The sequence below is a fragment of the Pollachius pollachius genome, assembly GCF_949987615.1.
Source record: "Pollachius pollachius genome assembly, chromosome: 12".
Taxonomy (NCBI): domain Eukaryota; kingdom Metazoa; phylum Chordata; class Actinopteri; order Gadiformes; family Gadidae; genus Pollachius; species Pollachius pollachius.
The window spans coordinates 17,563,409-17,671,467 of NC_136945.1; the positions used below are offsets into that span (position 1 = coordinate 17,563,409).

Below are 108,059 nucleotides of genomic sequence, written 5' to 3' on the forward strand. Positions count from 1 at the left end.
TGAGCGTTTGAGCGCCTCGCAGACGCCGGTGGAGTTGGGGCACAGGGCCTGCCTCATGTTGTGCAGGGCGGTCGCCATGGCGAACACGGCGTTCACCACGAACATGATCTTGGACTCGGGCTCAAAGGGCACGTCCTTCAGCGAGTGTTTCCCGCAGCCCAGGTCGTGGAGGCTGCACTGGAACTGGTTCTCCCAGAACTCCCTGAACCAGGGGTTCCGGGTGTTGTTGTAAGGGTGCAGGCTGGTGAAGTAGTCGTTGAAGCGGGGGATGGGGTAGGAGGCCAGCTCGATGGTGAAGGCGCCGTCGGCCACCGCCTCGCTCCCGCGCACCACGCTCTCCTGCGCGCCCCAGCCGTCGCTGGCCACCCAGGTGAAGGACACGTTCATGCGGTTGGCGGCCACCAGCAGCTCCCGGGCGTCCTCGCTGCGCGTGAACAGGATCACCACCTTGGCGTTGGACTTGAGCTGCAGCGAGCGGATCACGTTCTCGTAGCTCCAGCGGCTCATGGAGCGGCTCACCTTGGCCGAGGTGGCGATGCAGATTTGGTGGGCGCGGGCCTCCTGCTGGAAGGCGTCGATGCCCGTCTCGCCGTAGTCGCCCTCCGACGCCACGGTGGACACGTAGGTCCAGTTGAAGTAGCGCAGGATCTCCGCCATGGCCTTGGCCTGGTAGAAGTCGGGGGGCACGGTGCGGGCGAAGTAGTCGTAGCGGGACTTGTCGCTGAGCTTGGCGCTGGTGGAGGCGTAGCTGATCTGGGGGATCTGGAAGAGCCGCAGGAGGTTGGCCACCTGGAGGGAAAGAGACACGTGGAGAACATCAGGTGTCAGGTCGGCTACGTGGAGGAACGTGGAGAACATCAGGGGGCAGGTCAGCTACGTGGAGGAACGTGGAGAACATCAGGGGGCAGGTCGGCTACGTGGAGGAACGTGGAGAACATCAGGTGGCAGGTCAGCTACGTGGAGGAACGTGGAGAACATCAGGTGGCAGGTCAGCTACGTGGAGGAACGTGGAGAACATCAGGTGGCAGGTCAGCTACGTGGAGGAACGTGGAGAACATCAGGTGTCAGGTCGGCCACCTGGACTTTCAGGAGAGGAGAAGTTGGAGGGTGAGGAGATGTAAAGAGTGTTGATGTCCACCCAGAGGACATGGTGGACCACCTCTTGGTTGGGTACACTGGGTGGACTGGTTGGTGATCCCTGTCTCAATTTGAAATGTTTTGTAATGACCCATCAAAATTTTCACCTGCTGGTAAAATGAAGTATAAATGTTTAATGCCTCATGCATTTTTACGTCTAATGTCATTTAAAGTGCAGTGTGTAGTATACAGTGGCATCTAGCAGGACGTACCTGACAGAAACATAAGAGATGATATCCATATGTTTTTTTAATTAGCATATAATCCCATGAAAATAAGAATGGCTGTGTTTTGTCACCTTAGAGTGAGCCTTCATATCTACACAGGCAGGGTCCTATTCCACGGAGCCGCCATGTTTCTACGGTAGCCCAGAATGGACAAACGGCTCTGGAGGATTTTAAATATTCAATCATAATTGCTATCTTATTGCGCTATGAGCTATAGTTTTACAGACTACATTTCGAAATCTAACAGGGAAACTCATCACTTAGCTACTCGATGCTGTTGTTGATCATGACATCATGGTGGATGTACCCATTGGCCCCCTAATAAAGGACAGTACAGGCCACCGTAGTTGTGAAAAGGGCGGTTGGTTGATACCACTAAATCCTACACACTGCAACTTTAAGGCTTCACATCTCTACATTACTTCCATTCATCACACCTAAAGGTGTGACGGTAATTATGGCCACTAAGTGGATCACATCAATAATTTACACTACAACAGCCTGCTGTTTGTTTTCTCACAGGAGTAAACGTTCTCACCCCAATCAGTTGTTTCTTTGTCTCTTTTACGAGTGCTTGCGAGACATTTACCAACTTGACTCTCTCACTGTTAATGTGATGCTACTGTTGGGCTTCTATAACAGGGTAATAAACCCAGATGATCCAATGGAGCAAGTAATGGACTAACACTAAACCCCACCCCAATTAAGTCACCATGGAAACAGCATTACTCTGTGAACCAGTATATATGATTCAATGTAAAGTGATGGATAGTATGGATAGCGAGAGAGAAAGAGAGAGAGAGAGAGAGAGAGAGAGAGAGAGAGAGAGAGAGGAGAGGAGAGAGAGAGAGAGAGAGAGAGAGAGAGAGAGAGAGAGAGAGAGAGACAGAGAGAGAGAGAGAGAGAGAGGGAGGATGACGGCAGTGTGAGTCAACATATCTAAAGAATGCAGATAACTTTTTCCCTTCTATGCCTAATAGGACTTGTCAGCGTCCTGACACATTGCACAGTGGTTGAAGATGCGGCTCCAGACAGCCTCCCGCTGCAGGCTCTTCAAGCCTAAGGGGGGCGAGTCAGAACCTTTGCGTAAAGATGCCAACCCAGCTCTAGTTTGCCGGCATTACAAACTCAGCCTCTTGATTTTCAATAAATCAATTGTCAGGAAAGCAATAGACTAGTTTCAGCGTAGATCTGGTGTTCGGGCTATGGTAAAAATACCTCGAAATATTAAGAGGAAGAAATATTTACGAAATGGGAACTTGGTATGCTGATAATAAACATGCTCAGAGAACAGTGAGCATGCGGCTGCTAATGCAGTGTCACTGCGTCACTCAGGTGATATATATACATGCTCAGAGTACAGTGAGCAGTATGCAGTATTACTGCGGCACTCACAAAATATATACATGCTGAGGGTACAGTGAGCAGTATGTGGCTGCTAAAGCAGTGTAACGAACAACCACAATGGGTCAATATGGAAGAAGACCATTTATTCAACTCAACTATTTCTATATTGAAAGCCTGATAATAACCCACAGAAAAAAGCAGCGCTTCCACCATTTCTAATTTAAAAAGGATCAAAAGCAAAGGATAAAGTCACATCTCAAATATTCTAATCATCTCCAATAATGGTCTCTTTCCACTCGGCAGATTAATCATAACTTTATCCTATTAACATCATGTCTTCAAGAAGGGGGAAAGAACACTTCCGAGGTGTGTGTGTGTGTGTGTGTGTGTGTGTGTGTGTGTGTGTGTGTGTGTGTGTGTGTGTGTGTGTGTGTGTGTGTGTGTGTGTGTGTGTGTGTGTAAGCTACGCATTTAAACATTTAGGCGTAAATAACGTTTCAGAACTTGGACAAAAAAACAACACATTACACAATAAGATAGATAATTAATTTTGAGCATTGAGTGATCCAATCTATACTACTGCAAATATTATATTATAAACCATTCAAACCCTGTTTATTGATATAATAGGCATACAATTCCTGCAGTATAACAGATGCTTACACGGTTAACTATTTGGTTGTATAATCTAGAGCAGTAAATAAAGCTCTGTTCGCAGTCAAACACACCACAGACATAACTGATACATAACTGATACAAACAGCTCGGGGGAAAGCTGGAAGGATAGTATTATTGCATATATCATGGTTCCTGCTTTATAAGATCAGGCACGTCTACAAAGTGGATGGCCACTTGATCAGTCTGACATCATCATCCATTCTGTTTGATATTGTAATCATTTAGCAGGGAGTTTGATCCTCTATCCCAGTTCAGAGACAGGTCAGTGAACAGCATGAACGTTGTATGTAGGTTAGGCTGCAGACACCGCACCATACACTTCGGTAATAAGAGGAGAGCATTGGCTGATTACAGTCGCAGGGTTTTCTGTGGATGGGTTAGGGTTAGGCCGGGACCAGCAGCCTTAGAGAGGGAAACACAGGAACCTAACCCGAAGAAAGACCCTAGCCCTACCAAACCTAAGCCTAATCCTAACACAGCTAACCCTAACCCGGGAACCTAACCCTAACCCTAACCCGGGAACCTAACCCTAACCCGGGAACCTAACCCTAATCCTAACCCTAACCCGGCAACCTAACCCTAATCCTAACCCAGGAACCTAACCCCAAGGCTAAAGCTATTGCCAGCGGGAAGCTAGTCATCTTGGCCTCCAAGCCCCTAGAGGAAGGGTGACATCTTGGCTAGACAGATAAATATCTACAAGCTTCTATCTTGTATCTACCTTCAATCTACTGTAAATACTTGGTAGATACCAGATAGATCTCAGATAGATACCAGATAGATACCAGATAGATTCAAGGTAGATACCGGATAGATTCAAGGTAGATACCAGATAGATTCATGGTAGATACAAGATAAATTCAAGGTAGATACCAGATAGATTAAGGTATATACCAGATAGATTCAAAGTAGATACCAGATAGATTCAAGGTAGATACCAGATAGATTCAAGGTAGATACAAGATAAATTCAAGGTAGATACCAGATAGATTAAGGTAGATACCAGATAGATTCAAGGTAGATACCAGATAGATTCAAGGTAGATACCAGATAGATTCAAGGTAGATAGCGGATAGATTCAAGGTAGATACCAAATAGATTCAAGGTAGATACCAGATAGATTCAAGGTAGATACCAGATTGTTGTGGTCGTGGACCAGGGGCAGGAGTTGGTTGCATTGAAGAGAGATGTAAAGTGAAACTAAAACCACATGATGGATATGAGTTGGATTGAAGGAAGTGTTCTGGAGAAGCTACCGAGACGACCGGAGAATGTCTGGGAAACACGAAGGCTTGGTGAAGATATTAACATGATTTGTTCTGCATGAAAAGTTATGCCCACCTTCTTCAGCACCAACAACGTTTCACTCAACAGTTTAACGCAGCCATGTGCTGCTGTCCACGGCAGCACTGTAGCACTACGCAGACACACACACACACACACACACACACACACACAGACACACACAAACACACACACACACACACACACACACACACACACAACACACACACACACACACACACACACACACACACACACACAACACACAACACACACACATGGCCACACAACACACAACAGACAGAAAAACACCACACACACATACAACACACACACATACTCATACACAAACACACACACACACACACACACACGGACACACACACACACACACACCACACACACACACACACCACACAACACACACACATGGCCACACACATACACACCACACAACACACACACACACCACACACACACACACACCACACAACACACACACACATGGCCACACCATACAACACACACACATGGCCACACGACACACAGACACACACCACACACGCATACAACATGCACACTTACTCATACACTCACACACACACACACACATACACACACACACCACACACAGGCACACATACTCATACACACACACACATTAGGGCAGTGGATAGCGTGCCAATGTGAACACGAAAATTAAACATATACAGACACCCCCCCCACATACAAACACATCCAACAGCCCCACTCCCCACACACACACACACACACACACACTGAATGCATACGCATGTGAGGACAGGCAACCATCACACATGACACACACAGACATGCTGTCTCTGTTATCATTTCCTTCCTGAAGGCTTCTGTTGCTTAGCAACCGCCTTTAAGATGTTTCACCAGGTGTACAGAGAGGAGCTCCGTAGCAGACAGGTGGTTGATCAGTACCCTGGGGCCTCGCCTCCGTCACGTCCCTGAAAGCCTTCAGCCAGACAGAGAACCTACAGGCACTTCTGCTTAGGGCTCTAGCAACCTTCTGCCTATGGATATGTATGTATGTTTACATTTATATATATATATATATATATAAAAGTACTGTATGTATATATGTGTTTATATATGTATGAATGCATGTATGTATGAAAGCATATGTATATATGTGTGTATATATGGTTATATACATGTATGAATGTATGTATAGATGTATGAATGCATATGGACTGTATGTATGAATGCATATGTATGTATGTATGAACGTATGTATGTATATGTATGAATGCATGTATATGTATGTATATATGTTTAGATGTTTGTAGGTATAATTGCATGTGCCTGTATCCCGTCAGTATTAATTTCCCTGTTTGGCTCTTTGGTGCTATTTAAGCACAGAATTCACACAGCAGCAACAACGTAATAACAGGGGCAACCCTGTGGCCGTCACAATGGTTATTATGAGCGACTCTTAACACCTTTAAACCGTAACAGCTTCCATTAAGAACTCTGCAGGAACCACGAGTCAGGAGGCAAGAGTCTGATGGAGGCCGGGCTTCTCTCTAAGTATTCATAATACCATTCTTTATATCAGCAAGAAGAATATAACTGTGATGGGAAAATAGAGTGTTTAATCATAACACTGAATACTCCAACACAAGAGACTTTAAATAGTGTGTTCCACCATAACTCAGAATACTCCAACACAAGGGAATTACAATAGTGTGTTCCACCAAAACACTGAATAGTCCAACACAAGGGAATTAAAATAGTGTGTTCCACCATTATACTGAATACTCCAACACAAGGGAATTACAATAGTGAGTTCCACCATAACACAGAATAGTCCAACACGAGAGAATTACGTATGACTTAGGTAGCATGTTCTTTTCGTTGACATGCGGGGTATATAATGATAATAATAATGGTAGTAATAATAATAACGATAATAAAAACATGATAAAAATAGTAGTAATAATAATAATAATCGAAATTATAGAAATAATAGTACAAATAAATATAATTATAATAATAGGGTTAGGGTAAGTTGCATTAATAATAATAATAGTAATAAAATAACGATAATAATAATAACATAATAACAATATTAGTAATAATAATATTAATACTACTTCGCTGTCGTAATAATAATAATGATAATAATAAGAACATAAGTATTCATAATTGAGGCACAACTAGTCAGTCCCTTAGTCACACAGAGGCCTCTTCTTTATAAACAGACCCAGGGATGTGTTTTAAATGACTTGAGTATAAATAGATCAGTGCAGTACGCCTGGGCAGGCAGGCAGCTCGTCCTGCAGTGAGACGCTCTGAGAGCCTTTAGAGTGTGTGACACGTGGAGGTGTGCTGCTGGAGATACCGTTAGTGATCATGTTGTCATCGTCCGCTCAGCACCATACTGCCAGGGGGCCCACAGCCGGGGGCAAGGGGCCCGCTATGCATTCATTAGCCCGAGGCAAGAACAGGAAAACATCTCTAATTGACGCCCGTCTTGACGGGGAATCCTCGTTAATATGAGGATCAGGCCTCTGCAGCGAGCAGCAGGACTGAAACGCTGCCGTGTGAAGGCAGCTTTAAGGACCCCACATCAGTTTTAAACTGGCCCCCTCATGGATGACAGATTCCACCGTTTCACAGACAAATGTGTATCATGTCCGCTTGGTCTGCTCCGAATCATCCAGCGTTTCACGCATGAGAGAAGATGCAGGAGGCACTGAACTGAACGCCACGGAGTCCTATCCATTCCTCAAGAGTAAAGGACCCAGAAAACAAAGATACAAATAAGATATTTAACTGAGCTCATCACCTGGAATGCTTGCTAACCCTACTCACTAGCTGTGCTATTATAGATAGATAGATAGATAGATAGATAGATAGATAGATAGATAGATAGATAGATAGATAGATAGATAGATAGATAGATAGATAGATAGATAGATAGATAGATAGATACAGCTTTATTATATTATTATGTTATTATTTTCATTAATTATAAAGGCTCTTGTCTATGATCCAGTTGAGCGAATGGTGTCAGCCTCATCAAACCATCACCTATTTCCTAAGTCGCTATTTTATCCAACGCGACTTACAATAAGTACATTTGTCAGAAGATGGTGAAACAATACATCGCTGTCCGTACAGTAAGGATGTTCATAGAACCAAGTTCCAAGCACTAACAACCGCTAGGTTAACCCATTCCCCGTACGCAACAAAGATAGCAAGGATAAGATGCTGCACAACTAAGTTCTTTAACTAAGTACGACATACAATTTGTGCGTACATGGGGTGGGGGGGGTGGGGGGGGGGGGGGGGGGGGGTTGTGAGACCTCTCACAGCTCACCTCCAGAGCCTCTTGGGGGCCCTAGACCACCACAGCCCATCTCCGCGCTCCCTTGGGGGCCTCAGACCTCTCACAGCCCATCTCCAGAGCACGAGGAAAGGGGCTCAGACTTGTCGGCCGAGCCACAGATGGGTCGGTTCAGGGGGGGGGGGGGGGTTGCTGGGTGACATCGTCATAGAAGCCCGCCTCCGCACGCCGCTCCAAGCTGTGCTCGTGGCACACCACGGCGCCTCGACAGCCAAGACCACCCACGGACCCCGGCACCGGGGTAGCATGTAGCGGCCCCCACCGCCGCCGCCGCCGCCTCTCCCAGCCACCCGGTCCCTCTGAGGCGTTACCATGGTGATGAGGATGAGCCAGACGACGGGGGATGTATTCAGGGGTGTTTTGTTGTTGATTTCTTAGTTCATGGGTTAACTCGGCCCACCAGCACCACCCAGCACCACCCAGTACCGCCCAGCACCACCCAGCACCGCCCGGCTCCTCCCAGCATCTCCCAGCACCTCCCAGCACCACCCAGCACCACCCAGCTCTAACCAGCACCACCCAGAACCTCCCAGCACCACCCAGCACCACCCAGCACCTCCCAGCACCACCCAGCTCTAACCAGCACCACCCAGAACCTCCCAGCACCTCCCAGCACCTCCCAGCTCTAACCAGCACCACCCAGCACCTCCCAGCACCTCCCAGCTCTAACCAGCACCACCCAGCACCTCCCAGCACCACCCAGCACCTCCCAGCACCACCCAGCACCTCCCAGCATCTCCCAGCACCTCCCAGCACCTCCCAGCACCACCCAGCACCACCCAGCTCTAACCAGCACCACCCAGCACCACCCAGTTCCGCCCAGCACCACCCAGTACCACCCAGCTCTAACCAGCACCACCTAGCCTCACCCAGCACCACCCAGCCTCAACGAGCACCACCCAGCCTCACCCAGCACCACCCAGCACCACCCAGCCTCACCCAGCACCACCCAGCCTCACCCAGCTCCACCCAGTACCACCCAGCACCACCCAGCTCCACCCAGTTCCACCCAGCTCCACCCAGCGAATCACTTCGATCAGCGAATCAGCGTCAGTGTGCTAGCAGCACGCAACCAATGCGCCAATCCTCATTCGCTCGCAGACTGGCAGACTTTGCATGTTGAACCAGACCCAGGCGGTTCCAAAAGCCTCCAACACAGCTGAACACACGGGAAACATTTGTTCCCGAAGTCGTCCGAGTCTCCCCAATCGCTTCAGAAGGCCAACGGTTGGGCCAGAGTGTCCAGCCTTAACTCTTTGGTGTTTTGTTTATCTCACGTTTCTAGAAGAGCTTCATATACACAATGGATGCATTAAGGGCATGCGGCCAAACGCACACACACACACACACAAACACACACACACACACACACACACACACACACACACACACAAACACAAAGGCACACACAGACACACACACACACACACACACACACAAACACACACACACACACACACACACACACACACACACACACACACAAACACAAAGGCACACACAGACACACACACACACACACACACACACAAACACACACACACACAAACACACACACACACACACACACACACACACACACACACACACACACAAACACACACACACACCCACACACACACAAAGGCACACACAGACACACACAGACACACACACAAAGGAACACACAGACACACACAGACAAACACACAAAGGCACGCACACACACACACACACACACACACATACACACACACACACACACACACACACACACACACACACACACACACACACACACACACGCACACAAACAAGCAAGTGATGCTAATTTCATCCAACCAGAGCGCGGGGGGGGGGGTCTACCTGGATGGAGACGTCGCTGTAGGAGCCCCCGATGACCCCGGAGATGGCGAGGGGCGGGTCGTCGTGGACGGCGTAGGAGCCGTCCGGGCAGGTGTACTCGCTGTCGTCCACCTTGGTGAGCGACGCCCGCACGAACTCCAGCGACTGCTCCAGGGCGTAGGTGTCCTTGGAGCAGGTGTCCAGGATGTGGGCCCCCAGGCGGAGGCCGGGCAGCAGCAGGGGGTCCTGGTTGATGTGGTCCAGGGCCAGCAGCATGGCCTCCAGCCGCTGGATGCCCCTCTGGGCGTTGATCTTGCCGCAGTCCTCGGCGCCGTCCCCCTTCTGGTGCACGGGGAACAGCCCCCCGATCATCAGCTCCCCCTCCACTGCCACCCCCCTCTTGGCCTCGGCGCTGTACCCCGTCACGGGGAGGCCCTGGGGGGCCGGGGGCATCAGGGCCACGCAGAGCAGCAGCAGGCCCAGGGGCCCGGGGCCCCCGCGGGACCGACCGGGGGACATGGGCCGGACGCTCTCGCTCTCTCTCGGCGGAGCGGCGGCGGGCGGTCCGGGGAGGGCGGAGCGCTGAGCCGAAGGGACCTCAAAGAGCCGGAGGGACCGGTGTTCTCGAGGAGGCCATTTAGAAAATGGACGCCATTTAAAACGTGGATGGCATTTGCAGCGTGGACGCCGTTTACAACATGGACGCTGTACACAACGCCGTTTACAACATGGATGCCGTTTACAACATGGACGCCGTTTACAACGCTGTTTACAACATGGACGCCACCCCCTCCGGCATTCCCTCGTCCGGTCTTTGGTTCGATTTGTTTGCCTGTGGATCAAACAGAGAAAGAGTCACTCAGTGTTTTGGTACAATGAGCTTTTGTCTTGTGGAGATAAACACCAGTTCCTGGTGTTTATCCAGGAACAGGTCTGCTGAAGACCGCTTAGGTCAACTGCAGAACGATGGTCCAGAGCCGGCCCTCGTAGCCACGGCTAACCCTGGCATGGTGCTCGACGTGATGATCTGATTATGTCAGAGTTCAAACTAGTGATCCAACCCTGACTTTGACATGACTTGTGTGATTGTGTGTGCTTGTGGGTCGTTTGTGTGTGTGGTTTTGCATGTGAGTGAGTGTGTGTGTTTGTGTGCTTGCGTGTACAAATATGCATCCATATGCATCAATAAGTCAGCGATAATTCTTCCAACACATGGAACAAAATACAACATAATGTGGATAATTTAGTCATGATCCACTTCAGGGAGTAAATCAAGTGAAATGGCCTGATGAATCATTATCCTGAATCATCATCATAAATCAGGATCATAAATCATCATCGAAAATCAGCCTCATAAATCATCATCATCATAAATCGTTATCATAAATCGGCCTCAAAAATCAGCCTCATAAATCATAAATCCACTGAAACAATGGCGACCTGTCAGTCACCTGAAGACAGAAACATATCAGACGATTAGGAAACAGTGGACCCTACAGCTACAGCTTCTACATGGACCCTACAGCTTCTACATGGACCCTACAGCTTCTACATGGACCCTACAGCTTCTACATGGACCCTACAGCTTCTACATGGACCCTACAGCTACAGCTTCTACATGGACCCTACAGCTACAGCTTCTACATGGACCCTACAGCTTCTACATGGACCCTACAGCTACAGCTTCTACATGGACCCTACAGCTTCTACATGGACCGTACTGTTACAGCTTCTACATGGACCCTACAGCTTCTACATGGACCGTACTGTTACAGCTTATCACTCTACCCCCAAAAGGGCCCCCCAGATTACCCTCAGAGGGGGCCCTCACTCTACCCTCAGAGGGGCCCTCACTCTACCCTCAGAGGGGCCCTCACTCTACCCTCAGAGGGGCCCTCACTCTACCCTCAGGGGGGGCCCTCACTCTACCCTCAGAGGGGCCCTCACTCTACCCTCAGAGGGGCCCTCACTCTACCCTCAGAGAGGCCCTCAGAGGGGCCCTCACTCTACCCTCAGGGGAGCCCTCACTCTACCCTCAGAGGGGCCCTCACTCTACCCTCAGAGGGGCCCTCACTCTACCCTCAGAGAGGCCCTCAGAGGGGCCCTCACTCTACCCTCAGAGAGGCCCTCACTCTACCCTCAGAGGGGCCCTCACTCTACCCTCAGAGGGGCCCTCACTCTACCCTCAGAGAGGCCCCCACTCTACCCTCAGAGGGGCCCTCACTCTACCCTCAGAGGGGCCCTCACTCTACCCTCAGAGGGGCCCTCACTCTACCCTCAGAGGGGCCCTCACTCTACCCTCAGGGGAGCCCTCACTCTACCCTCAGAGGGGCCCTCACTCTACCCTCAGAGGGGCCCTCACTCTACCCTCAGAGGGGCCCTCACTCTACCCTCAGAGAGGCCCCCACTCTACCCTCAGAGGGGCCCTCACTCTACCCTCAGGGGGGGCCTCACTCTACCCTCAGAGGGGCCCTCACTCTACCCTCAGGGGAGCCCTCACTCTACCCTCAGAGGGGCCCTCACTCTACCCTCAGAGAGGCCCTCACTCTACCCTCAGAGGGGCCCTCACTCTACCCTCAGAGGGGCCCTCACTCTACCCTCAGAGGGGGCCCTCACTCTACCCTCAGAGGGGCCCTCACTCTACCCTCAGAGGGGCCCTCACTCTACCCTCAGAGGGGCCCTCACTCTACCCTCAGGGGGGTAATCACCCAGAGCTGGACGTTTATCAGAGGAAGCCGCTGAGCCCCTTCCCGTCTCCCGTTCCACACGCCTCCCTGAGCCAGCGGACCGATAAGGGGCTGTCAGCGTAGACCAGCGGTCTGTTACGGCCGTCAATCCAAAGCCCTGCTGATGTTGTTAGACACTCTGTTTGAAAGCTCCTATTACGATATGAAATGCACTCGTACAGTTTGTATGAAAACTGGGAGTGTGAAAGCGACAGAAGGAGAGAGGTGTGGTTAGAGAACTGATTAAATTGACCGTGGATATGACCATGGGCCAGTGTGTGTGTTTGTCTGACCAATATAACATTTTTCATTAGGCCTCTCTTCTCTGTCTTTCTCCCTCTCTGTCAACCCCAGTCCACCCTCCCCCCCCCCACCCTCGCTTTCTCTCACTCACCCCCTCTTTGTTTCCATAGAAACTTGCCAGTGGATCAGAGGGGGATTGGGGACTGGAGGCGGAGCGGTCTGGCCAGGGTGCTGCTAGGTACAGACCAGCAGTACCAGACCACGCCCAATGTCTCCGTATCCATAGTGATGGAGTGGCTCCATAGTGGGTCAGGGTCTTAAACATAACACTGGTCCGGGTGGTCAAACCTTCGCATTGGACACTCCTGGCTTCACTAAAACAGGGTTATTATAATAATAAAATAAGTCAGGTAAACAATGGACATATAGCACTTTGTGGAAAGAGAACGTGTGAAACAGTGAAAGATTCACTGTTATGTTGTCTACAAACTCTGTCTGATTGACGTTAGGATGGATAATGCTCCTTCCTTAGGGTTAGGGCTAGAGTTAGGGTTAGGGTTAGAGCTAGGGTTAGGGTTAGGGTTAGAGCTAGGGTTAGGGTTAGAGCTAGGGTTAGGCTTAGAGCTAAGGTTAGAGTTAGGGTTAGAGCTAGAGCTAGGGTTAGAGCTAGGGCTAGGGTTAGGGCTAGGGATAGGGTTAGAGCTAGGGCTAGGGCAAGAGCTAGGCTTAGGGTAAGAGCTAGGGTTATGGTTAGAGCTAGTGTAAGGGTTAGAGATAGGGTTAGAGCTAGGGTTAGGGTAAGAGCTAGGGTTAGGGTTAGAGCTAGGGTAAGGGTTAGGGTTAGAGCTAGGGCTATGGTTAGGATTAGAGTTAGGGTTAGCGTTAGAGCTAGGGTTAGGGTTAGAGCTAGGTTTAGGGTTAGGATTAGCGGCTGCCCCACTTGCAGTGGTGTATCAACAGGATGGGTTGGTTGGTGCAGATGACACTGATGCCAACCCTGTGGTCTGTAGTGCACTGAGGGAGCTGCCAGACTGTTTGTTTCTGCCTCACCAAATGAAGAGCCACATGTCAGGCTGCCCGGGCCCTTTCCCAACGCATCTTGTCTACAAGCGAGGCGCGACTGAAACATCTAGGCCAAGAAAGTGTTCACCAGGAGACACCAGACAGATTCTAACTCACACTTCTACGATTCTGGACACCCGCAAACGTTTTTGGGAGTATTTGTGGTACTTCCTGCCTCTGGATAAGCCTACAGTCCAGCATATGCTGGCGACCAGCTGTTATATCTATCTATATGTAATATAGTATATATCTGTAATGACTAAGCATGCCGTCCAGATTGTAAAGTGCTTAATGGAACTTATTTGTAGCCACGTTGTACAAACTGTGGTTTGGGATAACAGTGGTGGAGCACTAAAGCTCATCCTCCTGAGAGACTGGTGACAAAAGGATTTGTGACTGGCATGTTGCCAGCCCCCCCCCCCCCCCCCCCCCCCCTTACAGTCGGCCCCCCCAGAGAGACTCCCCTCACACCCGCAGAACAAGGAGAGTGAGTCTGTGTCTCTCTCTCATTCGCCTTTCTTTCCCCACACACTTTTTATCTCCCTTTGTCTGTTTCTGTTAAGCAAATCTTACAGTCTCTTTACACCTTATTCCTGTGCGCTGTGATAATGTTTGATGCTCCATCTGCGCTGTGTGTGGGCTACAGAGATAGCTGGCAGTCGCCTGCATCCGTTGTGGTCAGTTTAAATGGACCAGTGGTTTGTCATGATTGGACGTCGCTTGAAACGTTAATTAGTAAGAGCTGCCGTGCCGATCTACAATTCATTGCCCCCTGAACCTTCTGGCTCAGTTGCACAATTGAGTTAAGTATATATTGTATATTAAACAATATACACTTTAGTATGTAGTATATACTATAGTAGAACTATACAGGGTCAACTCAAAGACAAACGCCTAATCATGTATGAATAAACATGTTGCATAGCTGCACCCATACCCATGCATAATCTATGAGTTACACGCGGAACAAACGGATTCCAAGCGACTACAAAAGCCGAGTGGTACAGTATGGATTATGTACCACCGTGCCTGGGGGGAGAAATCCTCCACAGCGTTTTGGTCAACATGCTTCAAAGAGAGCCGTGCTGCCTGATAGCAGCCAACGCTACAGCAGACGGCCGTTCAAATTCAACACACCCTGCAGTCCACACCTCAGACAGTGTGGAGGAATGGGAGGGGGAGAGAGAGCTCTATATGGAGAGAGAGAGAGAGAGAGAGACGGGGAGAGAGGGGGGGCGGGAGGGGGAGGGAGAGAGGGAGCAAGAGAGAGGAAGATGGAGAAGGGGAGGGGAGAAGGAGAGTCAGTGAAGCTGGAGGATAGGAGACCGAGAAGGATGAAGGAATGGGGAGAATAAGGGAGAGAGAGAGCATGGGCAGGGAAGGAGTGGAGAGAGAGTGAGGGAGAGAGAGGGGGAGAGGGAGGGAAAGGAAGAGAGAGGGAGCGAGAGGGGGAGGGAGAGAAAGGGAGAGAGAGGGAGGGAGAGAGGGGGGAAGGAGAGAAAGGAAGAGAGAGGAAGAGAGAGGGGGAGAGAGAGAAAGGAAGACAGGTTGATGAGGAGGAGTGGGGAGAGAGCAGAGGATAACGGAGGAGGGGAAAGAGGAAGGGAGATGAGGGAAGGAGATGAGGAAAGGAGGAGGGACTGAAGAGGAGGAGGGGATGACGGGGAGGGTAAAAACAGGCTAACCCCTCTCCCTCTCCAATCAGCTCCGCCAGGAGTGTGGAGCAGCAGTGATATGGTAGTGCTCCTCAGGCTAGTGGTGAGGAGGTGATGAGGGGAGGTCATCTACATGGAGCTCGTACCGGGATCCCTCCATGAGACCATAAGCGACCACAACCACACCTCTCCAGTTACAGAGGAGATGAGCCTAGGTGAAGGGAGAGTAATATAAGAGAAGGAAGTAGGGCTCTGCAGGGCACGCATCGCTGAGCACACAGCTCTAATCCTGCAGTCTGAGAGCACCTGTGGCCCGCGGGATGCGGTCGAGGGCCAGTGGAAGGAACCAGAAGGCTATGTTCTGTTAGGCTTTCTAAACATTATTCTATACAGGGCTGACAACATAGTGAAAGTCATTTCCCAATGGATTTGGTGAACTGCTTACAAGTGATTACAAGTTCAGTTATTTGAAGCCCAATCAGGGGGTACAAGCCATCTGAGTCTCTCTACATTCTCCGACTGACTGACAGCCACATGAACACCTGAGACAATCACCACAATTATTATTCAAGTCTCTGTCATTGAGTCCAGAATGTTAAACATCAGATAAATCAGGTAAAGGACGTTTCGCTACGGGAGAAGGATGCTATTCAATGAATGGAATTACCTGTTATCATCTATAAAAGATTTCATAGTAGGCAGAATGGCTGCTGACACAATGGAGATAGAAAAGTGACAGAAGCCATGAATATCAAACTCACCAACCTCTGATCCAGCAGTCCTACTGTGTTATAGCAGAACCTCTGATCCAGCAGTCCTACTGTGTTATAGTAGAACCTCTGATCCAGCAGTCCTACTGTGTCACAGCAGAACTTCTGGTCCTGTAGACCTACTGTTATTGCAGAACCTCTGATCCAGCAGTCCTACTGGGTTATAGCAGAACCTCTGGTCCAGTAGGCCTACTGTTATTGCAGAACCTCTGATCCAGCAGTCCTACTGGGTTATGGCAGAACCTCTGCTCCAGCAGTCCTACTGTGTTATGGCAGAACCCCTGGTCCAGTAGGCCTACTGTGTCACAGCAGAACCTCTGCTCCAGCAGTCCTACTGGGTTATGGCAGAACCTCTGGTCCAGCAGTCCTACTGTGTTACCACATAACCTCTGATCCAGCAGTCCTACTGGGTTATAGCAGAACGTCTACTATGTCTGACATTACTCCTGGTCCAGCAGTTCTACTATGTTAGGTCATAGCTTGTGATGGCCCGGTGTCTCTGTTACCTCAGAGATGCACGAGAGCTGTCTTTGTACCGCTACATTATTCATCATTCAACAGCAGCGTGCCGATAAGAGAACAAGAACAAGACTCAAAGCAACCAAAGCTACACTTTGAAGCCCTTTTCTAAGAAATCCATATGAAAAATATAACGCTATACTATTGGATTCGGTACACATTGGAGCGACGCAAATTATTTAATGCCTGATTTGTAATTAATCAACTTCATGGCTCTTAAAGCACAATAAACAAGATGCCAGGCTGTCACTCTGATTGGTTTGTTTAACGCAGTGTAAAGATGCAATATGAGTTTCAAACTAGAAAACTCCCATTTGTCATTTTTCCCATAAACCACATCTCCCGAGCATAGATGATCTCAATAAATGATTCACATGCAAGAAATACATTAAACAATCCGACAACTCCTTCTCTTCAGAAATGAATATGTTATGCCGTCCTTCTGTGCGGAGCTAGTCTATGTGTTTACCTGGAGATGTGCACTGGACTAGTGGTACGGTAAGGGTTAGTGATGGAGGTTAGTGACGGAGGTGAGTGACGGAGGTTAGTGACATTGATTACTCAATGTGCAACAGGTTTGCAGCCTCGCCCAGCCCAAGAGTCCAAACAGACCCGGGTTGGTCAGGGTGCTTAACCAACCATCACCCACACACTCTGACCTGGCCAGGCGAGGCTGCTGAACCAGCCATCATCTGCACACACTCCACAGAACTTAACTGCATCCAAACTGCTGAGAGTTGGTGGGAAAGCAGTGGGTTAGGGTAACCTAACCCTAACACAAACCGGGCACGTGGTGGACGTGGTGTGCGTCCAGCGTCATGTGTGAGCTCCCTTTCTGCTGTCATCACGGGTTACAAGATAAATTACACTAGGGGTACGTAGAGTGGGGTCCTGATACGTGTCCATCCCAGAGAGTGTCTAACCCAGTTAGTGTCCAACACAGCTAGTGTCTAACCCTGTTAGTTTCTAACCCAGCTAGTGCCTAACCCGGGCAATAAGTGATCCGCTCCACTGTGATCATTCAGCAGTGAGCCCTTCGCTCGCTCTGCACGGCAGCAGGCCGTGTTCTGATGAATCCGCTGAATCAGTAGGAATCATGTAGATATCACCGTACCGTGTTGAATCAACGAGGGAAATCATTAGAGAGAAATTGGAACATCCATCAGGTTATGGCCGCGGCCGCCGTTAAGAGGATTCAGTCAGTGGATGGATTGGTTAAGGGAACACAGTTAACAGATAACTACATCATCTGTTATCAAGCCTCTCCTTATCGGGGTCTGAGCTGGACACTGCAGCGGTGCAGCCTATAGGATGAGTTGAAGAGCTTCTAGTCCGGTCTCTTCTTTACAGAGCTGGAGAGAGTCTGTCCTACTTGGCTATCCCAGATTGTGGCTTTAATACATGAAGACTGTTAATAAGAGTGAGAACTTCACAATCAATTCATTTCGATTTGCAATTAATTAAAATTCCAAGTTCACATTTTCACAAGTTGAAAAATGTATTTGAATAGAGCTACAGAGTTTGCCTAGTCATTTGAAGTGAGTCTAATTTCCAACTTCGGCTAAGAATATATTAAATTATATTCAAATAAGATTTCTTATCACATTGCATTCATCCCTCAGCCTGTAATAGAATGAAGCTGTTTCAGCACTCAAAATACAAATATTAGAAATAATCCACCATAACCACGATTCAAAACACTACATCACAGAAAAAGGCCACCATTAGATGAAGTTTAGATAACAGATAGGTTTGATTAGTGTTACACTGTCCTGTTGTTACTGTCCTGTTGTTATGCCCTGTTGTTACTGTCCTGTTGTTATGCCCTGTTGTTACACTGTCCTGTTAGTGCGCTACAGCCTGTCTCTAGTAGTATAGATACGATTTTTCTTCTCGTGGTATATATATATGGTATATATATATATATATATATATATATATATATATATATATGTATATATGTTAGGTCTATATATATATATATATATATATATATATATATATATATAGACCTAACATATAGTCGTCACATTGGTGAGATATTAATTGTAATTGTTCAAATAGTTTAATGCTGCCAGAAATCTCCATAGTAAAATATGAATGACTTATGTAGGGTTAGGTAGCGCTATGTTTTAATTGTTATACTGTATTATAAATAGTGGAAGGATGCTCCTATGTCCTGCCTTTAGTAGAATGAGATGAAATACACCACAGAAGGATGCTCTGGAAGACATAGTTCTAGTGCATGAATAAATAGCAAGAAGAAAGAGTAAAACCCAACGCCAAGATCCACCACCATAAAGACGGACCGAGACTTCTCCTCTTCTTCCTAAATTCTGACTTCACCTCAGATCCTTCAATCCATCTCAGATACACACGCTTTGCTCCATCTCAGATCCACAGCTTTACTTGTGGATCCGACGGTTAACGAGGAGCTGCATACCAGAGGTGTGAACATCTTACTTTACACACTACGGCTCATGTGGAGTTATGCTGTGATGCACCGTCTAGATTTATAGAACTAGATCTAGATCTAGTATCTATTTGTCACCATGCATATGAGCGCGGATCTTACCTGCCTATGTTCCTCAGACTGTTGTCAAGGCATGTCCTCCAAGATGTTCCCGCTGATGGTTACTAACTCTTCGGTCATCAGCGACAAAGTGGGCTGTATTAGGTGGATTAATTTGATTTATTAAAATGGTTTCATTAATTAAGGTGAAGCTCCGATGAGGAATCGCCAATTAAGTTTCAGCGCCGGTGAGCGAAGGCGCGCGCGTCAGAAGTGTCCTCACGCCTCTGAAGAGAAGCGCGCGCCCGGACCGCGGGATCTCTCCGCCAGCACGTGCAGCAGACAGCCCCCCAGCCGTCACTGAGGGGCTCACCTCCGGGCTGGCGGAGGGAGCTGGTTCCGCCCATTCAAAAATAAAGAAATACAAATAACACGAAATAAATATTTATGCAAAACAAATCGGATGAATGCGACCATCAGTAGAACTTCGTGGACAGCCTAATCTGGAAGACCACCTGCTGCTCAACAAAGCAGATCATCTAATATATCTATATATATATACGGTCAACATGACGCATACAGGCTCAGCGTGGAGGCTGTCTCCACTCGTCTGGTCTGTGAGGTTCAACCTGAACTGAGAAGACCGCAGCTCAAGCTGTTCTCTGCAGGATCTCCAGGGAGATCTTCACATGGAGGTCCAGGAGAGCGAGGAGAGAGGAGAAAGGAGAGAGGAGAGAGAGAGGGGAGAGAGAGAGGAGAGAGGAGAGAACGAGGAGGAGAGAGGAGAGAGGAGAGAAGGAGAGAGGAGAGAAGGAGAGAGGAGAGAGAGAGAGAGCGGAGAGAGAGAGCGAGGAGAGAGAGAAGAGAGAGAGAGAGAGAGGAGAGAGAGAGGAGAGGAGAGAGAGAGGAGAGGAGAGAGAGGAGAGGAGAGAGAGCGAGGAGAGAGGAGAGAGAGGAAAGGAGAGAGAAAGGAGAGGAGAGAGAGAGGAGAGGAGAGAGAGAGAGAGAGCGAGAAGAGAGTGAGGAGTGAGGAGTTAGGAGAGGAGGAGAGAGAGAGAGGAGAGAGGAATGAGAGGAGAGAGAGGAGGGTGGAGTTAGGAGGGGAGGAGAGAGAGAGAGGAGAGAGAGGAGAGAGGAGAGAGAGGAGAGAGGAGAGAGAGGAGATAGCGAGGAGGTCCTACCGGATGGCTCTCAGGGTCTCCAGCTCTTCATCACAGGATGGTTTTCAGACCTATTTCTTGGGGTGACAGGACGAGTGACCGTCGGCAGCGTTGGTAGCGCACCTCATCAGGATACGATTCATCATTTAGATTGTGAGGTCAGGGGTCATCAGTACTCAGAGGTCAGGGGTCATCAGTACTCAGTGCCAAGTTGACGTTAATTTGATTATTATTAATCACTGAACAAGAAAATAGCCAGACTACACTCCAAAAGAAAGGCAGATAGAAATGTTACTAATGAGAAGTAGGTAGGCCTATTGAAACGAACCTTTTGTGAATGATAAGTAGGTAGCCCAACTGAAACCAATTTTAATGAGAAGTAGCTAGGCCAACTGAAACCTTTTATTAATGAGAAGTAGGTAGGCCTACTGAATCTTTTTATTAATGAGAAGTAGGTAGGCCTACTGAAACATGGTATCAACGAGAAGTAGGTAGGCCTACTGCAACCGACCTGTTATTTATGAGAAGTAAGTAGGCCTACTGAAACCAACCTGTTATTAATGAGAAGGTAGGACTACTGAAACCTGTTATTAATTAGAAGTAGGTAGGCCTACTGAAACCTGTGGTTGAGATTAACGAGACGTAGGTAGGCCTACTGAGATCAGTTATTGGGGAGAAGTAGGCCTACTGAAACCAACCTGTTATTGGTGAGAAGGTAGGCTTACAGAAACCTGTTATTAATTAGAAGTTGGTAGGCCTACTGAAAGCTGTTATTGAGAAGTAGGTAGGCCAACTGAAACCTGTTATTAATGAGAAGTAGGTCTAGTGAACCTCGTTTAGAGAAGCAGTCGACTCAGATGGAGGTTTGGTAAAACAGATTTATTTGTTGAGTTTTTTTTTCTCTTCTGTGCGTCATCGGAACAGCGACGTGTCCCAGATTAATACTTTCTCAGGTGTTTCCAAGTCCTTTCAAACCAGGAGCGCACAAAAGGAGAAACATAAGATGATATTCTCTAACTGTAGGCAGGTGAAATAAAGACTGCATGAGATTGTTCAGAACTCTACGAGCCCAAAGGAAGAAAGGAAGCTGGAATACCAGGAACAAAAGAACATTTGTGACTTCATGCGGACGGAATAATTAGTTACGGCCTAATTAAAAGCTGAGGTGACAATCTTGCACAAAAAAAGAAAATATTTAGCACATTTACACGGACAGGTTTGAATAAAGAATAACAATGCATTGTTATAAGGCAATATTATTGATATGCTGATTAGTAAAACCATAATTTTGTTTTGTTTTAAATAAGAATGAGTTTGACTCATCGTGTCTGCCTGGCCCCCGTTTTGTGTTTTCTATAAAGTTGATCTGTTGGCTTGACATGAAAACATGAAACACACAGCGACCTCCCAACAGGGTAGACTGGGACCCAGACTGGGAGACTGGGATTCTCCTCTCCTTCTCCCCCTCCTCCTCCTCCTCCTCCCCATCACCAAAGGGCTCCCCCCCTACTCATCTCCTCCTCCTCCTCCTCCTTCTCTCCTCCTCTCCTCCCCCAGAGGGTTCCCTCCTCCTCCTCCTCCTTTCCTTCACCAGAGGGTTCCCTCCCCCTCTCCTCCTCCTCCTCCTCTCCTCCCCCAGAGGGTTCCCTCCCCCTCTCCTCCTCCTCCTCTCCTCCCCCAGAGGGTTCCCTCCCCCTCTCCTCCTCCTTTCCTTCACCAGAGGGTTCCCTCCCCCTCTCCTCCTCCTCCTCTCCTCCCCCAGAGGGTTCCCTCCTCCTCTCCTCCTCCTCCTCTCCTCCCCCAGAGGGTTCCCTCCTCCTCTCCTCCTCCTTTCCTTCACCAGAGAGTTCCCTCCTCCTCTCCTCCTCCTCTCCTCCCCCAGAGGGTTCCCTCCTCCTCTCCTCCTCCTTTCCTTCACCAGAGGGTTCCCTCCTCCTCCTCCCCTCCTCTCCTCCCCCTACTCCGCTCCATCACCAGAGGGTTCCCTCTTCTCCTTCTCATGCTCTGACGCTCCTTCGGCTCCCTGCTCCAACTCCTTCTCCACGCCTCCCCCTGCCGCTCCTCCCAGCTCCTCCTCCTCCTCCTCCTCCTCCTCCTCCTGTTCCCGCCTCTCCCCGTGCTCCATGTCCAGCTCCTCGAAGGAGGAGCCGCTGCCCAGCGACTTGTCCGAGTCCTGGTCCCCGAGGAGCCGCTCCTCCCCATCCGCCAGCTCCCTCAGCGGCAGGGCGGAGCCTAGAGGGGCGGAGCCTAGAGGGGCGGAGCCCGGAGGGGCGGAGCCCGGAGGGGCGGAGTTCAGAGAGGCAGAGGCAAGCGAGGCGGAGGCCAGCGAGGCGGCGGTGGAGGCGGGCAGCGGCGTGCCGTCCCACGGGGCGCCGCTGCTCCCCGAGCTCACGTCGCTGTGGGAGTCGGCGCCTGTGCACACACACACACGCACACACACGCACAAACACACACACGCACACACACGGAAGATTAGGGAAGATTGGAAAACAACGGCAAACATTGTTGGTGCTTGAGGTCCAAAAACAAATCAAGATGAGCAAGAGCGAGCGAGCGAGCGAGCGAGCGAGAGAGAGAGAGAGAGAGAGAGAGAGAGAGAGAGAGAGAGAGAGAGAGAGAGAGAGAGAGAGAGAGAGAGAGAGAGAGAGAGAGAGAGAGAGAGAGAGAGAGAGAGAGAGAGAGGACATGAATGGCTACCAGTGATGTCGGTCCCTCTGTCTTCCTCTGAATCATCTTCTCTCAGCTCGGCCTTCGCCTCCTCTCTCATCTCCGGGACCAAGAACTCTGTCTGTCGGTCCAGCGGCACCATGTAGAGGGTCTGATCGTCTCTGCACACCTCCACCGTGGGGTAGGCACTCAGCTTCCGCTCCTGTCAGGGGATAAAGATCACAGAAGAAGAAACGATGTAGAAAAAAATGACCAAACTTGTTTTCTAAAAGATCAGTCAGATGCCAGCAGCTCAGGAGGTAGAGCGGGCTGACTGGTCACCGGAAGGGGGCTACTACTTGGGATCCCCGGCTCCTCCGAGTGTCGAGCCGCCCCGGAGCCAGGCGCCTCACCCTGACTGTCATCTGCATGGTTGACTCCGTCAACGGTGTGTGAATGGGTGCATAGGAAGTGTCTGCTCAATGCCCAAAATAAATATACACTTAACCCTTCACACATCGACTTCATTGACCGCAAGGAATGATGTGGGAATCACCTTGGTCAGCTTCTGTGATTGTTATTCAGGGAATAATGACAAACAAGGATCTACACCCCAGTAAGAAAAAAAAGATGGACCAAACTGGCAGTCGTTCCTCCCAGTGCCATTTCCACTGAGATCTCCACTGGTTCCAGAGCAGGTTCATCAGGACCACAGTGGACCTGATGAAACGACCAATGATGGACTGACCCCGGATACCTTTTGACATGGCTCTCAGCAGGAGATAAATACATAAATAGCAGATAGATTCACTATACTACTAGCATTCACACCAAGATTAAAACATGAAGGTAAAGAAAAAGATGGTCTTGGGTAACACCTCTCCCTGCCCTTGCCTGCTCTCTGATTGGCCACTCTTTATTCCCCCAGCCTAGTGGTGTGTAAACTCAAGTCTGTGTTTGATTGCTTTTATCGCTGCTGGGAATAATAGAAACAAGAGCGATCACAACATGAGGATCCCTGCATGGGCTGCAGGCTGACAGTAGCCATGATACCCTCCTCCTATACTCTGTTACCAAGACAGTAAATCAGAGATCCTCTCCTCAAAGGCTCTTCAGCCAGAGGGACGGCTAGCTAGCCTCTAGCTGACAGTTGGTGAATGCCTCATCTTCTCAATAAGAGTTTCTTCAGAAGTCGAGTTCTCGCCATTACATAAATAATGGGTCTTGTTTTAATGGCCGGCTTAATAATGCCAGACTTCAACAGTGTTTCACAGACTTAATCTGCCTTAAATTAAATCCTTACCCTTACACTAACCGCACACTAACTTACCTTTACTAACCTCACAACAACTAACCCTTACACTAACCACAACACAACTAACCCCTCACCAAACACCAACTAACCCTGAGACTATGTATGTGTGTAGAGGCATCTTCTTCAACAACAAAAAGACTCTTCTCACAAATGTTGCCAGACGTTCAATTCACACCTCTGAACCGTTTCGTGTCCTGGTGGACCGAGGGGGAGGGGGGGGGAGGAGACAATGGCTGACAGACGCCAGGTTGACATGTAGTTAGGGTTAACCCTATTTAGGGTTAATAACCCTAGTTAGGGATAACCCTATCCCTCTGGGGCTCAGATCACTCAGAGCTTAAGGTTTCATACTGGAAACATTGATGAGAATGCTAATAAAATGCTAATATGTTCTATATCTAATATCTGGATATCCTTAAATGAATTTCAAGTAATAGCAGAAAATACAATCCCTCGTCTACCTGAATATTCACTGCTGACCTCTAATGAGATACAATCAGACCTTCGAAAAGAAGACGCAGAGGGACAGAGAAGAGAGAGAACAGAGAGAGAAGAGAGAAGTGACAGAGAGAGAAGAGAGACAGACAGTTCTATATATTCATGTATACATTAGAATTCTATATTTTATATATTTTTTACATTAGAGTTCTATATTTATATGTATACATTAGAGTTCTGTAGATGATATATGTATATACATTAGAGTTCTATATACTCAGGGTTCTGTCATTAGTGAGATCAGTTAATAGTGCGTTCAGTCATTAGTGAGTTCAGTCATTAGTGAGTTCTGTCAATATTGAGTTCTGTCAATAGTGAGTTCTGTCAATAGTGAGTTCTGTCATTAGTGAGTTCTGTCATTAGTGAGTTCTGCCATTAGTGAGTTCTGTCATTAGTGAGTTCAGTCATTAGTGAGTTCAGTCATTAGTGAGTTCATTCATTAGTGAGTTCAGTCATTAGTGAGTTCAGTCATGAGTGAGTTCTGTCCTCCTGTCTCTGAGCACACAGACTCCGAGAGTGACATTTAGTTAGAATGCAGCTCTATAAGGAAGACATAATTAGTAATATCGCTATTAATGTCTCGGGTTGAACCCACACACACACACACACACACACACACACACACACTCAGTACCTGAAAATAATAATCTGGCATTTGGATTCCCTCGCCAAGCCTTCCCACTATTGTCCTTGTAAAAATCGCCCGCCTTCCTGGCCTGTAGCCGTGGTAACGACACAGGGCTTTTTTCTTCTTCTCTCCATGAATAAACCATGGGGCCATCCTGGGACCCCACAGGAGTGGTGCATGAATCAAGGTTACACACACACACACACACACACACACACACACACACACACACACACACACACACACACACACACACACACACACACACACACACACACACACACACACACACACACACGTTGCTGTCAGCTAGCCGGTCTCCAGTGGAAGCAGTTATTGTTCAACTTAATTGTCAATAGTCTGATCTTTAAAAAAAAAATCTTCCTCTTCTTACTTCTTCCAAGTATTCTCTTATCTATGAGGGTTTTCTAATTAAAAATGTTCATCAAAACACACAAAGCGAAGAATGCGTCTCTCTCGTCTCACACTTAATTTACTAAATCATATAGTCATTTATTAGACTTTTCTTCAACGAAGGCCTTTCTTATTCTAATCCTTTATAGCTTTTGTGTTTCTGTAAGTTGCCTTAACAATTTGAATCAAGGTTAGGATTGTCTGTTCCCCCTTCTTTATAAACCTCCTTTTAGGTTTACGGCTGAACGGAAAATGAAAGAAATAAGTTAATAAGTGAGGAATTTTTCTGGAAACTTGAATACAGAAAAGACCAACACAGGACCCTCTGAACCCCTTCATAACACAGCCCATAATTACACGCTGTTACTTCACCCGTCTTATTGAAACTTCCCTTGAATTCTCCCTAATTCTGACAGTCTTAATGGATATGAATCAGAATAAAAACATAACTACATAATTTATTTAATTTTAACAAGTAGATATAAAAAAATATCCGGCTTTATTCATAATGATATCAATAAAGTTGGTGTTCAACTTTTGGCAAGTTAATCATTCAGACACTATCCACCCACATGCATTCATAAATAAACACCCATATCCACCCACTCCAGCAATCAAACAGCAAATACTCATTCCATATCGCCCCTTTAATTACACCCAGGATCAAGCCATTATCTATTAAAGTCTACGAACGGAAACAGCGTTTTAATAAGAGTTCCGTTTCATTTGTGTGCATGTGTATGTGTGAGTTACTACTTAATAATAATAACTACACCTGAGCCTAGCTGATGGCCTTGTGTTGTGTTCAGTGGACAGCATTGAATTGAGACGTAAGAGGATCAAACTGATGTTGAAATAGAGAATGAAGGTGGGAGGAGAGAGATGGTCCACACACAGCCTGGTAAGAAGAATGAATAGAAGACCTTGATTTGAAGTGACAACTATTCCTGGACCATCGAGGTATAAACCAACACTTACGCCTTAGCCACTGATTAGCTCTCATTAGTCCTTCTGAAAGGCATCCGTCTGTCCGTCCCTTCAAGGCTGCTTCCTTTTAACTAGTGGCTTTAAACCAAATATCAATGCAGCATCGCTGAAACTCTGTGCTTTGTGTGGCGAGTAGTAGTTAGGGGGTTTAGGTCAAAGTCTCCTCCATCATACCTCCTCCTCCACAAGGCTTCCAGTTCCATTCAAACACATTAAATACTCAAGGTTATGCAGTTTGACTCTAAGAGGGCAATTAATACGCCATCATGCAGTAACTCGACGAAAGAGAATTAGCACAAACTCCTGCAGAAATGAGTGTGAACCGGCGGTCTCTAAAGTTGGTGTAACAAGTGTTCTGGGGTGGAGGTTGTGCTCCCTGCTTTCACCTCGCCAGCCCATTGCTAATTGGGAGGTGGGCAAGGTGGAATGGCTGATGTCAGCAGCTCTTTCTCACCAAAGACACAAAACCACAGGAAGCAAAAGGAAATGTGCCCCCTTATCATTCCTGAGAAAAGGGTATTCAGAGCAATATTCAACGGCCTTGGGTCGCCATACATTAAACTCACTTGCATTATTTTCTCTTATATACTGCATTATTTACTGCATAGGTTTAGCTTTGAGCGTGAGGAAGTTCCTCAGCACAACAAATTGGCTGTAAAATGGGTAAATGCGTAAAGGGTACCGCTGCTAGAGCAAAACAAAAAGCAGAGATATTTTACTGAAACTCTGCAAAATTGGAAATGCAATAAAACGGCAATATAATTAAAGCTGCAAGATGAGAAAAAACAACAGATTTGAATATGTGCGGGCAGCTCTACACTGCCTGGACCCTCCGGAAGTGGACGGCATGTAAACTCTGCAGGTAAACTCCTTCCTACTCAGACTGTTACAATGAAGCTCCGTGAGGGAGGAGCTTGCCTCTCAGGTTTGACAGCTAGGGCAGAGTTCCAAGCTGACAGTTTCCAACACTATATCAGACTGAATAAGAAGCAGTCCTCAACACGAACACACCAAGTGACAACAACGCAGTCAGCCAACATAGTCATTTTCGCATGAACTCAGGGCAAAGAAAGTGTAGGAAATCAGATGAGGAGGAAGCTGTTTAGATGTAGACGTCACCACTGGTACAATGGGGACATAACCAGCACATGAAGAATGAAACGATCCTTTGAAGACACACACTGCATCGTGATGTGGTGTCTGGTCATTCTTCTGAGGTCAAACTACGAGGCGCAGCAGACTGGAGATATCTGTCGCTCTTTATGGGCTTTTGGTAATATTTGAACATTGCAAATATGCACCCATTAAAACAAAATCACATTTCTCAGAATTAGTTCTTGTGGTCTCAAGATACAGAGACAGAGTGCATCTTTTCCACTGATTGTCACCACTGGCATGGTGTGGGACCTCCTTCCTCTGCTGCTCTACTCACGGGCAGCTGATACTGAGCCTGTTGCTAGGGCAACCGCCTCAGCCAAACACCCTCCCCTCTCTCTCTGGTCCATGGAGACCGGACACTTTGATCCTGCGTACGAGCTGGTGGGGGGGAACAGTGGAAGGGCACCCCAATGTCTCCGGAAGATCAAGACTGTTTTCAGAATAGAGACAGTCTTGAAGAACAAGACTATTCCAGATGAGAGAGACAGTCTTGAGACACAAGACTATTACAGATGAGAGAGAAAGTCTTATAGATCAAAACTGTTTTCAGAAGAGAAAGACAGTCTTGTAGAACAAGACTAATCCAGATGAGAAAGACAGTCTTGAAGAACAAGACTGATCCTGATGAGAGAGACAGTCTTGGATAACAAGACTGTTACAAATGTTTGAGATAGTCTTGAAGGTCAAGATTTTTTTCAGAAGAGAGAGACAGTCTTGAAGAACAAGACTTATCCAGATGAGAGAGACAGTCTTGAAGTATAATACTGTCTTCAAAAGAGGGAGACAGTCTTAAAGTTCAAGACTGTTTTCAGAAGAGAGACACAGTCCTGAAAAACAAGACTAATCCAGATGAGAGACAATCTTGAAGAACAAGACTAATCCAGATGAGAGAGATAGTCTAGAAGAACAAGACTATTCCCGAAGAGAGAGACAGTCTTGAAGTTCAAGACTGTTTTCAGAAGAGAGACACAGTCTTGAAGAACAAGACTAATCCAGATGAGAGACAATCTTGAAGAACAAGACTAATCCAGATGAGAGAGATAGTCTTGAAGAACAAGACTATTCCCGAAGAGAGAGAACGATTTCTAGATCAAAATTGTTTTCAGATGAGAGAGACAGTCTTGAAGCAGAAGACTATTCCAGATGAGCACAGCTGTCTTGTAGCTGATGTTTCTAATAACAGTGAATTGTTATACTTGGAAAATGCCTCACTTAGCAGCAAAAGCAGGCAACAGCAAACAATATTCATTCTACTAAGGTAAAAGACTATTATAGTTTCAACGTGAAATCACACATCTTCACCCAGTGGGCTTCAAGAAAACAATTCAAACCCAGAGCATGCAGATCAGGCTGGGCAACATTGTGGAAGTGGCAATGCTTCCTCTTCCATCAGAAACAACCAGCCACCATTTATCTTCCTTTGGACAAAACTGTTCTCAACACATGGAGAATAATGCTAATCTATCAATCTATCAATGTATATCTATACACCACATAAGCAACAGTCCCAGGGGCCAGTAGCTCCGTGTGAAGGCCCCTGACGGTTCTAATGGATGAAGATGAATGGAAGCTCCACAGAGAAAGCGTCACGTTAATGAAGAACTTAAAGTAAGCACAGACGCCGCTCCTCATTAAAAACTATGCATCGTGGGTGTGCGTCACTCACACACACACACACACACACACACACACACACACACACACACACACACACACACACACACACACACACACACACACACACACACACACACACACACACGTTTGATGACGTTAATCCCAAAGCGATGGTCGAGTAATGACCGTCTGAGGAGGAGCCTCACGTTGGGACATTCCCTCTAATTGAAACGGCAAACACTTCTCACACACACACACACACACACCGATATAAACGGCCAGCTGACTACATCCGATGTTGACAGGAGAACGAAGCTCTGGAAGAGGTTCATTCGTTAGCGGCACAATCTCACATCCATGAGGGTGTAAAACCCAGCAGGGAGGAAGTGACGCGGAGGGGATGGGATTGGGGGCGGTGGTGCATCACCGGGTCCCTGTCCAACACTCTCCTCAACCCTCTCATGTGGAGCCCGTTCCTCCCACTCACATCTCCTCACCATCACCGCCCACCCATCGCAGCCCCCCGCACTCGATGGGCCCACTGAATGGGAGCGTTCTGCTCCAGCTCATGTCCTCTGAGTGACAGGCCCCTGAATGGCGGTAATGCGGCGGCACGTGGCGGTCTCAGATGTCTTCGGTTCAGAGGCCCACACGCGGGCACGGGGCCAAGCCCCTATGCACGGCCCGATCGCCCACTGCTCTCGCTGATGGATCTAATCCATTGGAGGAGCGATATTCACTGTGTGACTGGAGCCTGAGCTCTAAATATAGTCATTAAAGGATGCCAGGGTTATACTCCTACAGACTCGGTGGCAGGGGTCTTACCCGGTTTCATTAAAAAATAGTCAAAGCTTGTGGATTTCAGTGGTTCAACATGGTTCAAGTTCAAAGGGATATGCCAAGATATCGGTAAATTGGCAATTGCCAGTGTAACCGAGATTCACTTAGAGTTCACTGTTTCAGTGTTTGCTTCCCATTCGCTTGCCTCCATGACTTACAGAGGTAAGGGGTAGTTGTTTTAGTTTGCTACAAACAGAGATAATTTGTCAAAATAGTGGGCTTTTAGCGGTTTGTCACAGGTGGCTGAACAATCACAGCACCAAAATAAGTGACAAATTATCTTTGTGATAATCTCCATTAAAATAATGAAAAGTGTGATAATAAAAATAATAATAATAATTAATACTTCACATGAACAGACGCTAGGCTACTGTGATTCTACAGCGAAGCACTTAACAAAGCAAAAGCTAACCCAGCCAATTATCCGCACAATGTTGGATTTAGAATAAAAAAACCCGTCTGAATCTTGTTAAGACAATTTACAATTGACAGATTTCTTGGGGTATCCCTTTATCCAACATTTCGGTTCAACATTGGCTCGTGGCGTCTACAAAACAAAAGAGCAACCTAAACTCGCTGTGCCACCGTGTTCCTCTGGAAGAAGCCTGCTCACCCACCCACCTGTTTACCGTCTCATGGTCGGTAATCACAGCCTGTACCTCCATGACCACGCTCCACCATTACATCTAAGCCTTTCCTCACCATTAGGGTTGGTTGGTTTTCCTCCCCATTAGACAGACAGACGGACGGACGGACGGACGGACGGACGGACGGACGGACGGACGGACGGACGGACGGACGGACAGACGGACAGACGGACAGACGGACAGACAGACAGACAGACAGACAAGACAGACAAGACAGACAAGACAGAAGAGATGCATGGAGGGATAGAATGAGGATGAGAAGGGGAGTGGGGGCAAAGGGGGAGGAGGTGCTGGTGGGTCTTGGATTGCTGATAGAGAATATAACCAGGATAACCTGTGGCATGCTGAGTGTTAAATACCACTTCCACACCTCGAGGAGGCGGCCCCCCTCCCCCTCTAATGAAACACTGGAGCAGCTCAAAGCTACCGTTGACTTCAAAGCTGCATTTCTCCACCAGCGGATTTCCACTGAGTAGCTTTTCTAGTTTGAATGTCAGAGATGAGATCATGTCACTGAGTCCAGTGACATCCAGAGACCCCCGGACCCACCCCAAGTGACCAAAAACATCCAGAGACCCCTATACCCCCAACCCTAGTGACCACAGACATCCAGAGAGCCCCAGAACCCCAGCCCTAGTGACCACAGACATCCAGAGAGCCCCAGAACCCCAGCCCTAGTGACCACAGACATCCAGAGAGCCCCAGAACCCCAGCCCTAGTGACCACAGACATCCAGAGAGCCCCAGAACCCCAGCCCTAGTGACCACAGACATCCAGAGACCCCCAGACCCCGAGAGACCGTCCTAGTGTCCAAAGACTTCCAGAGACCCCCGGCCCTAGTGACCAAAGACATAGCGTGCTGTGAGGACAGAGTGGCCGGACAGGTTCCCCAGCTGGGTGACACCGGCCATCCAGGGCCTTTGACAGGATGCAGGACGGCCACTGATGGCGCTGTCCTCCAGGAACAAAGGCCTTCGTGGGCCTTTCCTGACACAAGGTGACACTACAATGAACTCTCACATCAGACGCTCACTTCAACCGCTCTTTCTCTCCGTCTTGCTGCGGTGGAAGGTCTTCCTTTGAAAAGGCATTCTGTATTCTGTATTCGGATTGTGTAACGATGTAGTGATCTCCCTCCTGTTATCAGGCCTGAGGAGTTGAGCCACATTCGGACCAGACCCGACCTGCAGCTTTCTTGATTCTTCAAGGCTGAACCTGAGTACAGCCTGACCTCTTTCTGAAAAGTATCCCTCGAAGTGTCATAATCAATTCATTTAGAGATTAATTCTTAAGGCGGAATTCTGGAGCCTGACCTCGGCCCTGACTCAACACCCTGGGCCCGTCCAGCGGTACCAGCATGCCTTCGTTCTGCTGACCTCTGCATCCAACACAAACTCAGCACCTCATTATCGTCCTTCTGCACATAGTCAAAGTGTTTCAGACTCTATTCTTCTCTCTTTTTACCTCCACACTACTCCAACATTAAATAAACACCAGGAGAATTATCCCTTATTCAGAACGCTAGACGTGACACTGTGAACTCTGGCAGGAATAAAGAGCAACCCTCAGAGATCTCTGTAGCTGATCGTTGGTGTCTGGTATTAACTGAACAAGGGATCAATATATATCTGACCTGCACATGCACTGAGCCCTCTTGGTTTTGGGCCGAAGGGGTTAGTACCAATACTACTGTACTAATACACAAGTATTTACAAAGTATTAGTATATACTAATACATAAGTATAAGTATTACCAATACTACTGTACTTATGCAGTAGTACTAGTACAGTAGAACCAATACTACTGTACTTATACTGACCTATACCAGAACATCTCCAGCCCAGCAGGCGTGGGGCTGTTCCTTAGCTGCGTTGTCTCTTCAAGTTCATAAAAACAAGCGTCTCTCTTTGTGTTGTTTCCAATGCGCCCAGCCTTCTCCGGTGCTGTTTGAGGTCTGAAGGTAGTGAAGCCATGCATTAGTCATGAAGCCTGTCGTGGTCTAATGTACAGCGAGGGAGATAGACACACTGGGACTGGTGGGCTCGGGGTTTGGCATTCGGGTGTCCCTTCTGAATTGGGAACAAAAGGACAAAAGGTCAGTGAGGACTCCCATCATCTGAGTGTGATAAGGAGCTCCTCCACCTCCTCTCATCCCCTCATCCCAATCCCCTCCTCCACCTCCTCTCATCCCCTCCTCCACCTCCTCCCAATCCCCCACCACGCTGCTCTACACAGAGGGACTAATCCCCCACCATGCTGCTCTAAACAGAGGGACTAATCCCCCACCATGCTGCTCTAAACAGAGGGACTCATCCCCTACCATGCTGCTCTAAACAGAGGGACTAATCCCCCACCATGCTCTCTACACAGAGGGACTAATCCCCCACCATGCTGCTCTAAACAGAGGGACTAATCCCCACCATGCTGCTCTAAACAGAGGGACTAATCCCCTACCATGCTGCTCTAAACAGAGGGACTTATCCCCCACCATGCTGCTCTAAACAGAGAGACCAATCCCCCACCATGCTGCTCTAAACAGAGAGACCAATCCCCCACCATGCTGCTCTAAACAAAGGGACTAAACCCCCCCCATGCTGCTCTACACAGAGGGACTAGTCCCCCACCATGCTGCTCTACACAGAGGGACTAATCCCCCACCATGCTGCTCTAAACAGAGGGACTAATCCCCCACCATGCTGCTCTAGACAGAGGGACTAACCCCCCACCATGCTGCTCTAAACAGAGACACTAAACCCCCACCTTGTGCTCTGGAGAGAGGGACGGTTTACTGGGCGGACATCGTCTGACCTCCTCTTCTGGAAGAGGAGCTCGTCTCTCCTCCTCCTCTAGACGTGAGGAGACAGAGGCGGCTCCTGCTGTGAGCGCTGGCTTAAAGGCCGTGAACTTCTCCCAAAGGCCAAGAAGCCCTCGCCACCGCGCTGAGAGCGGTCAATAGACCCGCTGTACCCTGACGGGCTCACAGGGAAGGGCACCACCAGGGTGTGTGTGTGTGTGTGTGTGTGTGTGTGTGTGTGTGTGTGTGTGTGTGTGTGTGTGTGTGTGTGTGTGTGTGTGTGTGTGTGGCTCAGAGGTGAGCTGTGTTAACATGTTCTGCTTTAGCAGCTCAGTGTTAACATGTTATGTAATTTTGTTATTAGCAGCTCAGTGTTAACATGTTATGTTATTTTTTATTAGCAGCTCAGGGTCCTCATGTGTGTGCAGGTGCTGTGCGTGCTGTGATGGCTTGTCTCAGAGGGACAGAGTTCCTATCAAAAGTCTTTCCTTATTAACAACAACACTACGTCCCCAGTATGGCTCCTCCAGAAGGGAGATTTCCATGGCAACCTTTATTCATGTATCAATAAGGTGGCACTAACTGGGTCAGTGAAGATGTGAGAGGTGGATTCACCCTCAACTGAATAGCAAATGGAAGCGTGCAGACACACACGCTTCATGCATGCACATGCATGCACACACATTCTTTACACACAGTGTGGTTTGTGATGGAGGAGGAGGGGAAGAGGGGAGGGGAGGGGAGGAGGAGAGGAGGGAAGAAGAGGAGGAGAAGAGTGGGAGGGGAGGGTTGGGGGGTGGGGGAGGACGGGAGGAGAGGAGGAAAGGGGGGAGGTGGAGAGGAGGAGGAGGCGGTGATTGTTGCTCCTAAGGTTTTAAGTGTTCTCGAGGTGGGGGGGGGGGGGGGGGGGGTGTTAAGCAGTGGTCGCTGGGATCCATCAATAATAAACGAGTCAACACAACGCTGGCTGGGCTTCAAAACAACCAACGGCACGAAGAGAAAAACACCAATCACACACATAACCCCGTCCTCTTCCTCCGTGCTGTCTGCAGCCGACCTCTGACCTCTGACCTCTGACCTCCGGTCTCAACCCTCTGTCTACCTGCTCGTCTGCGTCACGTTTCCTCAACAGCCCCGCCCTGACTAGTCTGGACCCTCCCACCAGACGGGGGGTCCAGGTGCATTGTAGAATATGAGGATGGGGTGAGGATCAAAATAGAATACACTGAGACCCCCCTCCTGCTCCTCTCTTCTCCCCCTTCACCTCCTCTCCCCCCCACCCTCCTCTCTCCTCTCTCCCCATCCTCTTTCCTCCCCCTCCCCTCTCCTCCCCTTCCTCTCTCCTCCTTTAGGTGTTTTATTGATCCAAACTAAAACACCGGCTCATTCTGAACAGACATGACAGCAACCACTATGTAGGAGGCGTATACAAATATTACACCATCGTAGTTCACCTTCAGGAAAACTGATGACACGGCAACACGTCAGGTTGGAGACTCTCCGGGGAACAGAACAGAAAACCAGCTGGAACCAGTTGCTCTTGACTCTTTGACTCCAGTAGCACCCAGAGGGTCTTCTAGAGGAGCTGGTGACCAGTATCTCACTGGAAAAACAATGTGATTACCACCACCTCACTGGGAACACAGTGTGATTCCCAGTACCTCACTGGGGCCACAGTGGGATGGAACGAGGCTGTCAGTACGTTAGTTAACGTTGGTCTCTGCCGTCTTGGGCCGCGGCTCTTGAGCGGCTCCAAGCGCAGGCCCCTGTAGTCTCCTTGGATAACCTTCTACACCAGATCACAAGCATCACAACCAGAAGAGGATTTGATGCAACAAGATGTAAGAAGAGAAGACAAGATGCTCTTGAGTTTCCTACTGCCATCGTGTGACCAACACACTCCGTATGAAGCACGATGGAGAGAGGTCTCTGTAGTAGGAGGGCCGTCTGGACGCGTGGGCGGCGGGGAGGGAGAGAATCTAATTCATCTCTGCCTTCAACAACAACAAATCGCCCTCGCTCCGTCTCTCTTCTTTATTAGCGAGGTGAGAAAGCCTCTCTGTCTCTGCTTCAACCACCAGCCCCCGTCATCCTCATACCCTCCAGATAAACAGACACTGATCAGAGAAACAACAGGTCTTATGAAATTCCTTTTCTTTCCTCACCCATTTTCAACACAAATAGCAGTAAACACAGGATTAATAAAGAGGCCTCCTGCTGAAGTAGCTGCTGCCTACCGAGTAAAGACCACCCAAATCAAAATCGCCTGGACGATGTTCTGCATTACACTCCCACGGCCTTATTTTTAACCTCCTGTTCCACACTGAGCTTAAGATGCGTGGCAGCATCTAATACGACCAAAGCATCTAACAAGACTGCAGCATCTAACACGACCGAAGCAACTAACACGACCAAGGCATCTAACATCTAACACGATCACGGCATCTAACATCTAAATCGAACTCAGCATCTAACACAAACGCAGCATCCAACACGACCACGGCATCTAACACGTCAGCAGCATCTAACATGACAGCAGCATTTAACACGACCTCAGCTACTCTGAGCACAAGCTGCACTGCCTGGGTGGCAGCGCAGCGTGTTATTTGATCATCATGATGACGGCATCTTCTGCTCACTGCTCCAACACACGTGGATACCCTAACACTAACCCTAACCCCAGCCTGGCAGACCTGTGGACCTCCACCGGCACGGTAGCTCCTCCGGCAGGCGCCTCTCTCTGGTACAGTGGATCAATCACCACACCATCGCCAGGTCTCAGCAGAGGCAGTGCGGTGAATCATTGAATGATCAGAGACACATGGGGCCCCCGGATTACAGCTTCAAATGACCCCCCAGGGCTGCTTTATCACTGCCTTCAACCTCACTGTTGTTCTCCTGATCTCCATTCTGATTCTGGCTTATCCTTGGAAGCACACCACAGCACAGCTTGTGCTCCTTTCATATGCTAAGCATTTTCTCTGCCCTCATCAGGCTATCATGTTGCATCATTAAGATGATTGGATGTAACCAACAAATACATATCTAAAGACGTGAGCTCCATACATTATTCTGGCCGCTACAACAGTGTCACCGAAGGTAGGAGTAGGACAGACATAGCGGACGAGGTTCTGAACCGACATGATGGATGAGGTCGGGGTTAGCCAACGTATGTGTCACACTGATAGTAGAACAACGATATCCTCATGAATTCATTCTCTTCATTATTACATCACCAAGATCCTTATGAATCGATTCACCATCAGCCCAACATCCCGCCACACACATTGCTATGTTTCCAACTTCAGGCCCCATGCACTAAGAAAACCCCGGTTGGCTTGTGTGTCTGCGTGTGGGTCTGTGTGCGTGAGATTAAGTTGTTTTCTGACAGCTAAACTGCCTCTAGATGTCTTAAAACGATGAACGACCTGAGAACATATGTAAAGGTGAGAACCACAGCGCTGAGAACATAAACCCTTAGACCCTCAGCCCCCTGACCCGCTCAGACCCTGAACTGGATCCCCTCAGGCCCTGAGACCCCCCAGACGCCCTCAGACCCTAAGCCCCCCATACCAGGGTGATCTTCTACGTTGGATTCTATAATGGATTGGGAGGTAAAGGGAGAGTAGTCCACGGCGGACAGAGGAACCCGACGTCACTTTGATTGATTAAATCAAATGTAGGTCAGCTGGACAAGAGAGACGGCGGCACAGGGGCTGAAGGCTGAGAACTTTGACAGAGGGATTTACACTCACTGATGTAAAAAGATTCAAATACGCACACAAACACAGAGACAGAGAATGTATGCAAAAACACACATCAAATCTAAGAAGTTTGGTTTTATTATTGCAGCTATTTGACAGACCCGATTGTAAAGCATAGGCAGATTTATTAATCCACCTAAAGTAGCCTTTACTTTGGTTCATGAGAGAGACAGACAGACAGACAGACAGACAGACAGACAGACAGACAGACACTTGTATGGCCCTATGACACTAACCCTCCGCTCACCCCAGGACCACCAGAACACAACCTGTTCTTCTGAACCAGGTCTGAGCTGCTTGTCTGCTTCATTGAAATGATTATAATCTCCTTGATGGACCGAGCCAGCACCTCACTTTGTTTAGAAAAACCCTTACACTATGGATTCATTCAATAAATCACACACACACACACACACACACACACACACACACACACACACACACACACACACACACACACACACACACACACACACACACACACAACCAACCCCCGGGGCCATCCACATACTACCCTTTAAACCTCTATAAGCCACTCTTCATTATTCATTAGCTTAGCGCTAGATGCTGTTCCATCACTATTGGCAGTGGGCTAGCAGCTAGCGCTGGGAGCTGCTCATTGACCTGTCACTCAACGCACAGTGCTAAGACGACGGCTCGGGACACACACACACACACACTTTGTGTTACTATTCCATCACAATATATTAGAACAAAAATGGTCTTTACTGCAGAGGTAAATCTAAATATAGAAGTGCATGTTTCTCCTCCACACACACACACACACACACACACACACACACACACACACACACACACACACACACACACACCTCTCTTACTTCTTTCGGCTCCTCCTCAGCATTGTTCCTGCTAAGGGAGGCTCCTCCATGAATCCCAGTGTGGAAATGTCACCAGTAAAGGCCAGTGTCTGTTCTCAGGCCATCCTGAGGGTCGCCTGCTGGGAGACCTTTGGTTTTTTATGAACTACCATCTCATCTGTTGGTCAATCCTGCTCACGTGATGAATTAAACAACGCATGAATGAAGGTGACAGGATGATGATGTTGTTTGGCCAAAAGGACTCACCAGCCAAATGTACTCTGATTAACTAGTAATGAGCCAACTGTACTCCGTATAACTAGTAATGAGCCAAATGTACTCTGTATAACTAGTAATGAGCCAAATGTACTCTGATTAACTAGTAATGAGCCAAATGTACTCTGATTAACTAGTAATGAGCCAAATGTACTCTGATTAACTAGTAATGAGCCAAATGTACTCTGATTAACTTGTAATAAGCCAACAGTACTCTGATTAACTAGTAATGAGCCAAATGTACTCTGATTAACTTGTAATGAGCGAACTGTACTCTGATTAACTAGTAATGAGCCAAATGTACTCTGATTAACAAGTAATGAGCCAAATGTACTCTGATTAACTAGTAATGAGCCAACTGTACTCTGATTAACTAGTAATGAGCCAACTGTACTCTGATTAACTAGTAATGAGCCAAATGTACTCTGATTAACTAGTAATGAGCCAACTGTACTCTGATTAACTTGTAATGAGCCAACTATACTCTGATTAACTAGTAATGAGCCAAATGTACTCTGATTAACTAGTAATGAGCCAACTGTACTCTGACTAACTAGTAATAAGCCAAGCTTACTCAGATTAACTATAAATGAGCACAATGTACTCTGATTAACTAGCATTCAGTATTTCCAAAATGCACTTTGATTGCCTAGTATTCAGTATTTCCAAAATGTTCTCTGATTGTCTAGTATTCAGTATTTCCAAAATGTACTCTCTGACGGTCTAGTATCAGTATTTCCAAAACATACTCTCTGATTGTCTTGTAATCAGTATTTCCAAAACGTACTCTCAGATTGTCTTGCATTCAGTATTTCCAAAATGTACTCTGTGATTGTTCAGTATTTCTAAAGTCTCTGATCGTTGGAGACGGATGTTTTCCCACTGGGCAGATTTTGAAACAGTTCTCTTATCACTGCAGTGCACTGCAGTGATAAGAGAACTGTTTCAAAACTCTAAGACCATCTCTAATCACAGCATCACTAATCACTAACCTCTTTCTTATGAAACAGTCCTCACTGCAGTGCAGTGATTAGGTATGGTTTATCTTAGAGCTATGAAACAGTCCTCACTGCAGTGCAGTGATTAGGTATGGTTTATCTTAGAGCTATGAAACAGTCCTCACTGCAGTGCAGTGATTAGGTATGGTTTATCTTAGAGCTATGAAACAGTCCTCACTGCAGTGCAGTGATTAGGTATGGTTTATCTTAGAGCTATGAAACAGTCCTCACTGCAGTGCAGTGATTAGGTATGGTTTATCTTAGAGCTATAAAACAGTCCTCACTGCAGTGCAGTGATTAGGTATGGTTTATCTTAGAGCTATGAAACAGTCCTCACTGCAGTGCAGTGATTAGGTATGGTTTATCTTAGAGCTATGAAACAGTCCGCACTGCAGTGCAGTGATCAGAGAAGGTCTTTCCTTATGAGTGCTGAATACTCATTTACCAATTAGAAAAAAATGAATCAACTCGAGTGCCCCTCAATTCTTGCTAGAGTAAGGGTGGTCCGTCGATGTGGCTTCAGGCGGTAGCCAGGCCTACCTCGATGTAGGAGGCGAGCTCTGGGTAGACTCTGTAGGGTCCCAGGATGTGGGAGAGGGGCGTGGTGCTTGGGAAACTGGAGGTCACCGCGTGGGTCACCTCGGGCAGCGAGAACACCCGGAAGCCGTGCTCCTCGTACAGCTTCTGGAGCTCCGGGTCGGGGGCCTGATCGCCCTCGCTCAGGACGCTGCCCACCACATAGCGGCACTGCTCGGCCGGCCTCTGGTGAGGGGAGGGGCGAGGGAGTAGGGAGGAAGAGAGGGAGGAGCAGGACGGAGAGAGGGGAGGAGGAAGGAGAGAGATCGAGGAGGAGGATGGAGAGAGGGGAGAAAACGTAGATCAAAGCATTGTCGTTTGGTGGGTTGACTTGCAACACAAAAAGGAAATGAACAGCAGAATGTGGACGCCAGTACCACAGGAATATCACTGAAGAATCAACCATAGTCACTCGTGGCTTTGGAACAGCAAAGCATATAAGATAAGGGAACACGATCGATCCTAGAGGGGCTTCAGGAGCAGCAACACAACATTGTTTCACCAACATCAGCTATCACAGCAAAACAGTGTCTGTTGTAGTGATTGCATGTTTGAACATGTCCGACACTTGTCCCCCACACAGATGTCTGTTTGTGTCACACTGGAATGGGAACACATAAAGTGGCCGCCGTGTCCACCGTGTTACACACTGGTCATATGGACTCCCCTGGACCACAATTTGACATAGACTTGAGACATAGACAGGAGAAATAGACCTGCGACATACACCTGATACATATACCTGAGACCTGACTCATAGACCTGAGGACACAGACTAGCTGCTTCACCCTCAGATCCAAGACCCTCAGATCCATCAGCAGAGCTCCAGACAAGAGGATCCCTCTCCACCTCGCTAAGGAGAACCCCAGGAGCCCCCATCAGATAACGGAGCGACTAATAGAAGCTGGAAGGAGAGAAGGCCTGAAGCATCACACAGACTGTGATGCCATTTGTGTCCATGTTTCAGCCGAGAGAGCGGACCTGTCTGACTATAGACCGTTAGGTACTGTAGGAGGGCCTGCACTCCAACTCTCTTTCTCGATCTCCTCTCTATGTCTCTCTCCCTCTCTGTCTCCCTCTCCATCTCCTCTGTCTCTCTCCCTCCATTTCTATGTCTCTCTCCCTATCTGTCCCTCTCTCCATCTCCTCTGTGTCTCTCTCCCTCTCCCTCCCTCTCTGTCTCTTTCTCCATCTCCTGTCTCTCTCCATCTCCTCTCTGTGTCTCACCCTCTCGCTCTCCATCTCCTCTCTATTTCTCTCTCCCTCTCTCTTCATCTCCTCCCTGTGTCTCACCCTCTCGCTCTCCATCTCCTCTGTGTCTCTTTCCCTCTCTGTCTCTCTCTCTCTCTTCATCTCCTCTCTGTGTCTCTCCCTCTCTGAGAGGGTTTCCCTCCAGGCAGAGCTCATCCCTCCCCAGTAATGACTCTGACGTCCTTGGGATCCTGTATACAATGATTACTGATGAGGAGGAGGAGGTCTCCAGGAGGAAGGACACTTTGTTGCCAAGGCAGGTTCACCTCAACACCTCCTCCGCTCCTCTCCAGTCACAGAAGGAGGAGGACTTCCTCCTCCTCCTTAAACTATAATCTTCCTGCTAGCTCCAGGGGGCCTAGAGGAGGTCCAGCCTGGTCCCTGGGGGTCCAGGGTACCCAGAGCCCAGAGGTCCAGCCTGGTACTTGGGGGGTCCAGGGTACCCAGAGCCCCGGGGGATTACCCTTGCCCCGGGGGGTCCAGCCTGGTCCCTGGGGGGTCCAGGGTACCCAGAGCCCCGGGGGCCCCAGCCTGGTCCCTGGGGGTCCAGGGTACTCAGAGCCCCGGGGGCCCCAGCCTGGTCCCTAGGGTTTCAGCCTGGTCCCTGGAAGTCCAGGGTACCCAGAGCCTGGGGGGTCTAGCTTGGCCCCCCTGGGTCCAGCCTGGTCCCTGTGCAGCTGGGTTCCCCCCCTGCCCGCCGTCAGTCAGGGAACAGGTGGAGGTTCCCGTTGGATCCCTTTCTTCTTCATTCGACTGACATGCCGGTTAGAATCTCCGAGGAGATCCATGGCGCTGTAAATATGATATCGTATTTTGTTCCTCTTCCTGCTCCTGCAGGCGCCGGCCGCTGGAGCCGCTGAAGTGAACCGAAGTGTTTGAAGGTAGGGTAGTGTTAGGGTAGGGTTAGCTAACCCTTACCCACATTGGGTTACCTCCCATTGACTGAACAGCCTGTTGCTGGCATAGTGGAAGACAGCAGGTCGTAGTGGAACACTCTGTACCTTCTGGTGACTTTAAAAGACCCCAGTTAACCAACCGAGAGTCACATGTTTAAAAACATGACCTCACCAGAGACCCGTTTTTTCGTGTCGCCGTGTCAAAAAACCGAGGGTGGACCTAGTTAGGATCAGCAAGCCTAGTGAGGATCAGCTAGCCTAATGTAGTGTTATCAGCTAGCGTAGTGTAGTGGGGTTCAGCTAGCCTAGTGAGGCTAGATCAGCTAGCCTAGTGAGGATCAGCTAGCCCAGTGAGGGTCAGCTAGCCCAGTGAGGGTCAGCTAGCCCAGTGAGGGTCAGCTAGCCCAGGGAGGATCAGCTAGCCCAGTGTGGTGCGGATCAGCTAGCCTAGTGAGGGTCAGCTAGCCTAGTGTAGTGAGGATCAGCTAACCTAGCCTAGTGAGGATCAGCTAGCCTAGTTAGTGAGGATAAGCTTACCTAGCCTAGTGAGGATCAGCTAGCCTAGTGTAGTGAGGATCAGCTAACCTAGCCCAGTGAGGATCAGCTAGCCCAGTGAGGATCAGCTAGCCTAGTGAGGCTCAGCTAGCCCAGTGAGGCTCAGCTAGCCTAGTGAGGATCAGCTAGCCTAGGGAGGATCAGCTAGCCCAGTGAGGATCAGCTAGCCTAGTGAGAATCAGATAGCCTAGTGTAGTTAGGCTGGGCTTTGTGCTCTGAACGGGGGCCCGTGATGCGTCAGTTGCGCCATTGAATCGAGGTTCTGAAGGCGAGCGAGACTTCTGTCAATTTACACTCTCCCTCCTCTGACAGATCTCACACCTCTTCTGATCGCTCCCGGCACCGCCGTGGCGTGACATTTCATTTGGCCCGCGGTTCGTCAGGGAAGGAACAGGCGCCCCACGCTGTTCAGCGCCACACGCTCTAAACAACCACATCCTCACGCTCGCTGGAACTCATTCGCAGCCCTTCCTTCAGGGACCGACGTGCGGCCCCCAGCAGCTGGGATATGGTTCATGGAGAGGGGAACATGCAACACATATTGGTTTTATGTTGTTTTTTTCCAGTGGCGGTTTCAGCGAGTGATCTCGGCCTCTGATATAATCAAATATATCATAACCCTTACCTTGACCCTGATACTGCCTAGCCTCCTAACAGGCGGCTAACCCCAACCCTTACCCTGAGCCAAGTGGCCTTATCCATTTTTTACTGGTCTTATGTAATATTCAAATTGTCTGAGAGACGGAAATTTGGGTTTTAATGAGCTGTAAGCCATAATCATCAAGATTTATACAAATAAAGCCTTGAAATATTTCACTGTGGCTTGAGTGATCTATTTAATACATGAGTTTCACTTTTTGAATTGAATTATTGAAATTAATTCACTTTTCCACAATATTCTAATTCATTGAGATGCACCTGTATGCATGAAGAAAAACTAGAACTATGCAAAGATACATCTCCCAATAGCCATGGAGACTAACCAACTACAGACCTTTCATTAAACACTTAGACCATGCTGCTCAGGGTGGGGGTCTTCCACCTTACTCGTCAAATATGCATCTACACAAAATTAACCAGGCCTCCTGTGAAAACCAGCCTGTCAATGCTGACATTTGACAAGATTGTGGGGTAACCAAGGGTAATTTATTCATAAACCTTAATTTTACCTTAACAGAGACGCCACTTTCAACTTCAGATTGATAATGATCTATTGTTTGCGGATTGAATAGTGATAACATGCTTCATCTCTCTGGATGCACTGCTGCTACCATGACAATCCTGCCATCTACTGGTCACTAATGACTTGCAGGCAAAAAGTATTCTAAACCCAAAGGCCAAGTAGTAACGGAAAACAGTAAACAGAAGGATACTGATTGATAAGTTCTCATTGTGAGATTTAAATAAGTTATATGATTTACTAGCTTAACAAATATACAACCTGCTTAATAATATTGACCGACTTGTAACTTTTGTACACATTTTCTATGGTTGATGGTGCTGTTAACTGAAGTAATTGTAGTTCTTCTTCCTTTGGTGTAGAAGGTAGTAAATGACTTAATTCCTCTGTGTAGACATCTTTTCTGTATTGGTTATCACTGTCAAGCAGGGGACGGGGTCAGAGGTCAGACGGGGGGGGGGGGGGGGGGGGAGCAGAGGTCAGACGGGGGGACGGTGAGGTGGGGATGCTTTGCTCGCTTATTAAAGTCATTGGTCATGTTCAGACGGCTTCCAGGACGGAGAGGGAATCTGCTGGTTTGTCATCTCCTGCCTACAAATCATGACTCATGTAATAACGTAACCTGATGGGTTGCTAACCAATCTCTCGTGTATTCGGTCCACTGAAATCATTCAACCCCCAAAAGAAGAGGGGTTCAGAGGCCTAACCCTAGCCATGACCCTAACCCTAACTATGACCCTAACCCTAATTATGGCCCTAACCCTAACTATGACCCCAACTATGACCGTAACCACTACCCTAACAACGTGCCTCTTCTCGTCTCTGGAATAATTCCTAAATGAGCTCTTAAACAAAGAGCCACAGAAGTCATGAAGACACATGTACAGAGACGGGCATAAGCTAACATAACAGCCATCCAGTTAAACTCTCTCTCACACACACACACACACACACACACACACACACACACACACACACACACACACACACACACACACACACACACACACACACACACCAAAACTGTTGTCGATTTAGAGTGAGACAAGTGAGGCCTCCGACAGCCTAGTCGAAATCCTAAGTTTTGTCCCGTGTTTTGGAACATTGAACCCTCTTCTGTTGTCCCAGTCCGCTGAGCTCATGTGATGGATCAAGATCAAGGGGTTAACGAGTGAACTAAAGAATGATCCATTTATTAAGACTTCCCTCCAAGACAGGAATCTCTTTCTGCTTCCAATTAAACACTGATTTCATGCATTTAGACAAGAATTTCTGAAACAAGTCGACCCAAAAGGCAAATTAAGATGTTCCTTTTCTGGGGACTTGTTCTTCCCTGGGCCATTGAGGTCCTGAGCCAAGAGGACAGGAGAGAGGGAAAACAGCAACGTGGCAGTGAACAGCTGATCAAACCACCAGAAGGTTCCAGTGGTCCCTCACCTTTTATTGCTCGGTGTGAAATGAATAGGCTAGATTTAGTAATAAGGTCAACGCCAGTTACACATTAGGTCCACATTGAATGACCCACGGTGTCCAGGGGCTGTACAGACACCCCGGGAACCGCACGTTTCACGGAGTCTCCGAGGACCATGTTGTCCAGAACCTCAGACTCTAGTCTCACCTGCTTGGGGTCGTCGTAGAAGATGCCGATGCAGCTCAGCCGGGGTCCGATGGAGCAGCTCTCCGTGTAGCCCGCCCCGCTGTCCCTGTAGCGACCCTCTCTGAACTTATAGGCAATGATGAGGTTCCTGACGGGGGGAGAGCCCGTCCTGACCACCACCTCAGCGAGGAGACCCGAGTACAGCACGAAGACCACCACCGTCACAAGCAGACAGACCACCAGGACCAGGATCAGGATGAGGATCATAAAGTCCGACATGGCTGCAGCTAACCGGGTTAAGACCTGGTCTAACCAATCCTAACCGAGTGAAAACCAGCTCTACTGAGCTGGGTCTGGTCTGCCCTGGACCAATGTGAGCGCAGAGGGTCGTTGACGGATATATCTGTTTATATATTTTACCAGTGGTTTACATCACTATTCACTAATGTCCAGATCTTGTGTCAGATGGAGAAAATACGAACGTTTATTTATATTATATATCCGTTATACATGCATAAACCAGTGGCTTACTCACTAATGTCAGATAACAGAAAATACCAAGGAATATTTCCCCAAACAACGAAACATGCTTCCCGGTTAAACCATTCCGTCTCGACCGAGGGTGTGTTCCCGCAGAATCCATCGGAGACCCATTTGATAGATTAAACATTAAATAAAGACATGATGCATACAGACATTTGATATCATTATACTGTTCATTAGCACTTCTTATAATTTATTACGTTTATTAAATATATTGTTATTTTGACCAGATGAATAACTCCCCCAATGCCTTAGTTTGACCCATTGTAAACAGTGACGGGCACTTCATTTAAATTGGATGATTACAGCCAGTTCATGAATTAAATATAATATTTTAGGGTTAGGGTCATATTTAATATTATACAGGCCTATATACAGCTAGTTCATGAATTAAAGACTATATTTAAGGATCATATTTAATAATATATAGGCCTACTACGAGTTATGAGTCACAACAGTCTGATGAAGATGGTTCATATCTTAGTTTAAAGTAAAGACCAAACTACAGGTTAACAATTAACTGGATTTAATCAAATAAATAACAGTGTAACATGTTATTAACACATTGGCACCAAATGGAAACATGAAAAACTTATAAATGAACATACAATACATAATGATTTATGATCACAGTAAAATAAATCTACAATAATTTCAAAGTGTCTCCGGGCTGTTCTTACAACATGTTGTCTAACTGGGACTTCAACATGTTGTCTAACTGGAACCTTCCTACAACATGTTGTCTAACTGGGCTATTCTTACAACATGTAAACTGGGACGTCAACATGTTGTCTAACTGTTCTTACAACATGTTGTCTAACTGGGACGTCAACATGTTGTCTAACTGGAACCTTCTTACAACATGTTTTCTAACTGGGCTATTCTTACAACATGGAAACTGGGACGTCAACATGTTGTCTAACTGTTCCTACAACATGTTGTCTAACTGGGATGTTATACAACATGTTTTAGGGTTGGGGTTAGGACACGTTTAGTCGTCCGAGTCGCCTGTGAGGTCGCCCTCCGGGTCTCCGCCTGGCCTCTTCTTGTCCCCAGGGTCAGAGTCCTGGAGCAGGGAGAAGCACTTAGTCACACATGTAGTTAAGGATTACCCTGACCTGTAGTTTAGGATTAACCTAACCCTAACCTTTAGTCACACATGACCTGTAGTTAACCTAACCCTAACCCTTAGTAGCCACAAAGCTGATAATAACTAAGAGGTGATGAGACCGTCAAGTTCTTCAACCATTTCAGCAAGTAATGATTAGCTGGCCGGCGGCGGAACCCCTTATCTTAACGGCAGAACCAGTTCTCTAATCAGGTGCATTCCACAGATGCCCTCTACAGTTCCAACCGCCAGCTACGCCAAGCTGTGCTTTGATAAGGGCTAGCCTTACATAACCTAACTCTCTGATACGGGTTAGGTTAGGATTAACATGTAGGATACATTTTAGGATTAACCTAACCCTAACCTTCACCCTTATCAAGTCACGAGGACATGCCTAACATGTGTTAGACATGTGAAGACAGCGATTCAAACATTGGAAGCACCTCATCCTCTGCCTGCTCCTCGTCCTGCTCCTCCTCCTCCTGCTCCTCCTCACTGTCCTGGGCCTGCTGGGAGAGGATCTCTTCTCCCTACAGAACACAGGAGTCAACAGACCTTCAGACACTGGGACCTCTCCATCAGCGTACAGCCACCATGCTAGCGGAGATGTTCACCTTGAGGTCGCGGTTCTTCAGGTTACCGGTCCAGAAGGCCTCCTGGCAGCTGTTGAGCGTCAGCATTGCCTTCACGCGGTATATGAACACCTCCAGGCTCTTCTTCAGGGCCGGCACGTGATTGGTCAGGCTCGTGTCTTGACGAATCTGGGCACAACAAACGAAGCCTCTTGTTGTCGTCACTACAGTACCCTGCCCCCGTGAGGCTGTGGCCTTACCTCCCCCCCATGAGGCTGTGGCATCAGTCAGTCAGGTAACCTCTGGTATCAGTTAGTCTAGTTACCGGGGGCATAAGTTAGTTACCTTTGAGTGACCACACATGTGGTGAAGCTGCCTGGTGCTGAGCTGAAAGGTCTTCAGTAGACTCTGGACATCCTCCTGACACACACACACACACACACACACACACACACACACACACACACACACACACACACACACACACACACACACACACACACACACACACACACACACACACACACACACACACACACTTTAGTTTGTCCTTCACACTACAGGTTGTAGGTTAAGGTTAGGTTAGTTAAGGCCATGTTTAGTTAGGGTAGGCTAGGGTAGGTTAAGGTTAGGTTAGGTTAAGGCCAGGTTTAGTTAGGTTATGGTAAGGTAGGTTAAGGTTAGGTTAGGGTAGGCCAGGTTTAGTTAGGGTAGGTTAAGGTTAGGTTAGGCTCACCTTGTGCTTCTTGAAGCTGTAATCCAGCAGGGGCATCCCCAGCCTCAGGAATGCATCCAGGAAGAGACGGCCGAACTGAAGGAACACATCAGAGGTCACTAACTAACTGGAACCTGCCGAACCATCTAACTGGAACCATCTAACTGGAACCAGACTAACCATCTAACTGGAACCATCTAACTGGAACCAGACAAACCATCTAACTGGAACCATCTAACTGGATCCAGACTAACAATGTAACTGGAACCATCTAACTGGAACCAGGCTAACAATCTCACAGAATCCATCCAGCATACCTTAAGACATGCGTTGAGGACTGGCCTGCCATCAAACACCTGAGGACAGAGATAAGGTAAGCTGATCATCATACAGACGGTTAGGGTAAGGGTTAGCTGATCATCATACAGACAGTTAGGGTTAGCTGATCATCATACAGACGGTCAGGGTTACATGTTGTTCTCCATGAGAACAGCATGTGGTCTAACAGAGCGGTGAGGGTGAGCTGGTACCTTCACCAGGTTGACCAGGATGTGAAAGTCTCTGACTGCAAGGTTCCAGGTGAGCAGCTTCACACTTTGGCTCTGAGGAAGAGAGCCAGTAGATAAACAATACGATCATACACTACTACACCGGATACATCTAAACAATAATACGTCTAAATAATAATACGTCCAAACACTAATACACCAGATACATCTAAACAACAATACATCTAAACACTACTACACCAGATACATCTAAAAAATAATACACCAGATACATCTAAACAATAATACATCTAAAGACTAATACACAAGATACATCTGAACAATAATACACCAGATGCATCCCAATGAGCAAGGTTTCTAAGGAGGATATTAACACCACAATGTGTGTAACTACAATGAGCTACAAGGTTTAATGTGTCTAACGCCATGGCTCGTTCCTTATCCTTTTGAAACAGCTCTCTGTAGCTGGTGGGGACTTGCTCAGCAGAATCCTTGAGTACCCCTTCATCCAAGGGGGCGGGTCATTGTTCCGACACGACCCCAGCAGGAGGGCAGCTGCGTTACCTCGAAGCTGTCACTCATCTTTCCCGCCGGGATCCTCTTCACAGCCTTCTCCAGCTCCCCCAGCATCCCTTTGTAGAACACCAGGAAGGTCTGCCTGCGCCAGGGAGAGGAGCAAAGAGGAGAGGAGCTGGTTCATGGACCGCTGCTGTAACCTCGTTAACCTCCATGATGGTCAGGTCTCTCCCTTGTGAGGGGGGGGGGGTCAGGTCTCTCCCTTGTGAGGGGGGTGGTCAGGTCTCTACCTGGTGAGGGGGAGGGGGGGGGATGGTCAGGTCTCTCCCTTGTGAGGGGGGTGGACAGGTCTCTACCTGGTGAGGGGGAGGGGGGTTGGTCAGGTCTCTCCCTTGTGAGGGGGGTGGTCAGGTCTCTACCTGGTGAGGGGGAGGGGGGGGGATGGTCAGGTCTCTCCCTTGTGAGGGGGGTGGTCAGGTCTCTCCCTTGTGAGGGGGGGGGGGTCAGGTCTCTCCCTTGTGAGGGGGGTGGTCAGGTCTCTACCTGGTGAGGGGGAGGGGGGGGGGATGGTCAGGTCTCTCCCTTGTGAGGGGGGTGGTCAGGTCTCTACCTGGTGAGGGGGGCGGGGGGGGTGGACAGGTCTCTACCTGGTGAGGGTGGGCCAGGTCTCAGAGCTGGCGTCCTTGGCTGCGTTGACCAGCTCGGCGACGCCCTCCCCGGCGATCTCCTCCACGGCCGTCAGCACGTCGTCCACGTGCTCCAGGTAGATCCTGGACCAACAGTACAACATGAGACATCAACCCCCTCAGTGAGGAGAACCAGCATACAGTACAACATGAGACATCAACCCCTCAGTGAGACAGACACAGACACAGACACAGACACACACACACACACAGACACAGACACACACACACACACACACACACACACACACACACACACACACACACACACACACACACACACACACACACACACACACACACACACACACACACACACACGTACCCGAGGAGAGTCTGAAGGCCCTCATTGAACTTCTGGCCTCTCTCCCGGTCTCCAGAGGCGGTTACCCACGGCTGGGTCAGGAACCCACGCGCCAGTGAGGCTGGAAGAACCACCAGTTACAACACTGAGCAAGTCTGTCTGTCTGTCTGTGTGTCTGTGTGTGGCTGTGTGTGTCTGTGTGTGTGTGTGTGGAGCGTCTACCCATCTGCTCCCTGTAGGCCGCTGCGGGCCCCGCCTTGGAGGTCACGGTGGCCAGCAGCTGGCAGAGCCCCAGCGCAGCACCCAGCGTGGGCATGGTGCTGCGGAGGTTGAGCAGGTAGTCGAAGCCGTGCCTGACGGGGAGAGGAGACACGTTCAGAGTTCAGGCTCCATTTGACCGGACGCACACTGATTGGGTGCTCCTCTGATTGGCTGGCGGGTCACTCACCTGACCATCTGCTCTAGGGTCAAGTCAGGCCCGCCTCCTTTCAGCCTGCTAGCCAGCATCGCCAGAGCGCTCTTCAGCAAACTACGGTGGCCTGGCTGGGAGAACCCAGACCTGCCGAAGGCAAACAGAAACACATGGAGGGGACGACGACCTTTAGAGCTGGAGTGCAACGCACAACGCAACGAGGAACCGACCATATGGCCAGCAGAGCTCAACGTTGTATCATATACATTAATATCAATTATATGATATGCTAATGGTGTTGGGGCTCACCAGCTGAAGCTGGTGTTGAGGACCTGAAGGAGCAGCTGGTAGGCGGAGGACAGGAGGAGGTGCTCCTGGGGGTCCGTGGCGGGCCCGTCCACCACACCCCCGTTCTCCGACAGCACCGTCTGTCCACCAGGGGGAGCAGTGAGACACCGGAGACCCGCGGCCGTGTGTGTTCACGTGTGTGTGTGTGCGTGCTCGTGAAGGTACCTGGAAGTGGTTGTGGCAGCCCTCGAGGTGGGAGCAGAGGCTGGGCAGCAGTTGAACCCAGTAGGAGGCCACCTCCTTAGAGCTCCTCTGGTGCAGGTGGGAGAATCCGACACTCTTCTCTGTCCGGCCCTGAAACGCCCACAACACACCTGGTCACACCTGGTCCAATGGTCACCTGGTGGAGCTCCACCACACCTGGTCACACCTGGTCCAATGGTCACCTGGTGGAGCTCCACCACACCTGGTCACACCTGGTCCAATGGTCACCTGGTGGAGCTCCACCACACCTGGTCACTTGCTACCTGTGACCACGTAGCTACCTTGGAGAAGGGGGCTCTCTGGGGTCCTACCTTGGCGAAGGGGACTCTCTTGGCCGGCGCTGCGGTGAGGCTGAACTCCAGCTTGGCCTGCAGGTCCTCCAGTAAGAAGACCAGCTCCGCCGGCCCCAGCAGGACTTCCTCTCGCTCCTCAACAACAACAACAACGTGACAGCGGACTCAACCCTCTGGCAGCACGGACACATTCCAACAAGCGCTTGACCACATTTAGATAACATTACATCCCAATGCGATGAGATCGCCTTTCTAACCAGGCGAGTAAGGCTGGAACGTTCGCATCTAGATATAATCAAGTTTGAAAACGGTTGCGGAACCACATGTTTCTCTTGTGTACACAGGGCCATAGACTCAGAGTTGGAGAGCGGGTACGGTTTATTGAGTCAATGGCTGGCTTCACTGCTCATCCAGGGTCTGGTGCGCTAGGGTGTGGGTTAGAGTTAAAGTTAGGTGAGGGTTATGGTTAGGGTTATGTGTGGGTTAGGGTTAGGGTTATTGTAAGGGTTAGGGTCAGGGGTAAGTGAGGGTCAGGGTTTGCTGTGGCAGATTAGTGCAGAGGTTAGGGTGAGGTTCAGGTGAGGGTTAGGGTTAGATATACAGTCAGGGTTAGGGTCAGGGTTAGGGTCAGTGTTAGGGTCAGGGTCAGCTGTGGTTAGGGTTAGGGTCCCGTACCTTGGTGTGGAGGGTCAGGGTTAGGATCAGGGTCAGCTGTGGTACCATGGTGTGGAGGGTCAGGGTTAGGGTTAGGGTCAGGGTCAGGGTCAGCTGTGGTACCTTGGTGTGGAGGTTAGGGTTAGGGTCAGAGTTAGGGTCAGGGTCAGCTTTGGTACCTTGGTGTGGAGGGTCAGGGTTAGGGTCAGGGTCAGCTGTGGTACCTTGGTGTGGAGGCTAGGGTTAGGGTTAGACCTAAGGTCAGGGTCAGGGTTAGGGTCAGGGTCAGCTGTGGTACCTTGGTGTGGAGCTCTGTGTCGGGCGCCGAGCGGTGGAGCAGGCCACACTGCAGCACGCTGAGCACCTCCATGTCCAGCTCCCTGAAGAAGGGCCGGTACCCCCCCAGACTGACGGACGGACGGGCCTCCTTCTCCCCCTTCTTCCCCTTCTCCGCCTTCTCCACAGGCTCCTGTGTGGAGGACCAGGAGTTAGTTCTCCCTCCTCTGACGAGGAATCCAACCAGGGATCAGGGCTCATGGGGGGGCTAACCTGCTGGGTCTCCTCCGACTCCTCCAGGACATCGCTTCTCTCCAGGGACGTCTTGCTGGAGCCTTTCCTCTTCTTCCCCGCTCCGTCTAGAGGAAGAGGACGAAGAAACCCAAAGGTAGATCACACAGCCGCCTGACCTCTGTCTGAGCGCCAGGCGCCTCGTGGAGGAGATCACTGTGATCCGTGAGTGGAGAACACGGAGCAGGCCCTAATCAAGGAGCTAGTCTCTGCACATGTGTCCCGCGTTTGTCCCCTGTGTGTGTCCCATGTGTGTCCCGTGTGTGTGTGTCCTTCCCCTCACCTTTCTTCGCCCTGCTCGGCTGAGCCGAGGAGGTGGGGACAGAGGCTGCTTCCGATGCGTCGCCGTCAAAGTTGGCGAGAGGTGGGATGTATCCCGGGGAAACTGAAAGCGCACAGAGCAGATCGGAGGGGGTCAGCGCTGTGTGGATCTCTTGGTACTCAGCGGGCCCTGCTAACAGTGCTGTGTGGATCCCATGGTACTACATGTTGGCGGCCAACCTGCTAGTGTCGTCTCCAGCAGCGTCTGGAGGGCGGTGATGTTCTGCAGACGGTTCATGACCTTCATCTTCATCTCCATCTCTTTGAGCAGACAGAAGCCGTTCACAACCTAAAAACACACAAAATCAACACATGTTCACAACCTAAAACACAAACATAAACACATGTTCACAACCTAAAACACACAAACACATGTTCAAAACCTACAAACACACACGCATGTTCGCAACCTACAAACACAACACACAAGCATGTTCACAACCTACAAACATAACACACATGTGCATTCCAGCCCCTCATAAACAGACAGACCATCTCTGTCTCACCTCTCTGAACCAGTTGATAGCGGTGAAGAGCAGGGAACACATCAGCTCTCTCTCCGCCTTCGTCAGGGTCTCCACCTTATCCACCACCCCCAGATCAGTCAGGATCAGGGGGCAGCCTGACACACACACACACACACACACACACACACACACACACACACACACACACACACACACACACACACACACACACACACACACACACACACACACGAGCTGTCAGTACCAGTGCACTAGAGCTGACCTAGGGTCAGGGCGGACTGACCTAGGGTCAGGGCTAGGTGACCTAGGGTCCGGGCTGACTGACCTAGAAGGGCGTCAATCTCCTCCAGGTCTCCCTGGTGCTGCCGCTCCTCACAAACCCTCAGCAGCCGGAAGAACGGAGACAGACAGACAGCGGACACCTGCCTGCAGCCAGAAGACACAGAGCCTTATAGTACACCCATGGTACATACTAATATGTATATATATAATTTTTTTTTTTTTTAAATCACCTCAGAACTTCCCCATTTCCCAGTGAATTCTTCCATTGCTGGGTTAAATGCTAACTGGTAAACGCTGACCTCTTGGGGGTCTTGTTGCTCCAGGGCTCAGCCCTGTGCTGCAGCTCTCTGGCCAGCAGGGGGAGCAGGTTGACTGCGATGCCGCCCTCACTCTCCTCCTCGTCCAGGTTAAACAGCACACATGCTGGGAGGGGAAGGGAGCTACGAGACACCAGTACAGTGAGGAGCTACGGGACACTAGCGCACAAACACTGAGTGAGTTGGTGATTGGGTGAGTGAGTCATGTGTTTACGGTGTCTGGAGCCACGGAATGTCGCCATGGTAACCCCTCCTGATTAGCAGGTGTCACTTACCCTGCAATCTGCGGACCGAGGTCGACCACAAAGTCATCCTGGAAGTCCTCCAGCACACTCTTACCGATCCACTCCTGAGGGCGCAGCAGGAGGAGGTGGTGTTAGACACTACAGCAGGAGGTGGTGTTAGACACTTATATTATTTAATTTGAATATTTTAAAGTGAGCAAGTGAGTGAGTGAGAACCATTTACCTGCACCATGGGGTCCAGTATGTTGCTCAGCACCAGGTTGGCCAGCTCGTCGTAGCAGAGGGCGGCCGCCTCAGGGCAGCCGTCACTGCAGGCCGTCACCAGCTCCAGCAGAGCTGTCACCTGCAGGGGCAGCAGGGTCAGGGTCAGGGTCAGAGTTAGAGTCAGGGTTAGAGTCAGGGTCAGCCTTGGAGTCAGGGTCAGGATTAGAGTCAGGGTCAGGGTTAGCTAGCCCGGCAGCAAACGCAGATTCAACATGGTGAGGAGTTCATCACAGGGTTATTACAACACTAGAATTTAATCCAAACTATGAACCCCCCCAAAGTTCAAGCAAAGACGTGAACAGTAGTCAAAGTGTTTTATTAACAGGACAACAGCCTTCTGAAGGAGGCTCACCTGTCTGTAGGTCTCCTGGGGCAGGGCTGCACTCTGGGACCCCTCCACCTGAGGCCTGGAGGACAGAGAACCACAGAATGATAGGAGTGAATAGAATAGAACAGGATGTCCATTTAGAGACCACAACTAGAGAGGGGACCACAGCTAACAAGAAGGTGACCACATCTAACTAGAAGGTGAACACCGCTAACTAGAGAGGTGACCACAGCTAACTAGAGCTGACCACAGCTAACTAGAAGGTGACCACATCTGACTAGAAGGTGAACACCGCTAACTAGAGGTGACCACAGCTTACTAGAGAGGTGACCACAGCTAACTAGGTGACCACAGCTAACTAGAGAGGTGACCACAGCTAACTAGATAGGTGACCACAGCTAACTAGAGCTGACCACAGCTAACTAGAAGGTGACCACATCTGACTAGAAGGTGAACACCGCTAACTAGAGGTGACCACAGCTTACTAGAGAGGTGACCACAGCTCACTAGGTGACCACAGCTAACTAGAGAGGTGACCACAGCTAACTAGATAGGTGACCACAGCTAACTAGAGCTGACCACAGCTAACTAGAAGGTGACCACATCTGACTAGAAGGTGAACACCGCTAACTAGAGGTGACCACAGCTTACTAGAGAGGTGACCACAGCTCACTAGGTGACCACAGCTAACTAGAGAGGTGACCACAGTTAACTAGATAGGTGACCACAGCTAACTAGAGCTGACCACAGCTAACTAGAAGGTGACCACATCTGACTAGAAGGTGAACACCGCTAACTAGAGGTGACCACAGCTTACTAGAGAGGTGACCACAGCTCACTAGGTGACCACAGCTAACTAGAGAGGTGACCACAGCTAACTAGAGAGGTGACCACAGTTCACTAGGTGACCACAGCTAACTAGAGAGGTGACCACAGCTAACTAGAGAGGTGACCACAGCTAACTAGAGAGGTGACCACAGCTAACTAGAGCTGACCACAGGGTTGACGGCGTCCTCACCGGCTGGCCCCCATGCTGCCCACCACCATCATGGCCCCCATGATGCCGATGCGCTTGTACTTGGGCACCGTGCTGGAGAGCTGCTTGCGGATCACGATGTGCATGTCGTCCTGGGAGGGAGGGTCAGTGAGGGTTAGCGACAGGTCATCCCCCAGAGAGAGAGGGTCTGCTAGAGGGGGGGGCGAGGTCACCTGGATGCTGCAGCCCAGCGACGTCGCCCCGAAGGCCAGCCGGCTGAGCACCTGGAAGAGCCGGCGGATCTGCTGGGGTGTAAGGTGGTCCATGTAGTCCAAGATCCCCTGCACAGGAGGGTCGGGGGGGGGGGGGGGGGTCAGCGGGTTCAAGAGTACGGCTCACCATCAACCAGCAGGAACACTAACCCTAACCTCCAGGAAAGAGGATGTCTGTGATGTAGTTCATCCGTCTTGCCTTATCGTTCATATTCTGGAGTTTAGCAGACACTTTGATACGACTTACAGTGAACTAAAGTGTCATTAAGGAGTCCTAAACGGACCCTAGCCGCGTGGCTAATGCCATCATCGTCACCAGCTTCACTGAAACATCCATTGCCAGTATAAATTGTCACAATGATTTTGCAATTGGAATAATATATTAAAAACAAACAGATAACCACTCATGCCACCTTGTGGTGTACTCGTTTTGTGTCGTTGTGTACTCGTTTAGTGTTGTTGTGTAGTCGTATGGTGTTGTGTACTCGTTTGGTGTTGTTGTGTACTCGTATGGTGTGAACTTGTATGGTGTTGTTGTGTACTTGTTTGGTGTTGTTGTGTAGTCGTATGGTGTTGTGTAGTCGTATGGTGTTGTTGTGTAGTCGTATGGTGTTGTGTAGTCGTATGGTGATGTTGTGTAGTCGTATGGTGATGTTGTGTAGTCGTATGGTGTTGTGTAGTCGTATGGTGTTGTTGTGTAGTCGTATGGTGTTGTGTAGTCGTATGGTGTTGTTGTGTAGTCGTATGGTGTTGTGTAGTCGTATGGTGATGTTGTGTAGTCGTATGGTGTTGTGTAGTCGTATGGTGTTGTTGTGTAGTCGTATGGTGTTGTGTAGTAGTATGGTGATGTTGTGTAGTCGTATGGTGATGTTGTGTAGTCGTATGGTGATGTTGTGTAGTCGTATGGTGTTGTTGTTGTGTACTCCTGTTCTTGTTGGGGTCATCTTCTAGGAGGCCAAGAGGTCGGCTACGTCGGGGACTCGACCCCCAGCGCCCGGGGGCCCCTCCTCACCTTGACGAAGACGGCGTAGAGGGCCATCTCCGATGGGTGCTCGGCCCCCAGGCCACAGAGCAGCTCTAGGGCCACGTCCACCTCCCCCCCCACACCGCTGCACACGTGGGCCACCAGGGAGCCCACCACCTCCTGGCAACAGGGAACCACAAGCATCAGGACGGACCCCCAGACCCCTAGACCCTTAGGCTGACCGTAGCCAAACCAGGGGGGCCCCCCAGACCCACACATTCAGGACCGGTACCCAAATGATTTATAACGTTAGAGCTGAGCTTATACCAACACACTCTTCAAGGACCCTTACTGAACCTTCTCACTCAGTCACGTGACTCCACATGACTCCGCCCACCCGTCAGTTGGAGCCATGCGACTCCACATGACTCGGCCTACCCGTCAGTTGGAGCCATGCGACTCCACATGACTCGGCCTACCCGTCAGTTGGAGCCATGCGACTCCACATGACTCGGCCTACCCGTCAGTTGGAGCCATGCGACTCCACATGACTCGGCCTACCCGTCAGTTGGAGTCATGTGACTCCACATGACTCCTCCTCCCCCCCCTCAGTAGGCCGCTCACCCACCTGCTGGCAGTAGGAGTCGAAGGTGATGAAGGAGAGGCGGTACATGTGTCCTCCGAAGGGAACCACTCTGGTGTCTGGGGAGCGCAGCAGGTTCTGGGCCAGGGCCCGGACGGAGGGGAAGAACCCCCGCATGACCTGCAACCAGCATCCATCAATATCCAGCATCAACCCCCAGCATTAACCCTCCAGCATCAGCCCCCCAGCAAAACCCCCAGCATCAACCCCCCAGCATCAACCACCCAGCATCAACCCCGCAACATTAACCCCGAGCACCCCACCCCCAGCATCAACCCCCCAGCATCAACACCCAGCATCAACCCCCAGCATCAACCCCCAGCATCAACCCCCAGCATCAACACCCCACACCACACACCCAGCATCAACACCCATAGAGGGGTACTTGACGGTAGGCCCCATAGAGGGGTACCTGACGGTAGGCCTCATAGAGGGGTACCTGACAGTAGGCCTCATAAAGGGGTACCCCAGCGTAGCCCTCATAGAGGGGTACCTGAGTGTAGGCCTCATGGAGGGGTACCTGAGTGTAGGTCTCATAGAGGGGTACCTGATGGTAGCCCTCGTAGAGGGGTACCTGAGTGTAGGCCTCATAGAGGGATACCTGACGGTAGCCCTCATAGAGGGGTACCTGACGGTAGGCCTCATCGAGGGGTACTTGACAGTAAGCCTCATAAAGGGGTACCCCAGTGTAGCCCTCATAGAGGGGTACCCGAGTGTAGGCCTCATAGAGGGGTACCTGACGGTAGGCCTCATAGAGGGGTACCTGGCGGTAGGCCTCATAGAGGGGTGCCTGGCGGTAGGCCTCATAGAGGGGTACCTACCTGAGCGTAGACCCTGAAGGTCCTCTGCAGGAGCTCCTCCGTGATGAGGCCCGCCCTCGCTTTGAGCCTCAGCAGCCTCTCGGCGCCACGGCGGCTGTGGTTAGCGTTGATGGCGTGGAGGATGAGCAGCAGCAGCACGTCGATGACCTGCCGCACGAAGGGAAGCGTGAGGAGGGACTGGGTCCAATACACTTCAGCTGTGTGCTTTAAGGAGCGGACAAACCGCCGTTTCACCGTGCTTCATTCAAATAAAGGATGGCTTTGTAAGATATTTTATTATCTGAGAATAATAAATGAAGTCTACCTTGTGATCTACGGCCTCGGTGACGTTCTCTATTACCTGTTGGAATATACCACATCAGGGTTACCGATGTGTGCTGATAGCGGCGTCAGAGAGAACCTCTGGCAGCTCTCCTGTGTCTCAGATCATAACCAATATCAGATGGATTACGTCTTATCAGAGAAATGTGCTGAAACTGAGATCACCTTCAGCCAGGCCTCAGAGAGGGTCTTCTGGAACCGCACGGCCAACTTGATGCTGTCAAGGACCAGGGCCACACTGTCCTGGTTGCTGCGACACAACGTAACACAATGTTACAACACAACACCAGCCCCACACTGTCCTAGCTGCTGTGACACAACATAACACAATGTAAAACAACGTAACAACACAACAAAACCCAACACTGTCCTGGCTGATGCAACACAACGCAACATGATGCAACACAATTAGAACAATACCAGCCCCACACTGTCCTGGCTGCTGCGACACAACGTTACACAATGTAACACTACAAAATGCAACACTGTCCTGTCTGCTGCAAAACAACACAATGTTACAACACAACAAAATGCAACACAGCCCAGCACTGTCCTGGCTGCTGCAAAACAACACAACACAATGTAACACAACACAATGTAACAAAACACAATGTAACGCAATGTAATGCAACATAATGCGATGCAACACTACGCGATGCAACACAACGCGATTCAACACAACGCGATGCAACAAAACGCGATGCAACACAACGCGATGCAACACAACGCGATGTAACACAACGTGACCCAACAAAGACGCTGCTTCTGTGGTGTAGGGAGAGAGAGCACCCGGGGAGGCTGGCCTTACGGTGCAGGGGCCCTTCCCTTCAGCCGGCCCTGGGGGGCTTTCAGCGCCGGGGAGACGACCCAGTGGTCCAGCTCCAGCTTCAGGCGCAGGTCCTGCACCACCTGCCGGGAGGGGGGACACACAGCCCCGGTGTTACCACGGCAACCCATCCATCACCAGACACACACACACACACATGAAGCTGCCGTCGGGGCCTCCTGCTGGGCTCCGCACGCTGACCTCGTACGCGTCGGAGGCCGAGATGGAGTGCAGGATGAACTTGACCACCACCGGCAGGTCATCCAGTTGGACAGCCGTCAGCGTAGCCGTGACGACGCCTCGGACCTGAGCCCCGAGGGAAGAAGGCAAAGAATGTGACATTGTCAAGGAGGTAGATGGTGTGTGTGTGTGTGTGTGTGTGTGTGTGTGTGTGTGTGTGTGTGTGTGTGTGTGTGTGTGTGTGTGTGTGTGTGTGTGTGTCTACCTCAGCGAGCAGAGCTGAACTGAGGTTCAGACTGGAGAGCGCGTCGAGGATAGCCACAGTCAGCTGAGTCTTCTCCTGCAGCAGAGCCCTGGAGGACAAGAGAGCACCTTGTGTTACTGTCAGCCCGTCAGTGGAGAGTCCCTCTCCGACCCACCGGGCCCCTGGGAGCCTCACTTGAGCTCCCGGGCAACGTCGTTGTGCTGCGAGTCGTCCAGGATCTCGGGCAGACTGGTGATGACGTCACGCTGGACCTCAATGGGTGCCACTGACACCAGCTCCATCAGCTTAGCGGCCAACTCCTTCACAGAGGACAGTAGCGTTGACAAGACCACCGATACACACTTAATACCTTCAAGGGAGGGCTCTTACTAAAAGTCAGATTCGGATACATCCGGACATATTTCAGAGACATAACCAATACCCTCAAAACAGTAATTTGGTGTTGAAAGATGAACAATGATTCTTCAGCTACACTACGGAAACACTTTCAGCTTTGCTGATACTGCAGTTAGCACGAAAAGAGATTTTATGTCCAGGCCTGCGAAATCTCTCCAGGAATGTGTCCGAAATATGTCCGGATGTATCAAAATATATCCAACTTTCAGTAAGACCCATAAGGGAGGCAGGAGGGCAACCTGTCTGGTGAGGGGCTGTACATCCAATACATTAAAGAACCATGTGGAGCACGTTCTTCAGTATGCTCTACAGACTGACCTTGCCGTCCAGCACACGGTCCAGCCACTTCAGCTGGTTGATGATGACCCGAGGAACGTTCAGCCCCCCGTCATCCCCACTGGGGGGCACAGCGCTACGTCAGTACGGACCACCTCACCATGTTGACCTTCAGAAGGGCTCGGCTAAACAAGCTCCAAGCCTCTTACCTGCTCAACATGAACTCTGGGACCTTCTCCAACAGCATGCTGATCACCGAGTTCTGCAACGTAAAGAGAATATATGATATTTAACCTCAGTTGAAAATCACTCTAGATACGCACTGGGCAGCAAGACCCATGGAGAGGTCAAGACTCATGGAGAGGTGACTCTAAGAAGACCCATGGAGAGATCAAGACTCATGGAGAGGTGACTCTAAGAAGACACATGGAGAGGTCAAGACTCATGGAGAGGTGACTCTCAGAAGACACATGGAGATATGTCTCCAAGAGGACATATGGTGACCTGTCCCAGAAGACAAATGGAGAGGTGTCCCTCAGAAGACACATGGAGATCTGTCTCTCAGAAGACCCATGGTGAGGGTGTCTCAGAAGACACATGGAAAGCCATCTCTCAGAATGGGCCACATCTCGTACCTGAAGCAGATCCATTCCCAGCAGCATGCGCAGCAGGCTCTCTTGGAAGGAGCTGGCCGCACTTAAACAAAACACAATCACCAGTGAGTCGTCAGTTCTGACCCTCCAGCATCTTACAGTGTTTCAGTATCGTGTCAGGGAAGCCCTTTACCTGGACCCTCCCTCAGTCAGCCTCGGGACACACGGGAGGAGGCAGGACCTGAAGCGCTCTGGGTCCTCCATGTGACCCTCCAGCCCAGCGTTGAACTCCTGAAGGATCTGTGAAGGAACGAGGATTAGCTGCAGGTCTGAGGAGGACGTGAGCTCTCAGACCCTCCACTCACCCCCGGGTACCGCGGGCTTCTCAGCAGCTTCTGCTGGAGTCTCTTCTGAAAGACGACCTGGTCGACAGCTGGAGAACAAGGACAGAACAGCATATACATGATTCCTCACTTTAAGCTTGAAGATTTGAACGCCTTCTGAAGGAGCTCCGTGTTTACCGATCTGGTTGGCGGTCCCGGCCTGACCCAGAGTGACACCCGCGGCCCGCAGCATCACGACAAACGGGCCGCCGCTCTCCTCCTGGACCTGCTCATCAACCACCTGCTGGACCTCCCCCCCAGACCTGCTCGCGGTCGGGCGAGACTTCTTAGTCTCTGGAAGAGAGTTAGTGAATGCATCAGAACCTGCTAACTTGAAGAAACCCGTAACGGTGTTATCTGTATGGAACACGCAGCGTTACACAACCGTACTTTTTGAACCGGCTTCCACGGACGCAGAACCTTCTGCTTTCCCCCCCGATGATCGCTTCCTGCGCATCATCTGAGGAGATGAAGACAACATGACGCTACCTTCCAAACGTCACCTGGTGACAACTATCACATCCAAAGGTACTCTGTCTAAACTACTAAGACGACAAACCTTGCGTTTGAAGAAGCAGACCAGGACCAGAACAGAACCAGGACTAGACCAGAACCAGCGAGCAGAAACTCTTGAACAGATTCCCGCGCCCGGAGGTCCCGCCCACCTGGACGGTTGAGTTAGGGACCGTAAGAAATAGTCGAGCTGAGAATAAACACGACCAGCCAAAAATAGTACTACGACTACATAAAGTCCTATGTCTATCGTTAATAATCATCTACCACTATATTCAATTTGTCTGAATACTTTGTCTAGAAATGTAAAATGTGATTATGTTTGCTGAACCCTGGATAAGCAGCATGTATCTTTGAAGACGGTGTCTAAATTAGAACTGCCCTGGGTTGGTTCGTTTGCTCCACATGGTCCTCTGTACGCTGGCGGAGTTATAATTGCGGTGACCAGTAAGAGAACACACCTTAACGCCGGGCGGCGCCGTGAAGCTAAACGAGCCCCTGCTGTGGGAGGGAAGGTGAGGCTGCCCCTCCTTCTAACTTCAACTTAAAACCTCAACCCCTCCTGACTGAAGAGCAGAAGGAAGGAGTTCGCCTCGTTGTCACACCGTCAACCTTTACTATGGCGTCCAAGTTCTTTGAGATAACCGCTAAACGGCTAACCGGAGAAGTTCTAAACTTCTCCTCCCTTAAGGGCAAAGTGGTCCTGATCCAGAACGTCGCGTCGCTCTGAGGGACCACCTCCAGGGACTACCTCCAGATGAACGAGCTCCACGCCCGCTACAGCGGCCAGGGGCTGGTTATCCTGGCGGTGCCCTGCAACCAGTTCGGTCACCAGGTGAGACCTCCTTGGACTTCTGAACTCTGACCCACTGGTACCTCTGGCCTCCTGGTATCTCTGACCATGGAGCCCAGGCACAGGTCACGTCACAGGGTTTATAGTTAATGTAACAGACTGCCACGTGATTAACGTTAAGTACAGTATTCCTCACGCTGTGAACCGTTTTTAATGTTACCCGTCATCAAGACTAAACGTGTTAGACCAGTTTATGATCCGGGCGGTGGGTCCACTACAGGAGGGCAACACCTGTAGCGAGAAGCTCTTAATGATGCACATGGAGACTCAAAACTTTAATACGATGTTCATCTGCAGGAGAACCTCAAGAACGAGGAGATCCTGGCCTCCTTGAAGCACGTCCGCCCGGGGAACGGCTTTGAACCCAAGTTCGAGCTGCTTCAGAAGTCTGATGTGAACGGGAAAGATGCCCATTCGCTGTTCGTCTTTCTGAAAGAGAAGCTTCCGTTCCCGTCCGATGACCCAAATTCCCTCATGACCGACCCGAAGTGCATCATCTGGAGCCCAGTCTGCCGGAACGACATCTCGTGGAACTTCGAGAAGTTCTTGGTAGGGCCGGACGGGGTTCCGTTCAAACGCTACAGCCGGAACTTCCTCACCAGCGATATCGAAGCTGACATTAAGAAGCTTCTTGGTTAGAAAAGATAAGCTCTCCTATACCGTCCATATTTGGCTTTTTTTCAAATGAGTATTTCGTAACTACCTGTGCTCTGTTGTACACAATGTGCCGTCATGAACCTTTATTTAATGAAGGTCTCCCCTGAAACCAAAGCCTTGTGAGGGGGGGACCGGATGTCTCCTAAAGACACGACGACTCCACTGTTCAGCTGAAGTACAGCTCTAGTTTCACTCGCAAATAAACATTTTACAAGATACATTGGGATTGTATTTCTTTTTCAATCAGGGTCAACTGAAAACTATTTAAGACTAAGCAAGGCAACTTAGCTCTGCAGTGATAGAGTATTTGATGTTAAAGGTGACATACCACCATATGTCTGATTTGCCGATACAAGCCGTATTGAAAGTCTGCCTCTTCCCTCTTAGCAGAAATAGGCTCGTCAACCTAAATCTGGACTGGATAAATCAGTCCAACAACCTACCCACTGGACTAGCAAACGTTGCTCATCTATCCGTCATACATCTAGGTGGAAACGCCCACTTGTAACGTCAGGCAGATTTTCACAGCTTGTAACGGCTAATCACGCTCACAGCTGGTGGTAGGTCACCCTAAATACAACTGTTAAGTTGCATACATTTACAACCACCCTTAAAATCCACTCCAAGAGGTTGCAATGTCTTAAGGCATCATATTTCACAATAAAATTACATTTTAAGAAGACCCGGTCTCTCCCATCGTCACAGCTGTATGCCTGCTGTACTGGGAAAAACAGAATTAGAATAAACACTTCTTCCAGCTGTAAGAAACGGTTTAAAGGAACTAGGCCAAGCAGACACGGTTCAGGTTTCAATCTTTATTGTACGTTCAAACTCATAATTCTCAATTAAAAACATTTTCTAGATATTGGCATGTATAAATATTCGGACTATGTCATTCACTCGTGTGAAAGATTATTTACACCTATTATGATTGATGTTCTCATGAAGTAGGGAAAAGATGATTCACGGTATTTCTTTTAAAACTTGCTATAGTGGATTATAAGTATGATGTAAAGCTTTTCTATCCATTGGCATAAATGACTTGTGTACTAATCTGAGCAAAATCACAGCAGATCACCCAGCAAAATCAGAAGGACACAAGCAATCCAATGGACATGTACATGCTGCAGTGCCACCACTGTGCTAACATCCCTGGCAGGATGAAACTGTCCACTGGCTTTTCCCTCCCACACCCCATCTGGTCAGACCACTGGTTTCCCCCTACAGCCAATCTGGTCTTCCCCCCCCCCCCACACAGCCCCTCCACAACAATAGTATCTGAAGTGCCTGATGTCAGATGACTAGGTAGCTCCCAGTTAACTAGTATATTGAATTTACGTTCCACCTTTATTCCATTAATGCACAAGCATTCAGCCTAATAAATGTCTCTGCTCATTAACTGTTATATCCCTTGGCCAATATCCCCGTCCCGATGTACTGAGACTGAATTGATTACAGATGGAGGCGCTCTTCCTCAAGCAGTGAGTTCAAGGTCGTATGAATTAAGCACCACTTAATACATTTTTATTTTCTTCAGTGTGCTTTGTAGATGTCAAATAACAGCCATTTCAATTCAAAGCTGAAATAATGTACAAGACTTTTAAAAGACAAACTAGATGAGGGCTAGGGGTTTGAGCAAACGCATTATTTTAAAGTTAAAAGACCTGAAGAAATGTATAACATATCTTGAGCCCCAAGGCCAAATCATGAACCCAAATCACTTCTGATTACATAACAAGCAGATCATGAATTCGAGGGAAAATTCAAAGTGCTCCGTAAAAGAATATAAAAGTTTGCAGGAATCAAAAGGCCACTTTTGCACTGTGACAAAAACCAACATGAAGCTGGGGTGGGGGTGAGCGTCAGGAGCACGGCCCTCTGAAGGCCCAGAGACAGAACCTGGAACCAGACCAACGATGGGGAAATGACTGCAAAATGGATGTTTCCACGGCATTCCTAAATGGTACGATTCACTTCATGTACAACGTGGAGCGCTTTGGTTAAAGCAGGATGTACGTTTGGCTTACTTCCTCTTGACTGTTGGAAACTGAAACCTTTGTTTACCTAAGCAAGGGCATCCCTAACATTCTGTTTGTGTCCAGCGAGAGGATCCTTAGCCTTTACTTTGTGGAGGAGCTCCCCAAACAAGGGGCCCAACAACTACACGCTTGGGTCTCCGGTCTAAGCCCCTGCTTGGGTCTGGGCTTTAACCCCAACCCCCTGCTTGGGTCTAGGCTCTATCCCCCTGCTTGGGTCTGGGCTTTAACCCTAACCCCCTGCTTGGGTCTGGGGACTCGAGTAGAAAAGGGTCGAGGCGGTAGTAGACAAAATAAGAAACAAAAACTAAATCACCGGGAAGGGAGGGGGGGGGATCGACGAGTCCTTCCCACCATGGTAGCTGGGTGTGTGTGTGTGTGTGTGTGTGTCCGTCTACCATTTGAAGGCTCAGTGGTTATGGTCAGTGTTAGTTAGTATCCATGTGGTCGTCCACGCCGTCGCTTGCTGCCCCCGAGGACGCCAAGGGCTTGGCGGGGGCCGGGCCTTCCCTGCGCTGGTAGAACAGCACGTAGGCCGCCTTCGTCTGCCGGGACACAAGGGTGGCGGCGTCAGTACAACACAAAACCCCACGTCACCTGATACCGAGAGAGAGGAGGACCGAGAGCCCAGCGGTCCCAGTAGGAGTCAACGCGGTCTCACCACGATCTGGTCCTCTTTGGCCGACGAGACGCTGCTGTCGTCAAAGTAGTACCAGCCTCCGTCCACTTTGTTCTTGCCGTAGGCCGTGTCTGTCGGGGGGCAAAGGGCAGAGGCGTCAGTTTGCTTTTCAAGCCTTTTTATGCAAGAAACTCAACACCTAATCCATTCGAGAGGTGGGTGAACGATTTGAAAGGATGAATGAATATAGCAACGTTCCCTTTGGACAGATGGCCAACAGTGAAGTAACGTCATGTTCAGTCAGTTTAACATCGCTTTCAATCCCAGCAGCAACATGACTCATGTTTATTTCCTGGTTTATTGCGTCTATACTGGTGCACTGCCATACCCAACATTGTTTGGTGCTATGAGCTAACCCCACGTTCCTACTGTGAAGATACCATCGTTAATGCTAAGAGCTAACCCTGTGCTCCTACTGTGAAGATACCATCGTTAATGTTTTTAGATAACCCTGTGTGGTTATGAGCTAACCCTGTGTTGTTTCTACTGTGAAGGCCCCATAACAAGCATCATGGTGTTAGTGTGTAATAACTAATATAATAATATAGTTGCAAGCAACCATGACAGGGCCCTACTGTATGATGAGTATAGTGACTTAATGAATACATAATGGTAAACATTAACTTAAGTAATGACAAGTCTCACAGAATCGTTGTTTGAGGTTGGACTTGAACCAACACCCATGGTCATGAGGCTGACGCAATACCACTACTATATGGACAGTCTTCTGTATGTGGAGGCGTGGCAAGATTGGTCGGTATGGTAATATGGCATTGGTATGCCTTAAAAACTGGTTAGGGTTACCATGTTTCTAAAGCATACTATCAAATTCCATCAATACAATAGTGTTCCTATGTTTTTCGTAGGACCCCTAATAATAATAATAATAATAATAATAATAATAATAATAATAATAATAATAATAATAATGTCGACTTACAGTGGCCTCCTCCCATTCCCCCGTAGTGGTTGGAGACGGCGATCAGGTCGTAGACGTAGGGCTCAGCTTTAGGGTCACACACAAACTCAGACATGTCCAGGTCCCTGGAGAGAGAGAGAGGATCGTTAGGATCGTTACTCAGACATGTCCAGGTCCCTGGGGAGAGAGTGGATCGTTAGGATCGTTACCCATACATGTCCAGGTCCCGGGGACAGAGGACGTTGTTATACAAACATTACTCAGGCGGTCAAACCGGCTCCAGAACTGGAAACCACAACCGGCAAGCATGAGTCAGCATTCCTGGAGCAGGAAGGTGAGGGCAGGAAGAAGTGTTTCCAAGAAGTCAGGGGAATAATTAATAGAGCGCTTCTTAGTGGATCCAGCGATAGCAGATCAGCCCAGGTCTTACAACCTTCCATTGTTTGCTTAAGAATGGTCTTTGTAACGTTGTCTGACAGCAACGGCCTTTTATACCGTTGTTATGCACAGCGAGGAGATAAGCTCACACCTAGTGACGCCATACACCTTAATGCTGTTCACTTCCTCTCCAGGGGTCCAGGAGCTCCTGACCACCAGCGCCCCCTAGTGGCAGCAGTAGGATGCGATAGGAGGCTCACCTGATGGGGAAGTCCACCACCGTGTCCAGCTTGTCCCTCCAGCAGCGGTTGTAGGAGAAGCGCTTCAGATGGACGACGAGGAGACGGGGCAGGGACCACAGGTCAAACTTCTTAGTGGCCTGCTGGTGCTTCTTACAGGTGGGGCAGTACCTGAGGAGAGGAGAGACAAGAGTCCTCAGTTTACAATGGAGAGGCTTCATAAGAGTCCTCAGTTTACAATGAAGAGGCTTCCTAAGAGTCCTATCTCTTTACAATGGAGAGGCTTAAGACTTCTCTCTCTTTACAATGGAGAGGCTTCATAAGAGTCCTCTCTTTACAATGGAGAGGCTTCATAAGAGTCCTCTCTTTACAATAGAGAGGCTTCATAAGAGTCCTCTCTTTACAATGGAGAGGCTTAATAAGACTTTTCTCTCTTTACAATGGAGAGGCTTCATAAGAGTCCTCTTTACAATGGAGAGGCTTCATAAGAGTCCTCTCTCCATAATGGAGAGGCTTCATAAGAGTCCTCTCTTTACAATAGATAGGCTTCATAAGAGTCCTCTTTGCAACGTCAGAAAACGATCAGCTGAGGATCGACATGTTAGGGTGCTACATTTTATATACGCCACTAGTCATAAAGAACCATCATGTAGGGCTACCAGGGGTCACGTAAGGCTGCGGTAGGCCTTACCATGGGTCATGCAGGGCTAACAGCTACGGTAGGCCTTACCATGGGTCATGTAGGGCTATAGTAGGCCTTACCATGGGTCATGTAGGGCTAACAGCTACGGTAGGCCTTACCATGGGTCATGTAGGGCTATAGTAGGCCTTACCATGGGTCATGTAGGGCTAACAGCTACGGTAGGCCTTACCATGGGTCATGTAGGGCTATAGTAGGCCTTACCATGGGTCATGCAGGGCTAACAGCTACGGTAGGCCTTACCATGGGTCATGTAGGGCTAACAGCTACGGTAGGCCTTACCATGGGTCATGCTCTCCAAGAGTCTCCATGGTGGTGAACAGGTCGATGCATTCCCTCAGAGCGACGGTGGTCTTCTTCTTCTGAGGCTGAAGAACACTCTCATGCTTCTCCGAGGCCTACACACACACACACACACACACACACACATTACTCCCTAGATTCCTACACTAAGAGCAAACATTTCAAGCAGGGTCTCAACCCCTCTGACCTCTGCTTCCTGGTCGTCGTAGCACCGCTTCCTAGTGTCGGGGTCCCAGTCGATGGCCACGGTGGAATGTGCTGCACGGAGAGAAGAAGAGCGAGTCTTAGGGTGAGTCCTACAGGTGAGCCACTGGGTGTTAGAGGAGCAGGCAGAGGGGAGACTCACGGTTGAGTTTGAGGACGTTCCCGTCGCAGGGCAGGGGGCTGATGTTGGCCGTCCCGTAGGAGTTGACCATGCTGAAGCTGAACAGCCTGGATGGCGCCGCGGAAACGCCCTTCGACCCCTTCTCCACTTCTGCCTCCTCCTCCTCCTCCTCCTCCTCGTCTTCTTCCGAGGGGCCGTTCTCCGGCTCCGGGCTCCCCTGGTGGTCCATGGCCTCGTCCTCACCTTAAAGAACAACATCGTTATCATCAAGCCTTCCTCTGTCACCCTGCCTGCGGACGGACTGTCCTCCAGCCAGGTGGTGAACGGATGAATACAGCCGGCTCCTACAGCCAGGTGGTGAAGGGGTGAATACAGCCGGCTCCTACAGCCAGGTGGGGAAGGGGTGAATACAGCCAGCCTTCACCCCAACGAACAGACAAAGATTCTGGGAGCCAACAAGAGAGGGCAGCGAGGAGACCTTCCCAGACTTTAATGACTGAACCATGAGTGTCCTTTAGATCAATAACACTAAACCCAAAACCATTGAGGCTGAAGAACCAGAAGTGATCCTGGACACACGTACCATCGCAGACCCCGTTGGGCCCGTTGGCCGCCGAGTGGCTGCTGCCATTGCTGGGGCCGGCGCTGGAGGAGGCCCCAGAGCTGCAGGAGGCCTCGGAGTTGCTGGAGCCCCCAGCGCTGCTTTGGGCCCCGGAGCTACAGGAGGCCCCGTCAGACAGTGGGTTGGCTCCGCCCTCCTTGTCGGAGTGCGACCCAGGGGGCGTGGGACCCTCGGCCCGGCTGCAGCTGGCGGAGGCGGCGGCACGGCTCTCGCTACAGGGCCCAGGCTGGGGCTTGGCGTAGCGCCTGCAACACAAACCAGAAACCCTCCGTCAGCACTAGAGACATGGCGGCCTCCAGCCTCAGGGCCGCTCCGAGGGGAAGCCTCTTAACCCTGGAGACATGGCGGCCTCCAGCCTCAGGGCCGCTCCGAGGGGAAGCCTCTTAACCCTGGAGACATGGCGGCCTCCAGCCTCAGGGCCGCTCCGGGGGGAAGCCACTTAACCCTGGAGACATGGCGGCCTCAAGCCCGCACCGAGGGGAGCCTATTAGAGGCTGAGGACATGGTGTTTGCCGGTGGCCCACAGTGATTCACCTTAATAACGATGTGAACATCGTATCGTCACCTGGATCACTGGCCCACTTTGCTTTACTATAAAATGATTTGGCAGAAGAACTCAATAGCTTGAGTAACCAACTTTTGGGGGAAGTGAGGGATCTTCATAAACATGCACTCCTTTCCTGTATCCTTTTCAACTTCCTCTTAGTGGAAGAACACAATACATATGATGAAATATGACTAGCCATGGAAACCAAATCAATAAACGCATCTCCCTTCAGCGTAACTGATACTAAACATACAGTCTACGGGATTCATAACAAGAGCCCGCTTTTTATGAAAAGGAAAAGAAATGGTCTTCTAATATTACTGGTTTAGATGTCCCAGAGGTCAACATGTGCAGAGAGAAGTGTCCTGGACACAAGTGTAAAATAATTCCATTATGTTTGTTGAAGAGGAGAATAATATGAAACGTGCAAATGAGCGGAAATGAGCCAACAATTTGTAAAGTATCATTTTGCAGATCAGTTGGTGTTAAAGAGAATTAAACCAGCGCAGGTTTCAGGCCACTCACCCGATCCTCTCCAGGATCCGGAGGTACAGCGCCTCTGCCAGGAGGTTGTGTCTGGGGACTGTGAGCAGGAGGGGCTGGCCGAACAGCATGGTGCCGCTGGAGCCGCCCGCCTGCTTGGAGTGCCGCTCCCGGAAGTACACCGGCAGGTTCATCTGCTCACTGTCCTCCTCCTGCACCTCGTACCTGCATGGAGCCAGGACACAAGCCAGGGCAAGTCTGTTAGTGATGCTCTGGACCAGGTCCGGTCAGGGTTAGTCTGTTTGTGATACTCTGGACCAGGTGCGGTCAGGTCTGTTAGTGATGCTCTGGACCAGGTCCGGTCAGGGTTAGTCTGTTTGTGATACTCTGGACCGGGTGCGGTCAGGTCTGTTAGTGATGCTCTGGACCAGGTCAGGTCTGTTAGTGATGCTCTGGACCAGGTCAGGTCTGTTTGTGATGGTCTGGACCAAGTCCGGGCAGAACCACTGTTTGATTCTCTTGACCAGGTCCGGTCAGGTCAGTGTGTTTGTGAGGGCCCATTTGACAAATGCCTGGTTTTGGCAACACCAACGAATGGTCTCCCGCTATAGTTAAAGCAGTACTTCGGAGACAGGATTATTATCATTATATTGTACTACCCACTCAACACGGTCAGAGCTAACACCTACCATTTAGCAGGTGAAAAAAGGCCAGGGTTCCTTTTTTTAAAACATTGCTTGGCCAGTAAAGGTTTCCACTCTGGCACGTAGAAAGACCAAATTGGAAATAGTTTGTTAGACTCAGCAGACTACAGTACCGATGGATAGGCTCCGCTTCATCAAATCAAAGTCTCTTGAAGAAGACGCTGTTGATAACTTACACATAGATGTCGTCTTTGTCCATGATCTGGTTCAGCCCGTCGTCCTGGCGGTACATCTTGTGGAAGCGGTGATTGTAAACGTCTGCCATCACCATCTAGGAGCAGACAGCAGTTTGATGGTTTAGTATCAAACCCAGAGGCGCCACAACAGAACAGAGAAGCTGAACAGCTTTCTGGATATAAACAGGGACGACCCCGTGTATACAAGGCACAGTGTCTTTAAACAAGGCTCAACAATGTGGCAAAACTCACATTCTCCGGAGCGATCCCACAGAGTTTGGACAAGGCGCTGAACAGGTCACTAACACAGCCCAGCTTGGGGACCACCACTCTGTACTGAAAACACACAGAAACACAGAGGCCATCATCTTCTGACTCATTAAATTAAATATTCAATGTGTAAACTACTTGGTTAGAGTGAATAAATCTAAAACACAGCATTAGCATATGATATTATTTCCACCTGAAATAGCTGTTGTTTTGGAGTGAATATCAGTAGGTAGCCATATAGTATCATCAGGCCATAGAACAACTTCTAAGGGAGGACCTGGTTCAATATTGGATGTCAATAAAGTGAAGTTCAGCAAATAAAGAAGTTTTAGTCGTGGTAGGATTAGGCAAAATCTCCAAATAAAAACATAAATCCAATGCAAAATTGACAATATAAACTTGACTACCCGGTGGATATCTTGGGAACACAATGTACAATTTTGACAATTGACCCAGTCCTTCCTCTTGAGAAATCTGGGCCAATAGAATTAAATGAGACCAAGCCAAACCATCCCTTGTGCCCCGTGCGGCCACCAGATGGCGATGAATGTGTTGAGACTTAAGGAAATGACCCATTTCCTCCGAAACCCAGCTAAAAATGGATTTGTAAACACAGTGTTTAGATGGAAAAGGTTGGTCAAAGTGGTGCCTTGCATGAATCCTTTCTTGTGAGTCGAAATCCCTTACGCCATCTTTGAAATCGGGGGGGGGGGGGCTGAACCCGGTCCCGGGTTATTTCAGGAGGAAGAGGTCCGCTTTGTGGCGCTAACCGAGGCTCCGAGGACGGGCTCACCTGCATGGGCCTGGACTGGGGGTCGGAGCGCACCAGGAACAGCTCCATGGTGCGCTCCTTCTTCATGGGCAGAGGCAACGTGAGGTAGCAGAAGGGGTCGAAGGTGACGGACACCTTGGAACATTCGGGGCACACTAGGGTGGATTTGAAGAGGCCGTGGAAGATGTCCACTATGATTGAGTCGTTGCGCAAACGATGGTTAGTCCAGGCTTCCTTCGCGACAATCTGTTCGGGAAAAAAGGGAAATGGCAGCGAGAGGTGAGCAACAGGACGACGAGCCGTTCTTACCCATCTGACCACTCCGTGTTACATGTTAAAGGCCCATTTAACCCAGAGTGGAGGAGCCATTATATCATTACAGCTGAAAACAGCTTTCCATCAAGGTCATCAGCGTGTAGCTCCATCACGCTCACCTCGTCTGGCCGGCCCTCGGCGTCCTTCACGGCCAGGTAGGGCTTCTTCTTGACGCGGTTCAGGTCCTCGTGGAGACCGTCCAACAGGAAGGCCAGCAGCTCCTGGGAGTCCTGCTGCTGGTAGCCCGAGAACTGGGGCGCGAAGCGGCCTACCTGGGTCTGAGCACAAAGGAAGGACATGTGATCACTGCACCCTTCACTAGCAACGCTAGGAGTAGGGGGCGGCTACAGTCCGGAGACCCACTCCAGGTACTGCCTGGTGCCTTGCTCAAGGGCACCGGTAGGAGTATTTACCCGACATGGATGTTAGTGGGTGGAGGGGGAACACAGGCAGAACATGCATATTCTAAGCAGGAAGAACATACTAACTATACACAGAAAGGCCCCCCAGCCCCCAGGAGTTTCTTACAGTGTGCCTGCAGTGCTGAACACCAATTGTCTTAGTTGGGAGAATTTACAATCAACTTTCGATTAATCATTTATATTTTTATATTGAAATTAACTATTTATATGCTATATTCAAAATGCAATGAAAATTGATCGCTAATTCTCCCGCGTTTACATGGCCACTTCCTGTCAGATTACAAGTGGAAGAACAGCTCAATCGGAATAGAAAATGATCATGTATACGCCTCAATCGGAATACACGAGAATGTGCGACAGACATACCGACGTACACTTACCACTTTTGTAAATGTCTTATATACAGTACATTCGGAGTGCATGGTAGGAATAGATCTATTCCGATTATAAATCTAATCAGATCAGAAGTGTTGATGTAAACGCGGCTAATTGGAATACAATTCTCTGATCGGAATATAATTTTATGCAGAATAGAAGAGGTGGTGTAGTCCGCTATAATCGACATGTATAGACTTATTACGTTTGGTTTGGGGTGGGTGCGGCTACTTTTTAACTTAAGAGAGATGGCGTCAGCAGTTGCAGTAGTTCGCAATTGGTCGGTCTGTACTTTTATGCACACCGAACTGGACCGCTGTCAAGGAAAGTGGATTTTTTGCCTGATTCACGTCTTTCTTACTCACTCCGCAAGTAGTCCTTATATCTTATCAACCCCAGCGTGTCCAGTTGCTAAGCAACGTCAACGTCTTTTGGCGGACTATTTCTCTGCTGAACAACATCACGAATGGTAATTGTAAAAAGACACACCGTGTGAAGATATTTTTTAGCATTCGTTTTATCGATGAAAAATTACGTCAGACGAAATTCTTAATGATCAACTAGTCGATAGTCGATTGATCATGCCCGTCCCTAGTGGATGGCCCCACTCACCTTGAAGGTGCGCGGGGCCACGTAGTTGCTGCGACTGAGCCACATCTGCTTGACCAGCTCAGCGTAGGCCTCTGCGATCTCCCCCCTCATGCCCAGCGGGTTCTCCCGGTTGAGCTCCGCCTCGTACTGGTCATTCAGGAAGTAGTCTGTGAGTGCGGACGCGTTGCTCAGGCACTGGAGCGAAGACAAGGAAGAAGAGTACGCAGAAATGGTTTTGAGTAACGTGAGTATTTCTAAATACTTACATCATCATGATCATCATCATTATTATTATTATTACCAACAGTTTTCATTAAAATGGACCTGGCCGCACCACTCACCTGTAAGGCAGAGTTCATGAAGCAGGTGTTGCCCAGATTACTGAGCCCACAGAGGCCTGGTTGGGACTGGGAGTCTCTGTAGTTGTAGGAGGAGCTGTACGAGTTGTAGCCCCCCAACCTGTTCCAAAGGAGTTCCATCTCAGAGCTTTAGTGGCCACACACAACAATCGAGAAGCAGTATGATAATACAGTGTGCGGGTAGACCATGTTGGATCCCAACAGTCGTCAATAATAACATAACCTGCGCAGCTGTAATCAATTATGCAACAGGAATTGGATTCCATTGTAGGAGCACTACATAGATGCATATGCCTTCCTTCACCCAGACTCTGGTGTGGCTTAGCTGGAAAGGAATTTCATAAATAGATAAGCTGCGTGTCTGTTCAAAATATGTTGCATATTATTTTATGGGTGTGTAAGAGGACCCAGCCAATAAGAGGAGACGCATTGCCATAAACCACAAAAAAAATGCTTTTGCAGGGAAAAGACAGTAGAGCATTCATACAAGACTATCACCATTGACCTGCCCCTGAGGCCTTCACCAATTCAAAGTGTGAGCATGTGTGTACGTTTCAATGATCATCTAGATGCTGGATGGGTCCTTCTTACCGGTTTCCAGAGGAATTGCTGTTATTCAGCGTGTAGCTCGCGTTACTGCTGCTGTCCCCATTGGACACCGTCGAGGAGATGGTGGCGGACGAATTGGAAGAGAGTTTTGGAGAGGTGGTGAAATTCCTGGGTGGAGTAGCACTAGATCTACAAATCACCAAGACACATACATTAAAACAAACATCCAGGCAAGGTGGAAACAGAGGAATGTACATCATTGATAAGCTGGTGTACCCAGAACCTTGAATAGAACCGCAGCAGCAGCAGGGTGCTCACTTACTTTGAATGGGAGCTTTGTCTGGGCCAGGTGCCATCCTCGTTTTTGCGTTCAATGACGAGCACCTGGGGGACAACAGGACAACTGAGCCGCCATGGTGGAGAAACACTGGGACACGTTGTACACAGGGCCGACCTGACAGCGAGGTAATCTACCTGCACTAAAGGCTCATCAGAGTGAGTCAATAACAAGAGTAGAGTGACATTACATTGATTTACATGATGTACGTCTAACTGTAGGCATACCTGTCCCTGGAAGAGCCCGGCGTCCTGGACCGTATTGTCTGGCTTGTTGAGCTGCTCGTATGTGTTGCTCATGTATTTGTTCCACAGTCGGGTCTCTTTCTGCGACGGGATCTCAAACAGTGACCTCATGGCTTTCTCTATGGTGTCTGAAAGGAACCCGTCATTAGTTAAATAGTAAAACATCCTAAGGTAACGACTGACATTAACGGGCCTCTTAGAGGAGGTAGGAAGGGTACGTTACCTATAGTGTCCGCTTTACTGAAATGCCGAGTGACCACATTTTCCATGTTCTCGTTCTCACACAGGTTCAACTCCAGTAGATAGACTTCCACCTTACAGTGTTTGACAAACATGCCATGTTCAACCACCTAGAGAGAGAGACAGCTGGATCAGAACACACGACCAGAACTCCACTGCAATGCGGAGGTTTGGCTAACAAAACGTACCTTCCTGACGATGGGCCGCTGGCCATCCAGAGAGCCGTACCAGCCCACCAGCTTGGTCCATGCCTTGGTTGGTACCAGGACGTAGTCCAGCTCATCTATAAGGTGTTCTTTCAGGACTTGGGTTTCCTGGTCTGCAGACAAAAAGGCAGGTCAGAGTTTGAACTTGCTTTTTGTACCTAGTTTTATAAAATAATAATATTAAGTGCAACACTGACAGTTTCCAAGCTTTACCTGAGAACAGCCCAGAGTTATCGATGGGTCCCGGGTAAAGGCTTTGCTCTCCAACATTGTACATGTCCCAGCTGTCGAATCCCACATACTTCTTCCATTGTTTGAACCAGCGACTGTCTATCAGAAACCTAGAAGGAACAGGATGTCATTAACTTACAGGGAAACAAATTACATTAACGCATTTTCTATAAGTGCATCAACATGCCAGCATAGTAGAATAGACATGGGTAATTATTTCCAGCCACTGATGGCCTCTTTGTATTTGCCCAGGTCATTACCATGAGAAGTGTTGATAACCTGATTAACAGGTATCATGTAAGGTATGATAGTTTGGTCCTCAATTAACCGACAAAACATGAGATAATCAGGCATTTCACCTTAAGAAGGTGGAATGAAATAAAGAGTTTGCACCAACGTTAAATCTTGTGGAAGTGTCCTAGTCTTGATGGAGGTTTGCTATTCTTCTGTATGGCATTCATGACCTATCTTCCAAGTGGACTACCAATGACAGAAAACGTTCTCTTTTTATGGTCCATAAGGTTTGTTTGACCAGTAAGCAGCTCTCAGTGATCCACAACCCAGCAGTGGCTCACTTGACTCAGCTCGGACCAACCCAGGCCTCACAGTAGCCTGGACGACCAGTTCAACAATTATATAGGAAGCATTTCCGGGGAAACGAAACTTGTGTTTGTTGATCAGTGTGTAGGCCCATCAGACCAGACCTCCAGTTAGCCCTGTACTAGCTCCGGTTAGCCGCTGATACCGAACTAAACTACGGAACCGCTGCGTCCTTGGCGTCTTTATCTTGGCTTCCGATCCAGACCAGAGGCTCTGGGGAACAGAGCCCATCATGGACAGGTATGAGGCCGACATTTAGCCTTAGCTTCAGGTTAGCTACTAACAATACGGCAGTGACATCAACTTTCGGTTTCAGAGCCGCTATTAGCCCTTCGGTCTAGCTAGCAGCTAGCAGCTAGCTCGGCTGCTTCAGGCTAACAGGTCCACTCCTACCATTCATCGCCCTTCCGTAGATTCGTTTTAATAAGGGATCCAACGGTCTGTTTCTGACTCTCGGTTGAAGGTAACTGAGCGGCCACTGGTTCCACAGAGTCCACTGGTTCCGGTCCGCCTCCCTCCGCCATCGTGAGAGACTGAGCGCGGCTCGCGCGGAGCTTCTTCTTCTGCGGAGAGGGCGCGCGCCTCCGGGATAGGCCGCGCGCCTCCGCCGCGGCTGCTCCCGGGCCATCATTACACTAAAGTACACATGATAACCCTTAACCTGTCCTTTAGATCCTTAACCCATCTTTAAGATCCGTCTGCTCAAGGGCGTTCATCACACTAAGTACACATGATAACCCTTTACTGTCCTTAAGATCCCTTAACCCGTCCTAAAGATCCCTTAACCCGTCCTAAAGATCCCCTTACCCAACCCAAAGAGCTCTTAACCTGTCCTTAAAATCCCTTAACCTGTCATTAAAGAGCCCACCTCTACCCAGTAATACACACAGATTATTTGCATACTTATTTTCATGAACCTTTTAATGTAAGGAAAGTCAATGGGTCTGAATATTGGTTAATATGGAATGTGTTTGTGTTGTCACTGAAATGTACAAAAACACACCAAACTGTATGTAGTCAAACATGGCTTTATACAAAACACAAGGAATAGTTACAAAATAATTGTCTAAATAAATATTTCCAGAAACGATAGAGCAAAACCCAGGCGGTACATTATTTAGGCAGCCAACATGAAGTTTCGGCCCTCTCTATATTAACAGAACATATAAAAAATAAAAAATGAAATGTTAAGAACGTGAAATGAAATGGAATTATTTTTAAATAGTTGTGTCCTAGAGCTAACATGATGTTGGCTTGCCACACCAGTGGATTAGGATATTTCACATCCCAATACAAATGTCAAAAGCAGAAATCACTTCTAGTCACAGGCTACAAACGATGCAATAAAAAAATCTAAGCTGATACCACTTGATTTTTTATTCACCAGTTCATCAGAACCAGTGAACCGTTCTCTTCACATCCTAGCCGGGGGGGTCAACCCGAACAGTAAAGGACGAGGACCATGGTACAGATGTTAATGTAAACTTTGCATACAGTGGAAGGACTATTCCCTTGTCTATCAAATTAATCTTAAACTGCTAATTAATTGCCTACACTAAACAATAAAGGGACCGTTCTGGGCCAGGGTAAAACTGACAGGCCATCAGTAGGTACCACTGACAGGCCATCAGTAGGTACCACTGACAGACCATCAGAAGGTACCACTGACAGGCCATCAGAAGGTACCACTGACAGGCCATCAGAAGGTACCACTGAGGGGCCATCAAGAGGTTCCACTGACCATCAGGAGGTACCACTGGGGGGCCATCAAGAGGTTCCACTGACCATCAGGAGGTACCACTGAGGGGCCATCAAGAGGTTCCACTGACCATCAGGAGGTACCACTGAGGGGCCATCAAGAGGTTCCACAGACCATCAGGAGGAACCACTGAGGGGCCATCAAGAGGTTCCACTGACCATCAGGAGGTACCACTGAGGGGCCATCAAGAGGTTCCACTGACCATCAGGAGGTACCACTGACAGGCCATCAGAAGGTACCACCGAGGGGCCATCACGAGTTACCCCTGAGGGGCCATCAGGAGGTACAACTGACAGACCACCAGGAGGTACCACTGAGGGGCAACCAGGAGGTACAACTGAGGGGCCATCAGAAGATACCGGTTGGCAGGTCTTTGCTAAACATCCCATCAAAGTCCAGCTCCCGGCCCATCAGCTCCTCTTCCACAGCGTCCAGAGCCCATTGGTGGTCTGTTAGCTCCAGAGCCTCCCACTCAGCCTGGAAAACAGAGGCCAGAGCCCATGAGCAAACACCGTCCATCAAACGTGCTGCTAATGTGAGTATTAGGGATGGTGCTTCCGCACTACCTTGAATGCTTTGTTTGTGTCGGCAGGCATCGCCATGGCAGCACCGCTCATCTGCTCCTGCATGATCCTCGACTGGTCAGCACCTGTAAAGGACAGACGGGTCAGCACATACCCGGACAGAGCTCTCCTCTGAGTCTCACTGGCTCAGCAGAGTTACAGTACTTAGATGAAGTAGGGCTGCATACATCGTTCTCGTATCATAATCACGTTACGCACACGTGTGATATTCGTATCGCTTGACGTGTGCTATTAAATCATTTGAAAAAACAACAACCTTCTAAGCTTCTCATTTTCCAGACTCTACAAGAGAAGTCTGTCTGATATAACATAATTTACTCTTATTTAAGTGTTCTTGGATAGTTTGTTGCTAGGGAGTGTCACGCATGCTCTGCATGCACAGCGAACCACCAAATCACTGATCATGTTGATCAGTTTATGATCAGACAACCAAAGCAGTCACAGAACAAAACTTCAAAATTAGGAAAATAAGATTTAATTCCCAGCAAACAGCGTCAGTCGTATGGAAGTATTTTGGTTACAGAAAAGACCACGTTGACCCATGGTACTTTGTCCAGAGTGCTGTGCAATGGTTGCCACAGCAGAAAGCAACATAAGTTATTTATTTTCCCTTTTACTTTTCCACCATGAAGCTCTGTATATAAGAGTGCAAGACAAACTTGAAGAACATGCAAAGCCAAAGCAAAAAAATATTTTGGAGGCCTTTGCCAGTGTTGCACCATAGAAAGGGGTTCAGAGCGGATCTATGCAGATGCACTCCGCTACAAATAGTCCCAAGCATTCAATTATGATTCATTATTTTTCCTAAGAATTACATGTATCGCAGGAAGACAAAATATCGCAACACAAATTCTTTCCAATATGGTGCAGCCCTATTATGGAGTACTGGAAGCACTCCAAACCAATTAATTTACTGACAGGTTCCTTTATCAAAAACTTAAAACAAACTCTCTGTAATTAAGTGTATACATCTAAAACCAATGAATGATTGGATCCTGCCCTATCAGACTCCCCATAGACTACGTTAAATAGTGATGGCTACAGGGTTAACACCTGCTTCATCCGAATCTTGTGCACAAATGATAGCAGAAAAAAGTACCGTTATCTTGTCCTAGGATTAGTGAGTACATGCTCCGCAATCCGAAGACATTCAGGAAATACCACGAGGCAGAGCTCACCCTGGAAGAGTTAACACAAGCAGTAAGTGAAGGGCAACGCTTACTCCAGTCACGATACATCCATTGATTAACAAAAACATCTAAACTGCAAACAAAGAAAATGACTTACCAGGAAGCATCGAGGGAGAGCAGCTCTATGCCCTGTTGAAGCATGGGCTTGAAGCGCAGAGTGAGAGGGAAGGGCACCTTGGCTGGAAGGTAAAGAGAGACCGTCAGCCTGACTGCACTGATGCCACCCATCATTAGCTGCTGAGCGGGTTAAATCCTTACTTGTTACAAATCCAGAAAAGGTCCAATTGATCCATCCTCCGATGAGGATCATGGGAAGAACGTTGGTGACGTTCCCCTTCATCATGTCTGTCAGCATGCTGGGATCTGAACACGAGGCAGACATGGATGAAACATTAATAACATACATAACAGAGGCAGTAAGACATGGATGAAACGTTACATTGATAACATACAAGAAGGTGGCAGTAAGACATGAATGAAACGCTAAGTTACAATCACAACAGCTTGCATGACAGTGGCAGTAAGCCTAAAGTTTCATTTGCGGGCAAAACTTTTCTTAGGATTATGCTGCTTATTTCATGAACACGAAACGAGATTAAGTGTGCTTTTCTCCAGGAGCTTTATGCCATCAGTGTACCCTGACCCTAACCCCAACCCAAACCCTGCTTACTGGGTTAGATACTATATCACGGATACCATTCATATCTGATAATTAGCTGATCAGATCCAACTTCTATAATATTTATAACATAATATTTTAAGCATAAAACAATGTCTTAAACTCACCATAAGTATTAGGACCATCTGTAAATAGTTATATGGAAAATGGTGAGAGAACAAATGATCCAGTAAAGGGGTTACCTGTCATTGGAGAGGGAGGGACCACCTTTCGTTTGCTCTTCTTGAAGAACCCATCATCTTGATTATTGAAGTAGAATTTTCTCATCAAAAATGACTGAAACAGGAAAGAATCATGTTTCATTTGACATGGCCGTTGCAGATAAAGAAACTAAAATGAATATGCATTATTGTATAGAATGAGTAATGCTGGTGTTGTGGTATTAGCAAGGAAACATATTTATAATAACATTTTTCATTATTCAAAGGAACAATTTAGCTACAACACTCTTACCTGTTTTGGAATATATTTCCCATTTTCTCTGAGAATTCTGCTCCTGATGAGAACCTGACTGATAGAAACACAACACAAACATATCCAAGTAAACGCAGGTCTTGAAAACATCTTCTAGCGTCTACAGCACAGGACATAACGTAGTCTTACCTGTCGGAGACCTGTTCTAATGTCAGCTTCTTATCACTTTGAAGAAGAATCGACACATAATGTCGGATAATCCCAACCAAGAAGGTGATGAAGACGATGGGCAGAACCACCCACAGGCGGATGTTGGAGTCCAGCAGCAGCTCAGGCTCAGCCATACCTCTGAAATCGCACAACACCACAGAAGAAGAAGAATTACAACTATAGGACAGCATGTGTTAGGGCTAGGCTACCTGCACAGGGATGGGGGACCAGTTACAACACAACCCTACGTCCACGACAACCACTACAGCAGCACGTCCCATGGACTGATACCGTCCCCACTGTGGACATGGGGTCCCCTGGTGGTCCCTCTAGGTGGTGAGGACATGTTACCATGGTAACACGTCCCCTAGTGGTCCCTCTAGGTGGTGAGGACATGTTAGCATGGTGATGTCCCCTAGTGGTCTCTCTAGGTGATGAGGACATGTTACCATGGTAAATTAAGGTCTATCTAGATGAAGGGGACATGTTACCGTAGTAAGATGTCCTCACCACCTAGCGGGACATCACCATGTTACCATGGTGATGTCCCCTAGTGGTCCCTCTATGCGGGGAGTCGAGGACCGCCAGCTCCACATTACGGTACCTAAAGGTGTAATATTATGCGTGTATTTGGGGTCCCAAACGGTCAGAATTGCTCGATTAATGAATACCGACCAATGATTAAATATAACGAGTCTATGGGATTGTAACCGGCCGTGACAACGGACCGAGGGCCGCAGGCGGACAGCCTGATCCCAGGTTGGTTCTTACCTCACGGACCTTCCGGTACTGAACACGGCTACGAGTACTGAGGAGTGATGTCGTCTGGGTTAAGAACTGTCTTCAGATTGGTCTCAACAGGAAGAGCTACCGTCAGAAGAGATCCTGGTCTGAGCAGGAAGAGCTAACGTCAGAAAAGATCCTGGTCCACAACATCCGCGGCTCAACGGTCTGAAGCTCAAAGAACGAGGAGCGCGGAGTACATCCGGAGCCTGGAGCGCCTCCCTGTGGTGAGGAGTGTCAGCTACAGAGATCTCTGAGGGTCGCTCTTAATTCCTCCCAGAGTTCACAGTGTCACGTCTAGCGTTCTGAATAAGGGATAATATTTCTGGTGTTTATTTAGTGTTGGACTAGTGTGGAGGTAAAAAGAGAGAAAGAGTCTGAAACACTTTGACTATGTGCAGAAGGACAATAATGAGGTGCTGAGTTTGTATTGGATGCAGAGGTCAGCAGAACGAAGGCATGCTGGTACCGTTGGACGGGCCCAGGGTGTTGAGTCAGGGCCGAGGTCAGACTCCAGAACTACGCCTTAAGAATTAATCTCTAAATGAATTGATTATGACACTTCGAGGGAAACTTGTTCAGAAAGAGATCGGGCTGTACTCAGGTTCAGCCTTGAAGAATGAACAAAGCTGTAGGTCGGGTCTGGACCGAATGTGGCTCAACTCCTCAGGCCTGATAACAGGAGGGAGATCACTACATCGTTACACAATCCGAATACAGAATACAGAATGCCTTTTCAAAGGAAGACCTTTCACCGCAGCAAGACGGAGAGAAAGAGCGGTGGAAGTGAGCGTCTGATGTGAGAGTCCATTGTAACGTCACCTTGTGCCAGGAAAGGCCCACGAAGGTCTTTGTTCCTGGAGGACAACGCCATCAGTGGCCGTCCTGCCTCCTGTCAAAGGCCCTGGATGGCCGGGGTCACCCAGCTGGGGAACCTGTCCGGCCGCTCTGTCCTCACAGCACGCTATGTCTGTGGTCACTAGGGCCGGGGGTCTCTGGAACTCTTTGGACACTAGGACGGTCTCTCGGGGTCTGGGGGTCTCTGGATGCTGTTGACACTGGGGGGGGGGGGGGGGGGGGGTGTCTCTGGATGTCTGTGGAGACTGGGCGGGGGTTGTCTGGGGGTCTCTGGATGTCTGTGGTCACTAGGGGTGGGGGTATGGGGGTCTCTGGATGTCTGTGGTCAAGAGGGCTGGGGTTCTGGGGTCTCTGGATGTCTGTTGTCACTAGGGTCTGGGGGTATCTGGATGTTTTTGGTCACTTGGGGTGGGTCCAGGGGTCTCTGGATGTCACTGGAATCAGTGACATGATCTCATCTCTGACATTCAAACTAGAAAAGCTACTCAGTGGAAATCCGCTGGTGGAGAACTGCAGCTTTGAAGTCAACGGTAGCTTTGAGCTGCTCCAGTGTTTCATTAGAGGGGGAGGTGGACCGCCTCCTCGAAGTGTGGAAGTGGTATTTTGTTTTGGAGACAAGCAGAGAAATGGGTTCATCATAATAATATTATTATTATATGTCATGATATTCCTAATCGGGTCACGTTGAGAAATGTGCCGACAGCCGCCGGAAGTGGAATATATTCTGCATCCGGGTCGGGTCGCTTCACCATTCCGACGACATTCCTTCTTTACTGTTTACCTAGAGAAACATAATATAATAAATAATAGAATACAGACGATACGTTTATGCACCGAGGAGCCAGGTCGGGATCAGCTTCTGAAGGTAAAGTGTATCTTCACCTGTCACGTCCGGATAGACAGCCGCCTCCAGCGAGGAGAGCTAATGGCTAATCACAATTTAGTAACTGCTTCTCCTGATCACGGGTTCCCTGATCACTGGTTCTCCTGAGTAACTGGTTCTCCTGAGTAACTGGTTCAACTGAGTAACTGGTTCTCCTGAGTAACTGGTTCAACTGATTACTGGTTCTCCTGATCACTGGTTCACCTGACGAATGGTTCTCCCGAGTCACTGTTTCTCCTGATCACTGGTCTGGGGATTTGATATCAAATCACCTTAAACAAATGTAATCAGTCAATCAATTAATCGATTTGCGCACCGCGTCTTCCACTATCTAGGTGGGCATTGAACCAAGGCCACTTTCCTTTAACGGAGGCGATTTTGGCGGTGATTGGAGACAGATTGGATTCCAAAGTGTCAATAGATTTAGTACCATCGCATTGACCGATAACTTAACTTAGGACCGTGTCTTTGTCTTTCTCACAGAATTGTGACCATCCTGTTCAGTGGAGAATGTTTGAGCCCATGGGAGCGGATAAAAGGTACGGACTGGACTGGGAACGTTGTTCTTCTATTCTTGGTGTGTTTTGCTGGTGCTGACCACCTGTACTTAACGGTCTGCAGGCCCAGCCGGGGCGAACGCAGCGGGCGCTATGGCTCGCTGGGGGGTAGAGAGGAGTCTGACCGGTACGACAGCAGAAAGAGAGACACGGAAAGAGATTCTGACCGCCGCTGGAGTGACGAGCAGGAGTGTTTTGAGGAGCGCAGAGACAGTCCTGAGGTCAGTGACTTCATCACATTGGGCAATACCTTCGTGCAGTGCTTATAACCCTGGGATTAGGGTAAGGGTTAGGGCTAACCCAATGTGATGGTTGTGATGTCTGTGCAGAGGGGGAGAAAGCGGCGCCTCAGTGACCGGTCTGATGACGAGTACGACGCAGACTACCCAGACCAGGACTACAGGATGGAGCCGGAGGAGGAGAGCAAGACGGTGATGCTCCGGGGTCTGTCCCTGCACGTCGTCGAGGAGGACGTGAGTCTCTGTTCTAGAATCAAGCATTACTCCGTGTATGAGCCCCATGGAGACACAGGGACCACTAACTGCTGTTGTGTTCAGATCCGACTGGCCCTGGAAGAGCTCCAGGGACCCCAGCCTGTGGACGTCCGCCTGATGAGAAAGAGGACAGGTTGGTGTTGCATGTTCAGAGAGCGTTGTGATCCACGCGCCCGCCCTGTGCCAACCCTCTGCTCCTCCTCAAAGCAGATGATAGTACGGTCAGAGAGACCTCTTGATGATTTTGCATTTGTATGAAGGAGGAGTGGCTGTAGGACTGCCAGGTAAGGCGGTAGAAACATGAACATCAGGGACATGCTAAAGCCGCCAACCACACCCTTTTAGGGGAGCTCCACTCGATGTGTACTGTGGAGTGTACAGCCAACTGACTGAATGTTATGACGAGGCCTTCTCACTAACCCCCCCGTCTATATTTGAATGCTGTCTCTAGGTTTAAGCCGTGGTTTCGCCTTCGTGGAGTTTTATCACTTGCAAGATGCTTCCCGGTGGATGGAGAACAACCAGGTTGAACGATCACCAAGTCTAGAATCTGTCTTGGAGATTAGAGCCCCCAATTACAGACACTAAGATTTGAATAATCATAAAGGGCTAAATCCTGTTGGAGAAATGTAGACACCTGACAGCTCGTGTTTTTTAGTCAAAATCACATGTTTATTTTTATTTTTGAGTTAATTTCTTATTTGTTCATTTTTTGATGACGTATAAACGTTACATCAGAACTTTTGCTGACAAGACCAAAATCAATCCACTGCTCAGGTGTATTTATTAGCCAACTGGCAAATTATTATTATTATTATTATTATGTGGAAGTGGGTTTGGGGGTTTGAACCAGAGTTATTCAGAAAGAAAATGTTGACAGATAAGATAATAGTTGGGGGTGAAAAACAAGGCCTTTGTCCTTTTTTATTTGAGTGTGTGGGCCTCCTCCTATCAGTCCTGACTAGTCTTCAGAAGTTTCCTCACACTGCTCCAGCTCAGTCCCTTGTTCTCGCCTCCATTTAAAATCCGAAGACTGGAACGAGACAAGGACGAGCTGGCAGCCCTCCGGTCCGAAACACGTAGGGTCACTGCCCAGCACCAGTTCCCCCGCACACACCACCTCTCTGTCTCTCTCTCTCTGTCTCTCAGTCTGGCTCTCTCTCTCTCCCTCACTCAATCTCTTTACTACTCTCTCTCTCTCTCTCTCTCTCTCTCTCTCTCTCTCTCTCTCTCTCTCTCTCTCTCTCTCTCTCTCTCTCTCTCTCTCTCTCTCTCTCTCTCTCTCTCTCTCTCTCTCTCACTCTCTCTCTCTCTTCACTATCTACCCTCTACTTTCTTTCTCTCTCTCTACTCTCTACTCTAAGTCTCTCTCTAAGTGCGTTGAGCTCTCTTCTCCCGTTCCTGCCCGTCGTACTCATGGGGTGGGATAGTTAACAACCTCACCTTTCGTGAGGGCGTATCGTAACTTGTTGTTTTGGACTTTCAGAATAAGCTGGTGATCCATGGGAAACCCGTTGCCATGCACTACAGCAACAGAAGACAGAAGTTTGAGAACTGGTTGTGCAATTCTGTAAGTGATTCTGTAAAACATGGATTGTCTTCTTTTTACAGAGGTTAGAGCTGAATTAAACCCACGCCTTGTTTCTCACAGTGCGGCTTGTATAACTTCCGGAAGAGGCTGAAGTGTTTCAGATGTGGTGCCGACAAAGTTGGTAAGATGAGCTCATTGGTCCACATTCTCCTTGACCCGGCGAGGCTGAAGGTATGACCGTGGTGATCTCTGTCCTGATCCTGCCACCCTGATGTTTCTACAGACGGGGAGTGTGTCGGGGCAAGCGGCGCCAACGAGTCTCTACATACTGGAGATTACAACGGAGACAGTGAGTTCCGTTGGTGGTCGGGCTTGCATTAAAAGTACTGTATAAAATGCAGCCTAATGATTGCTTCTTCCATTGTTGCTCCATCTACAGCCATCATTTTGAGAAACATCGGGCCTCTTACCATGGTCCACGCCATCCTAAACCTGCTGGCGCCCTACGCCAACCTGTCTTCCGGAAACATCCGGCTCATCAAGGACAAGCAGACCGGGCAGAACCGGGGCTTCGCCTTCGTCCAGCTGTCATCCCCGCTGGTAAGCTACCCTGCTCTGGTTCGGCAATAGCTCTGGAGGTAGAGCAGGTTGACATGTAACCGGAAGGTTGCTAGTTCGATCCCCGGCTGAGTGTCGAGGTGTCCCTGAGCAAGACACCTCAGACTAACTGCTCCTGACGAGCTGGATGTCGCCCTGCATGGTTAACTCCGCCGTCGCTTTGTGAATGGGTGTATTTACCGTTGTAAGTCGCGTTTGATGAAAGCGTCTGCTAAATGCCCTAAATGTTATTATAAATGCTCTACCACCGTGGCCAGGGGCTCTTCTCCGCCTCCTAACTCCTCCTTGATATCTTTCAGGAGGCTTCTCAGCTCCTCACCATTCTCCAGGGCCTTCAACCACCTCTCAAACTGGACGGGAAGACCATCGGTGTGGACTACGCCAAGAGCGCCCGGAAGTGAGTGAAGATGCATACCGCCGTATTGTATTAGATCCCGTTGGTTCATTCCTCTCACCAACGGGTTTGTTTCCCTCTGCAGAGACTCGGCACAGCCAGAGGGAGTCCGGGCCAACGCGCTGTCGGTGGCCTGCACGGCCATCGCCGCGGCCCAGTGGTCCTCCAGCCATGTGAGGACAGAACACAGAGTCCTTGACACCCACATTCAGCCCGTCTGTGCCGGTGTGTAACGGTGATCTCCTTTCTCTTCCCTCAGCTGCAGCAGGGTCTGGGCGCCGCCCCGGACTACGCTCCGCTGCAGGAGGCGTATGCAGTGTTCCCTCAGGTAGGTGGTCGGGGTCCTGTCCCCTGCTCCGTTGAGGCTCTATGTCCAGAGGGTTGAAGCCTAACTACGTCCTTCCATCCCAGGGGCAGAGCTACCAGGTGTGGCCGCAGCAGCCGGAAGCACCGGTCCCCAACGCTGGAGACGGCCTGCTAGGAGGTAGGGAGAGTGGCTCAGACCGCTAGGAAGTAGGAGGTAGGGAGAGTGGCTCAGACCGCTAGGAAGTAGGAGGTAGGGAGAGTGGCTCAGACCGCTAGGAAGTAGGAGGTAGGGAGAGTGGCTCAGACCGCTAGGAGGTAGGGAGAGTGGCTCAGACCGCTAGGAGGTAGGGAGAGTGGCTCAGACCGCTAGGAGGTAGGGAGAGTGGCTCAGACCGCTAGGAGGTAGGGAGAATGGCTCAAACAGCTAGGAAGTAGGTGGTAGGGATAGTGGCTCAGACTGCTAGGATGTAGGGTCTTCCGACTGCTAGGAGGTAGGAGGTAGGGAGAGTCGCTCAGACCGCTAGGAGGTAGGGAGAATGGCTCAGACCGCTGAGAGGTAGGGAGAATGGCTCAGACCGCTGAGAGGTAGGGAGAATGGCTCAGACCGCTAGGAAGTAGGTGGTAGGGAGAGTGGCTCAGACTGCTAGGATGTAGGGACCTCCGACTGCTAGGAGGTAGGAGGTAGGGAGAGTGGCTCAGACTGCTAGGAGGTAGGGAGAGTTGCTCAGACAGCTTGGAGGTAGGGACCTTGGTTGTGTGTTTGGGTTAGGGTTAGACAGTCTTGGTTGTGAGTTGGGTTGAGGGTTTGGGTTGGGGTTAGTTGGGTTGAGTCCTCAGTTTAACCTGTCCTCTCTGCCTCAGCCGCCCCTGGGGTGAAGGCTCTGCTCCCTGCTGCTGGCGGGGTCTTGCTGTACCAGCCTGTCCTCATCGGCCAGCCGGCTATACAGGTAGACCACACCTGGGATTCACTACTGAGTCGTTAAGCAGCCCTTTATCCAGTGCTACCCTCCGGTTATAACCCTATAAGGAGCCGATGGGGTTTGAGTTAGGCCTGGACACCTCTGGGATTCTTTAGACTGTAAGAAGCCCCATGCACTCTTAAGATACGAGACGCATTACAGGAAGTGATGATCTCCTCACAGGAAGTGTGACGCGTGTGGGTCGGTAGTTGGGTTCTGACGTGGGCTTTCTCCTGTGGCCCTCCAGAGCCACCCCCTGCAGGGGCAGCTGGACGCGGGGCAGCGGAGGACCACGGCACCGGGCCCCGGGGCGGGGTCCCCCCTGCCTGGCCCCAGCCAGGACGCCACGCCAGCGCTCCAGACCGGTAAGTGGTCTGACCGGGCCGGGGGACGGAGGGAGGGGGGCCCACCGTGGAAACTCTGATAAAAGACAGGATGGTGTCCTAAGTTGCCATGTTTTATTTAACCTCCAGTGGTCCCAGACATGTCTACGTACCAGTACGATGAGGCCTCAGGGTTCTACTACGACCCCCAGTCCGGCCTCTACTACGACCCCAGCAGCCAGGTGAGTGCCCACCCAAAGGTTCTGTAGAACGGGGTAGTGTAGCGTTTACTTTATCCTTCATTCTAGCATGGAGGTCCTGGCTAAAACTGCCCGACCAGGCTCATTCAATCTGTCCCCCTAATCGTCCCCCTGTGTAATTGGCTGATTCATTAATTCCCTCACTCTCCACCTCGAGCTGGTGTGTGGTGAGCGTTCTGGTGCCGATGGCTGCCGTGCATCACCCAAGTGGGTGCTACACTTTGGTTGGTGGTTAGTGAGGTCCCCTCTTCACTGTAAAGCACTTTGGGTACCTTAAGCACTAAATAAATGTAAGAAACTATTATTATTTAGGTCATCTGAACCTAACTGGTGACTCTCCTGTCCGGTGTGCTCCGGTATTGGCTGTGATATTTGGGTTACAATTACAATTAGGCCATTTAGCAGACGCTTTTATCCAAAGCGACTTACATCGGTTAATAGGAGGCTAGGAGGAGCTGGGAATCGAACTAGCAACCGTTCGGTTACAAGGCAACTGCTCTACCTCCGGAGCTAAGCCGACCCGGGTTAGGGGTCGAGTTTGTGTGAGCAGCTGGCCACTTGTCCTCCGCAGTACTTCTACAACGCCCAGACCCAGCAGTACGTCTACTGGGACGGGGACACCCAGACCTACCTCCCCGCTCCCTCCGCCACGGACACCGCCGGCGGCCAGGCCTCCGCCAGCGGCCCCGCCCCCAGCGGCCCCGACACCCCGTCCACCAGAGAGGCCAGGGAGAAGAAGGAGAAACCCAAGAGCAAGTCAGCCCAGCAGGTACCTGACCGCTGCCCTCTACCTTGTGGGTCTTTGTAGGTCTTGCACTGGATTCAAAATGGTCTTAACCGTAACTTGTTGAAACCTGTCCGTCCGTGTCTTCCGACAGATCGCCAAGGACATGCAGCGCTGGGCCAAGAGCATGAACAAGCAGAAGGAGAGAGGGGGTCTGGGCCCGGCCCGCCAGGAGGAGAGGAAGGAGTCGGCCGCCGCAGACGCAGGATTCACCCTCTTTGAGAAGAAGGTTCTGTCCATTACGTACCTCAGCCTCTCAGAGAGGGTTCTGTCCATCATGTACCTCAGCTACTGTAGAGTGGATCTCTTGTGTCCAGTGTGTGATGGATCTCTCCAATGCTTCACTTTCAGCAAAGTGGACTCCTGGATATGCTGCCCTTCATGAAGGAGCCGGTGAGGATGGTGGAGCCGCAGGAGGTGGTGGCCCCGGTGAGTGTGGAGCAGGAGGTGGAGGTCATAGGTGGAGGAAGTAGAACATGAGCAGCACCCTCCTAAGATCAGACTGTTGATCTTATCTTAAATATATTGCATATATTTTTAACTTTGCCTTTATTTTCTATCTATTTTACTCATTTTTTCCATGTGTTTTCTTTTACTTCTCTATTATTTTATTTTATTGTATGACAAGGTTTATATGTGAACCACCTTGAGTCTGCCTTGTGTATGATAAGTGCTATTTAAATCAAGTTGCCTTGCCTAACACCCCCTGTCCCCAGCCCCTGGTGGCCTCCTACAGCGGGGGGGACAGCGACCCTGAGGAGGCGGCGGGCGGAGAGCGGCTGGAGGAGGACGAGGGCCTGGTGGACTGGAGGAAGATGGCCTGCCTGCTGTGCCGCCGCCAGTTCCCCAACGGGGACGCCCTGCGGCGCCACACGCAGCTCTCAGACCTGCACAAGGTGGGTCTCTCTTCATCAGGGTGGATCTCTCCTCATCAGGGTGGGTCTCTCTTCATCAGGGTGGGTCTCTCTTCATCAGGGTGGGTCTCTCTTCATCAGGGTGGGTCTCTCCTCATCAGGCAGGGTCTCTCCTCATTAGGGTGGGTCTCTCCTCATTAGGGAGGGTCTCTCTTCGTTAGGGTGGGTCTCTTCGTTAGGGTGGGTCTCTCTTCGTTAGGGTGGGTCTCTCTTCGTTAGGGTGGGGCCTCTTCATCAGGGTGGGTCTCTCTTCATTAGGGTGGGTCTCTCCATCAGGGTGGGTCTCTTCATTAGGGTGGGTCTCTCTTCATCAGGGTGGGTCTCTCTTCATTAGGATAGGTCTCTCATCAGGGTAGGTCTCTCTTCTTCAGGGTGGGTCTCTCTTCATTAGGGTGGGTCTCTCTTCATTAGGGTGGGTCTCTCTTCATCAGAGTGGGTCTCTCTTCATCAGGGTGGGGCCTCTTCATCAGGGTGGGTCTCTCCTCATTAGGGTGGGTCTCTCTTCATCAGGGTGGGGCCTCTTCATCAGGGTGGGTCTCTCCTCATTAGGGTGGGTCTCTCTTCATTAGGGTAGGTCTCTCTTCATTAGGGTAGGTCTCTCTGTTCATGAGGTGGTGATCCATCGTGTTCAATACCCAACACTGTCTTCTCCTTCATCCTTTCTGTAGCAAAACCTGGAGATCCAGAGAAGGGCGAAGCTGACGGAGGCGGAGCTGGAGGAGCTGGAGAGGAGGGAGACGGAGGTGAGGGTCTTCTGTTGATCTTCTGAAGAGGAAGGTGCATGTGGCGGTCCTCTGTAACGTCTTTCTCCCCCAGCTGAAGTACCGAGACCGCGCCGCCGAGCGCAGGGAGAAGTACGGCGTGCCAGAGCCGCCCGCGCCCAAGAAGAAGAAGAGCTACGAGGCGCCAGCACCCACCGTGTGAGTACATGACCCCCACCGTGAGCCCCCACCGTGAGCCCCCTCGGTACCATGACTCCGCAGCACCATGACTCTGCAGCGGTCTGTACAGCAGTGGAAGGTCTCATCTCGACTCTCCCTCTCCAGGAACTACGAGCAGCCCACCAAGGACGGCCTGAGCAGCGACCACATCGGCAGCAAGATGCTGCAGGCCATGGGCTGGCAGCAGGGCACGGGACTGGGCCGCAACCAGCAGGGCATCACCGCCCCCATCGCGGTGAGGACCTCTGCAGTGTGTGTCTGTGCATCTGTGTCCGTGTGTCTGGGTCTGTGTCTGAGTGTGTTCGAACTCCTTCTCTGTCCCCAGGCGTCTCTACGGACTAAGGGTACTGGTCTGGGCATCAAGGGCAGTGCCTACGAGCTCTCAGCCTCTGACACATACAAGGACGCTGTGAAGAAGGCCATGTTCGCCCGCTTCACTGAGATCGACTGAGGTTGGTTTTCTCCAGCTGGACGTTCCTCAAGACGACCATCAGGAGATCGTCTATCTTTGTTGTTTTTTTACTCAAGACTCTTTATAACTGCAAAAGATATATTTTGTCTTTGTAAATGCCTATTTTTTTCCTCCAATTGATTTAAAACGGATGCCAGGACTGCACTGTGTGCGGTTTGTAAAGTCTGTATTTGTACATAAAGTTGTGTTTGCTTCCCGTCTGGCCTGCGTTTGATGTTCTGTCGTTCCTAATCCAGCAGACCGCCTGTCATACGCTTCAGACTGTGACAAGGGGCAGTCTCAGTTAGATCAGATCGATTGGCCTGGTGAAAACCCACTAGGAGTTTAGTAAAACGTTTAATATGCTGATCTACAGGTGGGAAGCGATCAGATCAAAATAAATTGGAGATTAATTTCAGATTAGTGCAGATTAATTAGTTTTGGGTTTAAAACTGGATGAGCTTTCCAGAGTATAGTCTTATCCTAGTCACCTTTCTTTTCCTGATTCAGTGACCAAATATAGCTGCAAATTCTTCTCGAAGAGATGGCTTCATAACTCTTTCCACTTAATTACATCCTGCAGCCTTCCTGGAAACAGATGTATTAATATCACCACCGGATCATATTACAGTGATGAATTACTCTAATTGCACTAATGATCTAATTTGTGGTAATGTTCTGGTCCATACTGTAGGTGAGTAAACTCTCAGGCCATCCTTGGCCTCTTAATGTATCACGGTGGTGCTTATATGTAATGTTGGCATCTCTACCCCAATGCACAAAGATTGTAAAGATATTTAATTTGGTTTATAAGCTATTATAAAGTCAGAGTTAAAATACGGTTGACTGAGTAATAAATACAATAGAGACAGCTTCTTGGACGATGTTTGACAGCAGGTCCATGCTCGTCGAAGCTTATCATTATTCTCTTGAATGTTCTATGATAGTGTATTATATGGGTCATGGGGCCCTCTCTCCTGGCGGGCGTTAACGGCCTAATGAGGAGCTGAAAGGTCATTCAAAGAGCGCCCCCCCCACAGAGAGTGATGGGGTGGGGGGGGGGGGGGGGGGGGGGGGAAGGGGGGGAGAGAGAATGATGTCATCTTAATCATTTCTTAATAATCATAAACAAAACCTTACATTACCTTACCATCCTATTAGTAGTCAAATTGTATGTTCAAAGGACACTTTAATAGCTATATGTAACATTAATAAACTTATGATAGCTAAAGTACAATTCATTTATTGATTCATCTTAACCACCTCCTTAAACCTCCCTTATCTACCTTACCTTAGGTAGAAGGACATTATTTACTCTTACCTCCTTACCCAGGCCTCCCGTCTCTGTCCTCCCCCCTCCTCACCCGAACCCTCACCCTATCCCTCTCCGCCCTCCTCCCCCTAACCCTCTCCCCCCCTCCCCCCTAACCCTCTCTCCCCTCCTCACCCTAACCCTCTCTCCCCCTCCTCACCCTATCCCTCTCCCCCTCCTCACCCTAACCCTCTCTCCCCTCCTCACCCTAACCCTCTCCCCCCTCCCCCCCTAACCCTCTCTCCCCCCCTCACCCTATCCCTCTCCCCCTCCTCACCCTAACCCTCTCTCCTGCCCTCACCCTAACCCTCTCTCCCCTCCTCACCCTAACCATCTCTCCCCTCCTCACCCTAACCCTCTCCCCCCTCCCCCCCTAACCCTCTCTCCCCCCCTCACCCTATCCCTCTTCCCCTCCTCACCCTAACCCTCTCTCCCCTCCTCACCCTAACCCTCTCTCACCCTAAACCTCTCTCCCCTCCTCACCCTAACCCTCTCCCCCTCCTCACCCTAACCCTCTCTCCCCTCCTCACCCTAACCCTCTTCCACTCCTCACCCTAACCCTCTCCCCCCTCCTCCCCTAACCCTCTCCCCCTCCTCACCCTATCCCTCTCCCCCTCCTCACCCTAACCCTCTCTCCCCTCCTCACCCTAACCCTCTCTCCCCTCCTCACCCTAACCCTCTCCCCCTCCTCACCCTAACCCTCTCTCCCCTCCTCACCCTAACCCTCTCTCCCCTCCTCACCCTAAACCTCTCTCACCCTAACCCTCTCCCCCTCCTCACCCTAACCCTCTCTCCCCCTCCTCACCCTAACCCTCTCTCCCCTCCTCACCCTAAACCTCTCTCACCCTAACCCTCTCTCCCCCTCCTCACCCTAACCCTCTCTCCCCTCCTCACCACCCATCTTCTCCGGGGAGATGTCCCCTCTTCTGCCAGCCTGAAGGGAACAGACTGGTTCTCCACCCAGTCACCTCCCTACTCTGAGGAGACTGGAAGAGACTGGTTCCATCATAGGAATGAGTATCTAAGTTCATGATGCAGAATGTCGCACACACACACACACACACACACACACACACACACACACACACACACACACGTACACACACACACACACACACACACACATATGAATACATGCGCCCACGCAGGTGTGTGCGCACATATACACACACAAAAAGAAATATCACATTAATTAAATTCATTAGCAATGTAAAGTTGTGTTCAGATGTAGCAATACAAACAGGCCCAACAGGGAGGTTCTCTACCTCAGTGAGCACAATGATACTGACGGAGAGGACAGCTCCTCCGGCGCTGTGACGTCACAACGCGCTGCCGTCGCTGACCTAGAAACCGCATCCACTGTGCGCGCGACCGTCAGGGACACGCGGGTGACAGAATAGAGGATGCTACTGAAAGCGATTACTGTCACTAATCATTTGTACTCGCCATAGCCCAATCCAAAAAAATATTCTGCAACAAAATTGATGCGAACACATCATTTCAAACCACGGAGGGGTCATATGGAACATCTTTGCAAAAAAAATGTTTGTATCACGTGAATAAGGGGATTGAAAGAGACAAAGATGTAGTTGAGCTTTAAATATCCCCTTCTGAAATTCAGACAGAGAACATCCTGGATGTTAGCGTTATCCCGGTCTACCAAACCGATACTTCCGGTCTCTTACTTCATATGAGCTGTTATGCGCCAGTTAAAAGAGACCGGACCAAAAATAATAAGATCATGGCAAGAAAACCAACAGGAACGATAAGGAAAATGAATATGGAATCTGACGAATATTCTGTTAATGCAAAAAAAGGAAATCCTTCCATCATAAGTCCCGCCTCCCTCTTGCCGTTAAACCCATGTAACCAACTCCCGCCGTCTCACCCCAATACCGCCCGCGTTGAGCATCCTGTCCCACCGAGAGCTGAGCCTGGGAACCAGGTTAGGCGCGCGCTGGTCCTGCACGCCGGACACATTGATTGGACCCCTCCTCCATTCAGGGGGCGGAGCCTGTCTCCATCCAGGGGCGGAGCTTGCATCTTTGGGGGCGGAACCCGGACCCTGCCTCCATCCAGGGGGCGGAACCTTGCTCGCTCCACATCCCACCTTCAACAGATTATCAGGACGATCTGCTGGGAACACATGCCATTAACACAACGCTGAGACCCTCACACTGCTGAGACCCTCACACAGAGATCCTCACACTGACACCCTGACAACCGCTTAGACCCGCACGCTTCTGCCACGGAATAGACAAACTGTCCCCAAGAACGACTCGGAGGACAGTGAGTCATCTCTGAGGAGGACAGCGAGTCATTTCGAGTTATCTCAAATCATCTGATCGGTGTGGAGATAATTGGAGTTGTTGGAGGACACCTGCTGGTAAGGCATCGCACATTTACGACGTTATTGGCAGTGGTCCTACTGTAGGACCGACTGTCCTATTGGTCTTTCTGGTCTTGCTGTAGGACCACTGGGTTACACTGGAGATGCAATGGTTCGTGTTGAAATATTATAGCATCGCTCAGCGCTGTGACGGACAGGTGACGGGTCCGGACCTACCGTAGATCTACACGGTATAGAGCTGGTGTCTGAGAGCGTATCCTGACGGGTCCGGACCTCCTATAGATCTACACGGTCTAGAGCTGCTGTCTGAGAGCACATTAGCGATATTATGATATCTCCGTCTGGCCGTGACTCCTCTTCTAAAGGTGGATCCCGCTGATCCAGTATAAGTTTTAATGAAAGAGAAGCAGGCTTTACATTTGAATTAGTATAAATGTCCCTGATTGATCAGTGGGAATTATAGAATAGATGAAACAGGTCCTGAGTCATCAAGCCTCATGTAGAGCAGTGATGCTGACATCCTGGAGTCAGAAGAGCATCTCTGTACCTGCCCTTACCGCCACACACGCACACACTCACACACGCACATGCGCGCACACACTTATACGCACGCATGTCAAATGACTGCACGTGTTTTTTTTGTTTACAAAATGATGTGTATGGAGATTTTTTTTCCAAATGAAATTCACCTCCAGTGGAGTCTGAGACCAATGAGGCCGTGGGTCTGAGACCTGGTGGTCTGAAGTCTGTCCTGAAACTGATCTCTTCTGTCTCACCTCAGAGAGGACAGGTTAGGGTTAGACCTTATTGGTCCGAACTAGGTAACACTGATCACTAACGACCAGCCGATAGTGATCAGTGTCCTCTCCTAAACACCTCTCTTAAACAAACAACTTTCCTAAACAAACTCATCTTCTAAACACCCCTACTAAACACCTATCCTAAACAACTCTCCAAAACAAAAATCTCTCATAAACTCCTCTCCTAAACTCCTCTCCTAAACTCCACCTACACTCCTCTCCTGAACTGAGCTCTGATATGAACTATACTGTCAAGATCTGACAGAGGAGCATCTGGACCTTCTGTGAGTGTGTGGTGGATTTTGCACCACACCAATCATGTCTGTCTAAACAGTTTAAGAATAAAGGGTCATCCAAACTTATAACAATTAGGCAAATTTATTAAAGTAATAAACTTATAACAACATACAAACAAACATACAACAATCATACAAAAGTCCAAGGCATCAGATGCAAGTTCTCCCTGCGTCTCTCTAAGAGCTCCGCAAGGAGAAGTAAAATGCATTGGCAAAAGCAAGGACTTCTTCTACTGTGGCAGACAGGTCTCTGGATGCTGAGCACAGCTTTGCTCCCAAATTAAACTATAGTATTAGTTAACCAAATGGTATTCAACGATTGATGGAACTCCTCAGGATGTCATTAAGGGGGGGACGTAGCCGTTCCTTATCAGTTGAGCCCTTGCTCTTCGACCACCCCAAAGGGGTCAAGGAAAAGGCACATACCAACAAAGGGCAGTTAGAGAAATGGAATGTGAAATACCCATTAGGAGGGCCCATATAAGGGCCCATTACAGATCCTCCCTGGAGCTGCTGATGGCCCAGCGCCCTAGTCATCAAACCTCTGCCCAGCCCGGTCTGAGGGCTGTGGGGTTAGGTTAGGGTGAGGGTTAGGGTGAGGGTGAGGGTGAGGGTTAGGGTGAGGGTTAGGGTGAGGGTTAGGGTGAGGGTTAATGTGAGGGTTAGGGTTAGGGTGAGGGTGAGGGTTAGGGTGAGGGTTAGGGTTAGGGTTAGGGTTAGGGTGAGGGTGAGGGTAAGGGTTAGGGTGAGGGTGAAGGTGAGGGTTAGGGTGAGGGTTAGGGTTAAGGTTAGGCATTGTGGTTAGGGTTAGGGTGAGGGTGAGGGTGAGGGTTAGGGTGAGGGTGAGGGTGAGGGTTACGGTGAGGGTTAGGGTTAGGCATTGTGGTTAGGGTTAGGGTGAGGGTGAGGGTGAGGGTTAGGGTGAGGGTGAGGGTTAGGGTTAGGGTTAGGGTTAGGGTCAGGTTTAGGGTTAGGCATTGTGCTCCACCGGCAGCTCTTAGGCTGGATATTTGAGCATTAAGCGGCACGTTGATCTGCTTAACCCAGGCCAGGGTCTGGTTCCGTGCAGGGATTTGGGCCTCCTGGTGCCATGTGATGTGGTCAGCAGGGCAGGGCTGTGGACCGCCATGCAGAGACCTCGCTATGGGAGGTGTGTTCACAGCTGAATGGAGGCATTGGTCCCATGGAGCCTCTCTCTCTCTCTCTCTCTCTCTCTCTCTCTCTCTCTCTCTCTCTCTCTCTCTCTCTCTCTCTCTCTGTGATGGAGGGGGCTCATGCCTTTGTTTTCAGGGCACATGACTGAAGTCCGACAGAGCTGGCATCGGCTGGTGCAGAGATGGAGGAGGAAGGGCGTTGTTGATGATGATGAGGATGTTAGTATTGTTGGGAGAAGACCCTGCTCTCTCCTCCTCCAGGGTCCTCCTCTCTCCTCCTATAGGCTCCTCCTCTCTACTCCTCTCTTCTCCTCCTCCATGGTCCTCCTCTCTCCTCCTCCAGGGTCCTCATCTCTACTCCTCTCTCCTCCTCCAGGGTCCTCCTCTCTCCTCCTACAAGGTCCTTTTCTCACCTCCTCTCTCCTCCTCGGAGTAAACCCTCCTCTCTCCTCCTCAGAGCCGACCCTCCTCTCTCCTCCTCTCACCTCCTCAGACCCTCCTCTCTCCTCCTTAGACCCTCCTCTCTTCTCCTCTCTCTTCCTCTCTCCTCCTCAGACCCTCCTCTCTCCTCCTCAGACCCTCCTCTTTCCTCCTCTCTCCTCCTCTCTCCTCCTCAGACCCTCCTCTCTCCTCCTCAGACCCTCCTCTCCCCTCCTCTCTCCTCCTCTCCCCTCCTCTCCCCTCCTCTCTCCTCCTCTCCCCTCCTCTCTCCTCCTCTCTCCTCCTCTCTCCTCCTCTCTCCTCCTCCAGGGCCCTCTGTCGCCCAGCTGTGTCAACGCTCCTCTGTGTTCTTTTCCCTAAGTCCGAGCGGACCTCTCAGGCCAGACCCCACGTTGGAGTCCGGCCGTGGGGATCCGGGCAGCTGTGGGTCCGCTGTGGGGGGCCGGGGGAGGGTCTGTGGGGAAGACCTCTTCCAGAACCACCTGGGAAGTAGAGAAAGCATTGGTCAGGCTGAGGATCAGAGAGAGAACATTAGCTCTGTTCAAACACATCTGAAGATAAGTCGTTCAAAGAATGATGACGAATCCAAATCATTGATGAGCATCAAAAAACATATTTAAAAAACATTTAAATATTAAGATGAATACTTTAGCTAACAATCGCAAAAAAATAGATTAATCTGCTCTTGGATAATATTCTAATCTCTGCTGTAATCTGGAATTTCGCTACATGAATAAAATGTAAAAATAAACCACAGCTCTCATGGAGAATGGTCATCTCCATGTTAGTACATGTAGTATACAGTATATTTAGTCACTTTAGTATATTTATACACTTTATATATGTGCTATCTGAGATGCTTCATAATATCATTGTGGGGTCGGTCTTCTTCCTCCTGGGGTCTTTTCTATCACAATGGTGGTCTGTCGATGTAGGCTACCATCAATATGAGATTGAACAATGACTGTAATCATTTCTGCGTGGTATAATCCAGATTAGGGCCAGTGTGTGATGAACCCTGGACTTCCTGTGGGAGATAATGCCTTCCAGATGATGGGGTATTTAAACGAGTAGCAGAACCCAAAGCGTTCTATAGTCTCTGACGTGCTTCGTGGCTCCAACAGCTGGGCAGATGTACTCAGACGCTGACACACACATCTTTGATTGGGATGTAATCTCCCCTTCACTCTTCTTGCTGATATCTCTGGGCTTTGTGGCTGAAGGAGAAAGAGAGGGGGAAAGAGAGGGAGGCACTGAGGAACAGAGGGGGAAACAGAGACAGAGACAGAGAGGGAGACAGAGAGGGAGACAGAGAGGGAGACAGAGACAGAGAGGGAGACAGAGAGGGAGACAGAGAGGTAGGCACTGAGGAACAGAGGAGGGAGGAACAGGAGACAGAGAGGGAGACAGAGGGGAGACAGAGAGGGAGACAGAGATGGAGGCACTGAGGGAGACAGAGGGGAGACAGAGAGGGAGACAGAGGGGGAGACAGAGAGGGAGACAGAGACAGAGAGGGAGACAGAGAGGGAGACAGAGGGGAGACAGAGAGGGAGACAGAGGGGGAGACAGAGGGGGAGAGGAAGGCAGAGATGGAGGCACTGAGGAACAAAGCTAGAGAGGAGAGGCATGCAGGGCCCATGGTGGTTCATGGTTGATGGGGGAGGGGAATATATGCAGGAAGGGATGCTGAAGTGAAATAATTCACGTGCTAGCATGGGAATTTACATAAACCGGGTCATTACTGGCTAGTAATGTTTTCTATTTTCTACAAGAGACTCAATATTTCTAACATTAGGTCAGACCCTGACTGAAGAAGAGGTCACTATTCCAGAACATTAGGTCAGACCCTGACTGAAGAAGAGCTCACTATTCCAGAACATTAGGTCAGACCCTAACTGAAGAAGGGCTCACTATTCCAGAACATTAGGTCAGACCCTAACTGAAGAAGAGCTCACTATTCCAGAACATTAGGTCAGACCCTAATTGAAGAAGAGTGAACTTTTCCAGAACATTAGGTCAGACAGGGATTTAAGACCCAAACTGTTTTTTGCTAAGACAGCGAGAAGGAAAGTTGGTGTCTGTTGGTGTACATGTTGGATTGAAGGATGTGTTTTCATTTAAATATGGTTTTATACCGTTTTATCAATACAGTTGGCAAACTATAATTAGAATCATTCAGTTCCATCTACCCATTGACCATGTCATCTTTAATTAGCGTTTTTACCTTTGTGTTGACATTCGACCTTGTGTCGATTTGACTTATTCAAATTATTTGATTGAGGAACCCAAGAGTATGTTCACACCTTTTATAAATACATTTTATACAAGTGTCGTGCTTGTACCCCTGGAGAGACCTGGATCAGGTCTATTGTTGTTGTGTTGCTTCTACGCTCTATGCTTCATGGTTTAAGTCTTAGTCCATCCTCAATTACGTAATTTAAGGAGCCATATCTAGTGCCATCATTATGTGTGTGTGAGCTCTCTGGTTTATTAGCAGAATACCTCCTCTCCAGAGAGAGACCTCCTCTCCAGAGAGAGACCTCCTCTCCAGAGAGAGAGAGCTCTGTGGTCTATTAGCAGAAGACCTCCTCTCCAGAGAGAGAGAGCTCTGTGGTCTATTAGCAGAAGACCTCCTCTCCAGAGAGGGAGAGCTCTGTGGTCTATTAGCAGAAGACCTCCTCTCCAGAGACAGAACTCCTCTGCAGAGAGAGAGAGCTCTCTTGTCTATTAGCGGCATATCACAGAAAATTGTACAAAATGTGTAATCCTTTAATCTGTTGGAAATTATGAGTCGGTCTAAAAAGTATTTCCACTCGGTGTAAAAACCCTCCCTTCTCTGTAGGCATCCTGTTTGGATGAGCTTTCTTTCGTTCTTCCAAACACAAATACCCTCATATTTTTAGTTTGAGCGCTACTTTTAAATGACCTACCTCATTTAAAGACTCCACCCATTATTAATAAGGGAGCTATGAAGTAAGGAGTAGGAGTTACATGACAGCCTCTAAAGACGCTGAAATGTTATTTTATTGTAGTGTATAATAAAAGCACACAGGCATGCCCGAGCCAGGGTTAATAATTTATTTAGAGATAAAAATATAATTAAAACCTAAATACAAATGTATTCAAAATAAGCGGGTAAGAAGTTCTCAGAGATTAGTAATGCTTAATTCAGTTGGGACTCGTTACTTTGTGTGGGACGTCTGTCTGGCTCAAGCACCTGGTCACAGGTCAATGAAGCTCAATGAAGACTCTGAGGTCATGATCAAAGGTCACAGGGGGTTATGATCACACACCCCTCACCCTTACATTCAATGCAGACTCTGAGGTTTGACTGGAATGTGGAGTGCGAGTCCGTAGCGATGAGGCAATGATACAGTTTGGTTAAGTCACATGCACTCAGACACACCGCCGACATGGAGAGGAAGAGGTAGAGGTAGAGGGAGAAGGAGAGGGAGAGAGGGAGAAGGAGAGAGGAGAGGGAGGGAGAAGGAGAGGGAGAGAGGGAGAAGGAGAGGGAGGGACGGAGGGAGAAGGAGAGGGAGAGAGGGAGAAGGAGAGAGGAGAGGGAGGGAGAAGGAGAGGGAGAGAAGGAGAGAGGAGAGGGAGGGAGAAGGAGAGAGAGGGAGGGAGGGAGAAGGAGAGGAAGAGAGGGAGAAGGTGAGAGGAGAGGGAGGGAGGGAGAGAGGAGAGGGAGGGAGAAGGAGAGAGGAGAGGGAGGGAGAAGGAGAGGGAGAGAGGGGGAAGGAGAGAGGAGAGGGAGGGAGAAGGAGAGAGGGAGAAGGAGAGAGAGGGAGGGAGGGAGAGAGAGTGTCATAGGGGGAAGGAGAGAGTAGAGGGAGGGGGAGAGAGGGAGTGATAGAGCAGAGGGAGGGAGAGGAGAGAGAGGGTGAGGGAGAGAGGGAGAGAGGTGAGGGGGTGAGGGAGAGACAAAGTGAGAGAGAGGGAGAGGGAGAGAGAGGAGAGGAAGAGCGAAAGAAAGCGAGAGGGAGAGAGAGGGATGGGGAGAGAGTGGAGAGAGAGAGGGTGATAGGGAGAAGGAGAGAAAGTAGAGGGAGGGGGAGAGAGAGTGAGAGAGAGGGCCAGGAATCTGTTCAGGAAGAATCCCATACACACGGTGGGTGAATAAAATAGCTGTGGTTCTGATTTCCAACCCTCCCCGTCCTCCCTCCCCCCTGATGACGCTCCTCCGCGTCGCCGCCTGCGTCATCCCCTAGCGGCGTGTGAGAGTGCCGGCACGTGCAGCTCTGGGAGCGGGGGGTGGGGGCTGACGGCCGGGGGTCCGGTGGGGGGGGGGGGGGGGGGGGGGGGGGGGGGGGGAGCAAATACAGCCTGACTGAGAGAACAGAGCGGTGTGTTCCTCTCTGAGAGCCGCTCCGGAGCCTCCTGCTCATCACTTCCTCCCCCTTCATCTCCTCATCCATCCTCCTGTTCCCGCCCTCTGACCACTGATAGATTCACCAGGAGCCCCTCAGGACTCCTGGAATAGTTTGAGGTATTTCAGGGCCCAGGCAAGGGGGCGGCTTCTGAGGTGAGGGTGAGATCACATTCAGAGATCCCTGTGAAATCTATATTTTCAAAAATGTAATATTCTACACCCCTCTGATCTACATCATGTTAGCCATCGTGTGACGGACCCCCCCCCCGTGATCATAAGAGGAGCCTTGACCAGCCAATCAGGTGTAGTGTTTGAAACGCCAGTGCTCCCTGTGAATGAAAGCTCAGGCAACCAATCAGATATAGATCAGATCTGTCCGTACCTCCCCAGCCTGTGTCATACTAGGACCATGTAGCCGTTAGCCGTTAGCTGTTAGCCGTTAGCTGTTAGCCGTTAGCCGTTAGCGGAGCAGCCCCTTCCTAGAGGAGCTCCTGCTAATGATGTGCAGGATTCTGGCATCTGCACAATTCAAGGTGGCTTCCCTTCAATTACGGCCCAGTGAAATACCTTTCAGCCCCTCGAGTGGCCGGGGGCCCGCGCCAGGGGCCTGTGCCAGGGGCCCCGGGCCAAGGGGCCCGAGCGGTATAATGATTCCTGGCACAATAGCACCAGTGTTGTGCGCCCGTTCCCAGGATACCACACAACACGGGCCATTGTGTGTCGGGCTTTGCTGCCCGACCACGTCGCCCGGCTTGGAGCGGGACACCAAGAATCCTGGTCCCGCGCAGACACACACTCACACACACAAACACACACACACACAAATACACACATACACTCACACACAGGGGCACGGCCACACACACACACACACACACACACCTACACACACAGGGGCACGGCCACACACACACACAACCTCACACACACACACACACTCACACACAGGGGCATGGCTACACACACACACGCACAATCACACACAATCACACACACACACACACTCACACACAATCACACATACACACACACACACACACACACACAGGGGCATGGCCACACACACACACACCTATCACGGCAACACACACACAAACACACACACACACGTGTGGTCACACACACATCCCCTTGGCCACACACACAAACATACACACACCAGCATGTCATAGGGGCAAAGGGGAGCCCTAGATAGACTGGTCTGTTCACCTCCTCTAAAGGGGAGCAGTAGATAGACTGGTCCCCTTCACCTCCTCTAAAGGGGAGCCCTAGATAGACTGGTCTGTTCATCTCCTCTAAAGGGGAGCAGTAGATAGACAGGTCTGTTCACCTCCTCTAAAGGGGAGCAGTAGATAGACTGGTCTGTTCACCTCCTCTAAAGGGGAGCAGTAGATAGACTGGTCTGTTCACCTCCTCTAAAGGGGAGCAGTAGATAGACAGGTCTGTTCACCTCCTCTAAAGGGGAGCAGTAGATAGACTGGTCTGTTCACCTCCTCTAAAGGGGAGCAGTAGATAGACTGGTCTGTTCACCTCCTCTAAAGGGGAGCAGTAGATAGACTGGTCTGTTCACCTCCTCTAAAGGGGAGCAGTAGATAGACTGACACCAAACACGAGGGTGAAACGGGCAGGTTGATTGAGAAGAGGAGATGGTAGAGGAGGAGGCAGAGGAGGTAAAGGAGGAGGCAGAGGAGGTAAAGGAGGAGGCAGAGGAGGCCCCAGGAGGCAGAGGAGGAGGGTCACCGCGTGGCGCCCAGAGCGGTAGTAGAGGAGGCCCAACTGACGCCGCTGGCTCTGACCTTCTCAATAGAAGAGGGGGAAAAAACTGACAGCAGAAAAATGGAGTCTCTAAAAATGGGCTAGAACCGGTTCCTAGCTGGTCGGGGCCGGTTGGGCTCTTTTCATCGCCTTGTCGGGGACCCGCTGTTTGTGCTGGGGGCCTCCTCACGGCCTGGCCCCTCTCCCACTCCCCTTCACTGGTGTGTAGGCAGAATAGCCAATGAAGTGTCTCTAAGCGGCGCCACACACCGTCCTGCTTTCGGGGAAAACATCTAGGAGGGGCATGTCAAATGGTTCTTGAAGGGGCCCCCAAAGCACCGGTGGCCCCGCAGGGGCCCGGAGCCGCAAACACGAGAGAACCACCAAGGGCCCGGGATGCTCCTCACAAAGTGTGAGGAGCACAAGGGAAACACAGAGGCAGCACACAGGTCTGTTCACAGGCAGCTTACTACTACTACAAATGCTATGACTGTTACTACTAATACTACTACTACTACTGCTACTACCACTATTACTACTACTAATACTACTGCTACTACTACTACTGCTTATAGTACTGCTACTATTTATATTACTAATACTACTACTACTGCTACAACTATACAACCATCACTGCTACTACCACTACTACTAATACAAATACTGCTACTTCTGCTACTGCTATACTACCATCACTGCTACTAATACTAATTATACTACTACTACTGCTATTCTAACATCACTGCTACTACTAATACTTATGCTACTACAACTTCTACTTTACTACTACTGCTGCTGCTATAATACTATAACTACTATACTATTACTACCACTGGATGGAGGCACCTGTCATCCGTCCCCATGGTTACGATGGATGGGGGCCCATGTCATCTGTCCCCATGGTTACGGTGGATGGCGGTCCATGCGGTCTCCCCTCTCTCTCTTTTGTTTGCATCGGGTCTCATTCAGCTTACTTGGAATGCTGATCACATTGCAAGACGCTCATTTGCATATATACTCTTTAGAATGTGATGCGCTATGTAAGCGCTATGTTAGAGCCATGTTAGAAGCTATGTTAGAGCCATGTTAGAAGCTATGTTAGAGCCATGTTAGAGCTATGTTAGAGCTATTTTAGAGCTATGTTAGAGCCATGTTAGAGCCATGTTAGAGCTATGTTAGGGCCATGTTAGAGCTATGTTAGAGCCATGTTAGAAGCTATGTTAGAGCTATGTTAGAGCCATGTTAGAGCTATGTTAGAGCCATGTTAGAGATATGTTAGGGCTATGTAAGCACTATGTTAGAGATATGTTAGAGCTATGTTAGAGCTGTTAGCCACATTAGTTTGTGGCCCACGGAAAACAGAACGGCTTTTGGTTTTTCGGTTCACATCTTTTCGTAGCTTATTCACTGAAGAAGTATACTGATCTAATCTTTCATCAATCCTCAATCGATCATATTGTGC

The 108,059-nt window shown here is 49.5% G+C and overlaps 7 protein-coding genes across 8 annotated transcripts in view; 2 read left to right on the plus strand and 5 right to left on the minus strand.

Moving 5' to 3' along the window:
- Positions 1 to 10,398, minus strand: part of grm2a (glutamate receptor, metabotropic 2a) — a gene marked incomplete at both ends in the record, with an annotated part of 17,123 nt that extends 6,725 nt beyond the window's left edge. Inside the window, 2 exons of the mRNA XM_079747679.1 lie at positions 6 to 789; positions 9,901 to 10,398. Coding sequence (XP_079603805.1) covers positions 6 to 789; positions 9,901 to 10,398 — 1,282 coding nt within the window. The remainder of the gene's footprint in view (positions 1 to 5; positions 790 to 9,900) is intronic.
- A 12,085-nt stretch (positions 10,399 to 22,483) lies between these two features.
- On the minus strand, positions 22,484 to 46,550 carry tex264a (testis expressed 264, ER-phagy receptor a; the record flags this gene model as incomplete). Its single annotated transcript, XM_079748470.1, has 4 exons — positions 46,006 to 46,550; positions 40,470 to 40,691; positions 23,224 to 23,395; positions 22,484 to 22,938 (listed from the first exon to the last, which is right to left on the minus strand). Exons 1-4 carry the CDS (start codon positions 46,261 to 46,263, stop codon positions 22,484 to 22,486), a joined length of 1,107 nt encoding a protein of 368 aa, XP_079604596.1. The 5' UTR covers positions 46,264 to 46,550.
- Positions 46,551 to 47,198: 648 nt separating this feature from the next.
- On the minus strand, positions 47,199 to 63,201 carry fancd2 (FA complementation group D2). 2 transcript variants are annotated; one of them, XM_079748464.1, is made up of 44 exons: positions 63,136 to 63,201; positions 62,967 to 63,036; positions 62,715 to 62,870; positions 62,559 to 62,626; positions 62,387 to 62,493; positions 62,236 to 62,296; positions 61,810 to 61,862; positions 61,643 to 61,721; positions 61,103 to 61,227; positions 60,929 to 61,016; positions 60,685 to 60,789; positions 60,466 to 60,566; positions 59,823 to 59,907; positions 59,641 to 59,676; positions 59,337 to 59,483; positions 58,501 to 58,635; positions 57,921 to 58,052; positions 56,870 to 56,977; positions 56,679 to 56,788; positions 55,685 to 55,739; positions 55,292 to 55,411; positions 55,099 to 55,172; positions 54,806 to 54,946; positions 54,550 to 54,650; positions 54,243 to 54,358; positions 53,917 to 54,025; positions 53,699 to 53,800; positions 53,398 to 53,483; positions 53,147 to 53,317; positions 52,213 to 52,326; positions 51,863 to 51,991; positions 51,659 to 51,777; positions 51,386 to 51,496; positions 51,160 to 51,290; positions 50,959 to 51,058; positions 50,595 to 50,717; positions 49,996 to 50,089; positions 49,453 to 49,524; positions 49,240 to 49,278; positions 48,944 to 49,018; positions 48,553 to 48,627; positions 48,250 to 48,396; positions 48,079 to 48,165; positions 47,199 to 47,593 (listed from the first exon to the last, which is right to left on the minus strand). In XM_079748464.1, the coding sequence occupies exons 2-44, from the start codon at positions 63,034 to 63,036 to the stop codon at positions 47,519 to 47,521; spliced, it is 4,332 nt and encodes a 1,443-aa protein (XP_079604590.1). In that variant the 5' UTR covers positions 63,136 to 63,201; the 3' UTR covers positions 47,199 to 47,518. The 2 variants fall into 2 exon arrangements, with proteins under 2 accessions (XP_079604590.1, XP_079604589.1); XM_079748463.1 differs by having other exon boundaries at positions 52,213 to 52,329.
- Positions 63,202 to 63,654: 453 nt separating this feature from the next.
- gpx1b (glutathione peroxidase 1b) lies at positions 63,655 to 64,817 on the plus strand. The gene is made up of 2 exons (XM_079748471.1): positions 63,655 to 63,924; positions 64,240 to 64,817. Exons 1-2 carry the CDS (start codon positions 63,709 to 63,711, stop codon positions 64,579 to 64,581), a joined length of 558 nt encoding a protein of 185 aa, XP_079604597.1. The 5' UTR covers positions 63,655 to 63,708; the 3' UTR covers positions 64,582 to 64,817.
- A 582-nt stretch (positions 64,818 to 65,399) lies between these two features.
- On the minus strand, positions 65,400 to 78,806 carry usp4 (ubiquitin specific peptidase 4 (proto-oncogene)). The gene is made up of 22 exons (XM_079748465.1): positions 78,616 to 78,806; positions 77,605 to 77,732; positions 77,374 to 77,504; positions 77,169 to 77,295; positions 76,928 to 77,073; positions 76,686 to 76,747; positions 76,406 to 76,552; positions 75,797 to 75,914; positions 75,477 to 75,650; positions 74,187 to 74,345; positions 73,774 to 73,998; positions 72,963 to 73,046; positions 72,711 to 72,805; positions 71,873 to 72,055; positions 70,762 to 71,045; positions 70,200 to 70,421; positions 70,041 to 70,111; positions 69,833 to 69,948; positions 68,872 to 69,021; positions 68,255 to 68,358; positions 67,297 to 67,385; positions 65,400 to 67,180 (listed from the first exon to the last, which is right to left on the minus strand). Exons 1-22 carry the CDS (start codon positions 78,744 to 78,746, stop codon positions 67,064 to 67,066), a joined length of 3,063 nt encoding a protein of 1,020 aa, XP_079604591.1. The 5' UTR covers positions 78,747 to 78,806; the 3' UTR covers positions 65,400 to 67,063.
- Positions 78,807 to 79,234: 428 nt separating this feature from the next.
- emc3 (ER membrane protein complex subunit 3) lies at positions 79,235 to 83,993 on the minus strand. Its single transcript, XM_079747601.1, has 9 exons — positions 83,830 to 83,993; positions 83,038 to 83,196; positions 82,888 to 82,945; positions 82,617 to 82,710; positions 82,014 to 82,118; positions 81,853 to 81,934; positions 81,665 to 81,744; positions 80,548 to 80,630; positions 79,235 to 80,458 (listed from the first exon to the last, which is right to left on the minus strand). Exons 2-9 carry the CDS (start codon positions 83,190 to 83,192, stop codon positions 80,330 to 80,332), a joined length of 786 nt encoding a protein of 261 aa, XP_079603727.1. The 5' UTR covers positions 83,193 to 83,196; positions 83,830 to 83,993; the 3' UTR covers positions 79,235 to 80,329.
- Positions 83,994 to 85,460: 1,467 nt separating this feature from the next.
- LOC307084382 (RNA-binding protein 5-like) lies at positions 85,461 to 94,351 on the plus strand. The gene is made up of 25 exons (XM_079748746.1): positions 85,461 to 85,564; positions 86,066 to 86,121; positions 86,204 to 86,360; positions 86,469 to 86,612; positions 86,697 to 86,766; positions 87,085 to 87,158; positions 88,120 to 88,203; positions 88,285 to 88,345; positions 88,448 to 88,513; positions 88,604 to 88,764; positions 89,082 to 89,179; positions 89,262 to 89,349; positions 89,436 to 89,504; positions 89,588 to 89,660; positions 90,344 to 90,429; positions 90,689 to 90,806; positions 90,915 to 91,006; positions 91,596 to 91,793; positions 91,903 to 92,037; positions 92,160 to 92,237; positions 92,525 to 92,704; positions 93,391 to 93,465; positions 93,539 to 93,642; positions 93,769 to 93,898; positions 93,989 to 94,351. The coding sequence occupies exons 2-25, from the start codon at positions 86,093 to 86,095 to the stop codon at positions 94,112 to 94,114; spliced, it is 2,496 nt and encodes an 831-aa protein (XP_079604872.1). The 5' UTR covers positions 85,461 to 85,564; positions 86,066 to 86,092; the 3' UTR covers positions 94,115 to 94,351.
- Positions 94,352 to 108,059: the final 13,708 nt, after the last annotated feature.

Bases quoted from the DNA above. Each gene is read 5' to 3' on its own strand.
- fancd2 (XM_079748463.1), bottom strand. From the start codon at position 63,036: ATGATGCGCAGGAAGCGATCATCGGGGGGGAAAGCAGAAGGTTCTGCG. The intron at 61,228-61,642 runs GTCAGTCTGTAG...TCCTCTGTGAAG, and splicing joins ACCGTGTGCTGGACGGCAAG to GAGTTGGCCGCTAAGCTGAT. The intron at 51,497-51,658 runs GTGAGCCCCAAC...TGCCTTCGGCAG, and splicing joins CTCAACACCAGCTTCAGCTG to GTCTGGGTTCTCCCAGCCAG.
- usp4 (XM_079748465.1), bottom strand. From the start codon at position 78,746: ATGGCGGAGGGAGGCGGACCGGAACCAGTGGACTCTGTGGAACCAGTG. The intron at 75,915-76,405 runs GTAAGAAGGACC...CCTTTGGAACAG, and splicing joins AGCAATTCCTCTGGAAACCG to GTTGGGGGGCTACAACTCGT. The intron at 69,949-70,040 runs GTCAGAGGGGTT...GTGTGTGTGTAG, and splicing joins ACGACGACCAGGAAGCAGAG to GCCTCGGAGAAGCATGAGAG.
- emc3 (XM_079747601.1), bottom strand. From the start codon at position 83,192: ATGGCTGAGCCTGAGCTGCTGCTGGACTCCAACATCCGCCTGTGGGTG. The intron at 81,745-81,852 runs GTAAGTCATTTT...TAACTCTTCCAG, and splicing joins CTCTCCCTCGATGCTTCCTG to GGTGAGCTCTGCCTCGTGGT. The intron at 80,631-81,664 runs GTACTTTTTTCT...TGTCCTTTACAG, and splicing joins AATCCTAGGACAAGATAACG to GTGCTGACCAGTCGAGGATC.
- LOC307084382 (XM_079748746.1), top strand. From the start codon at position 86,093: ATGTTTGAGCCCATGGGAGCGGATAAAAG. The intron at 86,767-87,084 runs GTTGGTGTTGCA...TGCTGTCTCTAG, and splicing joins CCTGATGAGAAAGAGGACAG to GTTTAAGCCGTGGTTTCGCC. The intron at 93,643-93,768 runs GTGAGTACATGA...CTCCCTCTCCAG, and splicing joins GAGGCGCCAGCACCCACCGT to GAACTACGAGCAGCCCACCA.